Here is a 144,179-nt window from a genome sequence, read left to right on the forward strand (position 1 = left end):
TGCCCAAACCGAGAGCAATTGGAGCACCATTCCACTTTTGCCTAACGTCACTAAGCTGCACTAGCACATCTCTGGGTTGTCTCATCAAAAGGGTTGTTGCACTGTAAGACATGGCCCCTAGTTGATCGCTGTTACACCGCAAGCCTCCATCCTCTCTCTCTCTCTCTCTCTCTCTCTCTCTCTCTCTCTCTCTCTCTCTCTCATTCCTTTTATATCCCAAGGTTTTTAACCACCCCACTTGGCTGTTAGCTGCCTGTGACACCCGCAACCACATTGGAGAACCACCAACATGCACCGTGGACAACCAGTACACGCATGCAGCACTGTATGTGAGACCCTCTCTAACTCTCGGTTCCACATATTATCCATCTCGATGAGTATTTCTATCTCTCAACCTCAATATTTTTTTGGTTTTCTTTTTAAGTCAAATGGTTAGTGGTCTCAAATGCAAATTAAAAGAGATTAAGTCAGGCATGTATTTTAAGTTGGGCTTGATATTATATTATTTTTAAAGTATATATATATCTTAAGTGGGCCGATTTTTTGACAGAATTTTAAGTTGGACTGATTTAAAAGCTGCAGAGCACCACTATAATATTTTGTAGTTGGATGGACTGAAAAGAGAATTTTAAGTTTAGGAAACATGATATGTTTCAACATTTCGGGTTTTTATTTGAAAAGTATGTGCTTAATTAGAAAGTCACACATGATTGGAAATTGATGCAAGTCACATGCCTATTTATAAGTGACTATTGATATTCGGTTAGCACTGTTGTGAGAAAATTCAAAGATGCTTAAAATTCTAGGTAAATGGGATTCGTATGCTAGACTTTGTATAAAAAAAAAAGAACTGAAGTTAGTTTATGAAAATGTGCATGATGTATTTTGAAAAGAAAATGTGAAAAACAACCCCAGTTATGTGTTTCTGCATTGCTCATGAAATTTGTATGAAAGAAAAAAATGTTTCTTGACATGACTAGTGTAGACATAAGCAACATTTTGACATGTTTCTGAAATGTGAAAAAGAGCGAACATGACATCTGAGAATTTTGCACATGTTATATGAAAATATTCTAAATCTGTTTTAAATATGTGAAATTATATAAATATGTTCAGCACTCTATTTGATTTGATATGCATATGAAAAACCTTTGGCATGACTTTCTGATTATGTTTTGATTTTGATTTTGATTTGATATGATGATTCTGATATGTTATATGGTTGATACTAAGGTCTCTGATATGAGTGTACCCCACTTTGGAAACAAAGTAGTTTTTCAGTGTATTCTTTTCTGTGTGCACACTCAGAGCTCTGAGAATGAATAAGGAAAATTTTTATAGTATGATACTGCCTAATTTGGTCACCAGGGATAGCACAACCCTATCACGGGGGTTAAACATGGTACATGATATAATACGATACATTATGATATGATAAGATGAAGATATTCAGTTATATTATGCCAAAGTATCTTTGAATATGAACAGTTGGTCTTTGAATATGAACAATGTGAAATGTCACTTTGATTTTTTTGATAATGTGTTTTGAGATCTGCATATTGAAAATGAAATGTTTTGTTTTTACAAACTGATCTTTCTGAAAAGGCTTATGTATATATACTAGTATATATTTTTTACTTATTGAGTTGTTGATAACTCACTCCTTATTTCTACAATATTTTTCAGATGATTTGAATGTTTTAGTTGAGGATCAAGATTAGGGAGCAAGAGCGAAATTATTTAAGTATAGTGAATTAAGCACCAAAAGGTGCCATGGTTATTGAAGAATGTTTATTAAGTAAATTTGTCATGTTCTAAAGACGTGGTATGTTAGAGGTTAGCAATTGTATTAAGACTTTGTGGTGTTTTTAGATTAATTATATTGGAGTAGTTGGTTTGAAATAGTGAGTTGTATGTGTAGTTAAGAAAATAAAGTCTATATCTGCACTGCAAGATACGATTTTAAGTTAGAAGTAATAACTCTCCGACCCATCTGGGGCTGGGGCGTTACACTTTCCTTTCTCAATCATTGCACAATACCTTGAGAATTGCCAAAAACCTTGTGGGAGGTGTGTGGAGCTTTTTGGTTATTGAAACCATAAAGTCTCTCACCCCTTTACCCATTATCAAGTCTAGGTTCATTATATCTAGTGTATAACACAAGTGTGTGACATGTGGCATTATGTGGTGAGTTGTCTAAGGTTCAATAGGGTTCCAAACCCTACTCCAAAGTGGTGGCCGAATTCCATGGGCCTTGTTGGGCCTCCATTGTGGGCTTAGATACCTAAAGCATTAGAACCAAATTGGGTTCAAGGTTTTTAAGTACCCTACATCTCTTACATGGCCCAACAATCAAACATAAAGTAGTGATGAAAAGTAAACGAAGACTTGGCTAAGTCTGGGTTATTACAAGAATCAAACCTCCACTATGAGAAATTCAACCAACCCGTGGCATACATATTGCTAATTTTCACTATATGTAATTTTAGGCCTATAATTTCTGTGAACTCTATATAACTGATCTTATTAACATGATAGTTACTTAGATTCAAGTCACATGAGATCATATCAACATTCAAGCGATGGACAATGCCAAAACATCATACCCTTATATATAACATGATGTACAACTTTTCTTTAGCATATGAACCCTTATAGCTCTAAAGGATTGTGTATTCTAACTTTTGACATGCTGATAATATGCTTATAAATGCTTATAACACTTGTTGCATCTAAATTTTGACTCAATTAGTGAACCAAAAATTTAGAGCAATTTTACTTGCAAGTATATAGGTATTGTAGTACCTAACAGGATCAAATCCACGGGGATTGACTTATATGATAAGGAAAATAAACTCAAATAATGAAAAGAAATTACTAAAAAAGAACGTGCAATCAAATAGAAGAGAAAATTACTGAGAGTAAGATTTTTAAAGTAAAAGAATAAAATTAATATGATAAAACAAATCGACATGGAGACAACTAAGGTTTCAAGGATCTGTCTAATAATTTAGAATATTATTTCTGATTGATTTATGACATAATAAAAAAAGAGTAGCACAAAGGCTATCCCAAGTACAGGAGGATGTCGCGTAATAATTAGGAATAAATTCCTAGATCGTCTCTGTGACGCCCCCAAATCCCACGTACTGATACGTGGAGAATGAGGCATCGGGATGATGACAACATGGGTCACCACCCTATCGACGAGTGTCAAGTGTGTGTAAAAGCAACAAATGTGCAAAAAGAAACACGCAGCGGATTACAAAAGTCTCATAACTAAGTACCATAATTTTTCTTAGTTTAATACAAAGCTGCTCAAAACATACATAATAAAATATTACAAACTACAAATATTATTCAAACCAACAACAAGCTCAAACTTCAACTCAAAACTCCGGTGGAGCCGCATCCTCGGGCTCAACCTCCTCCTTCTCCTCCTCGAACTCTGCATCAAAATCTACGGTACCAAAAATGGTGCCGCAGGTAAGTAAGATCCAAACACCACTAAATAAAAGCACATTAAAACTTAAACAATATGCATGAAAGAATGCAATACACTTAACCCATAAAACACATTTTTCCACGCACGCCAAAATCCCATTTTTGGCCCAAAAACATTACCATTAAAATCATTCCTCGCCATTATCCCAGATAATGGCCCAAAATAGAAACCATCATTTTCGCAGAAAATGGATCACATAGCCTCAAACCAAACCTCGCCATTTTCCCAGAAAATGGCCCGTAACCAAAACCATAAAACCGATCCAATTATGCATGCACCATGATCTCCCCTAAGGATCATCCGCACACCCTGGCCCTGTGCCACACCGCAGGTAACGTCTACGCGTGTGACACCTAAACGAGCGATGCCCAATACTTGCACCCAGCGCGCGCGTCCCTAGCCAGGCCATCCTCTAGTCCTCGTCACTTGACGCCAGACAGAATAGCGATTATCCTGTAGGCTAGTTCCAACAGATGATTCATAGGAGAAAAATCGCCCAAAACTAGAGAGAAAAGTCTCTAGGGTTTAACGGAATATTATAAAATCAAGCAATCATCAAAATCAGTCCACAAGCCGGACTGTTATAGCCAAAAATCGTGTTTATCCGAATTTTGCCAAAAATAGCAAAATCTCATAAATTACTCTAAATTGAAATTCGAAATAAAATAAGCAATCTACAAAAAATCCGGTCCAAATCGGGTTTAAAATGACTTCCTAACTGACAAGTGAAATATTACCATAAATAGTAAAAAATAACTAAAACTAGTGATTCGAAGGAAAAAACAGCAAAATTTGAGGTCGAAAAAAAGGCACATGTAGCCATGCTCATGTGAACAACGTGCGCACCGAAAAGAGCTTTCCGAATTGGGGTCTTATGTGTGATTTTGACACCCGTAGCCAAAGTTATGGCCAAAAGACTGAAACGCACTCAAAACGGCCCCAGTGAGGAACATATCACAATCAATTCCCGCCTTTGCGCTAATCTGCCAACTCATGGTATCTCAACGCCATCAAGGTGCAATCTGACAGCTCAGCATCATCTATTTCGGATCCCCCTGCATCACCACTCTAGGGACCACGGAGTCGACCCGACAGCGTTATCGTATCGTGCGATCCGGTCGTCGCCCAGCGACAACCCAGGAGATGTCACTATGTATTATCAACTCCCGAATGACTAAAGGAGCTCCACTGAGATAATACCCCATCCCGGCTTGGGGTCGTGATACGCACACACCCGAAAATCCATTTACGCCAACAAAACATGATTTTTTTCAATTTAAATAAAATGCACATGTATGCTTCATGTAATACACGCCTCAAGGCACAAATAACCAACCAATCACAAAACAACCAAATCAAGCAACTCCCTCGAACTCCTCGGACTCAGTCCGAAATCAACCAACCAGCAGTCAAATAATTATTGTAAGAGCATAATATATTTAAATCTAAAAGTAGAGTTTGGAAAATACTTACAGCACTATACGGTATTTTTTGAAAGCTCGCGGCGTTGCAAACGGTGGAGAAAAAGCAACGTAACAGTATATTTTACACTGTAATACACTGTGGCTATGGGTAATAAATTACCCACTTTCGAACGGGGACAAACCAAGAAATGAAATTGATAGGGAATAGCCTTGAGATGTTTATGAAGCTAAAGGAAGTGAGCTTTGGCCGTGAGTGGTGGTGGAAACGGCGGTGGAAGTCCAAAAAGGGGCTGAACGGAGTTGGGCTCGTGGAAGCTGCTCCGGCAACAGATCGAGGCCAAAATTGGGTGGGTTAGAATGACAAGAGGTAGAGGAAAAAGTTGTGAAGAGATGGTGGCCGGAGGTGGAGTGACGGCATCGGAATCGGCAAAAATCCGTGCAGAAAGAAAGGGCTCTAGGTGGTGATTTGCCGGCCGGATGGAGGAGATTTTTGGTGGGAGTGATCACCTGCTAGAGGGGAATCTTTTGGTGGGGGTGGTGTCGACCACACCGGCTGGCGACGGCAGGTCTGGGTGGTTGGGCTGAACGGCGAAGGGGAGAGGGAAGAAGGGGTGCAGCGCACAGGGAGGAAGGAGGGAAAAGAAAGAAAGAAGAAAAAAGAAAAAGAAGGAAAAGAAAAAGAAAAGGAAAGAGAAAAAGAAAAAGAAAAAGAAAAGAAACGAGGGAGAAAGAAAATGAGGTCCAATCCTTACTTCCGGAGTCCAAAAACTGATCCGCCGAAAACGATTTTAAAAACATAAAACGACTAAAATAAATTAAACACCACATCAAATAAAATAAAAATCAATTTAAAATACAATAATTTAAAATAAAAGAGCCAATATATTAATTAAATTAAAAACACTCATTCAGTGAAAATATACGTAAAAACGGGTCATCACATCCTCCCTCCTTAAAACAAATTTCGTCTTCGAAATTTGCAAGATCAAACACCAACTTGAAACAAGCCACATAATTCCACTGAGATCAAGTTTAAAGAACGTACCGTCATTTACTCAAACAAGTAGGGGTACTGGTCCCTCATGTCAGCTACTCTCTCCCAAGAGAAATCTTGAGCTAACGGATCCCCCATGCCACCTTTACCAGAGGTATCATCTTGGATCTCAACTGTTGCTCTTTCCAATCCATGATCTGTGACGGAACAACCTCATAAGTAAGGTCCAATTGCAACTGAATACTCTCTGAGTCGACAAAGCGCGGCTCTTGTTGTCCAAAACTCTTCTTCAAGGATGACACATGGGAGACATCATGAATATTCCCAAAATATTCTGGCAAAATAATTCTATAAGCGATGGACCCTACCTTCTCCAAAATCTGAAAAGGGCCGACATACCTTGGATCCAGTTTCCTCTTTTTACCAAAACGATTAACTCCTTTCATGGGAGAGAGTTTGAGATAAACCCAATCACTTTCTTCAAAAGATAACTCTCTCCTCCTGGTATCAGCGTAGCTTTTCTGATGACTCTGGACTGCCGCCATTTTATCCCTAATGATCCAAACTTGGCTTTGCATCTTTTGAATTATTTCGGGCCCAATTATCTTACTCTCCCCAACTTCATCCCAACACAAAGGCGATCTGCACTTCCTCCCATAAAGAGCTTCATAAGAAGCCACCTGGATGGTAGCATGAAAGCTGTTATTATACGCAAATTCTATGAGCGGCAAGTGATTTTCCCAACTCCCTTGAAATTCCATGACACATGCTCGCAACATATCTTCAAGGGTCTGAATGGTGCGCTCTGATTGGCTGTCCGTCTGCGGGTGATATGCAGTACTGAACTTCAACTTAGTACCCAATGCTGCCTGCAAACTTATCCAAAACTGAGACGTGAACCTTGGGTCCCGATCCGACACAATACTCTTCGGTATACCGTGCAATCGCACTATCTCCTTACGTACAAGCGGGTCAACTTACCCAAGGAATCGGTGTTATTAACAGGCAAGAAATGAGCACTCTTCGTTAACCGGTTGACAATCACCCAAACAGAATTCTTCCCACTAGGAGTCCTCGGCAAGCCCACTATAATATCCATCGTGATGTCATCCCACTTCCACTCAGGAATAGGGAGGGGTTGGAGTATACCTGCGGGTCTTTGATGCTTGGCCTTAACTTGACGGCATGTGTGGCACCTTTCGATATACAAGGCAATATCCTTCTTCATTCCATCCCACCAATAATTTTTTTTCAAGTCCCGGTACATCTTCGTATTGCCAGGATGAACTAAATAAGGGGCTGCATGAGCTTCTGCCATGATCCGCTCCTTGAATTCTGAATCTTTAGGGACCACCCTATGATCTCGAAACTGAAGGATTCCATCTTTATCCATACTGTAATGCAACGGTCCTCAAGATTTTCTGACTCTTTTTCTGATATCCAATAGCTTCGGATCCTTCCTTTGGAGAGTCTTCAATTCCTCAAAATCAGCCACTCAAATATTAAGAATTGTAGATAATATCTCCTCTTGCTGTGAACTTTCAATAAGGAGTCTTCTCATCCCACAAAGCAAAGAATCCAATCCTGACGACTTGGCCTCATCTTCCAAGTGCCATTTTCAGCTCAAAGCATCAGCAACTATATTTGCCTTCCCCGGATGATACTTGATCTCGCACTGGTAGTCATTGATTAGCTCTAGTCATCGCCTCTGTCTCATGTTCAGATTCTTCTGGGAAAACAAGTGCTTCAAGCTCTTGTGATCGGTGTATACTTCGCAAGCTTCTCCATACAAAAAGTGCCGCCAAATCTTAAGAGCAAAAACAATCGCAGCCAATTCTAAATCGTGCGTCGGATAATTCTTCTCATGATCCTTTAGTTGACGGGATGCATAGGCAACAACTCGTCCCTCCTGCATAAGGACATAAGGACACAACCCAATCTGAAATTAGACGCATCGCTGAAGACTACGAATGGCTTATATGGTTCTGGAATTGCCAACACTGGCGCAGTAACTTGTTCTTCAATTCTTGGAAGCTCCTCTCACACTTGTCTGGCCAAATAAATTCTGCATTCTTTCTCGTCAAAGCTGTGAGAGGTCCGGATAGGCGAGAAAATCCCTCCACAAATCTTCGGTAATACCCTGCAAGTCCCAAGAAACTCCGAATCTCACGCACAGTCGTCGGACGCTGCCATGACAAAATTGCTTCCACCTTACTAGGATCAACAGCCACTCCGTCTCGGGAAATGACGTGCCCAAGAAATCTGATTTCCTCCAACCATAATTCACATTTGCTGAGCTTGGCATACAACTGGTGTTCTCTTAATTTTCCAAGAACTAGACGAAGATGATAAACATGCTCTTCAACATCTCAGGAATAAATTAAAATATCATCAATGAACACTACCATAAAGGAATCCAAGTAAGGTCTAAATACCCGATTCATTAAATCCATGAAAGTAGCAGGGGCATTGGCTAACCCAAATGACATCACCTTAAATTCATAATGCCCATATCTCGACCTAAAAGCAGTTTTGGGCACATCCTTGTCCCTTATCCTCAACTAGTAGTATCCTGACCTCAAATCAATCTTCGAGAACATAGTTGCTCCTTGAAGCTGATCAAATAAATCATCGATCCGTGGGAGAGGATATTTATTCTTAATGGTCACCTTATTTAATTTCCGATAATCTATGCACATACGGAGGGTTCCATCTTTCTTTTTAACAAACAGCACTGGTGCACCCCACGGCGAAGTACTTGGCTAAATGAACCCCTTATCTACTAGCTCTTGCAACTGAGCCTTCAACTCTTTTAATTCAGCTGGTGCCATGCGGTAATGAGCTTTATGTACAGGGGCCACTCCAGGTTCCAAGTCTATAACAAACTCCATTTCACGAACAGGGGGTAGCCCAGGCAAATCATCCACAAATACGTTTGAAAATTCGTCCACAACGGGGATGTCTACCACAGACTTCTTCTCAGACGGCGTAGACACCATCTGGACTAAGAAGGCATTCGCTCCCCATGCAATCTCTCTTCTTGCTTGAATTGCCGATATAATTACCGGCTTTTCTTTTAGCTTACTCCCCGCAAATTCCAGACAATCACCATCTAGAAGCTGAAAGCTAATTACCCGACTTCTGCAATTAATACTCGCAGAATATCGGTATAGCCAATCCATCCCAAGGATGATATCAAAACCCAACAGCTTAAACACAACCAAATCAGCATCCAAAAATCTTCCATCAAAATTTAAAGGGCAACCCAAAGCAACCTTGGAACACCATACCACTTCACCATTTGATAGAGCCACTACCAATGACTTTGGCAAAGGTTCCGTAACCAAATTACACATCCGAGCGAAAGTGGAAGACACAAACGACTATAAAGCACCCGAATCAAACAAAGTGCAAGCATAAAACTCATATAAACGGACTCTCCTTGAACCAAACATATAAACCCATGAAATCCAAAAACAAAGAAGAAACCAAAGCACACCAAAAATCAAATCCAACATTAAATTAAATTAGATCCATACATGTAATTACTCCAACACCATGGGTCGCTGGCGCCTCATCATCAACATCTCCGGGTGTGATAGCATAAACCTGGGCTTGCACTGTTTGCCTTGGATTTGTTCTTCCACCGCATCTACCTTCACGGCTTTCTTGAACTGGCCTAGGACACTCACAAGCAAAGTGACCATGCTGGCCACAATTATAGCATCGAACCCCACCAGAAGGGCACTCACCCACATGGACTCTACTACAAACTCCGCAAACTGGCACTCGTCCTCCCATACGAACACCCGAGGCTGCTTGCGGTCGAGTTCCGGTCCGCTGAACAAATTTCTGAGGTGAACCCGAACTACTTCCTTCATCAGAAAAACTCCACCTCTTATGTCCTGGAGGGGAGCCCATACTCAAATTATTATCTCGCTCAGCAAGAGTGGCCAAGTCCACTAAATCCTGAAAAGTGGAAATCCTATGGCAGACCACCATTCGGCATATATCGGGACTCAGACCCTCTTGGAAATGCTCAGACTGCATCTCCTCCGAGGCAATGAGGTGGGGAGCAAATCGCCCAAGCTCTATAAATCTTCGGGCGTATTGTTCCACGGTCATGCTCCCTTGGACCAAGTTTGAGAACTCTCTTGCTTTTTGCCGCCTCACGGAAGCGGGAAAGAAGCGATCATTAAACTCTTTCTTAAATCGCTGCCAGGTCACAGCGGCAAAAGATCCCAATTCTAATTCTAGCATTACTCTCTTCGTATCCCACCACTCAGAAGCGGTGCCTTGCAACAGAAAGCTGGCATAGAGTACTTGTTGCGCCTCAGTGCAACCACACACCTCAAAAGTTCTTTCTAAGTCTCTGACCCACTTTCCAGCCCGAAGTGGATCCTCTTCTCCTATGAAGGGAGGAGTTCTATGCGCTAGAAAGCGCTCATAGGTGCATCCAGCTTGCACCATGCCACTAGGCCCTCCTGGGTGTAGCCAAGGTCCTCCTTGTTGTAGCCAAGGCCCTCCTTGTTGTGGCCAAGGACCTCCTTGTTGTGGTCAAAGACCTCCTTGTTGTGGCCAAGCCCCTTCTTGCTGTGGCCAAGGCCCTCATTGTTGGGGCCTAAAATTCTGTTGCATGAACTCAATCATCTGCCTTATTGCTTGGACTATGGAATCATCTCTCGGTGTATCGTCCCGAGGCTCTTAAGTAGATTTTCTTGGTCTCACCATCTTCCTGCCACAACACAACCTTTGACCCCCTTTAAGAAAAACAAATAAAAACCAACAATATAAAATCAAAAACCAAAACCACATAACAAGAAACAAAAAGAAACCAGCATACAATAACATAACTAAATAAATAAAAACAAGCAAACAAGTTCAAATAAATTCAAAACAAATAAAACAAATCAAATAGCAACTATACTTAAAATAAATTTTAAAAAACAACTTAAAAAAAAAACATTTTGGTACTCCCTACGGGACATGTGGTTTTACCCAGAGTCAAACCGCTCTGATACCACCTGTGACGCCCCCAAATCCCACGTACGGACACGTGGAGAATGAGGCATCGGGATTATGACAACACGGGTCACCGCCCTATCGACGAGTGCCAAGTGTGTGTAAAAGCAATAAATGTGCAAAAAGAAACACGCAGCGGATTACGAAAGTTTCATAACTAAGTACCAGAATTTTTCTTAGTTTAATACAAAACTATTCAAAACATACATAATAAAATATTACAAACTACAAATATTGTTCAAACCAACAACAAGCCTAAACTTCAACTCAAAACTCCGGCGGAGCTGCATTCTCGGGCTCAGCCTCCTCCTCGAACTCTGCACCAAAATCTACGGTACCAAAAATGGTGCCGCATGTAAGTAAGATCCAAATACCACTAGATAAAAGCACATTAAAACTCAAACAATATGCATGAAAGAATGCAATGCACTTAACTCATAAAACACATTTTTCCACGCACGCCAAAATCCCATTTTTGGCCCAAAAAACATTACCATTAAAACCATTCCTTGCCATTATCCCAGATAATGGCCCAAAACAGAAAACACCATTTTCCCAGAAAATGTATCACATAGCCTCAAACCAAACCTCGTCATTTTCCCAGAAAATGGCCCGTAACCAAAACCATAAAACCGATCCAATTATGCATGCACCATGATCTCCCCTAGGGATCATCCGCACACCCTGGCTCTATGCCACACCGCAGGTAACGTCTACGCGTGTGACACCTAAACGAGCGATGCCCAGTACTCGTGCCTAGTGCATCCCTGGCCAGACCATCCTCTAGTCCCCGCCACTCTAGGGACCACGGAGTCGACACGACAGCGTTACCATATCGTGCGATCCGGTCGTCACCCAGCGACAACCTAGGGGATGTCACTCAGTATTATCCACACCCGAGTGACCAGAGGAGCTCCACCGAGATAATACCACATCCCGGCTTGGGGTCGTGATACACACGCACCCGAAAATCCATTTACGCCAACAAAACATGATTTTCTCAATTTAAATAAAATGCACATGTATGCTTCATGTAATACACGCCTCAAGGCACAAATAACCAACCAATCACAAAACAATCAAATCAAGTAACTCCGTCCTCAATCCATCCGACCCTCGAACTCCTCGGACTCAGTCCGGAATCAACCAACCAGCAGTCAAATAATTATTGTAAGAGCATAATATATTTAAATCTAAAAGTAGAGTTTGAAAAATACTTACAGCGCTATACTGTATTTTTCGAAAGCTCGCGGCTTTGCAAACGGCGGAGAAAAAGTAAGGTAACAGTGTATTTTACATTGTGGCTATGGGTAATAAATTACCCACTTTCAAACGGGGACAAATCAAGACACGAAATTGATAGGGAATGGCCCTGAGATATTTATAAAGTTAAAGGAAGTGAGCTTTGGCCGTGGGTGGCCATGGAAACGGTGGTGGAAGTCCAAAAAGGGGCTGAACAGAGTTGAGCTCGTGGGAGCTGCTCCGACAATGGATCGAGACCGAAATTGGGTGGGTTAGGATGGCAAGAGGTAGAGGAAGAAGTTGTGAAAAGATGGTGGCCGGAGGTGGAGCGACGGCGCCGGAATCGGCAAAAATCCGTGCTAAAAGAAAGGGCTCTAGGTGGTGATTGGCCGACCGGATGGAGGAGATTTTTAGTGGGAGTGATCACCGGCCAGAGGGAATCTTTTGGTGGGGGTGGTGTCGACCACGCCGGCCGGCGGTGGCAGGTCTGGGTGGTTGGGCTGAACGGCGAAAGGGAGAGGGAAGACGGGGTGCAGCGCGCGGGGAGGAAGGAGGGAAAAGAAAGAAAGAAGAAAAAAAAAAGAAGAAGGAAAAGAAAAAGAAAAAGAAAAGAAAAGAGGGAGAAAGAAAATGAGGTCCAATCCTCACTTCCGGATTCCAAAAACTGATCCGCCGAAAAAGATTTTAAAAACATAAAACGACTAAAATAAATTAAACACCACATGAAATAAAATAAAAACCAATTTAAAATACAATAATTTAAAATAAAAGAGCCAATATATTAATTAAATTAAAAACATTCCTTCAGTGAAAATACACGTAAAAACGGGTCATCATAGTCTCCTTAGGGAAAGTTACTTAAAATCTAACTCGTTTAAAATTGTGAAAATATTCACAAAGAGAAAATAAAAATGATGGTATGTGCAATGGATGGAAGAGTGCAACAAGAATGAAAAAGGCACTAGTCATGGACTAAATTCATATTTTTAGATTTTTGAGTGTCGAAATAAAATGTAAAAGATTAACAAATTGAAATTAATAATCAAAGAATCAACTAAACTGAACAATCTTAATTAATCTGAAAATTAAACAATAAAGCTGAAATTATTTAAGTCCTAATTAAATTTTAATCAATCTAATATGCAATGGAACTAAGAGATTAATAAAACTAAACTAAGAATTAAATTAGATTAGAAAGTAATTGACAAAATATGAATTGAAAATTGAAAAGCTCCAAAATTAAGATTCTAGAGTTCACCCTTGTATTCAAATTACAAATTCTTAAAATTAATCCATAGCAATTATAATCATTGTTAAATGAAAACTTAAAGAAGCAAGAAAAATAAATAAGACGAAGTAAATAAATAGCAAATAAATTGTCCAAACTTCTAAGCCAAAAATCTCAAAAATATTCCATAAACTTTAAACTGAAATTAAATAAAAAGTAGGAAATAAAAAGAGTAAGCCAAATAAATGGAGGTGAAGATTGAAAGTATTGAAGGAGGATGGACCGTAGCAGCAATTGGACCCCTCAAGGAGTTCTTCAACGATGCTGCAATTCCTCTTCTATCAATTAATAATTCTATGCGACGTTGAATGGAAAGCCCCAAGAGAAAAATTGGTGCAGCTTGAATTGAAAACTCAAGGAAATAATTGTTGAATTAATGGCCCCAAAAGAAAGAATGCGGCGCTCAAAACAATGCCCAATAAAAATGAGATGTGTTGCCGTATGTCCCATAGGTCTAACTTTTTCCAAATGAAAGAAAAGTGCCATGTAGTACTTGAAGTCCCACTCCAAGTCAAAGTCTCCACGTTGCTCAAAGTCTTCTTTTCATTTATTAGCTTATATAAAAAAATTATAAATAAGAATTATAAATAAAATAAAAATAAAGAATAGAATATCAAAAATATATTATGCATGTAAATAAAAATTGTCCAATTAAATCACAAGTTATAAAATTAAGCATAGATTCATGCTATTAATTAATTTAAATCACAACTCAGATTTATACATCTTAATCATTTTTCCATCTAAAACCAATAATAATGTAATGAAATAAATAAAATATATTAGTTCTAAATGTGTAAAATATGCAATAACTCAGTTCAATCAATTTACTTCAATTAAATTAGAATAATGATTCCGTTTAATTGGAAGATTTAGCATTTAAGATCAAGAAAAATAGTTACTAATGATTAAGCATGAACAATTAATGATTATAACATTCACAAACTTATTTGAATATCACATGAATTTTTTCAAGTATTCAATGTATTCCAAAATCACAATAAATTAAGATAAATATATAGATAATCAAAATATCCAATAATAAAATCATTCAATCGATCAAACTCAAAATATAAATTCTAATGTTGATTCGAAAATAATGTTTAAATTATTAGACTTCACCTCTAACCCTAATAAGAAAGTTTAGCCAACCATATTTATCAAAAGAGTCATGAAAATCAAATAAATATTATTCATGATAAAACTAAAAAAAATACAAGAAAACAGCCACAGGAAAACAAAAGTGGAGAGAAGATAGAGCTAAAAACTCCTTTTTCGAAACCTTCCCTACTCTCCGTAAAAGCCAACTAGCGTCCAAAGCCTTCAGGACCAAAAGTCTCTAGGTCAAAGAAAATCTTTTCCAGTTCGTAAGCCCCCCAAAGCCCAATGTTGTGTCTCTTTTCTCTTCCCTGATTCGTGCAGCGTCGTCTAGTCTCTATGTTGCATTCCCTAGCTTCTCAATGTCACTGCCACATTCCCAGCTCCTGTGTCATGTCTCTGTTTCCTTTTCTTTTTCTCCGTTCCGTGTGCTATCCAGGAAGCTACTCCCAAATTCAACAAAAAATAAGCTTTTTACATTTTTCTTTCCTTCATGTAAAAACTAGCCATCGTTTATTTTTTTGTCTCTAGTGTCCCAACCAAAAAAAAAAAAAAGCCTTTTGTCTCTCTCCTTTTTCTTTCAAGTCTAGCCGAACCAGAAAGTGTCTCACGAAACCTCTCTCTGAAAACCTCATGTATTCTAGCCCTTCCAAAACTCCTAACCTCTCTATGCGTCAGTCTCCCCAGAGAAAAAGTAAACCCAAAAGCTCCCTATACTGAAAAAGTCTCCCACACTGAATCCTCCTTTCCCGTTTCATCCAAACCGACCCAGAGCTTTGGCGTCCTAATCTCTGCCTTTCTCTCAAAATACTATGCCTTTTCTGCTCTCCGTCAAGTCTTTTCTCTCTGCCAGTCTCGTCCGTTGTCTAGCTGATCCTTTATTAAAAAATAAACCCAAACGAAAAATTCTTTCCGGCTTCTGTCTCTTTTTGTTTTTCCCCTAGCTGTCCCAGAAGTCTTGCGTCGTGCTGTTCTCCTCCAACTTAAACTTGGCTCATGTAGGGTCCTCCTTTCGTATCTATTCCCCCAAAAGCCCCCAAATGGAAACAAGCTTGCCAAAAGCTGAAGCAGTCTAGGGAGCAGCTCTCCTTCCATTTCGTCTAATGCCCATTGTCCTTAAGAAAAAACTCTCTGTGTCCTTTTCCAAAACTGTCTTCAGCATGCCCACGTCACTGCCTTCCCCTTCAGTACTTATTGTGGTCCCACTTTGTATCATGTGCTTGTTTAGAAATATTTGAAAGCCTGAAATAAATTAAAAAGAAGAATTTAATATAAAAAATATGTTGTGCATGTGAGGAAATACTGCCTAATTAAATCACAGGTCATAAAATTAAGCATAAATCATGATATTAACCAATTTAAATAACAATTCAAATTTATGCATATTAACCGTTTTTCCATCTAAAACCAATAATAATGTCATGAAATGATTAACATATATTGGTTCTAAATATATGAAATATGCAATATTTCAGCTCAATCATAACACCTGCTTTGGAAAACTTAATCATGATATCACAAGATAACCTCTAAACAAGTGGAAACAGGAATATGCTTAGATGATCGACCTAAGATATTGATTTATATACCTATCGTGACATGTTGTTTTTTTTTTTTTCCTAAATATCAACCTTCCATGAATAAAACAAGACATTAGCTAAGCTTATAATATTATATCAAGACATGTCATACTTATATTTTAACATCAAAACGAGTTATTCATGTTGGACTCCAAATCTGTATTGAAAGTATGCTTCCAAAGATTCACCTTATATAACTCAATCCAAAACTCATTTTCATACAATAAACTAATGCCTAACATGTTAATCTAAATTCCAATAAAAATATATGGTAGAGTTACTCACCAAATCATGGCTTTTGGAGCTCTCAAGAATCGACTCTCTCCAAGGAACTTACTCTAACCTCTCAGTTTCACTCTCCTTTAAAACTTTGGACGTTTTGCTTACAAATAGACTAATGTAATGCTTGAGAATGGCATGGGGTGAATAGAAGAGGGAGAGGGCTATTTATAGAGTCTATTTGAGGTGTGAAGAAGTTCAATTTGAGTCATGGGTGGTTCAGTGTGCAGAAGTGGAGGTGAATGGGATTGGTGATGGCTTTTGGTGGAGTGCTTTGCTTGTGTTTTTAGTTTGACAATAGTTTGCACAATTAAAAATATTGCATTATTAACTCAGACAAGAACCGAAGGTGGTAATAGGTGTAGGAGCTAATAGGTTTTAGAAGTTAGGACAAAAACCTTTCGGTTTCCCAAGACAAACCAAGTGCGGGTTGGCATTTTTTTGTCCTCAAATCAATCCAGCTTCCTCTCAGTTTTTGTCCTATATTTGTGGCAAGATTTTGGTCACTAGTTGATACTGTTTGGGTGGCTTTTCTAGATGAGTATTGAGGCTTGAATGTTGGACATTTGTTTTTATTGCATATAAAATAAAAAAAATAAGTGTTGAAAGGAAAGGGTTCTAGTTGAGAATGGCACATTGTTTCCTGTCAATGATGTCCATCGGTTTGATCATTGATATGGTGAGTTCTTCGGGTGACATGAGAGTGCTTTGATGACATGATTCTAGACCAGAGGTGGTGCTATACACACGGGAGAGGGGATGATTTATGAGCATAAAAAAATGATGAAAAGTATTGGTGAGTTTGGCTGGCCATATTTATTTTCCAAGGTGAAGTAGTTTTGGCCATTGAGTGACTATGTGGCTGTTCTTGTCTCATCCTTAGGTCTTATTTTTTAAGAGTTAGGTAGTATGAAAGGGGGTTAATTATTTGCAAAAAATCATTTTGAGAAGGTTAGTTGAATTGGGGGTGTAACCGGTCCGGTTCAATTTGGTTTTGTCCATTCGTCAGTTTTGAAAATCTAGGAACTGATACCAAGCCGATTCACTACCGAAATTGGAATTTCAAGTTTTTCTAGTTTCAATCCGGTCTAGGTTTACAGATTATCTATTTTAGTAATAATATGATGTTTACATATACTAAACTATTAGTCTATTTATATTATATTATATAAATACATTATTTTATAATAATTAACACATACTTGTATAGTATTGAATTTAACTATAGTTTATGAGTTATAGACTTTTTATATGAGTATATATAATCAAATGTGTAAAAATGTATTTACAAAAAGAATATATATATATAATTTATTATGCCAAAAATATTTTTATCGTTGATCTATATATATATATCAAAAGTAAGTTTATATTAATGATTTAATATTAATATTTATATATAATTTATTATGCCAAAAATATATTCATCATTGATATATACATATATCAAAAGTAAGTTTATGTTAATGACTTAATATTAATGTTTATATATAAGATTAAATTTTTTGTTCCTGCAAGAAACAAAACTTCAAGCTACAAAAATGGAAATCTGTAGGGTCAAATTACATTATGCGCACAAACTATCTAACTGTTGATGCCTCTGGCCATAGTGGGGGATTGGCCCTATTATGGAAGGAAGATATTAAGTTGACTATTCTGAGTTATTCTTCTTCTCATGTTGATGCTGTGATAGAGGAGGATTTAAACAAGTTGTTTATAATTGGGATATATGGCCAACCAAAGGTATCTCGAAGAATTGAAACATGAGACTGGATTAAAAGATTGAATAGAGAAAATTCAAAAGTTTGGTTGGTCTTTGAGGACTTCAACGAAATTCTTTCACAAGATGAAAAATAGGGAGGAAGGGATAGGCCTGACCATCAAATTAGGGATTTCCAAGAGGTGTTGGGGGAATGTGAATTGAAGGATCTAGGATTTAGTGGGTCTAGATACACCTGGTGCAATAAAATGGAAGAGTTAGCTTTGGCTACAGAAAGGTTGGATAGGTTTATGGGAAATTTGGCTTGGTGCCATATGTTTGAGAGGGCTGCAGTATTCCATGGATTCTCTTCCTACTCAGATCACATACCAATCTAGGTGGATGTGATGGGATTTCAACCTAAAAGGAGAGAGCCTAAACCATTTAGGTTCGAGGCTATGTGGTTAGGAGAAGAATCATGCTCTCAGATTGTGCAAGATTCATAGAGAATACAAAGAAGTTAGAATGGGCTGCAAGGAGTCATGGATAGTATTTCTGGTTGCACTTCTAAATTGAAATTATGTAATAAAGAAAATTTTGGAAAAGTTCAATCCAAATTACAAGAAGCAAGACTGAGATTGAAGCATGTACAGTAAAGGGATCCCCTAGTACTAAATTCTGAAGCCATAGGTTCTGCACTTGAGGAAGAGCAAACATGGTTAGCAAGAGAAGAAATAATGTGGAAACAGAGACCTCGAGCTCTTTGGCTAGCTGAAGGGGACCAAAACACCAAGTTCTTCCATGCTAAGGCATCTCAGAGAAGGAAGAAGAACACCATTGTCAAGCTTATGGATGAAAGTGGGAGTTGGCATGAAGGGGAGCAATGCAATAATCTCATTATTAATCACTTCAATTCACTGTTTACCTCTGCAGGTTCTCAGAATGCTACTACTGTAATTGATAGAATTGAGCCAAAGGTTACTGTAGATATGAATGATGTTCTAACCAAAGATTACAATGCAAAGGAGGTGTGTAGAGCCTTGAAAGAGATGCATCCCTTGAAGGCCCCTAGTCTTGATGGCTTACCTCCATTGTTCTTTCAACAGTTTTGACCCCAAATTGGTAACTCTATCACTACTGCAGTTCTAGGTGCTTTCAACTCAAGTGATTTCCCTCAAGCAGGGAATCATACCTTCATTACTATGGTTCCTAAGGAAAATAATCCCATTAAAGTCAGTGATTTTAGACCCATTAGCCTTTGTAATTTTATTTACAAATTAATGTCTAAAGTCATTACTAATCGAATTAAGCATGTGTTGCCGTCTGTTATTTCAGAAACACAATCTGCATTCTTGCTTGATAAGTTGATAACTAATAATGTCTTAGTGGCCTACGAAGTTCTTCACTTTCTAAGAAGGAAAAAAAAAAGGGGGAAAGATAGGGTTTATGTCCCTTAAACTTGACTTGAGTAAAGCTTATGATAGGGTTGAATGGGCATTTCTTCAATCTGTTTTATGCAAATTGGGATTCCATGGTAGAGTGATCCAACTGATTATGAGGTGTGTGCAAAGTGCTTCATTTTCAATCCTTATTAATGGAACTCCAATAGGTCATATTATTCCCTCTAAAGGGGTGAGGCAAGGAGATCATATCTCGCCTTATTTGTTTTTACTATGCTCAAAAGGTCAACAGGTCTGTTAAAATATGTTGTAGCCTCAAATGCTATCTCTGGAATTTGAGTATGTAGAGGAGCCCCAAGATTGAACCACCTATTATTTGCTGATGATAGTCTAATTTTCTATGATGCTAGTGTTAAAACTAATTACAGATTAGTCGAGTTGCTGAAGATCTATGAGGAGGCTTCTAGGTAGTTAATTAATCAAGACAAAACTGCCATGGTATTGAGTCAGAACCTTGGGGCAATGCAAAAAAGGGCCATTATGAATTTGTGGGCAAATACTCATATACAACAATATGATAAGTACCTAGGATTGCCCCCTATGATGGGAAGGTCCAAACAGAATGTTTTTGCTGAGATTAAGCATAAAGTCTGGCTTAAGCTTCAAGTTTGGAAGGTCACATGTTTTCTCAAGGTGAGAGGGAGGTTCTTCTTAAGGCTGTGGCTCTAACCATTCAATCCTATGCTATGAGTTATTTTAAACTCCCTTCTACATAGTTGGCAGAAGATATGTAGTCCTAAAACGGATGGGGCCTAGGAATCAAAGAATTGAGAACTTTAAACATGGCATTGCTGGCAAAACAGGGTTGGAGGCTGCTGCAACAAAAAGTTCACTGTTTCACAAGATTTATAGTGCAAGGTATTTTCCAAATTGCAATTTGCTCAAGGCCCCAATTGGTCACTCTCCATCTTATGCATGGAGAGGAATATGGGAGGCTAAGAATATGCTTTAAAAAGGAGGGAGATGGAATGTAGGGAATGTGAGGAATATACACATCCTAGATGATGTATGGTTGCCTGGTTTTCGAGAGCTAAGAAAGGAAAGTAGTAATCCAAATTCTCAATAGAATTGGATGTCTGAGGCACTAGAAGGAAAAGTTGCTTCCCTAATAGATTGCAATACTCATTGGTGGAACTCATCAAAGGTTACATCTCTCTTCAATCCAAAGATTACAGAGGCCATATTAAGGTTGCATCCAAGTTATTCAAATGAGGATGATAAGTGGATTAGGGAGCATGAGAAAAGTGGCATTCTTAGTGTCAAAAGTGCATACAGGTTTTTTAAGGTACTTGCTGCTAAGAATGTGTGGGAAACTTCATATGTGGCTACCACTAAGAAGTTCACTAGAAGTTCTGGAATGGTTTATGGAAATTACAAATTCCTCACAAAGTTCAATTTTTTGCTTGGAGAGCTTGTAAAGAGATACTCCCCACTAAGGCAAATCTTATTAGTAAAAAAGTGGATGTGGATAGGGCCTACTATTTTTGTGATCAGTGTATGGAAGACTTAGCTCATGCATTATTTTTCTGTCATTCCATTCATGAATTATGGTCGAGAAAGTTCCCTATCTTGCAACATATGCATCAGTTTACTTCTTTCATGGCTACTGTAATGCATGTGTTTACAAAAGGATCATCAAAGGCCTTATCTGACTTTGTTCTGATGGCTTGGGGGTTCTGCCATAGGAGAAACAAGTTGATCCATGAGCAGATCAATGTACCACCTTTGCAAGTTTTAGAGTTTGCTATTTCTAATAAGGTCATGCAGGATTCTGGTTTGAATTATTCTGTTAAGTCCAGATGTATGAATTATAGGTGGTCTCCTCCACCAACTGATTGGTTTAAACTCAATTGTGATGAAGCCTTATTCTTTGACCAAAATAAAATTGGTATTGGTGCAATACTTAGAGATTCATATGGTTCTCTGGTAGTGGCACTAAGTAGAGGGGAAAAGGAGTTTCTCAAACCAGAAATTGTGAAAGTTACTGCTGTGTTGAGGGATTTGCAATTGTGTCTTAATATTGGCATCCAAAACCTTTTGATTGAAAGTGATTGTAAGATCTTGGTTGAGGAAGTGAATTGTGCAGCCGATTCTTTTACAATTATGAGAACTGTTATTACTGAGATCAGAAGACTAATGGCTTTAAGAGTTGCAAGTTACAGCATAGGGGATGTCTCTCTAATGCTGCTGGTCACCAACTGGCTAGACATGCATGGACTAATTTTCAAATGCAATTGTGGAGGCATTCTATTCCTGCTTTTATTGAGCATGTTATTTATGTTGATCAGTTATCTTGTACTCAGATTTGAGGTCTTTAGTACCTATGTGGATTGAAATTTAATCTTTCTACAAATAAAAAAAAAGTTTTATGTTATATTACTTTTATATTATAAGATTAAAATTTATATGTTATATTAAAAATTATAAGATTAATTTTATATTATATTAACTAGCAATTTAGCATATAATATATATAATAATAAAAATTATAAATATATATAGGTTTGGTTCGGTTTAAACAGATACTGCACCGGTTTAGGACCAATTTCGATTATTAAGAACTGGAACCATACCTGACCGCTTACAAATTGGACCAAACTTGGTCCCGTTCAACCAGTTTTTTGTTTTTTGTTTTTTTAACACCCCTAGGTTCAATGGTCAAAGTTTGTTGGTTTGCTTTCGGAGTGCATTGACTTCACCTAGTGCATCCGATTAGTGAGCTCTCACAATAATGACATGTCTTATCTCTACATGACATGAGCTGCACTTGATTTTCTATTCTTGAGCTATAGTAGTTTGAGCCAAAACAAGAAAAAAAAGGCTAAAATTGTAGAAAAATTTTTTAAAGAAAAAGAGTTGGGAGCAATTAGCATGCATAGTGTTTGATGGATTGTCAAAGTTACTATGCTAAGACTATTCCATGGCATCATGAGGTGTTTTGAAAATGTATTAAACTCTTGATGAAGGGCTGATCATGGATGTAAAATAAACCCTAGGGATGCATGGAAGGTTTACAAAAGAAAGAAATACCATTTGCTAGATTATGGTTTTTCTGTAGTGAGGTGATGAGAGTCCTAAGCTTGCTCTCCAAGGGATGCAATCTCTTCGGCCCCTAGTTTCTTACTAAGTTAGGCCTTACATTGGGCTGTCTTGAACCTTTCTTGGACCCTTCACTTATCAAGCTTGGACCATTTATTTAACTAACTTGTTTGGCGTTCTACCTATCCATCTAACTTTTGTACCTTGCTTATGAACCAATTTCCAAGCCCATTGAGGTGGCAAGTTCTCCTCGTGCCTCTTGTCATCTTCCATTGGCCTCTTGGCAACCAATTTTCACAAAACTTTTTATTGCTCCAAAATCTCTAAAATTTCTAATTGAGTAAGTGGTGAAAGTTATTTAGCCAAATTATGATTCTAAATGACTCCAAAAATTCCAAAAGCTCAATTCTCTTAAAGATCATCACTTCCACTTAGTTAAGTTCAGGGGTTATCACTGTCAAATTTCTAGTATTTGGCAATGATACTAACTTGATCCATGTAGTTCTTGGCGGGATGTTATACCATGCGAGCACAATGAGAGGCAAATTACTTGTATGCTAGGCGAGTGCTGTAGAAGGCAAAATGCTTGCACTCTAGGCGAGCATAAGGTGAAAATGCTTGCACCCCCTTCCTATTGTATTTTTCCCTCTTATCTTCATTTTGTTATTTTTCTGTTTAATAAATTTTGTCCATCCTATCTCATTTTTCTATCTTATCTTCAATTTTTTGTCCTCTTCTACATTTTCCATCTTATCTTCATTATGAGATAACTTTTAGTGAATACTAGCATATAACCCGCACAGTATGCGGGCTTGTATTTTCTTAAGCTAACATTGATTTATCAACACTTAATTTATAATAATTGAATTTACATTCTCTGATTGTTTTAAAATATATCAGAAAAAACCATGAAAATATTAAAATAAAATCCTAATCTTACTTATGATAACAACTAATGATAAATCTATACTCCTGGAAATTCAAACACGCAAAGAAAATTATAAAATTAATATCCAATACTTAGATAACATCAAACATTCAAAGCCAGCCTTCAAAGGAATCAAATGGCAGTGGAATAAGAAAAGGTAAACCTCTTTTTCACAAGCATTACGACTAAAGATATCCTAGCATGCAGTAAACAAAACCATTAGCCGCTATATATTTCAAATCACATTTTGACCAATAATAGAAAAAAAAATGTATCTCTCTCTATATATATATATGCAGATGTATATATAAATAAATATAATATTTACATATATAGAAGCATGAAAATCTCTACCAACATACTTTCTTCGCGCATACCCGTCTTAATGTCTTTATTTTGACCAGAAGCACCGTGTATATATATACACTAAAATATATCAATTTTTTGAGACAATGGAATAATAATTCACAAAAATGAAACACCACCGCAAATGGTACATTAACATTTGCCTCTCTCATTTGGTTATTTCCAAAAACAAAATAAAGCCAGTGAAGCAATGTATTTCCACATGCTTATATCAGACTTGGTTAAGCAGAGTTATTATTTTCCAGACTTCCAGATGCCTATGATTTCTGAACTTTCTTATCTATTTTCTTTCTTAGTAACGTCCAAATAATCATTTTCTTGTAAAGGAAAATTCAACTACGAAGTCGACAACCTGAAATCATGTTCAAAATGGCAAAAGTGAATCCACTCCAACGGCTACACAACCAATGGGCCTTTTATCAAACATGTGTGTAATGCATAAATAGATTATATATATCATATACCATAAATAGTTCCTATATAATATCCCATACAACTTGTATGTGTTTAACGTTCAAACTCACCTGTTTAATTTCCCTTTGAACGTTAGCCAATGTCCCAGGTACCTCAATATATCTTACAACCCGATGGCACCAACACACCCGAAACATAGTTGAATGCAGAAATGTATAGTGGCTTGGTCTCGTGGTGGGACTTGAATCATCTACTCAGATTTGGCATGCTCAAATGGTTGGAAGGATTCCCAATGCAATGAAAGGATTCCGAAAGAGCAAGACAAAGTGGCATTGGTTTGAGAGAGAGCGAGTGGAGAAGAAAGCAAAATGAAAAAACGCACTTTCCCTAAAGTTAAATAAACTCATCGAAATTGATACGTCAATAAATGATGCAGTGTATTTTCGGTTTCTTTTAGCGAAACAATGCACAGGTTGAGATCAGTGCATTTTGGTGGAGTCTTGCACCACGACAATTGGTTTATAACTTTTTAAGTAAGAATTGAAATGGAACCTAAAAATTACAAAATGGTTTACATCGGTGAAACATTGCTTTAAAATGATCACCAACGCAACACTCCGAGATTTTAGTTTATTTGCCAATGCTAGTTATCACCACAATAACCGACTTGAACGGAAAGAGTGCCACGTCAGAATTGCAGGACTCCACTTTTATATATGGTAATAGATTGGTCTATTAATATATTTTTATAAAAATCTTTGCATAAATTCTAATTATAGGAATACTATTTGAAACTATTCTGGGTATTATTACATGAGTAATGCTATATACAGTCGTAGAATGTGTAAACGATGTACAATCGCTTTGAAAAAAAATAGGGTCTACGATTAAAAAGTTAATTTTTTTTCATGTAGGTCCTGTGTGACGCCCCCAAATCCCCATGCACGGACACGGGGAAATCGAGACGTCCGGATGATGACATCACGGGTCATCACCCTATCGACGTGTGCCAAGTGTGTGTATAAGCGACGAATGTGCACGGGAAATACACAGCAAAAAGCAAGTCAATAACTAAGTACCAGAATTTTTCTTGTTTAATACAAAACTGTTCAAAACATACATAAATAAATATTACAAGACACAAACATAATTTTAAACTAAATACAAAGCATAAACTTCAGCAACCCGGCGGAGCCGCATCCTCGGGCTCAGCCTCCTCCTCCTATCCTCGATCTCTGCACCAAAATCTACGGTACCAAAAATGGTGCCACAAGTAAGTAAAATCCAAACACCACCAGATAAAAACATATAGAACTCAAACAATATGCATGAAGTGATGCCAATGCACAAAACCCATAAAATCATATTTTTCCACACCCGCCAAAAATCTCATTTGGCCCAAAAACATATCATTTCCAAATATCACGCCAAAGGTCACATTTGGCCCATATCAAACTCAAACTGTTTACCAATTAAACCATATGCACCATGACCTCCCCTAGGGGTCATCCGCACACCCTGGCTCCAGTGCCACACCGCAGGTAACGACCACGCATGTGACACTTAAACGAGCGATGCCCAGTTCCGCGCCCCGCCCATTCGTAAGCAAGCATCCTCTAGCCCTCGCCAGCGAAGGGCCACGGAGTCGGTGCGTAGAGCGATACTCGGTTCCGCGCCCGACGCGTTCGTAGCCAAGCATCCTCTAGCCCCCGCTCCCGTCGTCGCCCAGCGACAACTCAGGGGACGTCACTCAGTTTATTACGCTCCCGAGTGACCAGAGGAGCTCCACCGGGATAATACCTCATCCCGGCTTGGGGTCGTGATACACGCGCATCCGAAAATCCACTTACGCCAATAAAACAGGATTTTCTCAATTTAAATAAAACGCACACGCATGCACCATGTAAATGCGATATTAATGCACAAAAAGATCAACCAACCATAAATCAATAAAACAAGCAACTCCGTCCTCCATCCATCCGACCCCCGAACTCCTTGGACTCAATCCGGAATCAGTCAACTAACAACAAATAATTATTGAATGAGCAAAATATATTTAAATCTAAAAGTAGGGTTTGGAAAATACTTACAGTGCTATATGGTATTTTTAGAAAACACGCGGCGTTGCAAACGGCGGAAGGAAAGCAATGTAACAGTGAAATTTCACTGTGGTCGTGGGTTGTAAAATACCCACTTTTGAATGGGGACAAACCAAGGCTCGAGATTGATAGGGAATGGTCTAAGGATGTTTATGAAACTAGTGGAAGTGGAGTTTGGCCGTGGGTGGCGACAGAAACGACGGAGGAAGGGCCGAAATGCCCAAAACGGAAACTAGCTCGTGGGAGCTGTTCTGGTGGCTGGTAGAGGCCGGAAATGGGTGGGTTAGGACGGCAAGGAGTCGGTGATGAAGTGGTGAAGAGGTGGTGGCCGGAGGTGGAGCGACGGCGGCAGATCGGAGCAAAAATCCGTGAGGCTTGCTGGACTTTTTCCGGCCAAACGGCGGCACGGCTGGGGCTGAGATTCGGTGGGGTGGTGCGCCGGCTGGAGGGGAGTAGACCGGCTGGGGTGGTGTCGACCACGGTGGCCGGACGGCAGTGGGTTAGGGCTAATGGGTTGAACGGCGTGAAGGAGAGGAGAGAGAGAGAGAGAGAGAGAGAGAGAGAGAGAGAGAGAGAGAGAGAGAGAGAGAGAGAGAGAGAGAGAGAGAGAGAGAGAGAGAGAGAGAGAGAGTCGACGCACGGGGGGCTCGGGGGAGAAAGAAAGAAGGGAGAAAAAGAAAGAAGAAAAAAAAAAGAAAAAGAAAGAAAAGAGAAAAAGAGAAAAAAGGAAAAAGGGAAAAGAAAAGATGTAGGAAAGAAATGAGGTCCAATCCTCACTCTGGAAACCAAAACGAATCCGCCGAAAACGACATTAAAAATTGTAAAACGACTAATTAAAATAAACACCGCATCAAATAAATAAAAACAAATTTTAAAACGCAATAATTTAAAATAAATAAACCAATATATTAATTAAATTAAAAACAACCCTTCAGTAAAAAAAACACGTAAAAGCGGGTCATCACATCCCGTATTAATTCATTTTTTTTTAAAAAGACTGCTCGAATGCTTGCACAACCGCGATTGCAAATATCATTTCTCTTATCACATAATCTAACTTTGTATGGCTCGTACGACTCTGTCTTGGTGTTTTTCCCATTGTTTGCTTCTATAATTTTAGGCCTTGCTTACCATTACTTTTTAGATGAATTAGGGTTTTTTTAGAGCCCTTAATTTTATGTTTTTCTCCATATCTTCTCTCTCTCTTTTGGTTTTTTCATGGCTATTTGTACTGCAGACGTTATGAGGCCCAAGGATTCTTAAGCTATTGTTTCAGTGTTATGCTTTTGATGAAGTAGTTGATAGGACATAGTATCTTATAATTCTCATTTACCGTTCTTTTTTTTTTTTTTTTAAACGGATATGACTATTTCATTACTTAAACAAGGTTACAAAGCTTCAACAGCAACAAGTTGCTTAGTACAATTTGGGATCTCCTCTAGATCATATAGATCATAATCACTTAAAAGGGCATCCTTGGCTAGTTTATGTGCTATCATACTAGCATCCTTCTTAGTGTGGGAAACAGACTAAGAAACAAAAGACTTTAGGACCTTTCTTGTGTCTTCCACTATAAGGCCTCTCGTACTCCAGTCCTCTACTAGTTTTTGCAATTTCTCAACTATCTGTAAGGAGTCGCCTTCAAGCATTAGTTCAAGTATCCCAACTTCTTTACTGAAGAGCACGACCACCATCAAAGCATGAGCGTCTGCAACAAAGGGGGAGAAGATCATTTTCCTTCTAGCTCTTAGAGTAGCTAGCACCTCCCAATTGCATTCTCTGATGATGCCTCCAATGCCTACCAAATCCCTCAACACATCAATAGCAGCATCCCAATTGTGTTTATATTTTCCCTCTGGGGGTTTCTTCCATTTCTCACATGGTGTGCTACCACTGGTTATTCCAACAGAGGTCTTATTCTGAGCTTCCTTGAAACATCTCAGGTCACCTTTAGGTTTCTGAATGATTGAGTTTGGGTGCCTGAATACTTTCCTATGCACAAAGTCATTCCTCCTGGTCCAAAGGAGTCTTGCTATCATGCCTGCTTCTTCCATTTCAGGTTGAGATAATCTCTCTCATATGGGACCAAATTACCTTAAAGCATGGATCATTAATGGTCATTTTTTGGATGTGTCTACTGGCCTGTCCCCATACATATCGAGCAGCTTCACAACTCCACAGTACATGGCTCAAAGTTTCCTTCTATAGATGGCATATTGGGCATAGATTGTCCTTTCTAATCTTCCTTCTGCATAGGTTAATAAAGGTGGACAAAGCCTCACTATAGGTCCTCCAAAGGAACATCCTCACTCCATTTGGAAGCTTCATCTTCCACATTTCTTTCCAGAATCCATCTTGGTTTGAGTTATTTGATGTGTCACTCTCTAGGTTGGTTTGTAATTCTTTGTGCATATGGTAGGCACTTCTCACAAAGAAGATGGCATTGGATGTTCCTCCTCATCCCAAACGATCCTCTCTACCACCTAGGTTAATAGGGATAGTTTTAATGATATCCACACTATCCTGTAAGAATAGATTGTGTAGGAGATTGTCGTCCCACTTCCTTAGCACTGGATCTATTAACTCATCCACCAATGTTGCAGTTGTGTTCTCAATCCTGTCAAGATTTGGACAGAAGAAGTGAGGTATGGGCAGCCACCTGTCTTCCCATATCTTGATTTTAGCTCCATTGCCAACTTATTAAAAAGTTACATTTGTCATGATGAAGTCGTGACCTAAATATTTGAATAAACAAATTAGATAATTTTTAACTTCGTTTATTTTAACATGGCAATTTAGATGCAGTTTGGATATTGAGATAGAGTCATTTCAACTTGATCAGTTTTAAGTCCCATTTAGATAATTAAAGTGTTTTTTCTTATCTCATTTTATTATTATAATTTTTTTAAATTCTTATATAAAATATAATAAACAATTCAACTTTTTTCAAATCTCTAAATAATAATAATGTTAAAAAGAATATTCTAAAAATATTTTATTTAACTTTTTTAAGCTTGGTTTGGTTAACAAAAATCAAATTATCTTATCTCATCTCATCATATATAATCAATATAAGTTTTTCAAATTTTCACACAAAATATAATAAACAATTCAACTTTTTCAAATCTCATAACAAAATTAAGATTATTAAAAAATTATATTATAATAATATTTTATTTAAATTTTAATAAAATATTTTATCTAATCTTATTTATAATGCATGACTAAACAATATCTTAATTTTTATCTTATTTTATTCAATATCCAAATCATAATTTTACCCAATTTCCGATGAAAAGAAAGAAAGAAAAGAAAGTATGAAGTGCTGATGGTCGCTCGAGGGCGTTGGCCGCCATCTTCAATCTTCCGAGTGTATTTGCGCATAAATAAAAAATATAAAAAATCTCTGGAGGATACTTTAAAAACCCTAAACCAAGTTCTTTGTTCGTGAGTGTCACTTGGGTAACGGTCGCAGCCGGGGATAGCTTAAAGATGAAGGTGGTGGCATTGGTAAGCGGCGGCAAGGACAGCTGTTACGCCATGATCAAGTGTATGCAGTATAGTCACCAGGTTTATTTTCTTTCTTTCCTTTCTCGTCTGTTTGGTTCCCGAGAAAACCCTTGGAAAACAACCCAAAACATGATAAAAGAAATTTGATGTTCGAGTCCTATGCATGTTGTCACTTTTCCCATGGGGCTTGGTTCCACGAAAGATCGATTGGGATTTTTAGGTTGTTAGTTATCCAAACAAAGGATTGATAATTGATTGGTTTTTGTAGGTTGTTGCATTGGCGAATTTGTTGCCGGCTGATGATTCAGTGGACGAGCTTGATAGCTACATGTACCAAACTGTTAGTCTCTCTTCATCTCTAGTTATCGTGGTGGATGACTAATTTAAAAAAAAAAAAAAAATAGCGTTGTGGATGCCAATGCTTTGAAAACTATGTTTAGAAGTAAGCTTTGGGCCCACGGAAAACTCTTGCATTACAACAGGAATACATGTATTTGTATGCCACACATACTTGTTTATCCCCTTGCTGTGAGGGTTGATCTTGTTCTATTTTATTTATTTATTTATTTTTATAATTCCTGTAATAGGTAAAAAAATGTTGTTTGTTTTTGGTAGATGAAATGTGCATATCTTCATTATTACTTGAATTTTATTTACCCATAAAGAAAATGTGCATAAACATTTCTTCTTACTTTGGTTTGTTTACTGTTTTGTTCGGATTGTTGAATGCTTTCGTCAGGTTGGGCACCAAATAGTTGTCACCTATGCAGAATGCATGGGACTACCATTGTTCAGACGACGAATACAAGGATCTACAAGGCAAGCCTTTTAAGTGGGAATTCTTTGGTAAAATCAATTATCTGATATCAGGGAACTTAAAAACAATCTCTTCTTATCACGGAACTAAGAAAGTGATCTTAACTTATAATTCCAAAAGTGCTAGAGTTCAATGATGGAACCACATGTAGAGTAGGGGAGGGCATCAATGCCCTGAAGGTTTGAAAAACATCTTCACATGTGTCCTTTCTGGAAGAGAGCTTCAAAAGAAGCTTATGGTGCTCCAATTCTAATTTCTATTTTTTTTTTTATATATACCTAAAAATGAATTTCTATTTAAATATAAAACCTTTTTTTTTTTTTTTCCAAGAAGCCACTCATTCAAATTCAATCAATGCCACAATGCTACTGGCAATTAGTTATTATACCAATTTTCCTATTATTTTTCTTCCCATGTAATTACTGTGATCAACATGAGACCTTATATTGCCTCAAACCAAACGTTGAAAAGAGCAAAACAAGTTAAACTTCCTCTATACTGTTTCTGTCTCTTTAAGGCTTCTTATCGCATAACATTGGGATAGTAGTGCTCCAATCTAAACACTTCGCCAAGCTACAAAGGTTATTCTGTTTTGTTTATATCTTTATATGGTTTAATTTACATATATTATTTTCCTTTGGTGAAATTATATGTAGCAAAATATTTCATTTACAAAAAAGTTCGGAAATACTTACCTCATTATAAATATAATTTTACAAATGACACACATTTGAATGAAACAAACAGATTTTTTATTTTTATTTTTATAATCCCTTTAGATTACTTATCTAGGCAAAATAATGCCTTTAGATCGGCATGAGAGGTGGTTCAAATTTAAAAAGAAAAAGGTGAGTTTGAAATTTGAAAAAGGGGGTTTCAAACTTAATAGCAATATTCCCATTAAATGGATGTTTATTTTTGTTTTGGAAACTTTTGTATATTTCAAGGCAATCCAAAAAGGAAAGCACACCATCTGTAATGGATTGCAGGAAGATTTGATTGTCATAATTTTTGTTACACCCTCCCTCCCCAAAGGTTGATTGTTGACTCTGCCCTTGCAAGAATTATTTTTCATTTTTTGGCTAGTGCCAAATCTTTAATCATGTTTCCCTGACTAATATATATTTTTTCTTTATATGTTTTATGTATTCTATTTATTGATTATAATTTGATTCAAAGGGAAGGACAACTATTAGTTGGTTAAAGATCTAACAATTTCACTGTGAGTCCATGAATAAATAATGATTTTCTGTTGCAATTTAAAAACAAGAATACTTGGGGTATGACCATGTTTATGCTACTAATATTATTTTGAGCATTAATTAATTTTCGATAATGATAGAAAGTGGCAAAGCATAGATTGGTATTGGTTTTGCTGAAGATAATTTTGGGAGGGATTTGGGTTTCTCTTTTTTGATAAGTAAGTAGATATTTTATTGATTTTGAATAGGCATAGCCCCAAGTATACATGTGATTACACCTAGTTAGGAACTAGAAATGGTTACAAGGAAATCATGAAAGTTGAGACCATTAAATTTATGACAATGGTCCACATAACTAAAGTCTTCCAAAAAGAAACTCTTAAACTCTTCCAAGGAGCGCTCTTGATCCTCAAGATTTGGGTTTCTCTTAATATTGAAAACTATTAATTGGTGGCCGCCACCAATGCATAAATGCAAAATTGCATTCTATTTTAATTAATTTAATAACTTTGTTGAGGTAAGATGCAAACATTTAGATATCCTAGAATCAAATGATGTGGTTGGTTTTAAGGTGACATTTGTAGTTGTAAATTTGAAAGGATGGTATGAAATTGTCCACTTTTTATTGGAATCTTTGCAAAGAAATAGTTTAACCCTATGGGTTGGCTCAAGTGGTAAGAGCCTTGGTCTTGGTGGTATGCTTACTCTAGGTCTAAGGTTCGAATCATGGAGTATAGGGCTGTAAATGAACCAGTCTGTTTGATAGCTCGCTTGGTACTCGCTCGGTTAAACTCGAATCGAACTCGACTCGTGAAAAAAAAAGCTCGTTCGTTAAAGCAGATACCCGCTCGATTTGTAAATGACATATACCCGATAAAACTCGACTTGACTCGGCTAAAACTCGTTTAGGCTTGCTCGTTTATGCTCGAGTCGACTCGTTAGCTTGACTTGATTAAAACTCATCATATATTGATAAATATATACATACACTTATGCATGTATATATGTATTAGCTAATAATATAAGCATACCATTTTTATAATTAAATATATAATATGTATTCTAATTACTTATGTCTATATAGTAAATACTTCATAGGTATATTTTATAATTTGTATAATAATTAGTTGATAAAATTTAATAATTTCATATACTAGTAGGTGAGAACCATATATGAAATAGATATATGCTATTATATTAAGTGTATGTATTATTAATATATGTAGGCATATAATATATTGTTATTTTGGATAAATATCAACTAGTTAGATATTAATTATTTATAAATTTTTTAAAATTTTATAATTTAATAGAGGTTCTACTTGTTAGTTGTATAAATTCAATCTTAGTTCTTTTTATTTATTTATTTAATTTATTAATTATTAAATCTTATTCCGAAAAAAGAAAAAAGAACAATTCAAGCTCGAGCTCGGCTCGACTCGAACTCATTTGTGGGAGGAGCTCGAGCTCGAGTTAAGATTTTAGCTTATTGGGTCGAGTTCGAACAAAGAATTAAAAAAAATCTTGAGCTCAGGCTCGAGCTCGAGTATTTTGAGTCGAGCCGAGCTCGACAAGCCAAAAACCGGCTTGGCTCGGCTCGATTACAGCCCTAAATTGGAGTACAAAGAATTTATAGGGTCCATGGGATTGGGGGAGTTTCCCCTTGAATTATCGAGATGCAATTGTGGGAAACTCTTTGCCGAGGGCTTGTTTACCCCCATGATTATTCGAGACCTTATTCCAGATACCCAGTTGAATGAAGGCCAAGGCGCATTTTTCATTAATAGCTTAAAGGTGCACACTCAAGTACACTTGGTGTATACAACAGAAAGCATTTGTTTAGGAAGGCGGAAACAAAACTAGGAGGCCAAAGTTAGTAATAAGCTGACATCCATACACATAGCTGCTCATTGATTGTAAAACCAGAATTAAAAATCCAAGAGTCATTTGTTAGTTTGATATTGAGAAAGCCAGTGATCATCTAATGGGTATTATTCAATATATCTTAGGAAGTGGTCAAAATTGTTTTTATTAATGCCTTTTTTATTTGGGCTGTTGCTATAGACTTAATGGCCTAAATTTGCACGATTTTCATATGTCTTTCTCTCATTCTCGGTGAGTGTCTCTCTTATATACTTCTGTGTATTTGTGTTCTGCCTTTAGTGGTAGTTGATAAAAATTTGTTATTAGTGGTAGTTGATAAAAATTTGTTACTTATCATAAAAATTAATTCTAGGAAGGTTTGGCTTTGGAGATGGATGGGAACAATGAGTTTTATCTTGTATTTCTGCCATGAGATTTCTTTTCAATGGCTGTCCTGGCTTCTTTAATAGTTCTAGAGGTTTGAGAGAAGATTTTCCGTGTCTCCTTTACAATTCATCTTAGTCGTGGCTCAGCAAACTGTTTAGTTGGGCTGTTGAAGTATCTAGGTTTTGGCTGGTGGGTGGTTCTAGAATCTTGGTGTCTGTCTCCCACCTTCTATGTGCAAGTATTTTGTGATGATGCTGAACATCTTCCTAAGTATCAGATCAAATCTTGTATGTTTTGAAGCAGGTTTATGTTTGAGAATTAATTTGGGTAAAAGTGAAATGTCCCAGTAGGGCCAATTGAAGGGTAGATATTTTGGCTAGTATTTTTTGCTGTAAGGTGGGTTCAATTCCTTTCAGCCATCTGGGTATGCCATTTTGTTTGGTGTATAAAGAAACTTTGATTTGGAATCCATTATAGAAAGAATCGTGAAATGTAGTTGGGTTAAATGAATTATATTTGTTAAATAGAGGAAAGCTACTGGGAAAATGTATCTATAGAAAGATATATATTCTCACTGCCCCTTCAAATTTCTATAATCAAATATATTTTGACCAAGAGATTTTCCCATCTAACTTGATATAGATGAACATTAAATTTTCATTAAAGTGTGTGTGATTCATAAATGAATGACGGACTGTTAAGTATATTTTTTGAATCCATATTCTAGTCTTTAATGGTTTTATGGGTCATTAGGCATCAGAAGCTTAGCTACAGAATGACCATGGGTGATGAAGTTGAAGACATGTTTGTTTTGTTAAATGAAGTGAAAAGACAGATACCTTCTGTCACAGCAGTATGTTCTGGTGCTATTGCATCTGACTATCAAAGGCTACGAGTGGAAAGTGTTTGTTCAAGGTTAGGGCTTGTTTCTCTGGCATATTTGTGGAAACAAGATCAGTCATTGCTTCTTCAAGAAATGGTAAACAGTATATTAACATTAAAATGGAAATCACTCAATTTTCTTTGTCTCAAATTCTTGTGTAACAAGGTGTGTTTCTTTTGATCTTAACTAGATAACAAATGGGATTGTAGCTATCACAGTGAAGGTGATTCCTGGTTCAACTTACTCTCTTGTGTTCCTTTCTAACATAATTATGCAATTTATTTATTTATATTTGTTCTTCTCAAATGGAGGTATTTTGCTTTCTGAAACTAGTTTGGATATTCTTTGAGCACATACTAAAAAGTTTAACTAGTAACAAGATTCAACATCCGTATTTTGTAATATACCCTTCCCATTAGGGGTAGGATACCACATATTTTGTTTCATCCTGAAGTACAAAGATATAAGAGCTCCATGAAACCAAGGAAAAGAAAACCTTATTAATAAATTTAAATGGGGTTACCCATAAAAAAAAAAAAAACTTAAATGGGGTTGGCTCAAATGGTAAAGACTTTGGTCTTGGTGGTATGCTCCCTCTAGGTCTAAGGTACAAACTCTTGGGTGCAAACAATTTCTATGGGCCACATCCCATTGGTGAAAAGGCAATAATTTACTTGACCCGTATGATGGGTGTGTTACACCAATCTGGGGTTTAACCAAGTTAAAAACATGTTGCGTTTGCAGAGTCTTTGAGATTCTTCATCATCAAAATAAACTAAGGCCCTGTTTGGTTTTAGAGTTGATCTCAATTTATCTCATCTCATTTAATCATTACAACTTTTGCAAATTCCCACACAAAATAAAATAAGCAATTCAACATTTTTCAAATCTCAAAACAATAATAATATTAAAAAATAATATTCTAACAATATTTTCTTTAACTTTCAACTTTTATCTCAACTCACTATCCAAATTTCATCTAAAGTAATGTACTACATGTTAAACTCTTTAAAAAGAAACCATAACATTAACTGTCTTTACTAAGAAAGTAGCATGTTAAACATAAAATCACTGTTGTGCTATAAGCCAATAAAGAAGCATCTTCTAGGTAACGACTCCAACTCTAGATTTAATGGTCTATAGAATCATCCTTTAGAGTATCCAAGTAGTTAATTTTTAAAACAAAAGGTAGGTGCATACCTAGTAAATTGATACATCATACATAAGTAAAAGTGCAATGTTGGTAAAATCTCTCTTAAGCACAAAGGCTGAAGTGCTTTGCTTTTGGTAAGAGAAGTGCATTTACGAAAGGTCGATTTTTGGCATGGGCTAAGAGTGTGGTAAAGTGCTTTTGTAATTTTTTAAAAAGAAGTATAAAATATCAATTCAGGACCAGAAAATGATCTAAACAAATATTCTCAAGTATTTAGTTGATATTGAAGATCATTTATGTACCAAGGCACCACAATCTGTCATGTGTGATATATATGCTTTGAACCCAATATAATTGTGCAAGTTGGCTTTCTAGATGGATTGATATTTGACTTTTTTTGTTAGCATAGAAGTCAACACCTACAATTCTTGAGCCTTTTGTTCATGACCTTTTTCGTATAGTTTGATTCAACCATGTACTTTAATTTGATTATTGCTATGAAATATCATAGAAGTGTATATTTATTAAGGCATAAGAGAATTATATAAAAAATGTTATGTTTGAGTTTATGCGAAATATATTACCATCTTGCTTTTTGAATATTTTTTTATTGTATTTTATGGATTTTTTGTTGTTGTTATTATACATTGTCTTTGAAAATGTGAGATTTACATAAATTAGACGCACACTTATTTGGTTGGAAGGAGAGGTTGGAGTCAGTGTTGAAGAAGGTAGATGAAGGGTTGGGTTTGTTTATGGGTTTGGGCCTAAATTCAGTGGATAAGGAAGAAGGAAAAAGGATGGGGAAGCTGCAAAATGGACCTGTGGGTTTTAAAGTTAAGACAACTAATGGGCTGGATCGAGGCCTAGCAAGCAGGCTTGGTCTCTGGAAGGCTAAGCCTTTGCGCGAAATACAGGGCTCAAAAAGCCTGAGGGAAGGTGTGGCCTAGCCCAAGGGCTCAGTGGCTTTGACAGACACTTCGATGTCATAGACAGGGTCGATGGCAGCCAGCGAGTCTCCGAGAGGCTTATTGACAGGGGTTTGTCCTACAGCAACTCTTCATTTTCTCAAATCTGAGATTTGGAACTGTGAGGAGGCCCAAAATAAACCCTTAATGGCATAGGTGGTTGTGAGTTCTGACAGTGGTAATCGATCCCTTTAAGGGTGCTCAAGTGGTGAGTTCAAATCCGGCGAAGGGGAGTTTGTTGCCTTCCTTTGAGCTTGAGGTTTTGAAGGGAGATTCTAATATCGGGGATGGGAGGTTCTCTTCCCAATCGTTGCTTGTTCCTACTAAGCTATGTTTTGGAGGAATTGAGAGGGTTTCAGAGGGGGTGGAAGTGGTGGAGGGAGATGCGGAATTGAGTGGTAATGTCTCTGGGTCCATTGAGGAGTTTGTCTCTGGGGTCCCTTGCACCCAAAAGTTTAAGGCCTCATTTGGTTACATAGTTCAAATGAGATGAGATGAGATGTTTTGTTGAAAGTTAAATAAAATATTATTATAATATTACTTTTATTTTGAAATTTGAAAAATTTAAATTGTTTATTATATTTTGTATAGAAATTTGGAAAAAGTTGTAATGATTAGATGAGATGAGATAGTTTGGTATTTGGTAACCAAACCAGGCTTAATTCTGAGATGCAGATGGTTCTTGGAGGAGGAAGTAGAGTCAAGTGAGTCAGGAGAGTAGAGGGAGCTTGATGAAGAAATAGACCTTGATCTGTTGTGTTCTATCCATCCTGAAATTGAATGGTCCAATTCCCCATCTAATTGGGTGATGAGGAATGTGGATGAAATCAAGGATTGTGTGGGAATCTCGTGTTGGATATGAGGAACAATTTAGAACACTTCTAATAGCCATAGAGTCTGGTCAACCTTCAGTGGCTAGATCCGCTCTAAAGAAGGAGTGGGAATAGAAGAGGTTATTGGGCTCTATTAATTTTAATTCAAAGGGAGGAAGTGCCTTTAGAGATAAAGGCAAGGAGAGGGTTGTTTACAGTCATCAATGAAGCCAACAATCATCTCTTGGAATGTGAGGGGGCTGAATGACTATAGAAAACATCTTCGGGTAAAGAATATGATTTTAAAGTGGAGTGCTAATGTTATTTGTTTCCAAGAAACCAAGCTAAAGTTGGTGAATCAAACTATTGTGAACAGTTTATGGAGCTGTCAATGTGTGGGATGGATTGAATTAGTTTTGAAGGGGCTTTGGATGGTATTATTGTTATGTTGGATAGGAGGTTAGTGGAGATGGTAGGTCATTATGTAGGAGGGTTTATGGTTGCTTGCTGTTTCAAAAATGTGGATGATGGATTTGAATGGGCCTTTGCGAGGATTTATGGTCCTAACGTGGATAATAGTAGGAGTATTTTATGGGATGAAATGGCGGGTGTTTGCAGCTGTTGGGGTGTTCCTTGGTGTTTTGGAGGGGATTTCAATATTACACGTTTCCCTAGCGAGCGAGTGGGGGATAATTATTTCTCTCATGCCATGAATGCTCTTTCAGATCTGATTTTTGAGCATGGTTTGATCGATCTACTGATGGTTGGTGGGGATTTTACCTGGTCAAATGGAAGGGCATGGTCTTGCCTGGACAGATTTCTGGTTTCAGCTTCTTGGGAGGTTTGCTTTCCTGATTTGAGGCAGAAAAGGTTACCGAGAGTGTGTTCTGACCATTATCCTATTATGCTGGAGGGTGGGGGCACTTTTAGAAGGCTAAGGTATTTTAAATTTGAAAATATGTGGTTGGAGGCTGAGGGTTTTATGGATAGGGTGAGGTCGTGGTGGTCTTCATATTCTTTTTTTGGTATTCCAAGCGTTGTTCTGGTTGGTAAACTTAAAGCATCAAAAATAGATTTGAAGAAGTGGAATGTTGCGGAGTTTGGGAACATGGAAAATAAAAGGAAACTTTTGATGCAGCAGTTGTAGAGTTTGGAGGAAAAGGAACTGTTGGGGGACATATCTGGCGAGGAATTGGAGAGAAAAAAACTGGTGGTGGATGAATTACAGAAGATCATTTTAATAGAAAAAATCTCTTAGAGACAAAAATCCCAGGTCCTTTGGCTGAAGGAAGGTGATAAGTGCACGAAAGTTTTTCATCGTACGGCAAACTTTCATCGAAGAAAAAATGCTATTGAGGTTCTTCATGATGGTGATAACATCATTTCAGATCAAGAGGTCATTAAGGATCACATTGTCTATTTCTTCGAGAAGTTGTTTATTGAAGAATACTCATGGAGGCCAAAGCTTGATGGACTATTTTTTGACTCCATTGATCAGGCAACTGCAGAATGGTTGGAGAGAGCTTTTGATGAGGATGAAGTTTTTGATGTGGTTAGAGGAAGGGCAGGGGCAAGGGATAGGGCTCCGGGTCCGGATGGTTTTTCAATTGCTTTCTTTCAATCTTGTTGGGATATAGTGTGGGATGATATTATGAAGGGTTTTCTTGAATTTTATACATTTATGAAATTTTAGAAAAGTTTCAATGCTACATTTATGGCACTTATTCCCAAAAAGGTAGGGGCTGGGAGCTGTGGGATTATCGGCCTACTAGTTTGGTGAATGGGGTATACAAGATAATCTCTAAGGTGTATGAGTGTGGTGTTGGGAAATATTATTTCGAAATCTCAAAATGCCTTTGAAATAGGGAGACAAATTCTTGACTTGGTTTTAGTTGCTAATGAGTATGTGGACAGCAGAATTAAATCAAATGAATCTTGAATTTTGATTAAACGGCACATGGAAAAAGCATATGACCATGTTAGTTGGGATTTTCTCTTGTATTTGCTTGGGAGATATGGTTTTGGAGAGAAATGGTGTATGTGGATTAAACATTGCATTTTGACGTCAAGATTCTCCATTTTGGTGAATGTCACCCCGGTTGGGTTTTTTAATAGTTCATGTGGTTTGATACAAGGAGATCTGCTATCTGTTTTGGTTCTTGTCATGGATGCGTTGAGTAGAATGTTGGAAGCGGCGGTAGGAGGAAGGCACTTGTCAGGTTTTGAGGTGGGAAATGAGGAACGGGATAGCATTAAACTATCTCATCTTCTTTTTGCCGATGACACTTTGATTTTCAGTGGACCCAACCAAGAACATATTTGTTCCTTGAGAGCATTGTTGTTATGTTTTGAAGTTGTCTTGGGTCTCAGAATTAACTTAAACAAGTCTGAAATTGGATTAGTGGGTCCCGTAGGCAATATTTCAGATTTGGCTAATATTTTGGAGTGTAAGATTGCTTCACTGCCGTTGAAGTATCTTGGTCTTCCCTTGGGTGCTTCTCACAAATCTGTTTTGATATGGGATGGGGTGATCGAGAAGATTGAGAGAAGGTTGGTTGGACGGAAAAAGTTATATTTGTCTAAAGGGGGAAGAATTACTTTGATAAAGAGTATGTTGTCTAATATTCCTACGTATTTTTTTTCACTTTTCCCTTTGCCGGCTGGGGTTAATAGAGATGCTTTATGGAAGATTGTTGTTGCTGTTAAATTTGGGAGTGGGTGGGGGATTTGTGTTCTAAGGAAGTTAGAGGAGCGTATGGGGTGAGTTTATGGAAGTTTATTAGGAAATGTTTTTTTGGGTTTAGTTGTTGTGGGAGGGGGGGGGGGGGTGGGTGGGTTCTAAACATATTAAATTTAAGGAGGGGGAAGGGAAGAGGATTCTCTTTTGGCATGACATTTGGTGTGGGGAATCAGCTATTAAATCAGATTTTCCATCTCTACAGGATTGTAAGGGATCAAAATGTTACTGTGGCAGATTATCTTCAATGTATGGATAATAATATTCTATGAAATGTTGACTTTATTAAAGATGCAAATGACTGGGAAGTGAATGTTGTTTCAGGTTTGTTGGGAAGAATTTATAATTCAAAAGTGATGCAGGGAAGAGAGGACAGGCTATCGTGGGACCATGCAGGAAATTCAGGTTTTCAGTTAGTTCTTTTTATCAGGTGCTTAATTGTCATCCTGGTTGTGTATTTCCCTGGAAAAGCATTTGGAGGGTGAAGGTACCTACTAACGTAGCGTTCTTCAGTTGGCTGGTTGCTCTACAGAAAGTTTTGACTATGGATAACCTTAGAAAACATGGTTTGTGTATAGCCGATTGGTGTGTAAGGATGGTGAATCTGTAAATCATATTTTTTACATTGTGAGGTGGGCAAAGTCTTTGTGGAATGAGGTTATTGGTCGGAGAGGTTTATATTGAGTGATGCCTAAGGAAGTTGTGGATCTTCTTGCATGTTGGTGTGGTTTTGAGGCAAAGAAAGGTGTTGGTGCCAGATGGAAAATGATTCCGTTGTGTTTAATGTGGTGTTTATGGCTGGAAAGGAATGCGAGATGTTTTGAAGATAAAGAGCGTTCTTTTGAAGATCTTCGATTTTTTTTTTCCTACTTTTGAGTTTGTGGGCTAAGATCTTTGTAAGGAATGATGAAAATGTACTGGATTTGTTTCTGTTCTGGTTTTCCTGCTTTCTAGAGCGTAGTAGGTATTTCCTTTGTATACTTCCTGTGTACTTGCGATGTGCCTATTCGTGGTAATAAAATTATTATTAATTATGAAAAAAAAAAGATGCACACTTGTGCCTTGCACTTTGCACCTATGCTTTAGACGGTGTTTGTGCTCAAGTGCACCTAGTGCTTTCACCAACATTGCTTGTTATGAGTAGAGTTAGGCTTATATTTGGACATCACTCATTATACAATTTTGCACTCAAGGAACCAATCAATGTTTTGAATACCGTACCGGATGCCGTACCGGTCAAGGCACTGGAATGAAAGATTTCGATACCGATATCGTTTCGTGTACTGTTTCGGAATAGTCGATATATAAATAAATTATATATATAAATATATATATATATATTAATTATATTTCAAAATAATAATTTATATATAAATAAATTATACATAAATACATATATCTATATAAATTATAAATAGTTTAGTCTAAATTGGGGGTAAAAAAATAAATTTGTAGTTTGAAAAAAAAAAAAAAAAATGAGACCGAAATACTGGCCGGTATGGGCCGGTACATAGGCCGGTACAGGCCAAAATATCGGCCGGTATTTGAACCGGTACGAAATTATAGAATTTCTGTACCGGTCTGGTGGCCGGTACGGAATATACCGGCCGTACCGGCCGGTACGGTACGATTTTAAAAACAATGGAACCAATCCCTATAAACCATACATGGTGGCTGCTACCCCTTTCTTTTTCCTCTGGTACCATCGTGCATCATATCATATGACTAAATATTTTAAAAAATTTTCAGGCACTCATGTGTCATCTTTCTTTCCTTTCTCACAACTTTTCATAACTTAGGCATCTTCATGTCACAAACATATCCTTTGCATGCAACATAAAATTTCAATGAACTCGTGAATGGAACATATCATCTAAGGTACATGAAAAGGGGATTCCGAAGAAAAATGTATGTTGTGTTAGTTACACGAGTCCGGGGTTTAACCTGGTAAAAGACATCTCTCCGGGATTCCTCGTCATAAAAAAATCTTTAAAATTGTTGAAACAGCAATGGAATGATCATATCAACTTATTGACTTGGCATCAAGAAGTCAACAAACTTCTCATCACAACTTGGCAATATTTTATACTATTATCCCTTCCAACACTAAGTATAGATCTGTTTTCTTTCTTTAAAACACTTAGAGAAGCTTGTTCATGTTTTAATGGATTCTAGCCTATCTCACATTTATGATGTAGTGATTGTGTTTCTTGCATGCTTTCTATAGTGATTCTATCAACTACTCTGTATAATATAAATATGGTCTAGCTTTTCTCAATTGGTAATGTGAATGTATGTTAGATTTCATCATATAGTGTTAGATTCAGAATTAGTAAAAATCCTATTGTTGTTATCTATTAAATTTACATTTACCATAAAATATAATTAGTAAAATCATTTGTCACCATATGCTATTTTCTTACTGCATATTAAGAGAAACACCTTTTTATATTCATATGGTTGGCTTGTAGATCAGAGTTCAACACACTTTCAATTTCATAGGTTGCAGCGATGGGGTTGGACCCTAGAAAGCATTTGGGCAAAGATATAGGGTTCTTGAAGTCTTATCTACATAGGTTGAAAGAGTATGTCGAGTCCTTTTTTTTTCAGTTTCTTTTTCAAATTTTTTATTGGTAAAGCTTTTATTAAATTTATGAGCAGAAATATAAATGCTTTGTTCATTCTGATGTTACTACACAGGTTGTATGGGATTAATGTATGTGGTGAAGGGGGTGAATATGAGACATTGACACTTGACTGCCCCCTTTTTCTAGTAAGTTGACTCCCTGACACGTTTTAGTTTAATAATTTTGATTTAGTTTTGCCCATGTTACTTTTGACACCTCCCCTTTCCCCACTGTTCATCACAAGGCATCAGTATGTCATGAATAAGTTGTGGTTCTGCAATCATATGTAATTTTATTACGTTACTCTTCTTCATTCAATTTATGACTCTTACGGGCTCATGATCTCAGATTTTCTAAGGGATTTGTGTTTACTGCTAGTTTAGCTATTTTCTTCTTTTAATATTGTTAGTCAAGGTTTAGGTCACTTATAATATTTTTTGTTTTTCTTTATATGTTATTGTTATTGGCCTTATTTATCACAAACGTATTTCATTATGAATGTACAGAAAGCCCGAATTGTACTTGATGAATTTGATGTTATAATGGAATCTTCTGAGGCCATAGCCCCAGTCGGAATTCTTCATCCCTTGGCTTTTCATCTAGAAAATAAGGAAGAGTCTAATTCTATAAGTGGCATTGACAAAACCTCTGAGATTTGTCCGGAGAACGTGGGTTTTGTATATGAAGTGCAAGGTGATTTTCTTCAAAGCAGTGAAGCCACATGCCAATCTGCTGCAGAAGTCACCAAGTTAGATGCAGTTGCAGAACATAGACTTCGCATTTCAAGAACAAAAAGTTATAGTACATTTTCCATTTGTTGCTGGTTGCAAGATTCGTGCCATACTTCAGCAGGTAGACAATAATAGAGGAATGGTGATTTTGCAGTAATTCTCTGTGATTGTTTTCCTTTTAAAAAATTGCATCCTTTGATCTCATTTCAATTTATACCATTACCATGTTAACTGTTTTGTGTTTATTTTGATTTGTAGGTTTGCAAGAAGATTTGGAGGTTGTTTTAAAGAAGATTGAATTAGAGCTTGTGGGATGTGGTTTTAATTGGGAGAATGTCCTCTATGTTCATCTATATATTGCTGACATGAACAAGTTTACCATAGCAAATGAGACATATGTGAGATATATAACACAGGAGAAGTGCCCTTTTGGTGTTCCATCCCGAAGTACCATTGAACTACCATTGTTACAAGTGGGTTTAGGAAGTGCTAACATTGAAGTTTTGGTTGCAAATGACCAGAGTAAAAGAGTTTTGCATGTTCAAAGTATTTCCTGCTGGGCACCTAGTTGCATTGGACCATATAGCCAGGTAAATTATCAAGCAGTATTATTTTTCTCCAATTAATTATTATCAGAAAAACAATGGCAATCATCTCAAGTATACCAGGTTTAGTTTGCCAATGTGTTCCTTCGAAATTCTTTTTGGGAATATTTTCTTTTCATAAGGGATTGATGCAGGCAACGAGGAGATAGTTTTATTTTTGTCTGATTATTTAATTTTAGTCTCAGAAAAATTTTTGTAATTTTTTAATGTCTCCAATGAGTTTTGGACCACTAGATCTCATTTTGGGTTTCCTTTGTTTTTCTTTTTATGTAAGATTTTTTCTGGTGTTTGATGCAACAGGTTTTTTTATTTAAATTTTTTTTAGTAGGTAAATCGATTCAATTAGAAATGCAGGTTGGCTCAATCCACACAGGCGTGTACAAGAGAAGCACCTGACTAGGAAAGCTGGAAAACAAGACAAAATCATTGTAGTTTGAGAATCTAGGACTATTCTGAGTTGACATTCAAACATAGAGAGTTTATCAGTGTATCAATGAAAACTGAAGCAGTGATAAATGGTTTTGGCCAGGTTAAACAGACTGGGTTCTAACATTATGTTAAAGTATCCAACCAAAAAGGCAAAAGCTAGTAGATGGAAAAGCCAAACTAGTACATCAGTTTATATTGTCTCAAATTCATCCAGCTGGGTTTCCCCAACAGTGCGTTAAAAGTTAAAATATTATTTATTTGATGCCAAGAGGTAGATTTTTAGGAGGCGACAACAAGGTTCATTTTGGCCATACTTGATTTTGATCATTTGGTGCTAGTATTTGAACTTAAAATAATGTATGTGTTTCTTGTTACCACTTTGACATGATACTTGTTAGAGGGTATTATTGTAATAACTCATAAGGGTATACTCGTCAATTCTATGTTTAGTCTATATAGTGGAATAGTAATTAATAAACTGTAGGGTTTTTGAGCAAATGGTTTTCCTCCATGGTATCAGAGTGCGCCTAGTCCATTTGATTTCACCTGTGTCTGCATACATTAAAAAAGAAAAGAAAAGAAGAAAATCAACTCAGTGATGGTTGTTTGACGGAAGTAACGCTGTCAGTTGGTAGGGGCTGGCTGTGGTTGCCGGCCCTTTCTGTGGTAGTTGATGGTGCGGCGGTGCTGCTGGGTGTGACTGGAACAGATTTTTCTAGCACAACACTTGGTTTTATGTTGTTTCCGGGGTTTTCCGGCGTCGTATCCAGTAGTGGCTGTTGGATTTGAGCTCACTGTCGTCATCTGTACCTTCCAGTGACTTTCCTGTCATTGGAGGCTGTCGGTAGGGCCACTTGTCAAAGCTGAGGGAGTATTTGGTTGCAGAGCTTAGCTATTTGGCCTTGGGGTGAGGATGTCCTTAAACTAGAGTAAGTTTATGCTCCTATCTTGAATAGTGCCTGCTTGGTAACGAGAATAAGGTAATCCACAACCCACGTATTCTCGTTTACAATAAGCTAATTCGAGTTTCAACCCAGTTTCAAGCCGGAATCAGTACAAACCTGGTTTGGACCTAATATCGACCTCATACCAGTTCCAACCTGATACATACTGGTTTGGGGCCGTTTCCGGCTGATACATACCATTTCCGACAAATACAAATTGGTTTGGAGCCAATACAGACTGATTTAGAGCCAATACAGACTGATTTAGAGCCGATACATCTCGATTTGGAGTTGATACAGACCGGTAGAAGCCTAAATCCAGCTATTTTTAGTGATATTTGCTGTTAATCAACTGGTACAAGCTGAAATCTGGACATTCAGGTCTGTTTCTCATGTACTTTCCGCATATTTTACATGACTTCAGCTTGGTATATATTTTTCAAATTGGGTTCTTTGGTTTTTCATCCATTTTCACATCTTGTAGTGGTCTGTTGTCTTTGGGTTGGATTGTGTGGTATTTTTCAGCCTCCATGTCTACTAGATTTGAGTCATTGTTTCTTACGTCAAGCTTTAATGTGCCTATGACTTTGGTAAAATTGAATGGGAGGAATTTTTTAAGGGCAAGGGTCTTTGTAGCCACTTGGTTGATACAAAATCCGACTCAGCTAGTCCTACATTTGCTCAATGGGGACAAGAATTTGCTCAAATCATGTCCTTGATGTTATCTAGCATTGAGCCTAATATATGTTCTAGTTTGATGCATCTTAACACTGCACAAGAAGTGTGGGGGCATCTCAAGCAAATGTATTTGGGTTTGGGAACTTGACCTGCATTAATAAGTTGGATAAGCAGTACTTTGGGTTGGAACAAGGTACTTTGGGTCTTGAAGAGTATTATTCTCAAGTGATGAGTGTCTGTGAAGAGCTCAAAATGTATCAACCTATTACTTTTGATGTTTCAAGTATGCAACAACAACGTGAAGACTTCAATGTTGTTCAGTTCCTTGTTGGCTTGAAGCTAGAATATGAGTTTGTTCGTTCCCAAATCTTGGCTAGTACACAGCTTTCCTCTATTCTCTCGGCTTCAATGTGCCACATTGTTTAGGCATGGATCTCAGTTGTCTTATGATTAAAGTAGTGAGATTTGCTTTGGTTATCTCTTATGGGAATCACAATGTTGCTCCTATCGAGCATGGAGGTTGTGGTGGTAGAAGTGCACGTGGGAGACGTGACACCAAGGGTGGTCTCACTCAAGGTCATGAATCTGCCATTTGTCAAGATACAACCTCGCCATCAACTAGCTCCTACCCACCTCTAGATTTCGATATTGTCACCATATTGAGAGATGAGTATGCTTAGCTTTTGTCTCTCACACAGGATCTATCATCTTCCACATTTACTCTTGCCCGATCATGTACAACGTCCGCATGTCTTCTCTCATCCACTCAAGTTCCATGGATCATTGATTTAGGTGCTAACGAACATATGATCGGTTTGTCTTATTCCTTATCTATTTTAGATACTGTGAAATCTCCAAAGCGTGTTACTCTTGCTAATTGTTCTCTCTAAGTTATAGATGTTGGATCAACTAAGCTCACTGACTCTATATTCTTGTCATTTGTTCTATATGCTCCTGGCTTTCCCTTTAGTTTGTTGTCCATTGGTAAGATGACTCAAAATCTCCAATGTTTAGTGAGTTTTTAGCCCTCTTTATGTATCTTTCAAGATCTCAAGACAAGGAAGAAGATTGGCATGGGGCATGAAGTTGGTGGCCTGTATTATCTTGATTTCAAGCATTCGCCCACTCGAGGTCTCACATCTTCATCATCATTCGCTTTTGAATGACATTGTCACCTTGGTCATCATTCCATATCCACTTTAGATTAGAAATCTTGGAAATGTATCTTTATCTTCCTGTCCTTGTGAAGTGTGTCAACTTAGCAAACACCATCATGTGTCTTTTGTACCTCGGGTTGATAATTGAACTTCGAGTCTTTTGAAGTGATTCACTCTGATGTATGGGGACCAATCAATATTGAATCAAACAAATTTCAGTATTTTGTTACATTTGTGGATGATTATTCTTGTATGACATGGTTTCTCATTGAGGCACGATATGAACTTTTTTCCATATTCTTAATCTTTCGAAAATAAATTAAAAACCAAGTTGGACAGAAAATTCAAGATTTGCGTTTTGAAAATGCTAAAGAATATCACTCTAATTCCATTGCTTCTTAAATAATAAAGGAATTATTCATCAAACCTCATTTTCTTATACTCCTTAACAAAATGATGTAGCTGAATGCAAAAATTGTCATTTGTTAAATGTAACCCGAACACTTTTACTTCATATGCATGTTCCTAAACCTTTTTGGAGTGATGGCGTCCTTACTGCTTGTCATTTTATTAACCACATGCCTTTATCAGTCCTCAATGGTGCCTCTCCTCTATCCATTTTGTTTACTGAATCTCCACCATTTTTTCTTCGTCCAAAAATCTTTAGGTATGTTAGTTAGAGCGGTGTACTCCTACCGAAAATTAGGTGTCGAACAGTGTAATTTTTTTTTCTTTAAATATATTTTTAAGCACTTTAAAGTTTAAAAAAATAAAATAAAATTACCAAATTAGAAAAAAACATTTCCTTAATCATTAAGGCTTAGTTTGGATAGAGAAACATTTTCATTTCATCATTACAACTTTTTCAAATTTTCTCACAAAATATAATAAAGAATTCATTTTTTTCAAATTCCAAAACAATAATAATATTAAAAAATAATATTTTAACAATATTTTGTTCAACTTTCATATAAACGATCTCATCTCACTATCCAAACTACACCTAAGTAAAAATAAAAAATAAAAAAAATAAAAACACAATTCGATAGAAAATGTCGATGGGAGTAGTGTATCTTTGTTCGTTATGTTCAAAACCTTGGCTCAGGTTTTGATAAGCTTGATCCATGTGCTACTAAATGTATTTTTGTACGTTTCTCGGACTCGAAAAGGATATTTTTGCTATAGTCCCGTTTTGAGATGCTACTTCACTACTAGTGATGTCATATTTTTTGAGTCCATACTCTATTTCTCAGACATATCTTCGATTGTTGAGTATGATCTTCTATCATTACCATTGTTCCTTTAGAGGTTATTCACGCTACCCATGGCCACTGGGCTCCCATGCCTCCACCAACCTCGTCTTCTTCTTTAGATCCTGAGTTCCCTATACTTAAGATCTTAGCCTATTGCTCTCAAAGAAGATGCTCGTTCTTGTGTTACTCAATATCTAGTTAGCCAGTTTGTCTCTTGTTATGCTTTATCTCCTTCGTTCTCATGTTTTAGTTCTCAACTTTTAAAGATCGTTGTTTCTAAAACAGTCCAAGATGCTTAATCTAATCCAAGGTGGAGGACAACTATGAAGAATGAAATGGATGCTCTTCACCATAATGGAACATGGGATCTTGTTTCACTACCACTTGGTAAACAACCTGTTGGCTGTAAATGGGTGTATTTAATCAAACTCTATCATGATGGTTCTATGGAAACGTCTGAAAGCACGCTTGGTCACTAAGAGTTCCACTTAATCGTGGCGGCCCGTATTGAGAAGCTCTAGCGTGATTTCTTGTTGGGGGGTTTGGGCGAGGAGTTCAAGTTTCACCTGGTTAAGTGGGAGCAAGTTTGTCGTTCTATCTTTGGGGGAGGTTTGGGGGTTAGAAACCTAAGAGTGTTCAATTGAGCATTAGTAGGCAAATGGCTGTAGAGATTTGCCAGGGAACCAGACACTCTATGGAAATTGGTGATTGAGAAGAAATATGGTGGCTTATGGGGGGATTTGTGTAATAGAGAAGTAAGGGGGGCTTATGGAGTTGGGTTGTGGAAACACATTAGAAGAGGGTGGGGGATGTTTAACCGTTATGTTAAGCTTCAGCTAGGTGCAATATCTAGGATCAAATTCTAGAGAGATGTTTGGTGTGGCAACAGGGCTTAAAAGATTTGTATCCTTCTCTTTTCCAGATGGCAAGTGCCAAGGATGCCTCAGTGGTAGAAGTTATGGAGAAATCCTTGGGGGGGGGGGGTGAGATTCTCTGGAATATTAATTTGAATAAGGCGGCACAGGACTGGGAAATCAGCAGTTTTGCAGATTTCTACAACCTCTTATATTCCATAAGACCAAACATTCAGGAAAAGGATGTTTTGTGGTGGACTCCTGCAGGCAAAGGTACTTTTTTGTTCGTTCCTTCTATAGGGCCCTTTCTCAAGAGCCCAATTCTCAGTTCCTTGGAGAAACATCTGGAGACACAAGGCACCTCCCAAAGTTTCTTTCTTTGTATGGACTGCCTCCCTGGGTAAGGTACTTACCACTGACAACTTGAGAAAAGGAGGATTATTATTGCAGACTAGTGTTGCATGTGCAAAGGTGGGGGGAGAGTCAGTAGATCATCTTACTTGCATTGTGATATAGTAAGATCTCTCTGGAATGAGTTATTTGCTCGACTGGATATGGCTTGGGTTATGCCAAAAACCGTGGAGGCTGTTTTGGCTATTTGGTCAAACATAAGAGGCAGACAACCAATTAAAGCTATTTGGAAGATGATCCCTGTGCATTATGTGGTACTTGTGGCAAGAGTGCAGTGAGCGGACTTTCGAAGACCAGGAAAGATCGTTGGAGGAGCTTAAAGTTTTATTTTTGGGAACTCTTTGTAGTTGGGCTATTGTTGTGGATTTTAATGGCATGGCCCTTCATGATTTTCTTGCTACCAATGTGCCTACCTAGTTAGGGCATTAGAGTTGTATTTCTGGCTTTGCCATTCTTTGATCAATATAATTTGTTTATTTATTAAAAAAAAGAGTTCTACTCAAGCTTATGACATTGATTACGAGGAGACCTTCTCCCCGGTTGCCAAAATCTCTTTTGTTCATATGTTGATCTCTCTTGCTACTAATTTAGATTGGCCCTTATTTTAGTTGGATGCTAATTATGAATTTCTACATGGCAACTTGCATGAAGAAGTCTATATGGAGCAACCACCTAGGTTTGTTGCTCAGGGGGAGTATTGAGGTTCTATGCAAGTTAAAAAGGCACTACATGGTTTGAAGCAATCCCTTCCAGCATGGTTTGGAAGGTTTTCTGATGTTGTGTTGGCATTTGGCCTGCATAGATGTAAAACAGACCGTTCGGTATTTCATCTACACGGTGATGTGGGTCATATTTTGTTAGTTGTATATGTGGATGACATTGTAATTATTGGGAGTGACTTAGCTGGGATTGATAGGTTGAAACAATTTTTGACACCTTTAACCCCTCGTTTGGGATTTGATGGAGATCAAGACGTTGAGATATGCAATAGTGGTTACACACCCCTCACATTTATGACAATTAATATACATGACCTAGCATGTTATTAACATTATGCAATAATCGCAACAGAAAAATACTACTAATTATTTGTACTAAAATAATACACATCCCAACATACACATTATATTACCATCACAAAGTCTTTACAATACAAAACCATAAGTTTTGAAATAGAAACATTGTCCTCAAAATGTACTCCCTCCACAACCATTTTACATCATAACTAAAAGTTGGTCCACAGTTTACAAGATTTGATTACAAATATATAAGAAAGACCATCTCAACAAAGGTACACATCATTAGCAGCATCTACTATTCTAATCCACCTCATCGAGACCCGTTTGCTCCTCATCTGGAACTGGCTCCTCAAACTCTGCAGCATTATCTACGGTTCCAAGAGGTGGGACCATAGTTGGACTACCACGGTGAGATTATAAAATCTCAATAAGTAATCCCTAAAACTAGGCTCATGATGGTATGCCATGACATGTATACAAATGCAGAATATGATACTTAAATATCATAAATTGTCCATCCAGATTCCTGGTCATCTTTTCTTACTGACTATCCACTTTATATCTGGTTTACTGTACCCCAAAGCTCCACAAAAATCTGTGTAAATCTTGGTTCTCTTCATCACAGCATCGAGTAACGTGTGTTAATGTGACGTTGTCTCAAGAATAGTCAAGGCTTCATGAAACGTCCATCACATTAAGTACCATCAAGCCCCACCCAACGACAAGGCACCTACACTTGCCTTCGAGATCTTTACTATCTATTTTTTTTTTTTTTTGACTGGCACCGGGTGTCCAAGAACAACGTTCCAACTAATTCCGTGGGTGCACATGCCCTTGGCAATGAGTTTCCCGCAAGTGCACCTTAGGTAATTTAAGGGAAAAATCCCCCAGTCCGATGGCACCTAGAAATTGTTTGCATCCAAGGCGATTTGAACCTTAGACCTAGGAGGAGCATAACCCCAAGCCCAAGGCCTTTACTATCTTGTTCGAGGTCATTGATTTTTCTTCATCAACCCAAGGGAAACCACTCCAGAGTAGACATTGGAGTTCTACTAGGATAATTGCCATCCCAACTTGGGGTTATGATGCATTTTTAAAGAATTTTCTTTGTAAAAATTAGCAGTGTCTTATGAAACAATGCTACACGAGAGTAATGATAGATATGCATGTGCTTCTATTGTAGCATATCATGACTAAATAATTAAAATAGACTTTCATGTAATCACAGTTATTATACAATCATATTTCATAAAATCAACGAGAATAGTTGAAGAGTAACTTACAGACTGTTGTTGGTTTACATTCGGCATTCACATGTGCATTTTACAATTAATGCTAATACAAGTTCTAATTTCTAATGTGCATTTTACATGACTAGACTATGCTATTTTGATTCCTAACCTACTTAATAAGCATATAACTATCACTTATAACTTCTCATTACCTAGAACAGAATTTAATCACCAGTTATACTCTTCGACATGCTACATACAACTCAGATTTTAATAGACATCAAAACATATCATCGCACACTAATAAGCACTAACCCGAGAGCATTAGCTTAATTTATTTCTTATAATGTGCATTAAACACCTAAAGTTTTGAAGTGTTCTAAGACTTTTATTAAGCTCTAAGCAGATATCATATCCTAGTAATTACTAAGCAAGATTTCTCTAATATCAGAAAGTTGTACATGTGAAACACACTAATTAAAACTTAAAAGCTGAAACCGAGACTAGATCTTAGCTTCTTTGTTAAGTATAAGCTTTCATCAACCTTTAATCTCATGTACTACTTGCATAACCATCATCATTAACTTGTTATAAGCTTAAAACAGAACCTAAATCCATCTTTTTCTCATAAACTCCCCTGTGCCCCCCCCCCCCCCCCCCCCCCCCCCCCCCCCCCCCCCAAACCCAAAAAAAAAAAAATCAATAAACACTAATTATACATTAAATACGCTAATGAAGCTTAGCCGAGACTTACATTTTCAATAGATAGACTATACTTTCAAGAAGTTTATCTAAGAAACCCATTCTGAAATTTACTAACTATTCTATGAACCAAAATCAGAAAGTTAAAGAGAAAATCTCACTTACTAGTGCAAGGCTTTTGTGTTGAGAATGAATCCTTCAACTCCAACTTGGCTTTACTCTCAATCGGTTCGCTATCTAAGGTTGTTTTTGGAGTTTGGCTTGAGTGAAGTAAGAGAAAGCTTGAAGAAGCTTTTGTGAGAGGTGAAGATGTTGACCAAAATAAGGGTTCTGGTTGTAGTTAACGCCCATCAGTTTTTGTTTCCCAATTTCTGATGAAAAGTGTACAAAAGTTGATGACAAGTGTGCATGTGGTGGCAATAAAGCAATGTGTTGTAAAAAATGTGGAGCTGAGGTGGCGTGTAATGTGATGGTGACCCCTTGGTTTTGTGTGGGACCCTCTATCACATGGTTTGGACTGGAAATGGCTTCATGGTTTTCAGATTGATGACTTGGCACACATACATGCTACGTGTCACAAGTCCATTGGTCCACTTGGCTCCATGTGATCTCTAAAAATTTTATTCTATCAAAAGTTCTAACTAAGACAATGGTGTCTTCTAAGTAGGTCAATTATGCTCTTAAGTTCTAAAAATTCTTTGAAGATTCTAGTCCTTATGAAGTTTCTTGGTCATTACACAATTTTTGCATGATCAATTTTTGACAGAAGATTTGGGCAAATTTAGATATTTCCTTGGGATTGAAATCAGCAAGTCTAAAAAGGGTATTAGCCTATCTTAGAGAAAATTTTGTACTTAGACCTTTTGTAAGAAACTAGCTTGTTGGGTGCACTAGCTATTGACACTCCCTATGGATCCGAATTGTAAACTCTTGAAAGATGATGGGGATTTATCTGAAAATCCAAGTAGGTATCGATGACTTGTTAGGAAATTGAATTATCTTATTATCACTCAACTTGTCATCTCTTATGCAGTGAGTGTAGTGAGTCAATTTCTAGAAACACCCAAGGTCTCACATTGGGATGATGTAATCCATATCCTTCATTATCTTAAGTGAGCCCTTGGCCTTGGATTGTTACATAGGCCAAATGGACACCTTAGAGTTGAAGCTTTCTTAGATTTTGATTGGGCAGGATCTCCTTTAGATAGAAGATCTGCTACTGGATACTGTACCATTGTGGGAGGTGATGTGGTTACATGAAAGAGTAGGAAACAGACAGTACTACCTCGTTCTAGTGCAAAAGTTGAATATAGGCCAATGGCTAACACTACTAGTGAGTTGACATGGTTGCTACACTTCCAATTGATTGGACTTCCAGCTCTTGTTCATCTTCAATTATTTTGTGATAATCAAGCTACAGTGCATATAGCCTCTAATCATGTGTTCCATGAGAGGACTAACACATAGAGATTGATTATCACTTTATTTGAGGTTCGATATTAAGTGGTAAGATTTCTACACCTTTTGTGAAGTCTGCGGATCAACTTGCAAATGTGTTTACTAAGTCCTTGTGTCATAGTCGGTTAAAGTATATTTGTTTCAAGCTGGGTTTATATATACGCACCAACTTGAAAGAAGAGAAAAAGAAGAAAGAGGGGGGGGGGGGGGTTAGAGTGCATTATTGTATAATAAGTATGACTCATCAGGGTATAATCGTCAATTGCTTGTTTGGTATATATAGTGGTACAATAATGAATAAACTGTAGGATTCTTGAACAAATGGTTTTCCCTCTTGCTCGTGTTCTCTTTATACTTTACAACAATACTCATACAGCCACACGTTCTTCACTTATTTTCAGGCAACTTGGCATAAGGAGATACTTCACATGGCTGGGCAGTTGGGGCTTGACCCTCCGACAATGACTCTCAGCAATGGAGGCCCCTCCGCTGAGCTGGAACAAGCACTAGAAAATAGTGAAGCAGTAGCTAAATGCTTTAGCTGTTCAATATCTACTTCTGCTATTCTCTTTGTTGTCTACTGTTCAGCATATGTTCCATCACCAGAGAGATACAAAATTCAGGACAAGCTGGAAACTTTCCTTAAGCAAATGAGGCTCTTTGAGTCAGAGAGAGAAAACATTTCTAAAGCTCTTGATCCTATTTTTCTGTATCTCCTTGTGCCTGATCTTCCAAAAAGGTATTTATTCTATATGGCTCTAACATTTTGATAGAAAGCATAGGCATGCATATGGGTTATGGGTATGATACTACCAAATAGCATTAATATGACAATTATCAAAGAGTAGGACATTCTATGGTAGGGTTAAGCTAATAAACATTAATATGACAATTATCAAAGAGTAGGACATCAAAGTGTATCCATTGCTTATATTCAAATTATTCCCTATGTTCCAATTGCTATAAATACTATGAAAATTTGTATGGATTTGTGAAGTATTGGGAAGAATTCTCGAAGTTATGTTTCCAATATTGTATAGAGTTAGTTTCTAGAAATGTCCACATCATACAAGTGTTTGATGTTTATCTTCCGTAGGAAATTTAAGGGAATCCATATACTCCCTACCTTCGTTGATGCTATTTTCTCTATGGCGTTCAGGGGGTGCAATCAGTGCATGCACATCTAAAATTGAAATTTTGGCTAGAACTCAAATTCCTGAGAGGACCTTTAGTCAACTGAAGCTTCACAAAGATAGATTTGGTCAGATTTTCATGAATACTTGATTAGTAATGCTTTACAGTGAAGAATAATTAGTATCAATTACCATTGCATCATGATACTTGCTGTCTTTGAGTTTTATTTTATTCTATTTTTTCTTCCATAATTCAACTTTTTATTTGTAACTACCCAATACTCTTTGGATAATTAGGATTTAAGACAGGGAGCTGCTAGAGATACCGAGGAAATCCACCCAGGAGTTCTACCGACTGTGTAAAACTTTTTTTTTTTTTTTTTTTCGTTCTGTTTTCAAACATTTTTTTGAAAAAAAAAATCACAAACTCTTTAAAAAAAACACTTCCTTTACCATTAATTAAAAAGAAATAAAAAGCAATTCAGTATAGAATTTCGGTGGGAGTAGTGTTTTCCTTAAGACGATAATTGAAGGGATATTTACACTTAGCTCCCTTAAAAGTAATGAATTTTTCAATGGCTTATAAATTTCAAGTTTCGATACTTGGCACCCTTGATCACAGCTCTCTTTGTTGTTTGTATGGCTGCAATAGGGAAGTACTGTTTTGTCTTGGTACAAAAACTTAGGCTCTAAAAACTATAGGCTCTAAAGGCTGGTTTAAGGGTCTGGAATAAGGAGGTGTTTGGAGATATTGGGATGAGGAAATAACTTCTCTGTGAAGAACTAAAAGATTTATAGATAATTGAAGAGTCTTGCCAATGAATGAGGTAGAGAGGTCAGGAAAGATTGAGCTCGTTAGTGAATTGGAAAAACAACCCTTATGAAGGAGATAAGTTGGAGGCAAAAGTCAAGGGCTTTGTGGTTTAGTGAGGGGGTAGATGTACAAAGTATTTCCATCAGGTGGAAAACTACATAAAAGAAATAATTTCATTAACTTCTTATTGATGGCAATATTTCTGCTGATCCATTAGTGGCGAGGGATCACGTAGTGCAGAACGTTTCTCATGACGGCCAAAGTTGGATGGACTTTGCTTTGCTTCAATTGGAGAAGATGATGTGTCGTAGTTGGAGAATCCCTTTGAGGAAAATGAAGTTTGGGAAGTGGTGAAAGCTCTAAATGCCTTAATGGGCCTAGATGGATATTCTATTGCCTTTTTCCAATCTTGTTAGGATGTGGTGAAAGAAGATATTATGTAGGTCCTTCACGAGTTATATGCAAAAGAGCAAGTTTGAGAAAAGCCTTAATGCCACCTTCATATCTCTTATCTAGGGGTAGGCGGCGGGTCACCGGACTCCTCCCGCCCACCCTGGCCTTCCTCGCTAGGGGATAGGTGGGCAACCTGCCTGCACAGGGTGCTTGTGTAGGTGGGTTCCTTTAATTTTCCTAGCTGCCCCCTCCTTTTTCTCTCCCTTTTCTTCTCTTCTTATCGTACCTCCTCATGAGTCATGCCTGTCGCCTCTCTCATTTCTCCTCCCCTTCTTCTCCTCCACCCACAACCAAGTTGTGGTCTACAACCCACAACCATAGCTTGGCCATCGGTCTCTGCGACCCACAACCACAGCCATGGTTGTGTCTTTGTACAAAGAACCACAATCATGGTTGTGGGTTAGTGAGCTTCAGACCCATGACCCTTTTTATGAGTCTCTGAGTTTTGGACCCACGACCCTTGTGTTTCACACAAATCTACAAATTTGTGCAGAGATCTCATTTTTTTTTGTTGATATTGTGTGATTATTTGATGGATTTGCGATTTTTTGCGATTTTATTGTTGGTGGATGTGATGGCCGAGCATGACCTACACATTTACAGCTATGCTTTCAAGCAGTATCTAGGTTGATGCTAAACTTGGCAAAGTCATAATTAATTGCTCCTCGTTGGTGATGTAGGGAATGTATCTAGTTTGGTGGATATCTTTAGGTGTAGGATCTCAACTTTCCCATGACATATCATGGGCTTCACTTGGGAGCTCCCTTCAAAACCAAAGCTATATGGGATTGCATTATTGAAAATGTGGAGAGGTGGCAGCAGTTATATTTTTCTATGGTTGGAAGAATTACTTTGATTAAAAGCACATGCCAACTTGCCCACCTAGTATGTCTCTTTTTCCAATTCTTGCAGGAGTGGCCACCAAATTTTTTGTGGGGAAGGATGCGGTGATGTCCTTGTGAAATGGGCTAAGGTGCACACGTTAGTAAAAAATGGTGGGCCAAGGGCAAGACTATTAATGCTTTTTATATTGACTCTTATGGGTGGAAAAGAGAGAGAGAGAAAGAGAGAGAGGGGGGAGGGGAGTGGTTTTGGCGGGCTGCCTATGAAGGAGAGCCTATGGAAAGTTTTAATAGACATGAAATATGGGAGTTGATTTTTTTTTTTTTTTTTTGGGGGGGGGGGGGGTAGGGGGGAGGTTGGTGTTTTTTGTGGTAAATGGGTCTTTTGAGGTGGGTGATGCCTTTAAAGATGGAGCAGTTGCTAACATGATGGAATGGACAGTTTAGCCACTATTAGTATGTTTCATTGTGCTTCTTTATGACGCTCCCAACTTCCGCTTGGGATGGAACAGAGAGTTGGAGCATGCTACACATGGTTACATACCTTTGTTCATGACAGATAATATGCAATGCAATCTAGTCTGCAATTAGTAGTATGCAATAATAGCAGTGGAAAAATGATAACTTCTAAAAATTTTTGTGCTAGAATGAACTAAACATCCCAACATTCAAATTAAACATAGATAGAGCCTTACTTAACAGAGGTCCAAATAGTAAGGCATGAGTTCAACAGAAACTTGGGAGATAGAATCTCCTTATTACAGATAACATCATAGGGGTTTCATAAAAAGGCAACTCAAATCATTTCTCTAATATGCTCCATGGCGGACAGGACCATCTCTAAGAACATTACTATTAACTCTGATGCTAAGGGAGGTAGATCAAGTAGAGGGAAGTCTAAAGGGAGGGCAGTGTGAAGACAGGAAACACAAGGGGTTGGGGCTGGGTTTAGGGTTGGAGTTTGGCTTGGGTATTAGTTCTACATGAAACCAAGGGGTTGAGGTTCAATGTACTTTTTTGGGTATTTTGGGTTGTTTTGGGATTAGTGTATCTTAGGTTGTTTTTTACAATCTTTTTTGGGTCATTAGGGGCTCTTTAATATGGGTTAGGTGTTTTCTTATATACGTTCAGTGTACCTGGTTAGTGGTTACTCCTTATGATATATATAATATTCTTATAAAAAAAAAAAAAAAACTGTCTTGTGGTCGGGTTGTGGTCGTTCTCAATCATCTAAAACTAAGTGGTGGAGTTCATCACCATTTTGATCAATATTCGGCCCTGACACAACTTCTACCATTCTCCCGTGGGACTACCACCGTGAGATTCCTTGATATCTCAGTAAGTTAAACAACTAACGTACATAGAGATATGCATGACTAATGATAAACATGAGATACATGTTTGATATGCAGAAAAAATGTATTTGTCTTCCATCTAGATTCCTCAATATCTTTTAGAAAACTTTGATGCACATTTTCTTATAAAGAACATTTCATATTTCATCTTTTCAAAACATATCATATTTATTATATTAGAGCCATCATTAACATATGGTAACATCACAGTTCCTTCATTTTGCACCATTAGACCAGAGCACAACTTAGGTTGAGACTACGTCTTTAGAGCTTCGCAGATATAACATTCAATGCATTGATCATAAACATTTCTAACATATGCACCCACCAACGTTAGATGTCATATACGACTTCTCTCCGGAAATATTTAAAAAGAACCCATTCAAAACCTGTTGACTGTTCTTGTCACAAGGGCCACTCCATTTTTAATTACTCCAAATTGAACAGAGGAGTTCTATTAGGATATTCTCCCATCCTAGCGTTGGCTCGTGACAAAATATTTTAATGGTATGATCATGACAATATATCTCATGACCTGTGCTCATTTTGTAACATGTAGTATGCTTATGCAAAAATGACATTTTTGTGTAACATCTAAAATCTTACAAATTTCACATCTCATGTATGCAAGTAGCTGAATGCTCAATGATGTATCATATGACATTTCATGATCAAAATAACATTTATAACATAAATGTGGTGTTTATACTAGAATCATCATTCAAGAGGAAGTTACAAACTTCTTGGGTTTATAGGAATCGTTGCGGGCTGATAAGAGAGATTTTAAATTAGGAATCATATAATTATGGGAGATTTCCAGATTCAAAAGGGCTTAAAACAATATTTGCAAAACTGCCCCTAATTTTTCCTGAAATTGCTATTTTTGCCTCAAACTTTCACTATTTGCATTTTGGCTCCAAATTTCACCAAATTGCACAAACTTCATATATTCCATATCCTAATTCCATATATGACCTTAGCATTTTATGAAAGAAACATCCACTATGAGAAATTCATCCACCCCGTGGCTGGAGTTACTAGATTCTTTAATATCAATGTTGTGAAAGTTGAAAACTATGGCCTCAATTTGTAAAGAACCTGAAGACACAGGTATTAATTTTGGATTTAACCCTTGACTTTCATGACTTTCTTGATCTCTTTTGCTTTCTCTAATTAGGTATATTTGATGCATTCTCTATGTATACTTCAATAATGCATTTGTTTCTTGATCATTGATTAAAGTTGTCTTATCTATAAGAAGGAATTTCATTTCCTTTCACTTTGCACCCTGACTCAGTTTTCATTGAATAGATGGAACATTTAACATGAGAAGCGCAAATGCCATTGTTCAACTTGAAATGACAAAAGTACCTTTTTGTGTGTAAAGAACAAAAAACTGATAATAACTCCATGTTTGGGCAGCTCAGTCAATTATAGTCCAGAACTGGCTCTTTTTTCTATGTGGTCCCATGTTCAATGTTTGGTAAATGTTAACCGACATGGGGTGCAAGGTGAAACAAAATGAAAATTTTAGGGTACTGAGTACTGAACATTGGAAGGATCATTGCAAAATGAGTGTTAGTTTGGAGGTGGTAAGTGTAACTTCCTTATGACTAAACGAATTTATTGACTAATTTATTCTACCAATTATCCGGCAATATGAAAAGTAATTCAGTATTGATAGGGTTTGTGCTAATGGTTGTTACCTTATAGCGATTTTGTCTATTTGGCTGAAGCCTACCCTCGCTGTTTAACACATTTTCCCTCCTGATAGAGTTCCCCTTGTGCCAAATAATGGAGTCCCTGTTTTGAATGTTTACCAGTGGATGTGCATTAGCCCTTGTGACTTGTAACCTTCATCAATCGTAGCAAATAATTGCTTTAAAGCACACCTTTTTGGTCGCCTATGATACTGGAACCAATCAGTTAAATGGGTTTGTGCTGCAAGTGTTTTGTCTACACACAGATGTGGGCTTACAGCAAACCCTCTAATTCATCAGTATGGCCCTGGTCGGTCACTTTGCTGGCCAGGATTGATAAGTGGAAGCCATAAAAAAAGATGTTTCTCATTGCATATCAGATTAGGAGGAAGGGTAGCTTGTCATGCTGGCATATATATATGCATTCAAGATTATGATATATATATATATATATATGGAGTATGGCATATTGTTTGCTTTCTTGTTTTGTGCTGAACGCCTGTAGTAGGGCTGTCCTGAATATTACAGACGACATTCGAACCAGTTCAATTCCACTCACCTCTTCCTATTGTTACTCTTGCAGGGCACTTGTAGAATTAAAACCCGTTCTTTATGCTCCGGAGGAAATGGATATGGCAATTGGAACCATGCAAGACCTTTCTAGTGTAAGGATGCCTAGTTATTGGGGTTTTCAGCACGCAGACTGGCATGATTCTTGCTTCCAGAAGTGTGTTGTTCATGGAAAGATTTGTGCAGTTATTTTGTGCTTCACAAGTGAACTTGTTGAGAAGATATGCTTCGATTCTCTAGGTGGTGGTAAGGACAACGGAAATTATCCACTTTCAGTCCAAGGGAGGCAAATGGAAAGTGTATTAAGATTTTGCATTTATCTTCTTGATAAACTTTATATGCAGACCAATTTCTCTTGGGAAGACACAAAGGTCAGTTTTGTTCCGAAACACGAATCTTTCCTTTAAGTTGATCCTTTTTTTTTTTTTTCTTTTTTTTTTCTTTTCTTTTTCTCAAAAAAAAAAAAAAAAAGTTGATTCTTTTTTTTTTCTCTTTTGTGTTCTTTGGTATTCAGATTCTGATTACCTTTGAGTTATAATAAAATACAGTTTTAGTTTATGAAACTCTTCTTGATTAAGGCCTCAATCTTTTGTTCAGGCTTTTCCTTTCTTTCTCAAAAATGATTACAGAATGTTAGAATCCCCAATCTCCCCATAACTGCTTTTCTTAAATTGATGTTTTGATAAGTGCCTTGCATAAATTACAGTTGTCAGTCAAGTTATTCTTATTGCTCCAAATTCATGCATTCCTATGTATACATTTTCTTTATCTTGTTTTTGCAATTTTTCACTTTATATTTCTGACATTTGGACCTTGGATTTATTGAACACTTGTGCCAGGTCATAAAGCATTACACGTATAACATTTATTAATTGATAAAAAACAATGCTCTTGTATGCTGCGTTACCCCCATTTTTTCCTGGTTAAATATAGCAACACTGGATTTTTTTTCCTTTTTAAAATTGAATTAGTTCACTTTGCCAATCTTTATATACTTTGGCCGCGTCTGTTCCCACTCCGAAGAGGACGGTTTAGATCTTTCAAACTTATGTCGTGACGGATGTGATCCAAATCTCATTTTGTATTCGAGTACTGCTTTTCAGATATAGATATTGAAAAGTCTGTCTTGGTATAGAATTCCCAAAGGTGCCTGTATTTATCTTAACCTGATCTTCAGTCATGCTATATTTAATAAAATGAAGTCCATGGGAGATGTGCAAGGAATGGGTTTAATATCCAAGTATGAAAATTATACCTGTGTTATCTATCTCTTTTCTCTCAATTAAAAAGCGTCTGGTTACCTTAATTAATGCATATGTATGGTTAGCAACCTCCAAGAATCAGGATATAGAACTCTTGGTGTATGGATTATTTGGAAAATAAATCTGGAGTTACAATATCCAAGTAAATATAGTAATGAGCTTATACAACAACGAAAAGTAAAATATGAAGATAAAATTTTTTATGGCTTTTTTTAACAATCTTTCGTCAACTAAATAATCATACATGTATTCTAGTTACGTGATACTATTTGGCACAGGTTTTAGTGATATCACAATTGCATGTTTTAGGGGTTCAACTAAATAATCATGCATGTCTTCTAGTTACGTGGTACCATATTACACTACTGTTATTAGTGGTATGACAATTGTATGTTTTAGGGGTTCCTTCAAACATCATTTGAAAGTATTGGTGTTTGTCAGTGTTGAGTATGTGGGCGCCGATTTTGGCATTTCCATGTTAAAGCATGAACAATATGCTACAGCCAAGCAAACGGAAATCTCTAGTCCCCTGAACCTTGGGTTTGGTTGTAAAATGATGGGTTAGACTCGGTTCGTATTCCAAAATTTTCCCAGAAAGCGTAAAAGATTGAAGTTCGCCATTCTAATTTGAAGTGTTGCATACAAACAATTATGAGGTAATATGTTACTTCTCGATCAGGCCTGAAGAGATGTTTTAGCTAATTGCACTATTGATAGTAGAGGTAAGCTGATCATTTTTAAGCTTTGGTTCTGGATTACTTAAGTGGGTTTGGTGCTATTGGATGGTTAATTTCTAACCCCTCGTATTTTCCTCAATTCAAGTAGAGAAAAACAATAGGCCCATCAACTTTGTAGGATTATATCATGAAATGGCTGTCCTGTAGTATGCATCATCCTTGGTTACATGTAGTTCTAGGTTTTATTTTTATTTGATGGTCATCGGACATTTTTGTTTTCCATGGGTATATCTGCTTTATTCATGGTTAATGTGTTATTAGTTGTAATATTAAAGTAGATCTTGACCTCGTGTATTTTCTTTTGCAGAATTTGAGGTTCTACTTCCCAACAAGCATTGGCCTCCCTGTGGAGGTACTGTCCCTCATGTTAAACAACGCATTCAATGAGTTAGCTGAAATGGATCAGAGAGTTATAATTGGGGAAGAGCCCATCTTTAATCTTGTTCCTGTCTTGGGTGCTGGGAGTTCTGCCACATCCATGGATAATATATTAACCTGTGAACTATTTGCGAGCAAATCGTGAGTGTACTGCTTTCTCATCAAAGCATTTTGTTTTTAATTGCCAATTCATGAGCAATCTGAAAATAGAGATGGGGGACAAAGATGGGCAAGGGAAGTTGAAAAGTTGTGCACGACATTGCAAGTTCATGTTGTGTTGGATGCTATTAAGTTATTATTCACAGGGAAGATACACTTGGCAACCCAAACTATGAAAACTAATGCATTGCACTCTCCAATTATCACCAATTGACAAAGTACGTTCGTTCAATATTGTTCATCCAAGATGGCTGAAAAATATATCTTGGATGAACAATATGTGATGTGACATAATCTTTAATCTATCTTATGGAGCTGCATATTTTGGCTTGTTGGTAGTATGAAGTGTGTAGAACATGGGATTGCTGATGTATGTTTCTTTGCCTAGAACTGCTATAGACAAATAGATTACACAAAGTAAACCCACAAACTGATATGACTTCATGGATTCCGTTAAATTTATTTTATGATAAAAATAACTTTACAATCTGACGTATCACATCAAATCATACCAGTTGTGAGTTTATTTTTGTGTAATCCCTTTGTGGTCTAAGTATTTTCCTTCTTTGCCCTTCACAACCTTATAGATCGACAATAAACTCTCAGAAATGCAGATTAGTGCCCAGAACTTTGTTTTAGCTGTCAATTAAGGTGTGTTTTTCTTGTTACTTTTTATGGTCGAGTCTTTTGCTATGACAACTATGCTGTGAAATTTGTTTCAACTATGCTGTGAAATTTGTTTTTTTGTTCATTCTTTCCAGCGACAAGAGCACAAACAGTAGATTCCGTGAAAAGTTGAACTGAAAACCAAACGAACCGATATGGCACTGCATTTAATCACACATTACAAGTTACATATCTAGTATCTGATGTTGTGTGACATAGTTTTGGCAGCATGGAGTTTCGAGCTAATGAAAACACAAAATCCACTCGTTAATATTTCAGATAAAATTTGAAAATAACATATCCAATTTAGGTGTGATTTGGATAGTGAGTTGAAGATTGAGATGAGATGAAAGTTGAAAAAATATTGTTAGTATAAGTGTATTTTTCCTCTCGGGCTGAAGGCCTCAAAGACGGGCCCAAATATGCTAGTAGTCTTTTGTTTCAAAAAATAAAAAAATTAGTCTTTTAGTTTTTCCAATGCTTTTGTTTTTACTTTTCTCAACTCTTCAGTTTTCAGTTTTGAAATTAATATTTTAAACAAGAGTTTAAAGACGAAAGGTATCTTAGTATTTATGATTAATAATTCAACAAAGAGAGGGAAAAAAAAAAAAAAAGAATACATCTGCAACTTTCTATACTTAATTCTTCTTTTCATTTTATTATTTCTTTTTCCTATAAAGAAAAAAGACTATTAATCTTATTATAACTATTGACTCATTTTTATTTACGCCTTAACGTCATCCTCACCTCCTAACCATTCTATTTAAACTATTCTCGCGTATTGCATGGGTTTGGCTGGCAATTAATTTCCCAGAATTATAATCACTGAAATAAAAACAGAGAGTAAGGAGAGAGATGATTCGGACGCTTAACCTAATTCTAAAGTTCAAAGTTCTAGCATTTGCAGTCCTCTAAAAGTTCAATTCATTGTATCCTTAAAGATACTCTAACATAGTTATATAATATTTTTCATTTAATAAAACTTAAATATTCTTACACCTCTCCGAAATTTACCTTTAGACCTCGTTTGGAAATACAAATATTCTTAGATATTTGTTTCCCAAACATAACTCAAAATACAAAACATTTTTCAATTTTAAATTTTTAACTTTTTCATCTATTACACTACTTAATCAATACAACTTTCTCTAACTCTCAAACAAAACATAAAAAATTTATAATACAACTTTTTTAAATTTCAAAACAAAACTAATATTAAAAAGTTATGAAAAATTATATTCATCATCTCCACATACTACACACTACATAATTTTTTTTCTTTTTGTCCAAATGTGTGGTATATAGATGATGAGTAGAATAATTCAATTAGTTTAGGTAAAACCAAAAACAATTTTAAAAAAATTTAAAAAGATTTAAAAATTAAAATAAGTGTGGTATGCAGAAATGACGAGTAGCAAAATCTAAAAATTAAATTCAAATAATTTTTTAATTTTATAATATTTTTATTTATTTATTTATTTATTTCGTTCCTTAAAATTCAATAATAATATTGTAGGTGGCCAAACGGACCTGACCGGTTGGACGATTCATAGAACTTGAGTCCAAAATAGAAGTGACAAGTTTAGGGCATTCATTGCTTAGCCCAACTAAAAGGGACCAACTTAGAGTAGCAAAGCAATTCCTTCACTTTTCTATCCTTTGGTCTGCATAAACGAGGAACGGTACAAACTACAGAGACAAAAGGCACTTATGCCATTATTCTTCACATAAAAAGAGTTGCTTGGATTACGCACATATGCATGTATGAAGTGGGTGGTTGTGCACTCACTGTCAGCCTCCGATCGAGCCGGCCAATATTCGGTTAGGTTTGGTAAGTTCAAATATAAAATTTTTATTTTATTTCATCACTATAATTTTTTTAAATTTTCGTATAAAATATAATAAAAAATTTAATTTTTTTCAAATTTTAATTTAATTTTTTTAAATTTTAAAATAATAATAATATTAAAAAATAATATTTTAAACTTTCTTTTAAAACTACAAATTTTCATCTCCCAACCTAACCGGAGTCTAAATATCACATCGTCCTTAATAAATGCTTGTCTTATATTAATGTTTTTTTTCAAGATTTTAGTTTGGACAATGCTAGTCCAAGATATAAAAGTCGGTGATGGTCACCTATCTTTATTTTTATTTTTTTATTTAATGATTAAAAATTTTAATATTTTTAAATGATATTGTGAATTTTAAAAAAATATATATTTAAAAATATAAAATAAATGTATAAAAAAAAAGTGAAATAATCTGGTGACCACATATGTTTTTTATTTATGAATATAACAGAATTTTTAATTTTTATGCAGACGTCAGATCCTATGATTGGCCTTGGGGCCATTTAATGCAGTTAATGTTAGTTACGTGTAGTTTTCATAGAGCCATCGTCTTGCAACCACCGCAAAATCCCATTTCCTCGCCGAGTCGCCGATTTTTGTTTAGGTGTTGGAGAGGTAATTTTAGATAAAAGAAAAATAAAATATTATAAGAATAATATTATTCTTGTTTTATTTGAAAATTTTTAATTATTTATTATATTTTATATAAAAATTTTAAAAAAATTATAATAATGAAATAAAATGGGTTAAGAGTATTTTTGCATCTAAATTAAACCTTTTTTTTTTTTTTTTTTTTTTAAGCTCATCAAATTTTGGAAGTAGTATAAAGTTCAAGATCCGATTATCCACAAACTTCTTCCTAATTATTTATAAACTAACATCTGTTAATATAAAAATCGTATCATAAGTTGCAACCGGATAAAGAGTCATTTTTAGTCCACGAAAGTAGTTCAGGTCTCAATGAAGTAGTCTAAAAGTCCACGGTGGTTGTTCGGGGCATTGATTCGATGCTCGTATGTACATCTATAACAGTAAATAGAAAAAAAATACTGAAAATGTAAGTAAAGATTGAGACACTTATATTTATGTAGTTCAGCACAAGGCCTATGTTGACTGGTTTTTTGTATGACAAATTCATTATAATACGAGTATTTTACAGTTTCGTGATCTCTTGTTTCTCACTATATAATGAAGGTCTCGGATCTCTTTAGCATGGAGAAAAACTCTCTGGAGCTCTCATTATGAGGCTGAAAGTGATATTTGTGTTCTCTTCATCATCTCTCTTTTCATCTGATCTGATCTATTTTATTATGAGAGTGGTTAGGAATGACAACTTTATGTCTCCACTTACGTCTATGACTTGCTATCCTCTTATTTCTCATTTTTCTCTAACACCCTATTTTTCCTTTTTGTCTTGTCCACTTCCTTCATCTTCCTATTTGCCTCCTAATAATGGTCATTTGATAGGCTAGACCTAGTATATCTAAATATGCTATTTTTATACCCTTCAACATGATTTTTATATTAAATTTATCATCTCTAATTACAAATTCATTTAATTAACTTTTTTTTTTTAATTTTTAATTTTTTTAATTTTTTAATTTTTATTTTATGTCCTGTAAGATATGCAAATCCATCTATACGATAAGAGATGTCAAATTCATCAATTGCTAATATCAGTTTAATTTTATTTTTTATGTTAAGGTCATTCAATAGCATCTCTGGAGAATTCATAAGATGGATTATTATATACAAGTAATGAAAAAATATTAGCGATGATTAATTATTTTGGTTAGGAAAAAGGGCCATGAATCGGCCTCCCTCTCAATTCAGTTTCCTTTAAAATTTTCTCTTGTGATGGGTAGCATCAATGATGTACGACCACTTAAAAAGTTTTGAGAATACTTTATTATTATTTATTATTTTATTATTATTTATTATTTACTTTTTATTAATATTTAATATTTTATTATTATTTTTTAATTATTATTTACAAAATATTCGAGATCATCTCACTACTCAAGTACAACCTGAATCTTGTGTTATATATTTGACCAAATGTAAACACCTCTCCAACCTTAGATTCTTCCAAGAAACTCTTCACACTCTTTCATTTATTTTCGTTTCGAATAATATTAGGTATAAGTCTTAAATAGATAAATTTTATACAAATTTTTTTTATAAAAAAATGAATTCCACTAATAAAAATAATTTTTTTTTACATTTTTTTTATGTGAGGTTTAGTTTTTACAAAAACTTGTACGAACTTGTCTATTTAGAGCTTATACATCTCATCTCTCTTTTCTAATCTTTTTGATAGGTAGAGAACGCACTACATTTTACATTTCTATACAACTATGAACTATCCATTAAAACATTATTTAAAAAAAAAAATCAAGTCCATCAAAATTAATTAAATAAAATTGAAATATATTTAATAGATGGTTGTGTAAAAATATGTACCATTTTCTGTTTCCTTTTGGGAGAGGGAATCGTTGTGGAGCTTTTATTTAGATTTAATAACAGTGAGAGGGGATCGTTGTGGTATTTTAGTTAAATTCAAATTCAACTCCATTTGTATATTAAATGAATAATTCATGAATACAAGGTTATAATCATAGAGAGAGACAGAAGAAAGTTTATAAACTGGATCACAAATCCACAGTTTCAGGCATTTATAAACCAAATTCCACTCATGTTCGGTCCCTTTGTGCTGTTTAAGGGTGACCATATTTACTCCTTATTATGATATCCATCCACATTTTATTAGTAGTCTTCATACATTAAAATATTTGATTGGCTAAAGTTTTTTTATAGTGACCTTATACTTTTGAGGAAAATCTCCCAAAAACCACTGACGATATTTGAGATCTAGGGATAGGATTGTTCACCCCACCCCACCCCAAAGGCAAGTTCCGATCCGACCCAACGCAAGAAACTTTAAATAGCTCAATTATCTGAACCGAATGTGTTTCGAAAAAATCGAGTTTTCGACCCGACTCATTTTTAATATATATTTTTTAAATAGTAGTCAGTGCAGTCAATAATCTTTCTTAAAGATGAGGTTGAATACGTGGCCTAACAGACAGTACTGGTATTTGAGTTTATTTTAGAAGAAGAAGTCATGTCGTCGATTAATTTGCAATTATTATCTTCTCTTTTTTGTCGTGTTCTTCATTTTATATTTGCTCTCTCTTTCAAAATGAGTGAGTGATCTACAAAATCTTCAAGAAGGTCTTTTCAAGATCAAGAGTTTGGGAAACAAGATCTGAAATCCAAATAAAGCCTAAACTCATATATGATATTGTTTGCTTCTCTTTTCCTCATCCTCATTGATAATTGCTTCATTTTCTTTAGGTTGGTAGAGAACAAGATCTTGGAATACCTTTTGTCTTGGAAGACAATGTAACCGATAAAGAAACTAAAGCAGAGGATCGAAGGAGGGGTGCATTGATTGGTGCAAAACTGCAAGTGCACAGTATCGTAGTTTTATAATAAAGTGATAAGAAGAGTATCGTCCTCAGAGATTGGTACCTTACTTTTTCCAAATACCAAAATTATACTAATCTCAATTTTATCTAGAGGAATCACTAAGATTTTTGTAGCTGCCAATTAAACTAAGATCAACTCAGAGAGTAATACGCAAATGAAATAAAATTGACGTTCAAAGATCAAATTAATGGGAAAGAAAACTTCTAGGAAATCGATTTCACCTAATTCTTCACTATGTTTTTCTCATCCAGCTAATTTAATTTAATTCTTTTTGTTCATTAGCAAATCTTTAATCCATCCAACAGCCTCTTTCGATAGTCAATTGGAAATTATTCTTGTTCATCAATTCACACAAGAATATGCAAATTAATAAAGCAAGAAAGTAATAAGACCAATAGTTTAATTACTACATAGGTTCATACAAGTATTTCGATCTCTATACTTACCTATGCTGAAATATTCAAGATCTACCCTATGATTCCCTCTTTCGATAGCAAATCACAAGATTAAATATCATCTAATCAATGACCAGTTAATTAGAAGCAATAAACTCAGAATAAATCAGATAAACAAAGAGAGAATTGCCTTAAATTAGCATAGACAATCAAGCATAGTTCGGAAATAGGTTACATCGTTTTCCTAAAATGAATAAAATTTAGCTCATGCTAGAAATGGAATTCAACATAAACTAATTCACCATAATTGTTCTGAGAAGATTGGAAGAAAATAAACGCTGAAAAATACTCCTCGAGCTCACTGTCGAGCGGCCAAGGAAACGATTCAATGCTTTTCTCCCGTCTGTGCTCGTGTATGATTCCAACGTACGTGTAATAATTGGAATTTCCTCTCTAAAAACAAATGAATTGAATCCCTCTAGCCGTCTTTTTCAATCCCAAAAGGTGTTCTCCAGTCAAAAAATACGGCCATAGAGTGAAAAATCTTTTTTATATCGTCTGAAGGCGGAAGACCCTAGATCTGTCAAAATACGATGTTCGCTCGAGCGGGGTGTCGAGCGCACATCGAGCGTTTAACTCTGCCTGATTTCGCTCGAGCGTCCTATCAAGCGCACATCGAGCGTTCGACTCTGTCTGATTTCGCTCGAGCGGCCAATGTCTCCGCTCGAGCGATCTTTGTTTTTCAGCAACTCGCTCGAGCTTCCTGTCGAGCGGCAGTCGAGCGTTTGAATCTGCCTGAATTCGCTCGAACGGCCAAAATCCTCCGCTCGAGCGAACTTGTAAAATCTGCAATACGAAATTTTTGCAAGTCATCAAATACCCCCAAACTTACAACTTTGTTTGTCCTTAAACAAAAAGAAAAGCAAATGATAGTTTAGGCCATATCAACTCGACCCGAAAGAGAAGTAGTATCACTCACCAACCTTTTATAAATTTAGATTTCATCTCTAGTATCTTACTCTTTTAACATCAAAGATAGCAAGAAAATCAATAAAAAATTTTGCAATTTGTCAAGCAAGAGTTAGGCGTTTACTTCAACCTAAAGCTAAGACCTTGAGTGTGTGTGTGATATAGTCAATTTAACCTCAAACCACCTGCAAACTCAGATAAAAGTAGAATAACTAAAATCAGAAGAATTCTCTTAAAACTTAACCTCATAAGTCCAATTTTCAGAAATCCTCTCCACTAATGTAGTCAACACCAAAATCAGAGATTAAAAAGTCTTTAATAAGATTGTAATGATAGGCCACAGGGTAAGGGTTAAGAAAGAACTGGATATAGAAAATCAAAGCAAACTGGAAAAATACTTAGTGAAAAGAACACTAAAAGAGATATCCACATGATTCAAATCATAGCTCTTTCTTGGCAATATGCTCATACTTGTGGCATTATTATTACTGTAATCACTGATACAATACCAACAATTCCCTTAACAAAATCTGAGGTAATTCACATTCCGCTTAGTGACTTCTTTTTCTCTCTCTCTCTCTCTCTCTCTCTCTCTTTTTTTTTTTTTTTTTTTTCAGATACTTCCTTTCTTCTTCTTCTTCTTCTTTGATCAAACAGAGCAAACATAATACGGTTCATCACGAAACAAATTTTCTCTTATAAATGTACTCTCTACCAAAGTATTTTCTCAAACTATCAAAGGTAGATTCATTGTTTTTTAGGATTAGAGCGGGTATGGTTTATGTAGTTCAAAGAACAAATAAAGGCTTATGAAGGCTCAAGGGGGTTGACTATGGAAACACACCATGTAATGATGGCATGATATTAAGGACGGCTGGGAAAGCTTTTTGGTTATGCCAAAGAAATGCCTAGATCATTTCTCTAATATTTGGTCTTAATTAGGATTTCGCCTCAAGGACCCATCAACGAATTCTAGAGCAAAGCAAAATCGAACTTCCCTCTTTCAATTAATTCAACTTCTTCTCTTCATAAGCAAAATGGAATAAGAGAAAAACGACTATGTGCTCAATTATGTTCAAGGTCAAAGATTTAAACCAAAGTACCCACAAAACTCCACTTGACATAAAAGAAATTTTTGAAAATTTTTCTCAAAACGATCTTCAATCACAAATTTTAAAGTCATAAAGAATTCAATCTTACTCCAATGCATGCTTGGTAAGAGAATCAAACAACCCATCAACAACCCAAGACTTAGAAAACAAGAGGATCAAATGACTATAGAAGTTTATATCCCCAAACTCAAACTAAACAATGTCCTCATTGTAATGCAAAAGTAAAAAGGATTGAAGAAATAAAAGGAACTTCCCTGGTTGCATGATGAATCTTCCGAAATTTAAAATTTTTTCAGCTCTTTATTCATACTAAATAAACCTGCATCAAAAACCAATTTATTAAAACTAAATAAATAAAGATAATAAAATAAATGAAAGAATGAAAGAAAGATCTATGGGTTGCCTCCCATAAGCGCTTGTTTTAAAGTCTACAGCCAGACTTTTCAATCATCATCAATTAGGATCTCCAAGAGGAATAAATGCATGTTCCTCTCCATTTGTTCTCCATAGTAGTGCTTCAATCTCTGACCATTAACTCTGAAAATATTCCTTGTCTTGTCCTTCAAATCTACTGCTCCAAAAGAGAAAACCTCATGAATTGTAAAAGGACCTGTCCATCTTGATTTCAACTTTCCTGGAAAGAGTTTGAGTCGTGAATTGAAGAGTAAAACTTGTTGTCCTGGAGCAAACTCTCGCCTAAGAATCTGTTTGTCATGCCACTTCTTCGTCCTTTCTTTATAGATTTTTGCATTTTCATATGCAACATTCCGGAACTCTTCCATCTCATTCAATTGAAGAAGTCGCTTTTCACCTGCTACCTTCAAATCAAAGTTAAACTTTTTTACAGCCCAATAAGCTCTATGCTCCAACTCCACAGGAAGATGACATGCCTTTCCAAACACTAATCGGTATGGAGACATCCCGATAGGTGTTTTAAAGGCTGTACGGTATGCCCACAAAGCATCATCAAGCTTGTTCGCCCAATCCTTTCTATTGGTTTTGACCGTCTTTTCAAGGATGTTCTTGATTTTTCTATTTGAAATTTCAGCTTGGCCATTAGTTTGAGGATGGTAAGTAAGTGCTATCTTGTGCTTTACACCATATTTAGAAAGAAGATTTTCAAACAACTTGTTGCAAAAGTGAATCCCTTCATCACTAATAATAGCTCGTGGAGTGCCAAATCTTGTGAATATATGCTTGTACAGAAATTTGAGCACTACCTTTGCATCATTTGTTGTTGTAGCAATTGCTTCCACCTATTTTGACACATAGTCAACTGCTAATAAGATATAAGCAAAACCAAAAGAAGGAGGAAAAGGCCTCATAAAATCTATTCCCCAAACATCAAACAACTCAACTTCTAAGATACCTTTCAGTGGTAACTCATGACGCCTTGAAATATTTCCCATACGTTGGCACTGGTCATAAGTTTTCACCAAAGTGTAACTATCACGAAAAATAAAAGGCTAAAAGAACCCACTTTGAAGGAGCTTAGCTGTTGTATGGGTGGCTCCAAAGTGTCCTCCATATGATGATGAATGGCAATGATGGAGGATGTCTTGCATCTCTTCTTCCGGCACACATCTTCGAATGATTTGATCTGGACATCTTTTGAACAACAAAGGCTCATCCCAAAGATAATAATTCACATCATGCAAAAACTTCTTGCATTGATGGTAAGTAAGATCAGGTGGTAAACTTTACAAACTAGGTAGTTAACAATATTAGCATACCATGGAAGCCTGATCTCACATGCAAACAACTGCTCATCAGGGAATGCCTCTTGGACCACTGACTCTGGTCTTTCTTCCTCTTGCTCTAACTGAGAGAGATGGTCAGCCATTAAATTCTCACTTCCTTTCTTGTTTCGAATCTCCAAATCAAATTCTTGAAGAAGTAGAATCCAACGAATTAGCCTAGACTTAGCATCCTTCTTGCCAAACAAATAGTGAAGTGCTGCATGATCAGTGAACACTATCACCTTTGTACCAATGAGGTAGGACCGAAATTTGTCACAAGCAAACGCCACAGCAAGCATCTCCTTCTCAGTTGTCGTATAATTCAATTGAGCTTCATTCAATGTTCGGCTTGCATAATAGATAGCTCTAAACAGCTTGTCTCGTCTTTGCCCCAACACTGCTCCAATTGCAAAGTCACTTGCATCGGACATAACTTCAAAAGGTTGACTCCAATCAGGCACAATCACAATTGGTGCTGAAATTAGTTTCTCCTTGAGTGCATTAAAGGCCTGCAAACAATATAAAAAAGATTACATAAAGGTTTAGAGAGTTTAGAAAAATCCTTGATAAATCTTCTATAAAATCCCGCATGTCCCAGAAAACTTCTGATTCCCTTCACATTTTTTGGAGGTGGTAGTTTCTCTATGGTTGCAATTTTGGCTCGATCCACCTCAATTCCTTTAGATGACACTCTATGGCCAAGCACGATCCTTTCTTGAACAATGAAATGACACTTCTCCCAGTTCAGGACTAGATTCTTATCTTCACATCTCTGCAAAACAAGAGCTAAGTTATGCAAACAATGATCAAAAGATGTACCAAAAACTGAAAAATCATCCATGAAAATTTCCATTATATCTTCCACCATATCAGAAAAGATAGCTATCATGCAAAGTTGAAATGTCGCAGGGGCGTTGCACAATCCAAAGGGCATCCTCCTAAAAGCAAACATTCCATAGGGGCATGTGAATGTAGTTTTCTCTTGATTTTCAGGAGCTATAGCAATCTGATTATACCCCGAATAACCATCCAAAAAACAATAGTAGGAGTACCCAACCAATCGATCCAACATTTGATCAATGAATGGAAGTGGAAAATGATCATTCCTTGTTGCTTTATTCAATTTGCGGTAATCCATGCATACACGCCATCCCGTGACCATTCTTGTAGGAATGAACTCATTATTGTCATTTTTCATCACTGTCATTCCACCCTTCTTTGGTACAACTTGCACTGGACTTACCCATGAGCTATCTGAAATAGCATAAATGATTCCAGCATTAAGGAGTTTCAAAATTTGAGCTCTCACTACTTCCTTCATTGCTGGATTTAATCTTCTTTGGTGCTCAATCGTTGGCTTGTAAAGCTCCTCCATTAAAATCTTTTGCATACAAATGGAGGGACTTATTCCTTTTATGTCAGAAATAGTCCATCCCAAGGCCATTCTATGCTCCCTCAATACACGCAGCAACTTTTCCTCTTCTTCGGGTGTGAGTGATGTAGCAACAATCATTGGAAAGGTATCACTATCCCCCAAGAACGCATATCGAAGATGATCAGGTAATTGCTTCAACTCCGGAGTTGTATTTTTCTGCATCTTTTCTTTAGCATTTTCAGATTCAGCCTTTGGTATCACCGGCTCTAGCTTCCCCACTTCATTACTAAGTGATGTAACCTGCTGCAATGCTCCCAAAGCAAAAACATAGTGGAGAAATTCTTCACTAACAAAAGGCAAGTCAGATTCAAAAATAGCAGAATTATTAAAATCAAAAGCATGAGATGAAGTGATGATACAGTGTTCTAGGTGATTGGATGGTATATCTTCTTGAAAGGCCTCTTCTACACATTGCTTAATGACATCTACCCGAAAGCAAGTATTTGGGTCTTCTGGAAATTTCATGGCTTGGTAGATGTTGAACATAACTTCTTCCTTATTAACTCGCAATGTCAATTCACCCTTTTGAACATCAATCAAAGCCCTTCCCGTAGCCAAGAATGGCCGGCCAAGAATTAGTGGGACTTCTTCATCTTCTTCCATGTCCAACACCACAAAATCAGCAGGAAAAATAAATTTATCCACCTTTACCAATACGTCTTCTATGATTCCACGTGGATACTTGATGGATCCGCTAGTTTCAAGGAAATTGTTGTGTGCTTCATCTCTCCAAGTCCTAATTTCCTACATATAGAAAGTGGCATAAGATTAATGCTAGCACCAAGATCACATAAAACCCTATCAAAAAATGGATTCCCAATAGTGCAAGGCAAAGTGAAACTCCCAAGATCTTTTAATTTTTGAGGCAATTTCTTTTGAAGAATGGCACTGCATTCTTCAGAAAGTTTCACTGTTTCAAACTCCTTCAATCTTCTCTTCTTGGAAATGATGTCATTTAGGAATTTGACATAGTTTGACATTTGTTCCAAGGCATTTGCAAAAGGAATATTTATGTGAATTTTCTTAAAAATATCCAAAAACTTAGAAAATTGCTTATCTAATTTTTGCTTTTAAAAACGCTGAGGGTAAGGAAGTGGAGGAGCGAGAATAGGAGGATTGTCAGGAAATGAAATTGCTGGAGGCAAATCAGTTTCATTGACAATCTCCTCTTCTTCTACTTGATCTTTGCTTTGGCCATTGTTCGCAGCGGTAGGGGTGGACTTGCTCTCCTTTAATGGTGACATCTCAATTTCTTTTCCACTCCTAAGTGTGATAGTCTTGCATTGTTCCTTTGGATTCACTTCAGTGTTACTAGGAAAAGCTCCTCTTTGTTGGGCATTGATGGTCGTGGCTAGTTGTCCAATTTGCACTTCAAGATTCTTCATAGTGGCTCCCATGTTGCTACAATGAGTCTCAATGTTGTCCAACCGTGAATCAGTCTTTTTAAACCTTGCATTGGTCTCCTGAACAAAGGAAACCATGGCATCCTCAAGTGACATCTTCTTCTCGCTTGGTTGGCTATCAAATCCTGGAGGATGTTGAGGTTGCAACACATTCTTTGTATTTCCATATGACAAATTCTCATGATTTCTAAGCCCTGGATGATAGTAATTTGGCATAGGATTACCACGATAGTTGTAGTTTCGATTGTTGATGTATTGAACTTGTTCTTGACTCTCTTCATTACTTGGAACTGTCATACTTGTAGATGCAACATATTCTGTATTTTGTGGTATCCTTTGTGTTGTCAAGGCTGAAATATGATGAGATAGAGTAGCTACTTGAGCTGAAAGGGCTGCTATCGGCTCCAAGTCATGAATTCCAGCAATCTTCTTAGCCAAAGTCCTCTCAGTTGGCCATTGACAGTTGTTTGAGGCCATTTCTTCCAAAAGGGCAGTCGGACCCTCAGCTGTCTTTGACATCAAAGTGCCACCAGAAGCAGCATCAACTATAGTTCGAGTTTGCCCATTTAACCTATTATAGAACATCTGAACTTGCAACCAATCTGACAATCCATGTTGTGGGCAACGTCGAACCAAGTCTTTATACCTCTCCCACACTTCATAGAGTGACTCAAAATCATTTTGCTTGAACTGGCCAATCTCACTCCTGAGTTGGGCTGTTTTGTAGGAGGAAAGAATTTAGCAAGAAACCTCTCAGCCATGTCCTGCTAACTAATTATGCTTCTCGGTTGTAGAGATTGTAGCCAACCTCTAGCCTTGTCCCTCAAAGAAAAAGGAAACAATCTCAGTCTAATGGTGTCTTCAGGAACACCATTGATCTTCACTGTGTCGCAAATCTCCAAGAACATTGCCAAATGAATATTGGGTTTATCCAGTGGCGATCCACTGAATTGAGCCTGCTGCACCATGCTCATCAAAGCTGGTTTGAGTTCAAAGTTGTTGGCATTAATTGTCTGGCTCATTATGCTCGAGTAATTTTCATTCACAACTGGTCGTACATAATCCTTCAAGGTGCGTGGTAGTGCCCCACGTTCTTCTTCAGCCATGGCTAGTATCTTATTTCTTCTTAGTGATCTAAGAGTTCTTTCAATCTCCAGATCAACAGGAATAATATCACGAGATCTAGCACGGCGCATCCAACATAAAAAACGCACCTGTAGAACAAATTAAAATAAAATTCTAAATTAAAACCAAGACTACTTTGTATCGATATTGACAAAAAGAATAAGAATAAACCAATCCCCGGCAACGGCGCCAAAAACTTGATCGGTGCAAAACTGCAAATGCACAGTATCGTAGTTTTATAATAAAGTGATAAAAAGAGTATCGTCCTCAGGGATTGGTACCTTATTTTTGCCAAATACCAAAATTATACTAATCTCAATTTTATTTAGAGGAATCACTAAGATTTTTGTAGCTGCCAATTAAACTAAGATCAACTTAGAGAGTAATACGCAAATGAAATAAAACTGACGTTCGAAGATCAAATTAATGGGAAAGAAAACTTCTAGGAAATCAATTTCACCTAATTCTTCACTATGCTTTTCTCATCCAGCTAATTTAATTTAATTCTTTTTGTTCATTAGCAAATCTCTAATCCATCCAACAGCCTCTTTCGATAGTCAATTGAAAATTATTCTTGTTCATCAATTCACACAAGAATATGCAAATTAATAAAGCAAGAAAGCAATAAGACCAATGATTTAATTACTACATAGGTTCATACAAGTCTTTCGATCTCTATACTTACCTATGCTGAAATATTCAAGATCTACCTTATGATTCCCTCTTTCAATATCAAATCACAAGATTAAATATCATCTAATCAATGGCCAGTTAATTAGAAGCAATAAACTCAGAATAAATCAGATAAACAAAGAGAGAATTGCATTAAATTAGCATAGACAATCAAGTATAGTTCAGAAATAGGTTACATTGTTTTCCTAGAATGAATAAAATTTAGCTCATGCTAGAAATGGAATTCAACATAAACTAATTCACCATAATTGTTCCGAGAAGATTGGAAGAAAATAAACGCTGAAAAATACTCCTCGAGCTCACTGTCGAGCGGCCAAGGAAACGATTCAATGCTTTTCTCCCGTCTGTGCTCGTGTATGATTCCAATGTACGTGCAATAATTGGAATTTCCTCTCTAAAAACAAATGAATTGAATCCCTCTAGCTGTCTTTTTCAGTCCCAAAAGGTGTTCTCCAGTCAAAAAGTACGGCCATAGAGTAAAAAATCTCTTTTATATCGTTTGACGGCGGAAGACCCTAGATCTGTCAAAATACGATGTTCGCTTGAGCAGGGTGTTGAGCGCACATCGAGCGTTCAACTTTGCTTGATTTTGCTCGAGCTGCCAATGTCTCTGCTCGAGCGATCTTTGTTTTTCAGCAACCCGCTCGAGCTCCCTGTCGAGCGGTAGTCGAGCGTTTGAATCTGCCTGAATTCGCTCGAACGGAGGCTTTGGCCGCCGCTCGAGCGAACTTGTAAAATCTGCAATACGAAATTTTTACAAGTCATCATGCACCCACTCTGCTTGAAGTTCCATTGCCAAAGCAGATCAACACAAGTTCTTTCCTGTGAAAAGACAAGGACCAACCCTTTCAAACTTTTGTATCACCACGATCAAACACAGAGTTCTCTAAGACCACAAGGCATGTGGGGTCATCATCAACAACCAACACATGTAGCCTCACAAAATCTAGTCTGGAACGACATCATTGACTTTCCAAGCTCCACTTGGCCAGAAATGAATTTGGATCATTTCTCAAAATAAAAACAAAATACCTAAATGATAAATCCTAGAAAACAAAAGCAGGGAGAAAGGAAGAAACATATGGGTTCTGAACGAAAACAAAAATCGGTGAATAATCTGATTCCGAGCTGTTTTCTGGAACAGTTATGGAATATTCAGAATTCCAATCCAATTCTTTTTAGGTCGAGTCGGGTTGAAGTTTTCAGTGGAAATTGGTTGCCGGCTATTTTGTTCACCCCTACCTAGGAACATGTTTGGATAATGAAATGAAATGAGAATTTTATGAATATTAATAAAATGGTTTGTGAATAATAGTGAAATAATTTTAGTCAAGATGTTTTATTGGGTTTTAAAAAATGAGAAAAAAAGTTAAATAAAAATATTAAAAAATATTTGAATATAATTTTTTAATATAATTTTTATTTTAAAATTTGAAAAAAAAATATTGTTTTTCGTATTTTGTTTGAAAGTTTGAAAAAATTGTTATAATTGGTAATAAGTAGATGAAAAAGTTAAAAATTTAGAATTAAAAAGTATTTTATATTTGAGTGATATTTGAAAAAAAAATCTTGAAAAATTTAAAAACCTCATGTAAGTGCCAAGGTTTTAGGTGTTTCCATGCATGCATGACCAATTCTGTAAAACACTTATTTCCATATGGTTTCTTTCCTTTTTCCCTCTCTCTCTCTCTCTCTCTCTCTCTCTCTCTCTCTCTCTCTCTCTAATGTTTTGTGTTTTTATCTTTTTCTATGAAAAAGCGGATCATAGAAAATTCATAGAGAACAACGGCAGACGGCAGTGTGAGGCAAGGAAAAAGGGATTTAAATCCGTTAAGAGATCCTTCCCAAATTTTATAGCTTAGAGTGAATAAAAAAAAAACTCGTAAAAAATCTCTTTTCGCAAGACAAGGGCAGTCCACAGTTTGTGCAGCAGTTGAGATGAAGAAAAGGACAGAATATCAGCATCCAATCAATTGCAATGAAATCATTTCGGCCTCAACAGTGAGTTCCTGTTACAAACCATCCCCAGAACCTTTAAACTCCCTTAAAAGCTTATGCACAAACATATAATAATGTGAGTTCAAAGATATCGAACTGTTTTGACTTCATACCCTATTTTGACTTCTCCTACAAGATTTTTAAACAATTATTGGGTTTCAATCAAGGAATTTTATATGAAAACCAACCACTTTTGAACAAAACTTATTATTGTTATTGTTCATGCATTTCCAGTCAAAGGAGAACACCATCAACATGGTCGGATAATTATCTCCTTTCTTGTCTGCTGTTTGTACTCCTCCTATAAAATAAGAAATTGTAGTCAATCTCAGCCGGGTCTCAAAGGACCAGGAATACTCTGATAATTAATGTCTCTCCAATTAAGATGCCTTCCAAGTGTAGAAGGTGTACAGATGTTGTTTAATGAGAGTCCTAAAGTCGATTTCATAGAGATTAAGACAATTTCATGAACTAGAACTACATCCTAATGAAAAAAGGAAGGGATAGGAATTAAGTATTTGCTCCCCTTAGTCACCGAGCAGTGGCCAAGGAGAATTGCTCAAATAGTGATGTGGATAGACAGAGAAAAGTAATGCTGAGAAAATAGGTTCTTGAATATGCTTTCTTTGAAACTCTGCTAGATGTATAAGGGATGTTTGATGGCTCTGAAGAGAATGCAGATTAAATCAATGGAAACAAATGCAATGAACAAAATGCTTTCGGTAAAGGTTTGGAAAGGAACTACCCAAGTCTTAGGTCACTCTCTCACAATAGTTGTTCCAAGGCGTTTCTTACAATCCATAGTCTCCTTCAAATTTGATACCAATTAAAGATAAAACATTTGGATAATGTATATGAAACGTGCACAAGCAAAACAGTGTCTGAATAACCTCAGTAAATTCCATTTCAAGCTAATGTTCAATATGCAACTTAGGAATAAAGTTCTACACTCCTCAAGCGTGCTTTGTATTTTGAATCAACAAAGAATCAAAAGGAACCAAGAAACCATAACCTTGGCATCAAACAGGGATGATAGAATCTTAAAGAGGTATGAATTTAAACCCAACAAAAATTGGAAACCCCCATTGGAATCCTACTGTTTGAAAGCTTCCCTTGACTTAGGTTAGGAAATTACTTACTCATAAAATATGAAAACAATACACTTTTTTATCAAGACCAACAACATTTTCAATAATCACAGAAAAGATAAACCCTAAAATAGAAAGAAAGTGCACAAAAAACCACCTCTGGTTTCTAGATTTCCCAAGAATCTCCCACTGCGCGATTTGTCATGTTACCACCCAAATAATTAATCTGCACCGTCCATTTAATCCAACCACTAGTAATTGTCATCACGTGTTCCTTTCAGAAGTCTAATTCCAGCATATTCAATTCATGTTACTTTTTAGTCTACTTTTGACCGAGTCTTTAGCTTAGGTTGTTATTTTATATTATGGGGTTAGTGGTGTCCAGTTGTACGTAGTGGGTAAACATGATGGTAGTGGGTCTAGATTTATTTGTTGGTTAGTTATTATTTGAGTTGTATTTAAAGTCTTGTTATCTAATTAATGATCATCAAAATTCCATTTGGCTTATTATTGTATATTTGGAGGCACTGGTCCCTTGAAGTACCAGATTTCTTTATTTATATTTGAGAGTCCGTAACAGTGGCATTTAGAGCCAGGTCGGTTCCATGGCAGAAGGGACCCTACTTTCACAACTTTCTAAAGTTGTTACACAGTTGAAAAATGAAAATACAGAAATGAAGGATGCCCAGACTCGACAACAGACTTTGTTGGAAGAGCTTGTCAAGCAGGTAGGCAATCTTGTCAACAATTACACAACCCTTTCCCATACCATAGCCACCACACCCCACAAACAGTTCCACCCTCACCATTCCAACCCAGGTAGCAGCCAAAATCCTGAAATATCCAATACCCATTTTAACCCAGTTTTTGAACACCAAGGTGGGATCCACAGCAGAACCATGAGACTTAATTTCTCCAAGTTTGATGGATCTGGTCCCAACGGTTAGGTTTTTAGAGCCCAATAATTTTTTGACTACCACAAGACACCTGATACATAGAAAATTCAGCTAGCTTCCTTCCATATGGAAGGTAAGGCCCTTACTTGGTACTAGTGGTTATTGACTTCCCATCCAATCACTACTTGGCCTGAGCTTGTAGAGGCATTATAAGTCCGATTCGCACCCACACCTTTTGATGATCCAGTAGCAGATTTTACAAAGTTGAGACAAACATCTACTGTGGAGGAGTACCAAACTAATTTTGAGGTACTATCCAATTGTATCTCGGGACTTCCGGAGGAGTTTCGAATTAGCACCTTTCTTAGTGGGTTACGTGATGATATTCGGATCATGGCCACTATGTTTAGACCAACTACCCTCCCTACAGCTTTTGGTCTAGCTCGACTATATGAAGAAGAAGTATGGCGCAGGTTCAAAAATCAGAAAAATTCCAGGTCATTCCAGCCAGTTCAAATCAACCAAATTCCCCCTAAAAACAACTTTCCTAGACTTCCAGCACCTAACCCCACTAGACTATTGGGACCCCCACCTCCTCATTACCCCCCACAACCAAAGAAGGACCAAACACATAAAGCCAACCTCCCTATACAATGTATTGCCTTTGCACAGATGAAGGAAAGAAGGGATCATGGTCTTTGTTACTACTATGATGACAAATGGGCTTTGGGACACCGGTGTAAAACTCCCAAGCTATTCCTTTTGGAAGGATTAGAGGCTAAAACTGAGGAGGACATTTTTGAAGATGTTTGTGAAGAACCTACAATGAGAGAAGAGCAAAACATAGATGAGGAAGGAGCATTACTTGGTATATCACTACATGCAATTTCAGGCACTCCTACTCCTCGAACCATGCGACTATGGGGTGTATTAAAACACAAATCTGTGGTTATTTTAATTGACTCCGGGAGTACTCATAGCTTCATCGACCCTAGCATGGCCAAGAAAACCAATCTAGGTGTTAGAAGAAGCAACAACCTTACTGTGATGGTAGCTAATGGGGATCGGTTACCTTGCATGGGCTGTTGTGACATAGTTCCATTTCATCTTCAAGGTAACTACCTTTTTGCTAATTTATATTTGTTGCCCTTAGTGGGATGTGATTTGGTTCTTGGGCTGGATTGGCTTTCCCACCTAGGTCCCATTCTTTGGGATTTCTCTCGGCTTACGATGAAATTTACTTGGTGCGGAAAAAGGATGCAGCTGCAAGGGCTAAGATTTAACTATGGAAGATGCAGAAAATTTTTGCATGCAGACAAAGGGGGCCCACAAAGGATTAGTACTGCAATTAATGGAAGTTTCAAATGAGGACTCATCAACTACTGTTCCTGAGAAGATACAACCACTATTAAAGCAATTTCACTCTGTTTTTCAAGAGCCAAAAGGGCTCCCCCCATGCCGAAGTCATGATCACAAGATTCCTCTCATGGATGGCACTAAACCAATCAGCATTCGGCCCTACCACTATCCTTACTATCAAAAGGAAGAAATTGAGAGAATAGTTGACGAGCTGCTGAAAAATGGAGTCATACGACCTAGCCAAAGCCCTTATTCTTCCCCCGTGTTATTGGTGCGTAAAGCGGATGGCAGTTGGCGAATGTGTGTTGACTATCGGGCTCTCAATCAAGCCACTATTAAAGATAAGTATCCAATTCCTATCATTGATGAACTCTTAGATGAATTGGGAGGGGCCTCAATATTTTATAAGCTTGATTTAAGATTGGGGTACCATCAAATTCGTGTAAAACCTCATGATATCCCAAAAACAGCCTTCCAAACCCACCAAGGCCACTATGAATTTTTAGTAATGCCTTTTGGTCTTACTAATGCCCCATCCACTTTCCAAGGGCTTATGAATGATATTTTTCGCCCTTATTTACGAAAATTCTTTCTTGTATTTTTTGATAATATTTTAATCTTTAGTAAGTGCTGGGATGACCATATTTTACATCTGGAAACTGTACTGAAGCTACTCCAACAGCACCAATTGTATGCAAAGATGTCAAAATGTAGGTTTGGATGTTCGGAAATAGAATACTTGGGACATATCATCTCCTCAAATGGGGTCCAAGCAGATCCCAACAAGATTTCTAGTATGCTGCAGTGGCCCATACCTACTTCACTTAATCTAAGAGGTTTTTTGGGCCTTACGGGTTACTACCGCAAATTCATTAAAAATTACGGAAGCATAGCAGCCCCCCTTACTACACTACTTCGGAATGATGCTTTTCAATGGAATCCAAAGGCCATGGATGCCTTCCACCAACTTAAAAAGGTTATGACTACTTCCCCGGTGTTGGGACTCCCAAATTTTTCAATAACATTCATTATTGAATGTGATGTGTCAGGAGACGACATTAGCGCGGTACTAATGCAAGAGGGAAGGCCTTTGGCCTATTTAAGTCAGGGCCTCAAGGGAAAGAACCTACATTTATCTACCTATGAAAAGGAGCTCCTTGCTCTTGTCATGGCGGTAAGAAAATGGAGGGCCTATTTATTGGGGCAGAAGTTTAAGATTCGTACAGACCAATAGGCACTTAAATATTTGGTCGAGCAGCGAACTGGTACCCCAATGCAGGAGAAATGGATCTCAAAGCTGATAGGCTATGAGTTTACAGTAGAATACAAAGCTGGACGTGAGAACAAAGCTGCAGATGCCTTGTCCAGGATGGGAAATGTGGAGCAAACAGTCTATGCAGTAACTCTCACACAGTTGGAGACACCTTGGATTGACAGAGTACAGAAGTCTTACCCAATAGATGAGCTTCTTCAAAGACTTCTTAGGCAGCTCCAGGATGGCACTCTCTCAGATCATAAGTTCCAACTATGGTAAGGCATAGTACTTTACAAAGGCAGAATCCACCTAGGCACTAGTCGAGAGCTTCAACAGTTGGCCCTACAAGAGATGCACAATCACCCATTAGCAGGACATTCAGGATATCACAAAACCTTAGCTCGGGTCAGAAAGAATTTTTACTGGCCTGGATTAAAGGTTGCAGTCAGGCATCATGTACGAGAATGTCAGATCTGCCAGCAAAGCAAAAGTGAACATAGCCACCCCGCAGGACTACTCCAGCCTCTACCCATTCCCGAAAGACCATAGACTGACATTAGCATGGATTTCATTGAAGGTTTGCCTCAATCCCATAACAAAAATATCATCATGGTGGTGGTCGACCATTTGACTAAGTACGCTCACTTTGTTGCACTTAGCCATCCCTATACTGCCACTACTATTGCTGGACTATTTCTTGACAATATCTTCAGATTACATGGTATCCCTAAATCTATTGTAAGTGATCGAGATCCCGTTTTTATCTCTCATTTTTGGAAAGAGCTCTTCCGGTTACAACAGACTCAACTCAATACTAGCACTACCTACCATCCGCAAACGGATGGCCAAATAGAGATAGTCAATCAGTGCCTAGAGGGGTACCTTCGTAGATTCACTGGGGAGAAACCCAAGGCATGGAGCAGATGGCTTCCTCTTGCTGAATATTGGTATAATACCAATGAGCACGCATCAACCAAAACGACACCATTTGAAGTTGTCTACGGCTACCAGCCTCCTCGTCTACTTCAATACACCCCAGGAACGACGAAGGTTCAAGCTGTTGATGATGTGTTGAAGGACAGGGAAGCCACTCTCAGAATCTTGAAGGACAACCTAGGGGAAGCACAAGAAAGGATGAAGAAATTTGCAGATTTAAATCGGACAAAAAGGAAATTTACAAAAGGCGATTGGGTGTATCTACGGTTAAAACCATACCGTCAACTCTCAACTGTTGCCCGGAGGAACCAGAAACTTGCTCCCCGCTACTATGGACCCTTCGTGATTGAAGAAAAAGTTGGAAATGTTGCCTATCGCTTGAGACTACCACCAGAATCAAAGATCCACCCTGTTTTCCATGTTTCTTCCCTAAAGAAAAAATTGGGATCCTCTTCTACCTTACAGCCAAAGCTCCCAGCAGTCAACGTGCATGGATCTCTCTTCCCAGAACTAGAAAAGATACTAGATCGTAGACTTAAGTGACAAGGACGACGAGCTACCACGGAAATTTTGGTGAAATGGACTGATATGAGCGACGATGAGGCAACCTGGGAGAACGTTAGGGATGTCTGCAACAAATTTGGGGCCCTTGGGGACAAGGTCCTCGAAGAGGGGGAGTTTGTCATGTTACCACCCAAATAATTAATCTGCACTGTCCATTTAATCCAACCACTAGTAATTGTCATCACTTGTTCCTTTTAGAAGTCTAAGTCCAGCATATTCAATTCATGTTACTTTTTAGTCTACTTTTGACTGAGTCTTTAGCTTAGGTTGTTATTTTATATTATGGGGTTAGTGGTGTCCAGTTGTACGTAGTGGGTAAACATGATGGTAGTGAGTCTAGATTTATTTGTTGGTTAGTTATTATTTGAGTTGTATCTAAAGTCTTGTTATCTGATTAATGATCATCAGAATTCCATTTGGCTTATTATCGTATATTTGGAGTCACTGGTCCCTTGAAATACCAGATTTCTTTAATTATATTTGAGAGTTCGTAACACAATCCCCCCTTTCAATGTGATTTTTTCCTCATCTATATAGGCCCTCTGATGCATGTTCTGCTCCACTCCTATAGGCTCCATCAGTAACAAACTTTGATTCCCTTGCTAGTTCATGTTTTCCCTTCCCTCCTAAGGCTCTGAAGTGTCGGCTGAGTGGTGAAGAGATGGCATACTTAGTTGCTTCTAGGTTTTTTTCTCCTTCAGCCCCTGTGATTACCACCTTGCCCCTTCAGTTCCTCTTTTGTTTTGTACATACCCTGCAGTTAGATGAAAAATAATTAGTATTTATTACTCTAATGGAAACGTTGGGTCTTTATGCCCAGAATTTACTTTGGATTAACTTGGGACTCACTATTAGAATTCAATGTATAATTAAGTGCTTAAATCTCATTTAAGAAAATAGATAACTCACCTAAGCCACTTAATTATACATTTTTTAGACTTAATCAATTAACTTAGTCACTCTTTGCTTCAACTCTAGTGAACTTGAAGAGAGGGTAAGAGTATTTTCTTCACTCTTTCGGTCTCCTTTCCATATTACAAAAGTGTCCTTTTATATAACTTACAGAAATTCTAAATTTTATTTGCTAATAACTTATAGAATATTACCTTGTAGTCAGGGGAGAACTAGGTCGTAGGTTGGAACAAGGAAAATTTGAAGTCAATGAAATCATGTTTTATGTAAAAGAATTTAATCAATACTCCTTTCGATAGTGAGAGTGTTTCGTCACATATCATCATTATAATTTTTTTAAATTTTCACACAAAATATAATAAATAATTCAACTTTTTTAAATTACGAAATAATAATAATATTAAAAAATTATAATAACATTTTATTCAACTTTCATCTAAAACTATCTTATCTCATATCACTATTCGAACTGAATTTAAAGGTTCGTTTAAACATAAGTATCTTATGGTGATTGCTATTTCACCATCAACCTTTTACAGATTATATCACTAACAACTTGTACAAACTGTTTTTTTTTTTTTGATATATTTTGGGAAGGGGGGTTTTGAACTCTAGACCTCCATTTTGGAGGCTGTGGGTAATGTCAACCCGTACAAACATGCCCATTCATTAAAAATGAATTTTAAATTTACAAAATTACACTTTATTTAATATAGCATTGTTAGAAAATTGTATCAGTGTTAATCATTTTCTTATTTTGTATCCGTAGAGATAAATTGATAAAAATGATGAATTTGATGCAATGTGTTTTTTATGCTACTCTAGGAACAAAAATTCTATGTCCAGTCACCTTTGCATACTCTTTCGTGTACTCCACTGATATGATTGGTTGTGTATTAAAAAGTTGATGCAAACAATCACATCAGTAGAGTGCTAGAGAGTATGCAAAAGTGACTGTATGTAATATTACTCTTATAAGAACCTAAAGCATGAATGGTATGAATATATATATATATATATATGTAAAATATAGTGTTTCCAACCCTAATAGGAAAAGAATCATTTATTCAGAAAATGAATATTTTAACTACGGAGACATTTCATATAAATTGATGCGGCATGTTAGATTGTAAAGTTATTTTTTTTATAAAGTAAATCTAACATATTAAATGAAAGTATATTAATCTGTAGATTATTTTTATATGATCTCTTTGTGACTGTAACATTTCTAAAAAACTTCATCCTTTCAAATTAGCAATTTCCAATTTTAATAGAAAAACACATAAATAAATAATTATATTTAAAAATTTGGGTGTCAAGCTACCAATTATCCCAAGTGGGAGCCTTATAAAAACCATCCTTATTCCTATATGGAATGGATTACAATTAGGTGTTAAATTACAGATTATCCCAAAATTAAAATTAATGAATTTAATCATTAAAACCATATTTTCTCATCTAATGATCCCAAAACTAAAACTTTAGAAAATATGTGAATATAAATTTAAATAAAGACTTTACATACTTTTACGTATTATTTGCACACTTCACTAACTTAACTGCTAGAGCAAGATTATCACTACTGGTATAACCTATTGATTCCTAACATAGTTCAATTTGGCAACCCATGATTCGCTTTTCCAACACTACTATTTTAGTCAACAAAATAGAATATTTCTACGTGAGAGACTATTGCACAAAAAGTTTTGTTATATACAAGCACAATCGTGTACTAATCTGTGTAATAATACTGATTTATTCATACTTAAAATTTAAATTAATATTGTTTTTAATAAAATCTACTTTTTGACCAATTACATTACATTAGTGCACAGATTAGTGCACAATTATGCTTGCAACTATACTTTTCCTTGTATAAATATAGATTCAACGCTGAAAATCTAAATTGGCGGGCTATTGTAGTGAACAATATTGACTGTCACCTACAATATATGCAATCAGTTAAAAATATAAAAAAATAATAATTTATAGTCTTAAAGTGTGAATAGTCTCTTTGAATAAAAAAATATTAGATATATTTAAGAGAAACTTACAAATAATTTATTTCTCTGCATGTCAGTTAATATTGATATGTTAAAATTTATGAAACTTGAAATTCAAATTTTGAATTTTAAAAGAAAATTAACAAAATAAGTCTTGTAAGTAAAATTATAAGTAAAAGTGTAAATATATGTAGTATTACTCAATAAAAAATAAAATAAAATAAATCTACTATGGTCACTGCTCCCAACTCACGAAGCCAAAAATAAAAAAAAAAGCTAGCAGTAGCTGGGAGCGGTGATCCTATCATTATTCAATTAAAAAAAATAGAGTACAACTGAGATCCACATAAAAAATCTATTTCTCATATAACAATGCTGGGTGGACTATCAAATGTGCCCATTGATACAAATGAATTCTTTTCTAATTTCTCTTTAAACATTTTTTAAACATCCTTAACAATTAAGAAAAAAAAATAAAAAAGATAAATTCACTAATAGTCACTTCCTTAATCTTTAATAAAAATAAAAAAAATAAAAATATATGAGTGGGTATATTTGGTAGTCATATTATTATTTTTCTTTCTCATAACATGCTCAATTTATAAAAAATAAAATAAAAATAAAAATAAAATAAAAAATAAACTACACGATCCATGCATATTTTATAATTATATTTAGAATGATTCATTCTATAATTTATTTATTTGTATCCAATGTACCCAATATTAAGCGTGCAGAGAATGTTGGGTATGATGATAAATGTAACATTATTAAGAGCTAGTATTTTTGCAATATAATATTAGGTAGAAAGTAAATGATGTTTTTGTTAGAATACGACTGCTCTCCAACAAACTCTATACAATACCCTATTCTTCAAGCAACGATCTCATTAATGCTTTGCATAATTCTGTTCTCCCAACACCTACATGCACTTTCTTCAAGCAACAAACTAATATACATTTACTTTAAATTATAATGTATACACACACACACACATATATATATATATATATATATGAGATGTATAGTACTTAAGCTAGATGTTAAGTGACATTTGTACATGGCCATATTATAAGTAAAATACCCAAATTACTGTAATTAATCACATCTTGTCATGATCCTTTATTCTTTGGATCTACGTATACGAAAAGTCGATATAATAAAGAGTACAAATATAAGGAAAGATAATGAAATAACGTATGTCTCATAATGGGCTGTGCATATGAACCGAAAGTGAGCTTGGTTCGATTAAAATAAACCAACCCGACCTGGATTTTTTATTTTTTTTTTCAATTTGGATCTGATCAAGTCTCCAACCCATTTCTAGTCACGGTTTATATTTTGGGTGTCAACCCGTCCAACTATACAAACATATATTTCTTCAATTCTCAAACCCTAGCCGCACTTTTTATCTCTTGTTCTCTCTCGTTGAGCAAACAATGGAGTGTCTGTTTAAGCGATTCATCAATGTCGCCCTCGACCATGACAACAAGGAAGACGGAGATTCTAACCCAGAAATAGCTAGGAGAGAGAGAGAGAGAGAGAGAGAGAGAGAGAGAGAGAGAGAGAGAGGGGTACGGATCAAGCAACAAGGGCTAGCCTCCAACACTTTTCGTTGGTTTGGAACCCCCTTCCCTTATAGAGGAGTCTCGCTTATCATAGCTCATCCCGAACTTCCATTTCATTACGTGTAGTCAGGAAGCAAGCAACCTGCAGCTATGAGTGAAATGTATGGCCATTGACCATACTTATTATCTTGCCCGAGCAATTTCTTTCTTTTCTTAGCTAGCTAGCTTGCTACCTAGTTCCTACCCAAAATAAATTATTATATAAATGTATGTTCTGCTGCTAGCTTGCTGACTTTGTTCCCTTTATTTTTATTTTTTCTTTCATTTTTCTTCTGCAAATGGCTCTTCCATTCTGCAAGTATTTGTAAGAACTCTGTGTGAAATACTTGTAGAGTGTAAAGGCTACTGAGTGAATGAATGAGTAAGAATGCACACAAGATGTTTGATAAAAAGCTCAGTAAAGCCATTGGTAAATGTTTATTTATTTATTTTTTGTTTTTCTTCTGCAAGTGGCTCTTCCATTCTAAGAACTTTGTGTGAAATGCTTGTAAAAGGGGAAAGCAGTGAGTGTAAAGGGTACTTGGTGAATGAATGAGTAAGAATTCACATAGGATGTTTGATAAAAAGCTTAGTAGAGCCACTGGTTTTGTGACGCCCCCAAATCCCACGTACGGACACGTGAAACTCGAGACATCGGGATGATGACAACACGAGTCACCATTCTATCACCAAGTGCCAAGTGTGTGTACATGCAACAAGTGTATAACAAAAATACGCAGCGGATAAATAAAGTCTTATAACTAAGTACCAGAATTTTTCTTTGTTTAATACAAACCCGATTAAAACATACATAATAAAATATTACAAGCTACAAATATGTTTCAAAACCAACTACAAGGCATAAACTCCAAATCAATACTCTGGCGGAGCCGCCTCCTCAGGCTCAGCCTCCTCCTCCTCCTCGACCTCTGCATCAAAATCTACATACCAAAATGGTGCCGTAGGTAAATAAAGATCCAAACGCCACTAGATAAAAATATATTAAAATTCAAACAATATGCATCAAAGAATGTCAAATGCACATATTCTATAAAATCACATTTTTCCCACGCACGCCAAAAATCCCATTTGGCCCCAAAAACGTAATACTTTCCAACTCACGCCAAAAGTCTCATTTGACCCAAAATCCAACTCAATTCAATAACCAATTACCCAAATGCACCATGACCTCCCCTAGGGGTCATCCGCACACTCTGGTTCCCATCATCACACCACGAGTAACGACCAATCGTGTGACTTCGTAACGAGCGATACCCAGTTCTGCGCCCTGCGCGTACGTAGCCAAGCATCCTCTAGCCCTCGCTAATGAAGGGCCACGGAGTCGGTACGAGAGCGTTACTATCCCGCCAGCTCCTGTTGTCGCTCAGCGACAACCTAGGGGACGTCACTCAGTATATTATGTTCCCGAGTGACCAAAGGAGCTCCACCGAGATAATACCTCATCCCGGCTTGGGGTCATGATATACACGCACCCGAAAATCCATTTACACACTTAAAACCGGATGTTCTCAAATTTAATAAAATGCACATGAATGCATCATGCAATGCACGTCTCAAGATACAAACATCCAACCAATCACAAAAATCAACAAAACTAAGCAACTTCGTCCTCAATCCATCCGACTTTCGAATTTTTCGGACTCAGTCCGGAATCAACCAACCAGTCAAATAATTTATTGTAAGAGCAAAAATATATTTAAATCTAAAATAGAATTTGAAAAATACTTACAATGCTACAAGGTATTTTTTAAAAGATCACGACGTTGCAAACGGCGGAAAAAAGCAACGTAACAGTGTATTTTACACTGTGGTCGTGGGTTGTAAAACACCCACTTTCGAACGGGGACAAACCAAGACTTCAAATTGATAGGGAATGGTCTAAAGATGTTTATGAAATTAATGGAAGTGAGTTTTGGCCGTGAGTGGCGGTGGAAATGGCGGTGGAAGCAAAAAAAGAGCAAATCGGAGTTAAGCTCGTGGGAGCTGCTCCGACAATGGATCGGGACCAGAAATGGGTGGGTTAGGACGGCAAGAGGTAGAGGATGAAGTGATGAAAAAATGGTGGCCGGAGGTGGAGCGATAGGGCCGAAAATGGCCAAAAGTCGTGCGGCTTAGATGGGTTGTTGGGGGTTAACGGCGGCACGGATGGGGCTGATTTTTGGTGGGATGGTGCGCCGGCCGGAGGGGAGTTGACCGGTGGGGGCTATGTCGGCCACGTCGGCTGGCGGTAGTGGGTCTGGGTGGGGTTGCTGGTCGGTGACGGGAGAGAGAGCAGCTCGTGCGGGAGAGAAGGAAAAAGAAGAAGAAAAAAAGAAAAAAAGAAAAAAAAGGAAAAAGAAAAAAGGAAAAATGGAAAAAGAAAAAGAGAAAATAAAAGATGGAGAAAAGAAATGAGGTCCAATCCTCACCTCCGGAGTCCAAAAACTGATCCGACAAAAACAATTTTAAAAACCATAAAACAACTAAAATAAATTAAACACCACATCAAATTAAAATAAAACCAATTAAAATACAATAATTTAAAATACAAGAACTAATATATTAATTAAATTAAAATACTCTTTCAGTGAAAATACACGTAAAAGCGGGATGTCACATCCTCCCCCCTTAAAAAGAAATTTCGTCTTCGAAATTTGTGAGGTCAAACATCAGCGCTAAAATAAGATACAAGATACAACTTCGAACATATTTGAGAGATACATATCATCAACAGCTCCCAACAAATTCCAATAGATATTATCTTCACACCATAAATTGCTAATATCAACGATGTCTCTGATTTACCTTCCAAACTTTCATCTTTTTCCAACTTTGGTAACCTAATAGCCACTTCCAAAGTTAATCATCAATAAACAAAATTTGCACGACCAAATGATTAATCTCCCAATAAAACTTTGAATCACTACTAATTCCTCAAAATCAACACAAAGTTTGAATATCTAAGTATCTCCAAAAATTATGCTTTCGCGCGCACTCTGATAACTCACTAAAATACATAAAGGTTATATCCTCATAAATTAACATCATCAAGTACAACCTCAATCCACACCTAATCATAAGAAAACATTTACCACATTTCCATAGAAAATCATATACCTCAAAAAACCACAAATCTTCACTCATTCCTCAGTTGGCCATCGCTGCCCTAATTAAAATTAACATTCTGCAAAAATACATCCATTGATTGATGACAGAAACCAGCACTAATCAATCTCCAGGCCCCAAATTGAAAACACGTAACATCATCCCAAAATACACCTGTCTCTTCTAAAGATAAGGAACATATCCAAAAGGCCCAAGTCCTTCCCGGCCAACCAACGAGAGCGCCTATAACTTCTATCCGATATCCCACACTTCAAGCTCATTACCTATATTTGAATAACATCTAATCTTGCAATAACTAACTCACTATAAACTACCATTGACTTCACCTAGACATAATCGAAACGCTTTTGGTAACTCACCCACCTACTTGTACTCTCAAAAACTCTAGTTTTAGCACAGCTAATTCCTTCAATCGCACTTCACAAATAAATCTCAAGATAGACCATACTGTTTAAATCTTCAATCCATCGAGAACTATTAAACAACACTCATGGATGCTAATGCTTTATTACTTCATACATATGATTATGCTACCCACAACTTCCAAGATCATACTCCACACATGGTGGCCTAACAATCTCTTTTCAAGTTAATTAACAATATCTCTAATTCTCCCAACTGGATACTTGATCTCCAAAGAAAAGTATAGCCTCACAAATTTAAATTCCTATGACTTCAAGTCGCAATAAATTCTCAAGATAAACAAAACAGTTGTTTCAAACCATCATCCCAATGGGTAACCCGCTTTGACTGCACCTTCCGTTCAACTTACCAAACAACTTAAAGCCAAAATCTCTTGAATTTAATATTACCACACAGATTCCTCTTCAACTCCTACCACGCCAAAAAAAATAGATGAGACCAGGATCAGCACTCTTCGAAATCCATACACACTTACCATTACTACTCATCGATCTCATGCACTCTTAGCCAACACCAAAAATCATTCAAACGTACAAGTGATCCATTACCTTTAACTCTCAAATAAATATTCTCCTTGAAACTTCCTATATCCATCATCCCACTATGTTCAACCCCATTTTAATGTTACAGCCTAATCAATCTCCAAAATAAATCATACTAGCACACCAATCCTGCGAAACTAAAAACTTCAATCTCATTAAAAAAAAGTTCTTCAAATCTGCAACCCTCTAACCTTAAATTATGCAAAACTCCTTCCCCCAAAATCTGCTAGGTCAAAGAACTTATATCTAATAATAAGACAATCGACTCCCGAAACTTTCAAAATCTTAAATCTTAAATAATAACCAATCATTTCCTAAAATCTGCAAAACCTTAAAAATTTTCTGAAACTTCATAAAATCTATCCTTGAAATTTGTTGAACTTACAACCTACTACGTTATAGACCATTTCATAAACTCCACGGAACCAAAGAACTCAATTATTCTACTTTCCTAAAAGATCACCCAGATCATGCCATTCTCTCCAAGCCTCGATAATATATAAAAAAAAAAAAAAAACAATCCACACAATAAAAAAAAAAAAAAACAATCTACACAAGGCGTTCATCACGAAAGATTAGATTAGACCCATACCTGCCATGACTCCAGCATTCTAAGCCTCCGTAACCTCGCCTCTAACGGTACCCAGAGTCACTGCGTATATTCGAACTCGAGCTAATTGCCTCTGGTTAGTTCTACCATTGCGACAAGCTCCACGGCTTTCTTGAACTCGACTAGGGCACTTACGAGCAAAATGCCCCGTCTAACCGCATTCAAAACATTGGTTACTACCCAGACGACACTCGCCTCCATGAGCTCTATTACATTTGCCACAAACTGGAACTCGGCCTCTCATACGCACACTGGGGGCTGCCAACGATCGGATTCCTGTCCTCTGCATAAACTTTTGTGGTGATCCAGAACTGCTTCCTTCACCATCAATGTTTAGCCTCTTCTGACCTAGAGGGGAGCCCACACTCAAACTAATCTCACACACTCTGCTAGAGTGGCCAAATCAACTAATTCCTGAAAAGTTGTAATCAAGTGGCAAACTACCATTCTGCGTATCTGGTCGCAAACCTTCCTAGAAACGCTCGACCTGCATCTCTTCTGTGGCGATGAGGTGGGGAGCAAATCGCCCAAGCTCTATAAATCTTCGAGCGTACTGTTCCACGGTCATACTCCCTTGGACCAAGCTTGTGAACTCTCTTGCTTTTTGCCGCCTCACAGAAGTGGGAAAGATTCGGTCATTAAATTCTTTCTTAAAGCGCTGCCAGGACACTGCGGCAAAAGACCCCCAACTCTGATTTCAACATTACTCTTTTTGTATCCTACCATTCAGAAGCAGTGCCTTGCAATAGATAACTAGCATAAAGTACTTGTTGCGCCCTAGTGCAACCACATACTTCAAACGTTCTTTCTAAATCTCTAACCCACTTTTCAGCCCGAAGTGGATCCTCTTCTCCCTTGAAGGGTGGAGTTTTATGCGCTAAAAAGCATTCATAGGTGCATCCAGTTTGCACCACTCCACTAGGCCCTCATTGCTGTGGCCAAAACCCTCCTTGTTATGGCCAAGGCCTTCCTTGTTGTGGCCAAAACCCTCCTTGTTGTGGCCTAAAATTTTGTTGTATGAACTCAGTCATTTGTCTTCGCTCTTGGGCTATGGCATCATCTCTCGGCGTATTGTCCTGAGGCTCTTGATTAGACTTTCTTGGCTTAACCATTTTCCTGCCACAACACAACCTTGGACCTCCTTTAAGAAAAATAAGTAAAACCAACAACATAAAACCAAAAACCAAAACCAAACCACATAACAAGAAAATAAAATATACTAGCATGCAATAACATAACTAAATAAATAAATACAAGCAAACTAGCTCAAATAAATTCAAATCAAATAAAACAAACAAAATAGCAACTTTACTTAAAATAAATTTTAAAACACAACTTTAAAAACTTTCTGATACTACACCTACGGGACATGTGGTTTTACCCAGAGTCAAACCGCTCTGATACCACCTGTGACGCCCCTAAATCCCACGTACAAACACGTGGAACTTAAGACGTCGGGATGATGACAACACGGGTCACCATCCTATCGCCAAGTGCCAAGTGTGTGTACATACAACAAGTGTATAACAAAAACACGCAGCGGATAAATAAAGTCTTATAACTAAGTACCAGAATTTTTCTTTGTTTAATATAAACCCGATTAAAACATACATAATAAAATATTACAAGCCACAAATATGTTTCAAAACCAACTACAAGGCATAAACTCCAAATCAATACTCCGGTAGAGTCGCCTCCTCGGGTTCAGCCTCCTCCTCCTCCTCGACCTCTGCATCAAAATCTACGGTACCAAAATGGTGCCGCAGGTAAGTAAAGATCTAAATGCGACTAGATAAAAACATATTAAAACTCAAACAATATGCATGAAAGAATGCCAAATGCACATATTCTATAAAATCACATTTTTCCCACGCACACCAAAAATCTGATTTGGCCCCAAAAACATAATACTTTCCAACTCACGCCAAAAGTCTCATTTGGCCCAAAATCCAACTCAATTCAATAACTAATTACCCGAATGCACCATGACCTCTCCTAGGGGTCATCTGCACACCCTGACTCCCATAATCACACCACGAGTAATGACCATGCGTGTGACTTCGTAACGAGCGATGCCCAGTTCCACGCCCCGCGCGTACGTAGCCAAGCATCCTCTAGCCCTCGCTAGTGAAGGGCCACGGAGTCGGTACGAGAGCGTTACCATCCCGCCCGATCCCGTTGTCGTCCAGCGACAATCCAAGGGACGTCACTCAGTATATTACGTTCCCGAGTGACCATAGGAGCTCCACCGAGATAATACCCCATCTTGGCTTGGGGTCATGATACACACGCACCCAAAAATCCATTTACATACTTAAAATCGGATTTTCTCAAATTAAATAAAATGCACATGAATGCATCATGCAATGCATGCCTCAAGATACAAACATCCAATCAATCACAAAAATCAACAAAACCAAGCAACTCCGTCCTCAATCCATCCGACCCCCGAACTCCTCGGACTCAGTCTGGAATCAACCAACCAGTCAAATAATTTATTGTAAGAGCAAAAATATATTTAAATCTAAAATAGAGTTTGAAAAATACTTACAGCGCTACAAGGTATTTTTCGAAAGATCACGACGTTGCAAACGATGGAGAAAAAGTAACGTAACAATGTATTTTACATTGTGGCCGTGGGTTGTAAAATACCCACTTTCGAACGGGGACAAACCAAGACTTAAAATTGATAGGGAATGGTTTAAAGATGTTTATGAAACTAATGAAAGTGAGTTTTGACTGTAGGTGGCGGTGGAAGCGAAAAAAGAGCAAATCGGAGTTGAGCTCGTGGGAGCTACTCTGGCAACGGATCGGGGCCATAAATGGGTGGGTTAGGATGGCAAGAGGTAGGGGATGAAATGGTGAAAAGATGGTGGACAAAGGTGGAGCGACGGCGGCGAAAATGGCCAAAAGCCGTGCGGCTTAGATGGGCTGTAGGGAGTTAACGGCGGCACGGATAGAGCTGATTTTTGGTGGGATGGTGCACCGGCCGGAGGGGAGTTGACCAGTGGGGGCTGTGTCGGCCACATCGGCTGGCGGCGGTGGGTCTAGGTGGGGTTGCTGGTCGGCAACGGGAGAGAGGGAGAGAAAGCAGCTCGCGCGGGAGAGAAGGAAAAAGAAGAAGAAGAAAAGAAAAAAAAAAAGAAAGAAAAAATGGAAAAAGAAAAAGAGAAAAGAAAAGATAGAGAAAAGAAATGAGGTCCAATCCTCACCTCCGGAATCTAAAAACTGGTCCGACAAAAAGAATTTTAAAAACCATAAAACAATTAAAATAAATTAAACACCACATCAAACTAAAATAAAATCAATTAAAATACAAGAAATAATATATTAATTAAATTAAAATACTTCTTCAGTGAAAATACACGTAAAAACGAGATGTCACAGGTTTGATTTTTTTTTTTTAATTGGATTGTACGGGTTCGACCCGATATTGTTTTGTTCGGGTTGGTCGGTTTGGTTTGGTGCCTTAAATGTGTGTTTGGGTCGGGCTCAAACCCGATTGCAACAGGTTGGGTTGCCCGCCGAGTCTCATTTGAAATAGTCTATCTTGGATGAGTTGGAACTTCTTACTTTTTAAAATATTTGTTCAATCGTAAAATATTTTTCAATCATTATTTAATAATTATAAATTTTTTTAAACTTCTAAATAAAGTATAAAAAAATAATATAATTTTTAAAATAAAATTAATATTAAAAAATTTATATTCAATAATGATTTAATTTTATAATATTTTTATTTAATTTTTTTTTTATCATTCTCTAAATTTTAATAAAATATCTTAATTTAAATTATTTAATACTATTCATAAATCATTATTTCACTGTTATTCATACAATTCTCCCCTCATCTTGTTACTCCAACATGACAAACCTAAAAGTCGACCAATGAACTAGACGGAGGAATTACACTTTGGATAGAGCAATATACATGTACAACTAAGGTATAAGCCAACTGGATGACATGTGTGGCTTTGGTGGCTTCTAATTGGCCAGTGGTGCATTAATATCTCACTTTCGGATTGCAACTTGGCTGGCTGTCGGTGGTATATATATAGGCCTCGTGGTCCTAAAACTAATAATAATAATAATAATAATAATAAATATTTATAATAAAGAAAAATATTTATAAATTTTATTATATATAAATAAATTTACATACCAATTTACGTATTAATACTTATATATTTATATTCAAAATTTATATTAATATTATTTTAAATAAAATTTACATTCTAACCAATCACATTAAATTAATGCATGTACTAATATATAGAATTACTTACAACTAAATTTTTTCAATATTTAATAGGTTTACTTTCAACTTTAATTTCTTTAGATTTACTTTACCCTCTTCAATGGAGGTTTCGTTTTCAAAATCCTTTTAATTAATCTCATTTTATCTTATTTTATTCTTATAATATTTATCAATTCACATATAAAATATAATAATAATTTAATTTTATTTATTTTAAAATAATAATAATATTAAAAAATAATATTTTATTTAAATTTTAACTTACATCTCAACTATCTCGTCTTAATTTAGTATCCAAATCTTCCTAATTAACACATGAGTGGCGACTTAGAATTTTATTATTTCTATAAATTAAAGTTTGGATGGAAATAATAAATATCAATTGTCATTATTAATACCAAACTACTTTATGAGAGGAATTCAACTTTTCGTTTGCTATATTTAATCGCATATTTAAAGGTACTGAAACCCTCATCTTTTCCACTGCCCCGTACTTGAAAAAGAAAGACTAAGGAAGTACCCACTGGCCACTACTAAGCTAGATATTTAATGGAATAACGTATTTGGTATAATTTAGATAAAACGGGACCAAAAGGCTAATGATACATGTTAAATTGCTTTTACAATTCGACTTTTATTAATAAAATAATACTATTTTACTACTCTATATAATAAATTAGGATGTCTCTATTGCCACCGAGGATTCCCCTTCCAATAAGTGCATTCTTCTTTTTATTCATATATTTTTTCAATCCTCTTAAATATTTTAAAAAAATACGACATTATTAAAAAATAATTTCTTAATTATTAAGTTAAAAAAAATACTTTACTACTATATATAACTCAACTTCCCGACATTCACATCATTGAGGCTTCTATCAGGGTACAACCAATGAAGTTTTCTCTTGCTGTTTAGAAACCATATGATGGTAGTGGTGGTACTCATGGTGGTTCTTCATCTCAGACATGAAGGAAACCTCCTTCCCCAGCTGCTAGTGGTGGTGATAATGGCAATATTAATGGAAATGAGGGAATGTAGGATCAAGAGGCACTTTCTAAGGAACTTAATGCAGATTCTCATTACAAAAGGAGTTACAAAATGTTTATGAGGTCAATAAAGATTTATTAAGTGGCATGGGGAATATTCAAGATCCAACCTATCATAAAGCTCTCCTAGAATATTCTGCATCATTATTTCAAGAGGATGTAGTTTCCCACGTGGCACAAGAAGTTATCACTTCTCCAAGTAAGTTACCCTCTATTGCTTCAATGGATTCTTTGACTTTTGTCCCTGGTATTAAGTCTACTTCTGTAAAGGGTAAGAGGGTAGCTCGTGGTAAAGTTTTTCATCATAAGTCTCCTACTTCTATTGCCCCTAAACCTACAAAACCTGGTAGTTGGTAAATGAGAGCTCGAGATGTTAACAATTCTAGTTCATCCCCTATGGATACTAATGTGGGTAATAGGAAAAGGGGAGCTGTTTTGTCTAAGAGAGATGTTATGGATCAACAAAAGTCAACAAAATATAAGGTTTAACTCAGTCCTGCAAAGAGTCAAACATAGGGATCGTTAGTATTGGCTACTCAGTAGCCCTACCAACTCCAATGAGTTGCCTTAGTTGGAACTGTAGAGGGCTTGGGAACCCTCTTACAGTTCGTGAGCTGTTCCATTTGGTCAAAACTAAGGTCCCAAATTTTAGTTTTTTTATGAAAACTAAATGCAAGAGAAGTAAGGTTGAATTGGTTAGAAATCAATTGGGTTTCAGAAATAGTTTTGTAGTTGATTGTTTGGAAAGGAGTGAAGGGTTTGCATTTTTTTGGGATAACCTGTATGAGGTGGTGCTGGATACCTACACACAATGTCATATTTCCCTAAGAGTAACTCATAAGGAGAACAGTTCCATTTGTCTTATGACTAGTTTTTATGGAAGTCCAGTTACAACTAAGAGGTCAGAAAGTTGGATGTTACTTGCTGCTCTTAAACCCCTTACTAATCTGCCGTAGATCTGCTTTGGTAACTTTAATGAAATTATTAGGTAGAGTGAAAGTTTGGGAGGCCTAATAGACCTTACCACAGATGGATGACTTTAGAAAGGGATTGCTATCTTGTGACTCAATGATTTGGGTTATCAAGGTGAGAAATACACATGGTGTAATAATAGAGGGAACTGCTTTCACTAAAGAAAGGTTGGATCGAGCATTGGGGAATTCAAGTTATCTGTTGCATTTTAATGGCACTAAGGTGTATACTCTAGCTGCTAATACTTCAGATCACAGTCCAATCTTCATTGAGTTTGATTCTAGAGACCATCTTGTAAGTAGAGGCAATAAACCTTTTAGATATGAAGCTAAGAGGGCATTGAGAGAAGAATGTGCTGAGGTTGTGAGGAAGGCTTGGATGTTTAATTCCCCTACTCTCAAGCCAGATGTAAGGAACAATTACAAAGGTGGAGTTCAACAACTTAAAAAAAAAAACTTACAGAATGATAATCACAGGTCCTTTGGTGATGAGATTCATGTGCTTAGGAAGTTAACAAATTGCTAGAAGAAGATGACCAGAACTATTGCAAAGGGCTAAGCAATAGTGACTCAAGGAGAGAGACAAAAATACAAGCTTCTATCATAAATGTACTAGCCAAAGAAAGAATTCTAACTTCATTAAGAACATTACCAAGAAGGATGGAAATGTGCTGCATTCTCCTACTTAAATTAGTTCTGAGTTCCAGGCGTTTTTCAAAGAGTTATTCACAACTTCTAATCCTAAGGGGTCTCGACAGTGTTTGATAAATTTGGAGCCTTGTTGTGATAAGGAAATCTTATTCTCTAGTAGATACAACACATTCTATTGGATAGAATGAATGGTCATTTTGGCAGCCCACTTTCTTTTTCTTTTCTTCAGGTCGGTTGTGTTAGAGAACCTTATCCTTGGCACTCTTACACTATTGGATGGGTTTAGGCAACATTTCAGCCATCCATCTTTCATTTTTTATAAATAAAATTTTTGAAGATAAAAATATCTATAGATGAATGAATATTAAACTAAGAAATAAAAATGAGCTCTATTTCCTTTTGACAAAAGGACATGGATCATCCATTACTAATATGAACTACTTTCAACAAAATATAACAAAGACTACTTCGATTATTATTTAAGGATAAATAATTGTATACTAGTCTATTGTAAATTCTAGTTTTGGGAATACTATTTAAACTATAAAATAGTTGATTAATCCTCCAAGTATTAGAAGCCCTAAGCAGGCAACCATAGGAAAAAAAAGTCATTGTACCCCAACTAAGCACCGTGAAGGGCAAACTATTGCAACCTAAAGCATCTCGGGAGGCAAAGGGCTTACACCATGACGAGCACCTCTAGAGGCGAAGTACTCGAACTTTAGGGAAGAAAAGTGCGCGCACCTCAAGAGGCAAAGTGTTGTACCCTTGTCATCTCCATTTGTCATTTTTTGTCATTGTCCAATCTTCATTTTCTATTTGATCTTCAATTTTTCATTCTATTGCATTTGTCCACTCCATCTTCTTTTATCCGTTCTATCTTCATTTTCAATCATGTTTTTATTATTCCGACCAATCTTCAATTTTCCGTCCTATGGCATTTGTCAGTTCTATCTTCATTTTCCCATCCTATGACTTTTTTTTTTTAATGTTTTATCTTCTTATTCTTCTTCTTCTTCTTCTTCTTCTTCTTCTTCTTCTTCTTCTTTTTTGGCTTTATCTTCAATTTTCTAATCCAAATAAGGCCGAGAGGCCTTATTTTTTATCTTCAATTTTCCATTCTATTGCATTAATTCTAATTATGAGAATACTAAGTTGAGGTCTGGATAGTGAGTTAAGATGAGATGAGATGAAAGTTGAATAAAATATTATTTTTATTTTGGAATTTGAAAAAGTTGAATTACTTATTGTATTTTATTTAGAAATTTGAAAAAGTTATAATGATTAGATGAGATGAGTTGAAATGTTTTCTAATCCAAATAAGGCTGAGAGGCCTGGTTTGTTTTTATAAACTATCTCAACTCATCTCATCTCATCTAATTATTATAATTTTTCTAAACTTTCAAACAAAATACAATAAACAATTCAGTTTTTTCAAATCTAAAAAAATAATATTATTAAAAAATAATATTTTAACAATATTTTATTCAACTTTTAATTTTCATCTCATTTCATTTTATTTCAACTCACTATCCAAATCTGGTAGTAGATTTGACATTGCTTGGGCGATGCCTTCGAGACTGGTGAATCTCTTAGTTAGCTAGAATGGGCTTTACCGTTGTTATCAGGTGACTACGGTTTGGACAATGATTCATTTGTACCTTATATGATATATGAGGATGGAAAGGAAAGATTGGTGCTTTGGAGACAAAATGCACTTCAAAAATCTTTTTATGCACACCTTATTGATTTGGTTTTTTGCTATTGTACTTAATAAAATTAGTGTTCATGATTTTCTTGTTTCTTTTTTAGGTTTTTTAGGATATATATTAGGTGTTTGTTTTGTGTACTCCATGTATAAGTGGATATCGCTTATTTCATTTGTATTAATAAATTTTTTTACTAAAAAAGTAAACAAAATTAATACAAAGGATGGTCGAGAAAATAGGCCAGCAGGTTAAAAAACAAAAAAAAAAAGAAAAGAATAGTATATGTTAAAGTCACTGTGTAAACGACGTGTCCCACCGCCGATCGTGATCGTTAACCTGCAAGTCGCTATGTAGGTGGTACTGTGTGCCTGTGACAACTCCAATGCTTAAGTCAATAATAAGTAAGGGATAATAATTCAAGAATATGTAATCAGATGATTCAAGAGTTACCCGTCACATTTATATATAGGTGTAGAGACCCATTGGATGAGTGTCATGAATAGATTAACTTTATGCAATGCTTAGCCATTCGGAGGCTTATCCCTGATGTATCAGAATTATCTAATTTCCATGTCATGAATATTCATAAGTTTAAGATTCATCCTTCCTAATAAGCAGGGCAGTTAGGCCTGTATTAAATTACACGGCTCTCTTGAGTACTTATCCTTTAGGGATGATGGGCCTTGGGCTTTGATTTCCTCCACTTACCCCGCTAATTCCTCTCGCATATAAGCGTGGGGTATTTATCAATGCAGGTTCCATACATATCTTGATTTATTTTACTAAGGGCATTTGGAACTCTAAGTTAACCCGTTGGGGATTTAGACCTATGGGCTATCCTGCTAACCCATATCTTGATTTATTTTACTAAGGGCATTTGGAACTCTAAGTTAACCCACCGGGGATTTAGACCTATGGGCTACCCTGCTAACCCATTTATTGTTTTGCTTTGCCGTTTCCACTTACTAAGAGGCGGGAATTTCAAACTTTGAAGGACGCGCATATGTTACCCAGTATTCATCGCCACGTTCCCTCTTAATCACGTCATTAGTCAGGTAATGATGAGATTTGCCGTTATCACCTACCCCTTCATTTCCCTTTTCATTTTTCCTTTTCTCCCCGATTTCTTCATTTTATTTTTACTTTCTTGAACTCCATATCTCGACTTCTTGCTCTCTCTGCTACTCTCTCATTTCCCTATGCTTTTTTTTTTCCTTTCTTATAGCCCAATGAAACACATCCCAAACCTCTACTTCTCCAAAGTTTTCCTTTGTTAAAGATGTCCCCACCTTCAAAGGTTATGGGTGGCGTTCCTCCCTCACGGCTAGGGACTTGATGAACTTGTGCAACACTTATGGGATTCCAAATTCAATACTTCTAGAACTCTCTTACCCCGATTGCGTCAACGAAGAAGGTTTTCTGAAAAAGTTGTCCTTCCTATCTGCGCCCTAACCCATGGTTTGTGATTTCCTTTTGGTCGCTCCATACACGACGTTCTTGATCTTCTTTAATTAGCCCCTGCGTAGCTTTATTTCTATGCGTGGTGAGTTCTTTTTTGTTCTTGCATAGTGTTTCGAATGGTTTTTGGAGCCCGCTAAGGAAGAATACCCAGATTTAACTGCTCGAGAGTTCTTGAAATTTTATTCTTTGAGGAGCTCTCTAGGCAATATTATCAGTTTTCGTATAAAAAACCAACGACTAGCCCGTTTTGAGTGTCTCCATTCAAATGCCAAACAATGGATGAGAAAGTTCTTCTTGGTTTCTAACTTGGGTTGGGAATTTCCCAATTTAGAAGCTATGTGATGGGAATTCCCAATTAGAGCCTTTTGGAATAAGGTTCTTGACAAGAAAGGCCTAGCGGCAGCCTTGAAACCTCTATCTGAACGAGAGCAATCCCGTATCGATTTGGTTTGTGCCTAGGCAGCTGACCATGAGGACACCCTTTGGACCAAGGCCCTTTTAACACTTGCCAATATTGATCCTTTTTTGGTAGTGCCTGACCATTCGAAGCTCAATGGGTGTCCTTCCTCACCAAGGCCATGGTGCCATCTCCCTCATCGAAGCCTTCCTCTAAGTCTACTCTAAAGGCTTTATGAAAATGCTCTCGCCCTACTAACATAGATACACCTTCTCCTGTGGAAAAGATGGGGGCTTTGGTCCCAAGTGTTGGTGCCACCTCCATGGTCAGCCAACCTCAAGGTACCTTGCAATCTACCCACAAATATTTGCCAATGCGTGCGCCTTCTCCAAGCCTTGACGATGTTGAGAGCTTAATGGTCCAAGCCCTTTTTGACTTGGCGATCACCTTTGATTCTGATCTCCCTTCTCAAAATCTTGATTCAGCATCTAGCCCCACCTTTGAATTCCTCATATTTGAAGATTTTGTAGGGGAAAGCGACGAGGCCAAGGTTGAAGTCGGCGCCACCCTTTCATTAAGTCTTACTGACAAGGCACCTCTGAAGAGGAGGGTGCCGCCCGAGGTGGAGAGGAGGTGAAGAAGCTTGTGAGGGAAGAAGTTACACTCCTCAGTCTTTGCCGACTACTATTTTTGGAGGAGAAACCCCTTCACTTGACCTGGGTTTTGGCGGCAACCAAGTTTCCTTTCCCCTTCTCCTTCAAATATGACGTTGAGTCCTCTCCCTTAAAGGAAGCTATCCTCTAGGTGATCTTGTGAGTGAGGACATTAGCCTAGGGGATGCGGAAATTGCCTACATTGATGTTGCTCGCTCTATGAAACTTGTGGTAAGGCCCCTGGGATTGGTTCAAGCTCAGTGATGGTGTCACTTGGAGCTTTCTCCCACTGTAATCGCTATGGTTTAGAGGCAAGGGGGATGGAGAGGTTCTAGAAGGTGCTTCCTCCTCATTTGCCTCTGGCTAAAGTGAAGCCATCAGCAGTATGGCTAACTGGCTAAGGAATTTCCTCTCTAGGGTAATTTTGATTCTGTTTTTCTCTTCTTCTTCTTCTCTCTCTCTCTCTCTCTCTCTCTCTCTCTCTCTCTCTCTCTCTCTCTCTCTCTCTTTAAGATTTTCATTATCCTTCTTTGGTTTGGCCTTTGTAAGTGTTGATGACTTAGCAGCCTGGATTATGGCAAACAGTGCTGACCTGGAAGACGAAGTTCACTCTAGACATGTCTCATCTTTTTAAGCCAGGAGGGAGTTTGAGAAATGGAAGGCTGAGAGGGTGGAGCTAGAGATTTTGCTTGAACAAGTTGATGGCTATGCACACTCTCTGGTGGCTGAACTAGAAATTCTTTGTGACGGGTTTTCTACCTTCAGGATGAAGGTCCAAGGCAACTTTGCCTTGGGACTGCTAGAGTCAGAGCGGGATTCCTCTATAGCTCAACTTTCCCTTACCCAAGGGGAACTAGAGTCAAAGTGAGGACCACCCATTCTAAGCTCTTTGTCCTCAAGGAAGAGCTCAATTCTGTCCACCAGGAACTATCTGGTTCCCAGCAGCGTTACTGTGAGCTTGGGGAGGCATTGGCGGCTTTAGAGGATAAGAAGCGGCAAGTTAGCCTTGAACTCTCTAAGGCATTTAACACTCTGGAGGCATTGACCCAATGGCATGAGGAATACAAGAAAAGCCAAGCCGACATCGACGAGTAGCAGAGGAAGATCAACGATGTCCTCATTCACAAGGATACGTGCCTGAAGGAAAAGACCCAAGAGGTGAAGACGTTGGAGTATGACTTATTGGCTGCAATGGAGGAGATTGTCTGCCTTCACCCTCAGTTGCCGTCGGCACGTGGCATGAGGCACCGCCCTTTTGGTTACAGTTATAGGGCTAGCGTGCTGAGGCTTAGGTCTCACTTGTTGGCAATCCTCGTACCGACTTAAGGCACTTAGATTTAAGGATGTTCAAACTTGATGTGAGGCCCTCGCATTAGGTTGTTGATACCTTTGGTCGAGATACTATGCCCGACGCTTTTGACAGTCCTCCTCCACCCCTAGCTTTCAGCAGCCCAAGCGCTTAGTCTTTTGTAATGTCCATTATTTTTTGTATAAATTTTTGTAAATAATATGAACATTTTCATACTTGTGTATTTTGGACATTTAGACTATTTTGGCTGGTATCATATTACACTTTAGCTTTTCCTTTCTAGGCTTGGTAAATACGATGACTTTGTTCTTCTCATTGTTTTCTTTTGCTCCCATTTCCTTCAAATGGTAAATTCTTATACTCGACGTTGTGTTTAAGGGTTGCATGGTCTGTTGACCTACACGCCATTTTTCCTTAGCACCCTTGTCTTTAGACTAGTCATTGGTATTTAAGGGTGGCGTGGTCTGTTGACCTCCATGCCCTTTTTTCTTGGCACTGTGAATTTTTGAACTCGTCATTGGTGTTTAAGGCTGGAGTGGTCTGCTAGCCTTCGTGCCCTTTTACTTGACACCACAAGTCTTTGAACTCGTTATTGGTGTTTAATGGTGTGGTTTGTTGACCTCCACGCATTTTTTACTTGGCACTGCTAGTCTTTGGACTCGTTATTGGTGTTTAAGGAAGGGTGGCATGGTCTATTGGCCTTCGTGCCCTCTTTACTTGGCACCGCGAGTCTTTAGACTCCTCATTGGTGTTTAAGGGTTGTGTGATCTATTGACCTCTACGTTCTACACCCTTTTTGCTTGGCACTGCAAGTCTTGGACTCGTCATTAGTGTTTAAAGGTGGCATTGTCTGTTAACCTCCGCGCCCTGTTCCCTTAGGTGAGTCTGTACTGGCCTTGAATGGACACTTAATTCATCACGAAAAGAAATCAATAGCATAGTTCTAATAGAAAAATGGGTAGAAGAAAATAAAACATCATCAAGGGTAGAATTTCTTCAAGTGTTCCGCATTTCAAGGGTCTTGCAACTCTTTGCCTAGTCTATCCTTCAATCGGTACGACCCTGATTTATGGTTGGACACCACCACGTATGGTCCCTCCTATTGGAGTTCAAGCTTTCTCTCTTCTTTAGTGGTGACTCTGCTTTCTCTTAGAACTAGGTCTTCTATATTTGAATGTCTTGGGTCTGACCCTCTTGTTGAAGTATTTTTTTGCCTTTTTCTTGTCATGTATCATCCTGACTTCAGCTGCCTCTCTCTCTTCCTCCAAAAGGTCAAAGTGCTCTTCCATGACTTTGTCATTCTTAGGTGCTGAGCAATGACGAGTTCAAAAACTTGGTAGACCAACCTTCACTCTGGGGGGGGGGGGGGGGGGGGGGGTGGCACTGCTTTGCTCCCATATGCCAAAGTGAATGGGTTCTCCCATGTGGGGGTCATCACCGTGGTCTTATAGGCCTATAGTACTCCTAGTAGTTCTTCTGCCATTCTCCTTTCTTGTCCATGAGTCTTTTCTTGAGAATTGCCAGTAATGCATTGTTCGCGGCCTCTGCTTGCTCGTTTGCTTGTGGGTGTCCTTGAGATGAATATTTTTCCTGTATCTTTAGCTTGGTGCAGCACTCCCAGTAATGCTCTGAGTTAAATTGTTGCCTGTTATTTGAGGCTATGCTTGTGGAATCCTTACCAGTAAATGATATTCTTCAATAAGAACTTCGTCACAGCTTTGCTCATGATAGTCGCCAAAGGTTCTACCTCTGCCCATTTTGTAAAATAGTTTATTGCTATGATCATAAATTTAACTCCACCTTTTTCAGGTAGGAAGGGCCCAACTAGATCAACCCACCCATTGATGACCAAGGGGTGGTCATGGAAGTCAGATCCTCTTGGGGGGGTGTATGACACCAGTGCATACATCTGACACTTGATACACTTATTTGTAAATTCTTTAGTGTCTCTGAGTGTATTGGGCCTGTAATATCCTATCCTCCCCACCTTCTTGGCCAATGCCTTTTCCTCAGATTGGTTTCCACACTTGACACACTTTTTTGCAAATGCTTCTTGCGGTGAGATGCATCAAAGTAGGGGGCGGCAAAGCCCCTCTTGTAGAGGACCCCGACCACCTTTACAAATCTTGCCGCCCTTCTTCTTGTTCTTCTCGGCTCCTCTTTCATCTCAAGGAGTTCACTTGTGTCTAAGTACCTGACGACATCACTACCCACACAGGGTCATTGCTACCTATGGTGCAAAACTCTGGTCCTATCGTTGGGACTTCAATTATTCTTTTCTCGACTTCCCAGGGGAGAAGGGTGTCCTCCATCCCCAAGGTTGTACGCACCAATCTATCCACCACTACATTGTCTCCCCTAAGCACTCGAGTCAAGTACTTCTTCAAATTTTCTCCCTTGGTGGCGTATGTTCCCAAAACTTGGTTAACTTTAACGGTCACATGTGAGTCTGACTTCACTTCTACCTCGGTCACCCTTAACGTTTCGGCCACTGAGAGCCCTACCACAAGTGCCTCGTATTTTGTTTCATTGTTGGTGGTTTCAAATGCGAGCATCGCCATGTAGCGATGTTCTTGCCCTTTGTTGTTAATTATGTGGATTCTTACCACCTTTAGCCTGACAGGAGGAGCCTTCCACAAAGAGAGTCCATGGTTTCCCTATCAGGGCAGCAACCACTTTAAGTGGAAACCCCAAGAACTCAGTGACAAAGTCGGCCAACGCTTGCCCCTGCATGAGCTTTCTTGGTAAATACTCTATATCGAACTCGCTAAACCCAACCGACCACCTCAAGCTATCTAGCCTCTACAACACTTTTGCCAGCAAGTTTTCTGTGAATACTTTGATTGAGTTGGCCGGGAAGTATGGGTGCAATCTCTTGGCTGTTGTTACCAAGACAAAAGCTAACATCTCCACTCGTGGATACCTCACTTCTGCTCCTCTTAAAGCTCGACTTATGTAATACAGGGTAGTTGAGCCGCCCCTTCTTCTTTGACAAGGACGACTTATGTGTAGAGTACGTCTCCTTCTATAGGTAGCCTTAAAAGTGGCGGGTTGGCCAAATGCTGCTTCAATTCTTGAAAAGCTTCGTTGCACTCCTTGTTCCAGGGATGTACTTGCATAACACCCTAAAAAAGGGAAGGCACTTATTCGTGGACCTAAATACAAACCTATTCAGGGTTGCTACCCTTCCCGCCATGCTTTGAATGTCATTTAGGTTTTCTTTGGTAGCTTCATGTTCAAGATTTCTTCAATTTTTTCCTGATGAGGCTTCAATTACTCTTCTGACACTATGAAACCCAAGAGTTTATCTAACCCTACTCCAAATGCTCACTTCAATGGATTCAGCTTCATCTTGTACTGTCGTAGTACTGTGAAAGCCTCTCTTAGGTTGGCCGGATGTTGGACGGGCTCTTTGCTTTTAACTAACAGATCATCAACATAAACTTCCATGGTCCATCCTATCTGGTTTTTAAACATCCAGTTAACCAGTCTCTAGTAGGTTGCCCTTGCATTCTTTAGCCCAAATGGCATGACTTGGTAGCAATAAAGTTCACGGCTTGTAATAAATGAAGTCTTCTATTCGTATGTTGGGTGCATTCGAATCTGGTTATAGCCTAAATAGGCATCCATGAAACTCAACATCTTTTGTGCTCCATAGTGGCGTCCACGATGACATCAATTTGTGATAGGGGGAAGCTTTCTTTGAGTAGGTTTTGTTTAGGTTGGTGACGTCCATGCACATTCTCTACTTTCCTTTTCCTTTCTTTTCCAGGACAACTTTAGATAGCCACTCAGGATAATGGGCTTCCCTGATGAAGCACGTGGCGAGTAGGTGTTTTACTTCGTTGGTGATGGCTACATACTTCTCCATTTTGAGCGAGTTTTTCTTTTGATGCACCTTCTTGTGCATGGGGTCCACGCACAGCTGATGGTCGATAATGTTGTTATTAATCTCAAGGATATCTTTATGACTCCAAACAAATACATCCCAGTGCTCTACTGCAGCTACTTTAGGGCCTCTCGATCCTCTGGGGGAATTTGAGTCCCAGTCCATGTTGTTGTATTAGGGTAGTCTGGGTACAATATCACAATCTCCAAAGGCTCTTTAGCTTCTACTTGCTGTAGGTTTTACTCATCCCTTACCTCCACGCCCCTTGCTAGAAAGATTGTGGGGGTTGGGGGCAAGGTATTTTAGCTGCCATCCTGAGTATTTTGGTTGTTGTTTCTTGCGATAGTGCACACCTCTCCCCCTTTGCTCCTTAGTTTTTGCACATAACATTCTTGTGCTAGTGCATGTTCTACTCATGCTTCTTCCACTCCATCTTCGGTTAAGAACTTCATTTTGAGGTGGTATGTCAATGTAACCACCTTGAAGTTGTTCAGTGTCGGTCACCCTAGTATAGCATTATATGAGGAGGGCGCCTTTAAGACCAAAAAGTTGGTCATGGTGGTTGCAGTACGCATTCCTCTTCCAGCAGTGACTGGGAGAGTGATGGCACCTACCGGTTGGATCAAATCTCCATAGAAACCTTCAACGGCTTTGAAGAGGGTCTCAGCTTAGTGGCATCTATGCACATTTTTATTAAGGCTTCCAAAAATAATATGTTTACTGAGCTCCCATTGTCAATAAGGATGCGCTTGATGGGGTAATTGGCAACCAAGAGGGTTACCACTAGCGCATCATCATGGGGATACAACACCCCTTCACAATCTTCTTCCCTAAAGGATATAGCGAGTGAGGCATTAAGGTTTTGGTGCTTGGGAGTCTTGTCTGGTACATAAATTCCTTCATATCTCACCCTTTGGGCGAGCGCCCTCCTACTAGACGAGGATGTGCCGCCCCCAACAAATCTGCCCACAATTGTCTTGATTTCGCCTAAAGGCGCCATGTCTTTATCATTGATCTGAGGCGCCCTATCTCTTTCATTACCATGAGCATCTTCCCTTGGTGGGGGCCACCTATCCGGGCTGTCGATTCTATGTGAGCTGTGTCCTCTTTCATATCATCATTTTGGCTTGGAATGCACTGCGACCATTCACTCAAACTCTCTAGTACCCGCCAATTTGGTTACTACCCTCTTCTTCATGGTCATGCAGTACCCTCTTCTTCACAGTCATGCAGTACCCTCTTTTTCATGGTCATGCAGTACCCTCTTCTTCATGGTCATGCAGTTCTCTATCTAATGTGAGTTCGTTTGATGATATTTGCAGTAGCGACTACCAGTTCTAGGCTGGAGATGTTCTCTTTTTGGCTCTTCCTTTTCTTGTACATTCAAGTTATTGTGAACAAGTCAGGCGTTATGCTTTTGTCACTTTTCACTCCTCCTGTCTTGGTGGTTCGATGTAGACTTATTGTCCCTTGAACTGCCTTTACATTTCGTCTTAGGATCCCCTTTCCTTGGCTCCACAAGGGCCTACAAGGTGTCTTCAGTGTTGATGAACTCATCCGCTCTATCCAAACTCTCTCAGGGTAGAGGGGGTCTTCCTAGCCAACTCAACCATGAAAGGACTACGTGGCCAGATTCAGCCCAACAAGGCAGCTAGAATAATCTTTTCATCTTGATCATCCGCTGTTAAGCTCTTATTAAAGTGGGTGAGGTATGTCTTCAGGCTCTCTTCATCACTCGAGTCGAAGTGTGCCAGACCATCCTCTCACCATTCCCCTTAGAGTTAGGGGAAAAGCCCAGCAAGCGATTTCTCCCGAAAATTTGTGGAGTGTGACATGCACTATGAAGTTCTCCAAGTGATCCATTGGGTTCTTTGACCCATCGTACATCTCTATCTACGGCACTTTAAATTTGGACGAAAGTGGCATAGCCATGATTTATGCGCTATAGGATAAATCCGTTCGACTCAATAGTTGCTCCACCGAGGAAGATCCCCCCCATCTTTTTTGTCATCTTTTCATACTTTCCGGTGATCACCATGCAGATTTTTCTTCTCTATATTATCCACATTCACTCCTTCATTGCTATGCAACTTTCCTTCTTCCTGCGCGCTATGGCTGGGCATGGTAGCATCATTGTGCTTGAGGTTGTGGTGATTCAACTCTTCATTCTCTTTCCTCAGGTTTTCTATGGCGTCTAATGCCATCTGTAGCTTCTCCTCTGTCGTTACTAACCATGTCTCCATACTATTAAGAATTGCTTCTGATTCACGAGTTGCTTGAGAATGTGTCACGATCTGCATGAGGGAACTACGTTGACATCCAATGGAACACTGGAATCACATATTACATAATCCCACAGACGACACCACTATAAAAGACGTGTCTCACCACCGATTGTGATCGTAAACCTGCAAGTCACTATGTAGGTAACACATTGTGCTTGTGACAATTCTGATACTTTAGTAAAAAGTGAGGGATAATTATTCAAGAATGTGCAATCAGATGATTTGAGAATTACTTGTCGCCAGACTCATTGGATGAGTGCCATAAATCGATTACCTTTATACAATGCTTAGCCATCAAGAGGCTTATCCCTGATGTATCGAAATTATCTAATAGTCACGTCATGAATATTCATAGGCTGAGGATTCATCCCTCTTAATAAGCAGGGTGGCTAGGTCTATATTAAACAACACTACTCCCTTGAATAGTTATCCTTTAGGGGTGATGGACCTTAAGCTCTGATTTGGGTCAAACCAATATTAAACCTTCCACACTGCATCACACACACCAGGTCTAGGAAATTTGGAAATTTTGGATTTGTGTTTGAGGTCTTTAAAAATATTTAAATATTTGTAAAAGCTCTTTACTAATAAAATTAGATTGTTTGATTGTTATATATTAAAGTACATTTTAATTTTAAATAGGGTAAATAATACGTTTAATTTTTTTTAAATGTGCTTTTCTAAATAATGTAAATTATAATTTTAATTTTAAAGGAAATTGTCAACAACGAAAATATAGGTCAATTTTTGTATTGTCCTGTATCTTATTAGTGGAAATGAATAAAAGATAGGGTCAATTCTTAAAAAATTCAATAAAATTTTATATTTCTTACTTTAAAAATAAAATTTTAAACAAATATAACGTGGTAAAAATGTTTTTGAGACCGAAAGGATGACGACATGGGACTGGCTAAGAAAAATGAGTGCGGGCGAGGGGGGACTTTTTTGGTAAATATGGGCAAAAAGTGAGGGCAATTCAGGAAAAAGGAAAGCATAAGCGACGAGGCTCCCACCTGAGATTGCAGAGACGCTCAGACAGTGATAGACAGACAGATCTGAGTCGGGAGAACGAGTCGGGAAAACGAGTTCGAGGACGAGTTCGAGTATGTACTTAGGGAGCTCTGCTGTTTGTTGTTGTCAGCAATTAATGGTTTAAAGTTCGTCCAGTACGCATTGAGCGTGAAGATTGTCCCCACCGTTAGATCGCATCTCTGAAACTCCACACCAACCGTCCGATTTATTCCCTCTCTCCCTCCCCCTCTCTCTGTCTCTCTCTATCCTCTCCTCCGAGCTTAGCTCTAATTCTGGAGTCGAAGCAGAAGACCTTCACTGAAACCGATCGGTCTACAAAATTCTCGAGTCTCTCACGCGGCGCTTTCTCGGGTACTTTCTTGGATTGTTGCCCTACCTTTAATCTTTTTTCTTTGGTTAAAACGAGTAAAGTTATTTCTGTTTGGTTGCTCGGAAAATGGGGGGAAAAAGAAATAGGAAAAGAAAGTGAAATCTGGATCGTGTCTTTTCTTGCTTTGGTTATAAAAAAATTAGAGCTTCTCTGTTCTTTTAAAAAAATGTCCGGAATGTACTTGCCTTCCTTTTCCGCTACTTTCATAGTAATCAAGCAGGGAGAAAGGAAGAGCGAGGGAGAAAGATTGTTTTGTTTTTTTGTTTTTTAAAGAAAATTGCTGCTAATCTTAGTTTAGATTTTCAAGGATGATTTTCTTTGTAATTTGAGCTTAATTGTCATTTGAATTTTTGTTTTCTCTTTTACAGATTTGAGCCCTGTGACGGCTTTCTTATGACGGAGCTCAAGAACAAACTGTTTAAGAGGGTTTCAGAGTTTGAGAGACAAAAATAAGTGGATATTTTCTCCGTAGCGAAGACATTTGGGCGACAAATTTTGGATTTGATTTCTTCTAAATTGGTTACCCCTTTGAGGAATCTCCAGACATATCACAGGGTTTGAAGGCAAAGAGGGCTAAAATAGTGAGTAATCCTGATTTTTTCTGGGTTTTCTTTCTTCTTCTTTATTGTTCTTGAATACCTGAAATTCGTCTGTGGTTGTCGTTGAAGTTTAGCTCTATAACTTCATTTTCAGACAAAACTGGAAGGAACCATATAGTTAGAATTAGAAAGAGAGACAGAAAGAGAATCAATGGAAGATTTTTCAAAATACACTCATAGTCCAGTTCATTTGGCGGTGGTGCGCCGTGACTATGCCGCCTTAAGGCGCATTATCTCTACCCTGCCACGGCTCGCCAAGGCTGGAGAGGTTAATACTGAAGAGGACTCTCTTGCTGCTGAGCTCCAGGCTGATGCCGTCTCAACTGTTATTGATCGTCGTGATGTTCCAGGGCGTGAGACTCCTTTGCACCTTGCAGTACGCCTCCGGGACACCATATCTGCAGAGATTTTGATGGCAGCTGGTGCGGACTGGAGTCTCCAGAATGAGAATGGTTGGAGTGCTCTCCAGGAGGCAGTGTGCACTAGGGAAGAGTCAATTGCACTGATCATTGCAAGGCATTACCAACCTCTCGCTTGGGCAAAATGGTGTCGTAGACTGCCACGTATTGTTGCCTCAATGGCTCGTATTCGTGATTTTTACATGGAGATAACTTTCCATTTTGAGAGCTCAGTCATTCCATTTATAGGTCGTATTGCTCCATCAGATACTTACCGCATTTGGAAGCGCGGTTCTAATCTTCGTGCTGATATGACCCTTGCTGGTTTTGATGGTTTCCGGATTCAAAGGTCGGATCAGACATTTTTGTTTCTCGGAGAAGGGTACTCTTCAGAGGATGGCAATATGACTTTGTCACCGGGTTCTTTGATTGTTCTTTCCCATAAGGAGAAGGAAATTACAAATGCTTTGGAAGGTGCAGGCACCCAACCAACAGAAGCAGAAGTTGCACATGAAGTGGCGTTGATGTCGCAGACAAACATGTATAGGCCTGGTATTGATGTTACGCAGGCTGAGCTTGTTCCCCATTTGAATTGGAGGCGACAGGAGAGGACTGAGATGGTTGGAAATTGGAAGGCCAAAGTTTATGATATGCTTCACGTTATGGTGAGCGTGAAGTCAAGGCGGGTTCCTGGTGCTATGACAGATGAGGAACTTTTTTCCGTGGATGATGAAGAAAGGTTGGCAAATGGTGATAACAATGATGACTATGATGATGTTTTGACCGCTGAAGAAAGGATGCAACTGGATTCTGCACTACGAATGGGGAACTCAGATGGTGTTTGTGAGGATGAGGAACATGGGATTGTCGAATTCCAAGAAAATGGTTCGGTAGGTTTCAATGAGAATGGTGAATCCAATGGTGCAAAAGAGAAGAAAAGTTGGTTCGGTTGGAACAAAAAAGGTTCAAAGAGTAATGTTGAGGATCCTGAAGACTCCAAGATTTTGAAGAAGTTCTCGAAGTTGGCCCCAGAAGGTAGCAATCAGAAACCAGTGGATCATCAAAAATCATCAACGGAATTTGCCAAGGAGGATATGGGGGATGCCAAGAAGGGAAAAGATAAAAGCAGTAAGAAGAAAAAGAAGAAAGGGGCCACTAGTGAATCGAAGCTTGAGAGTGAATACAAAAAAGGTTTGAGACCAGTCTTGTGGTTGACACCAGATTTTTCTCTGAAAACAGATGAGCTACTGCCTTTACTTGACATCTTGGCCAACAAGGTCAAAGCCGTTAGGAGACTCAGGGAACTTTTGACAACTAAACTTCCACCTGGGACGTTTCCTGTCAAGGTAATGTTGATACATTGACTTTGCTAAGCCTGTTTTTTTTTTTTTTTTCTTCTCTATTTATGAGTGAATGATTTTGCATTATTCCCATTGCTATATGCTGATATTACTTTCTGCTTTTATAATGGACTTTCGTTTTTTTAGTAAGTGTTTTTATTATTACCTTTCTTCACCTGCCATCATTTGTTTTCCCTTTTTTGGTAGATTACATAGTTGGAAATTCTTTTTACTTTTATTTGTTTTCTTTACAAGAAATTCTGCGGATTGTTGATGAGGTCCAAGTATTTTTGTCGCCTTCAGCTTCTTCTTCATCATCATCATCATTATAGTCGTTAGTATATGCTTCTATCACTTTCTGCTTTTAGTATGAAATATCTTCACCTTCATTTGTTTTCCCTTTTTTATTCATTGATTACATGGTTGTAAGAAGTTTCATTCAGAAACGGCTAGCTGTCCCTCCTTTTCTGTCTGTTTTTCCACAAAAAGTTATGTTATTGTCCAAAATTCTAGGAGACATTATGTCTCACTTGAAATTAGGAGCTAGCTTTTGAAATGAACTGAGTTTTCCTTTCATTTCTAAAACTTGCAAATCATATTAAATTTTATTCTAAAATTTGGAATTTAATTTTATTTCTCTTTTCCTAACTTGTTTTCCATGGTTACTATGAACATAATATGGGAGATTCTGTAAGCATGGTAGTGTAGATGATTTGGAAGCGTGGTACTTTTTCCTCTTAAGGAGGTATTTATGGCAAGAAATGAGTGCCCAAACTTTGAGCATTCTAAGTTATTGGTCTGATTTTTAAGCTATTGTTTTGAGATTGCTTTTGGACTGGATAGCTGCTACTGATTTCTTCACTAGTACCATTGACATTTTAGACTTCCGAGCTTTTAAAAGTTTTTTTTTTTTTTTTGGGTTAATTATTACCCTATATTTAAGAAAGAAATACAAGACTTAACATGTCTCAATTGAAACAAGGAACTACGGTAGATTTGTTTTTCATTAGTCAAATCACCGTATCATATTTTGCTGAAGACCTGTTGAAATCCTATACATTTGTTCTATATCTCTGTTATCATTACTGACATCTTTCGTGATAAGTCCTGTCAAATATGACTGTTATCATATAAACTGAAGTGATCATAATCTGTTTTAATTAAACAAAAGCACCTGTGAGGGAGGAATTGAAATAGGAAAAAGAGGGAGGCCTTGTTGTGGGATGTTGTGAATTCAGCAGTGCTTGCAGTCATAGAAGAGCGTGTGGAAATAGAAATAGAAATAGAAATAGAGATACATGATAATGTGTTATGATCCCAAGGGTTAAAAACTTAACCAGATTATTATCCAGCAGTCTTAGGGCTTTTGGATCAGTGGTTTGATCTTTAACAATTGGTATTAGAGCAGGGCCATGTTAGGAGTTCAAGTTACAGAGGAGGTGACGTATAGGCTAGATTAAAATGCCTTAGTACTATGTATGGGCATGGTGATAAGTCATTGAATGCTGATAGATGAGTGTAGTTGCCAAAAGGGAAAGGGCTACCACCGGGTTAGTGTTGATAGAGTGGGCCATCGTGGATGTCAGATTCGGAAACATGGTGGAATGTTATGATCATGAGGCTTAAAGGTTTAACCAAATTAGCATCCAGCAGTCCTAAGGTTTCTGGATCACTGGTTGGGTTTTTAACATAATGTTGCACTCTCACTTAAGCTATATGTTATGTTTTTAATTTGGTGAATCTAATTGGAAACGGATCAATTTCTTGTTGATATTGATGTAAGATATGAAAATACATTTTGTTACACATCCTGCTGAGGGTTTCTTACAGAAGCATTCACTTGGGTGAGGTCCTGGCATTTAAAATATCACTCAACTCTTTTTTGTTTTCCATTGAAAAATCTTAAATAAAAAGAAATATATTGAAAGTGGAGAAACTATGACATCTGTAATCCATAGTGGCAAACAGAAGGATTATTTTTTCTAATTTCTCTTAAGATTTACTTATCAAAAAAAGTCTCACTTAAGATTTTTTTTTTTTTTCACTTCTCAAAAAATTCCTTGTGTTTGTCATTCTGGTATAGATGCCATAATGTCTTTTTTTCTTTTTATACATGGGGGAGGGGGAATTCAATCCTTGGTTATCTTAGTGAGAAACCAAGGTGTTGTCAATTGATCTGAAGGATCTTGGTGCCATAGTGTCTTCTGATGGACTAGGTAGTGATGGAAATTTCCAAATTAGTCATGTAGCAATCAGGCGACCTATAAACAAATCATTTTTAGACTAAGTTTTCTTGATGCAACAGGGATTTGGTTTGGAACATATTCTTCTTCATCTTAATTTTGGTTTTTTTTAGAATTATCTTGAACCTGATAAATCTTGGGGTCAGCAAAGTGAGCAAACACAAGTAACACCAAAACAAAACAACAATAGGAAAAGAACAAGAGCAAAAAATAAAAAAATTATAGAGCAATTGATCGAATTTCAGAATTTTTAGTGTATGGTTGAGTCTTATGTAGGATGTAAATCCATTGCACTCTGTACCGAAAGAGGTAATTAGTTTAAGGGCCTCGGTAGTCTCAAAGCATTTGATTACTCTTATTAAGACTTCCCATACATGTTTGAGTTGTGTTGGGAAAACTAGATTTTGCAACACCCCCCTCCCTCCCCCCAACTATTGATGTTTTTTCAACTTAAAGCCCAAACAACTTGCACAAGGTGCAAAATATAATTTCTCAGTTTGTCTTTCACCTTCACAATGAGACTTGGCATGATTGATCAAAGTTGCTAATTTGGCACTGTTGGTTTAAACTTTTCTGTGTATACATTTTCTTGATCAGTAAAATGAAATTTTATTATAGCAAATTAGGCATAGCCTAAGTACACAGGGAGTATACAAGGGAGGACACCTAATGACAATCTAGGATATTGAAAGAGAGAAGGAAATCATGAAAATTTTCCCTATCAAGAACAATAGCAGCAGCCCAGAGGAATAATATATGAAAGAAAAAGCCTTTAATCTCTTCCAGCAAGCGTATCTTCGAAACTTCGGCCATTCCTTTCAAGCCAAATTCACTGCATAAGGCACAGAGGAATCATTTTCCACACGGCAGTGATTTGGTAGTTACCCTGGAAACCTCTCCAGCAAGCCAGAAGATCCACCACCCTCCTAGGCATCACCCATGAGGCATGCCAATATGCAATACCAATCCTATTAAAAATCTCATGCCATTAAGCCTTTGCCACCTCACAGTGAAGTAATAAACAATCCACAGATTCTCTGTTCTTTTTACCCGCAAAGCACCAATCCAAAACAATGAGACCGCGCTTTCTCAAGTTGCTGTGTATAAATGACGTTCATTATTTTAAGTGCAATTTTCTATTTCATCATAGGCCAACACATTTAGATAATAATAAGTCTGCTAGTTATGGCTTGGTTAATAACTTAAAATGGGTTAATGATAACCAAGGTTCCTTTCTACATCATTCTGAGTATTAAGCGCTTTCTTGATACCAGTCCTTGAGAATTCATTTGTATCCTGAGTTTTTTTCTTTTCCTTTTTTCTCTTTCAAATTTCCTATTGGATTGATTAGTCATTGTTCAGCAAAGAGTATTGTCTCATAAACTAGTAATCATATTTTCATTATTCATTCTAGCTCGTACTTTTGTATGTCATTATAAAATCTTACTCTCTTCTGCAGATAGCAATCCCAATTGTCCCCACTATAAGAGTCCTTGTTACATTCACTAAATTTGAAGAACTTCAGCCATCAGAGGAGTTTTCAACCCCTCTCTCCAGCCCCGCACATTTCCAGGATGCCAAGTCCAAGGAATCAGAGGGGTCCACGTCATGGATTTCATGGATGAGAGGGAGTCGTGGTGGGCAATCTAGTGACAGTGACAGTCACCGGTATAAGGATGAGGTTGACCCTTTCCAAATACCATCAGACTATACATGGGTTGATGCAAATGAGAAGAAGCGCCGCTTGAAGGCAAAGAAAGCCAAGAGCAAGAAAAATAGGAAACATGCAGCAGCGAGAGGTGGGGACGGTGGACATCATGTCAGTGAGGATGTAGAAGAATAACTACCTCAAAATCTATTTCATGCTTTGCCACTGTTTAGGTCCCGACTATGAGGAGGGAGAGGGAGGTTAACTCCTCTGCGCAGCTGACCTTCAATTTTCCCTTTGGATAATTTGGTTGGTGGATGATTGTTTGGAAATCAATTTGTTGTTGATTAAGAAGGGCCTTTTCTTCTTGATCAGTTGTATTTTTATGTGAAGTGAGATCATCGAGGAACAGAGTCTTCTCGTTTCTCTGATAGCGTGTTTCTTCCAATTTTTCGTTGACACCAATCTTTGTATCTAATTCAAGTAACAATGTTACATTTTTTCTTTTTTGTGATTGGTATTCTGTCATTCTAGCGCAAGTTAACAACTATTCTTTTCAGCTAGCTGTGTCTTATTTCAAGTTTAGCGTTAAAATTAGGTTTATCAAGCTAGATTTTATCTTACTATTAATAACCTAATGGCCAAATTTTGCCTTTTAAGCTAGCCAGCATATGCAATGAATTAGCCAACAAAAGAATATGCATGTGCAATTTCTTCCAAGCAGTTGGAATATTTCATACCATGAAACCGTGAGGAGCAGGGGGCGAACCCCGTCCCCACCCACTTGAAAGGTATTGATGCCTCATTGGGTTTAAAAATTATTTTTTGGTTCAAAAATATATTTTTAAATCCAAATTGTTATATAATTTAAATTGTAAATCAAAATTTATATATATGAAAATAATTTAAAAACTAAATACATAAAAATTATGTTATTATTTTTTCAATTTGTTGGACTTATTCATAAGAGTGGTAGACTTGTTCACAAGATTGTATTGCAATGACCTCTTAAGCCAACCTTTATATAGGAAGTTAAGGTAATACAACAGTCTTACTTGATTAATGTGAAAGTCACTATGCGGGACGGTGTTGAGCCCTACTTGTCCCCCGCCCCCTCTAGGGGGCTAGATGCGGGGTGGGTGGCCCCGCCACCTACATCTAGCAAATAGGGGTTTGCCCTGCCCATGCGGAGGCAGGGTGGATGGGGGTGGGGTAGCGGGGTGAGGAGTCCCACTACCCACCCATAGATTTTAGAGCCTTATACTTGCGATGTTTTACATGTTGCTAACTAGTTGATGTGTAATTGTGGTTTTTATTTTCATATTTGAGACATGTTTTGTTTTGTTTTATACTTTGTTTACATGTTCGGCAGTTGTTTTTGTCTTTCATATGTTAAATGGATTCTTTATCAACTCGAATTGGTGATGACTCAAATAAATTGACCACAAACTTCGAAGATGATTTGAGAAATATCCAAACATCAGAACTCTCGAATGCCTTGCTCATGATACTTATCCAGAAATGGAAGGAGAAGGGTCTGTCATTTGTTTGGATCCATTTTAAGAAGTAGAGAGTTGTCTTGTGGACGAGCCTAAGGCCAAGTGGAGACTAGAGTGCATTGTGTTTTAGTTGATTCAAACGGTGGTTCATGGCATTTACATGAAAAGCATGTGTAGTTCGAGATGACATAGACAGTGGCTAGCTATGAATAGTTGTGTGCACGATGGTTGGGAGCAAGGAATGTGTGGAGTGCTAGAGAACAACAATAACCCTAATTCTAGGTTGAAGACAATAATGAATGTAGCATGGCTCACGATTTGGGGATTTCTAGTGGTTTATGGGTCTTATTGTTTTATAGTTATAGTTATCAACTTTGGGTTTCAAAAATGAGTCATAGGGTCTCACTTGAGTAATACTATACACCACACTCTCATCCTATTTTCATTTTATTAAGTAAGATGTGACTTGTTTATCATTATTAGATGATAAAGAAACATGCAATAAATGATCATTTAATGGTAATAAATATGCCACATCATACTTAATGGGATAATAGTGGGATGGTAGTATAGTGTATAAAATTTTCCTTGAAGTAAGCCCAACTCGTACAATAAATTTTTTTGGATTGTTAAATAATTTCTCAAGTCTAATACTAATTAGATATGGTCCCTATTGCTCTATAACTATTAAATTGGCTTTAATCCAATTATTAGAACTAATAAATCTCACAATCCTCCATAATAAATTTTGGGCCTATGGGCTATCTAAAACTGCGTGATAAATGTAAATTGGGTTTCTAAAAAATATTAGCCTATTAATATCATCCAAATTCTTTACTAAACCTTAATAGGCCTTAAAATAAACTTTTGGGCATATTGGTGTGAGGACATTGTCAAACCGAGGGAAGGAATCCCCTCACACGAGCAAAACATTGGTAATAAGGAGGCAATTTAGGGAGCAACATGCAGCTAGGGTGGAAATAAGGCAAGCAGCACGTTATAGAGAGCTTGGTAGGTGCGGGACAGTACAGGGTGATGAATGAAGGTTCACCTACACCAAGCGAGCAAAGGGAGTGCTGACCGTATGAAAGGCGAGCAACGAGCGAGGACAAGTCCGATACAAAGCTAGGAGCACTCCGTGGTAACCTAAAGGAGCTCGGAGGGTAGAAGGTGTCATACCTAAGGCCCATATAGTCTAAGAAAGGAAGAAGCAACCTTATAGGCTATATTGATTACCTTAGAGGTAAGGCCTAATGCCACGTGGGAGAGTCTCATAAGGAGAAAGACTGTAGGTTTGTTCCCAAGATAAGCTGCAAAGACGTGCACTTTGTCCAATCAGTCACTTAGTCTTTACCATTCTTTTAGTTCAGAGGTCACATGAACGATCGAGATTTAAGGTCTCTCATTTAAATAAGACAAAGGTAAGAGAAATTTTAGGGCCTTAATTGTTAGTCTTGCAGTATATAAGACTTTCGATAAAAGACAACATATCACTTTAGAGATCTTAAAGTATTTATTTCTTCTGCTACTTGAAGACTTTGAGAAGGCCAAAAGCTTTGAGTTTTCATCAACAAGGAAACCGACTACTTCGAGTACCAAGCATTAGCATTTAGTTGCAGCCTAGGTAGGTTCACGTCAACGACGATACTAGAAATGTTGGTTAAATGTTTATGGATATGTTCAGGAATTGCATATTCTACTTCTCATATATATATATATCTCTCTCTCTCTCTCTCTCTCTCTCTCTCTCTCTCTCTCTCTCTCTCTCTCTCTCTCTCTCTCTCTCTCTCTCCTTAAAGTGCTTACTTTTCTCACTATATTTATTAATTACTTTTATGATGTGATTTCAAGATAATGTGATTTAAAGTGATGTGTGATCAATGTGCTCTGTACTCATGGGATCAGGTTGAGCATTTCCCATACCATTCCTAGGTGGCACGTTGCCACGAGTTTCATATGGGGAGAGGGATTCCTTGTGATGCTCAGGGTGGGACATTTCCACGGGTAGAGAGAGTTCCCATGTTGATTACGTTCAATGTTCTTTGTGATGTTTAGTGAATATGTTCCAGGTGTTGGCTGGCTAGAAATTCCCTATGCCAGGAGGGTGTAGTGATTCCTCATGTTGTTTTGTTAGAGGTGTTCCATGTGTTGATTAGATAGAGAGATTCTCCATGTCAAATGGGTGGAGTGATTCACTATACTTGGTGGAAAATCGTGATACATTCAAGAATGTATGTGATTTGATTAGAGGGTGATTCCTCTCCATACTAATGAATATATGTTATTTGATCAGAGGGTGATTCCTTGCCATGCTCATGAATATCTATGTCTTTCAAAAAGGGTGATTCATCAAGATATATGTATTCTCGACTTTATTTACAAAGACTTGTGCATGCATATTCATTACAATTGTCTATCATTATTGGTATTATTATGGGTTTTATCTTACTAAAATTTCATTGAAGTCTCACATTGGTAGTCTCACTACGGTTTCACTCATTGAAACTGTGGCCTTTGATGCAAATGTTGTTGGATTTTGAATAAATCCGAGATCACCAAGATCTCTTATCAAAACTGTGAAGAAAATTAATAAGAAAACATACCTCTATACATTTGTGATGAGTTTTCCATTCAGCTTCAATAGTTCCTGTAAAAGAGAAGAGAAAGTTTTGTCTCTATGGAGCGAACTACTCTCTACCCCCTTTTCTGTTTGTTTTTCTGTACTGTGTGTCTATCAACCCTCACTTTTTAAAGAGATGAGATAAAGGGGCCAGACAAAAAACACTAATAGAACTCAATGGGTTAGTTCTATTTAATTGGGGTGAGAGTAGGGGCCTCCATGTGTCTATAAAATAGTCCATCCCATTATGGGCTTAATGGTTAAACTATAATGCTTGTCCATTAGAAACAAATACAACAATCTCCCACTTGAACAGCATTATAATTAATCACAACATAAACGCAAAAACCCATTTCCAGAAGAAGCTCCAGAGACAAATCTTAATGTCTTTAAAACAATAGGCCTTGTCCAAAAAAATGCAATTGTAGTACCTAGTCTAGTGACTATATCGACAGGATATATGACACTAAAGTTATACTTACAACCACCTGACTTAGGCATAGACTAAATAGAATATCTCTAACAGGTAATAAGCCTTGTCCACAATGCGCGTAACTCAGACACGAGACTAATCAATATGTCTTAGTACATAAAGTCTGTCCTGTCCAAAATGCGCGTGACTCAGGCATGAGACCAAACATAATGTCTCATTAAATAAACAATCGCCCTGTCCAAAATGCGCGTGACTTAGGCATGAAACTAATCAATATGTCTCAATACATAAAGTACGCCCTGTCCAAAATGCGCGTGACTCAGGCATACATTGACATGGATATATTTAAAACAGAATATGAGCATAAACATTATAAGCAAACAATCAATGATCACATAACTCCCACTAACTAATTACAACAGAAGACTAACAATCCCAAATGAGTCACATGCTCCTGAAACAATTTTGGAGCTAAACCTTTAGTTAGTGAGTCAGCTAATATGTGTTCTGTGGAAACATGCTTAACACAAATACAAGACTCGGCTATTCTCTCTCTAACAAACAAAAACTTAATATCAATATGTTTGGAACGAGAAGAACTTCTGGTGTTTCGAGAGAAAGCAACTGCTGCAGAATTGTCACAAAATATCTTCAGCGGCCTCGAAATGGTGTTCATAACACCTAACCCCAAGATAAAGTTTCGTAACCATATAGCCTGACATGTAGCCTCATAACAAGCTACGTACTCTGCCTCCATTGTAGAGGAAGTCGTAAGTGTCTGTTTGACACTTTTCCAAGAAATAGCTTCTCTTGCCATCATAAAAACATAACCAGAAGTGGATTTCCTATCATCTAAACAACCTACAAAATCGGCATCAGAATATCCAACTATATCAAGAATGTCAGATCGCTGATATGTAAGCACTAGGTCTTTAGTGCCTTGCAAGTACCTAAGTACTTTCTTTGCAGCTTTCCAGTGAGCCAAACCAGGATTACTCAAGTATCTTCCAAGTACACCAACAACATAAGCAATATCAGGTCGTGTACATACTTGAGCATACATCAAACTGCCCACAACTGATGAATATGGAATTGTTTGCATTTAAGTCCTCTCATTATCATTTTGAGGACATTGAGACTTAGAAAACTTATCACCTTTTACAATAGGTGCTTTCCTAGGAGAACAAAAATGCATATTAAACCTACTTAAAACTCGATCAATGTAGGTTTTTTGAGATAATCCAAGAATGCCTTTAGTTCTCTCACAAAAAATCTAGATGTCCAAAACATAAGAGGCCTCACCAAGATCTTTCATATCAAAATGAGATGATAACATGCGTTTTGTCTCAAACAGAAGCTCAATGTCATTTGTGGCGAGTAATATATCATCAACATAAAGAACAAGAAAGATATACTTACTCCCATTGATCCTCAAATATATGCATTGATCAACAAGATTCTCCTTGAAATCACAAGAGGTAACAATCTCGTCAAACTTCAGGTACCATTATCTCGATGCCTGCTTAAGCCCATAAATGGACTTATTAAGCTTACATACCATGTGTTCCTTTCCTTCTACTTGAAAACCATCTGGCTGCTTCATGTACACATCCTCAAATAGATGTCCATTGAGAAAAGCTGTTTTGACATCCATTTGATGCAGCTCGAGATCAAACTGAGCTACTAATGCCATAATAATCCGAAAAGAATCTTTGGTATAAACATGTGAGAAAGTGTCTTTATAATCAATACCTTCTCTTTGGTTAAAGCTCTTAGCAACAAGCCTAGCTTTATACCTTTCTACTTGACCTTCAGAATTATACTTGGTTTTAAAAACCCATTTGCAACCAATTGGCCTATAGCCACATGGTAGTTCAACTAAGTTCCATACACCGTTTCGACACATTGATGCCATCTCATCATGCATAGCATCTATCCAATATGAAGATTGAGGACTATCAATGGCCTCATTAAAAGAGGGTGGATCAAGAGACATACCAGTATTAAACTCATGCTCCTGCAAATAGACAATATAATCATCAAAAATTGCTGGTCTACGACTTCTCTGTGATCTCCTCAAAACAATATCATCTGTTCTCATATCAACATCAGCTATAGTATCAACAACCTGGTCTTGGACAATAGTACTGGTTCCGTCTGTCAATGATGGTGCAGCAACTGCTAGGGAAGTAACCTAAACAGGTATAACAACACGCTCCTCCCTAAATACAATTTCACGTGTCGCTGAACTCCCATTGTCACTAACATCCTCAAAGAAGATGCCTCGATCAGATTCAATAATTCTAGTAACATTAGAAGGGCAATAGAATCTAGAGCCTCTTGATCCCACACAATAACCAACAAAATAACCAATAATGGTCTTAGGATCATGTTTCTTCTGCTGAGAATTATAAGGCCTTATTTCTGCTTTACAGCTCCAAACACGGAAATGATGCAAACTAGGTCTCTTACCTGACCATAACTCATACGGAGTTTTAGGAACTAATTTACTTGGCACTTGATTCAAAATATATGTAGCATTTTTTAGAGCCTCACCCCACAAAAATTCAGGCAAAGTGGAATGACTAAGCATGCATCGCACTATATCCATGAGAGTACGATTTCTTCTTTCTGCAATATCATTCTGTTCTGGAGTTCCAGACATTATGTACTGAGCCTCGATACCACATGGCTCGAGAAATCTAGCAAAAGGTCCAGGATTTCTACCAGTTTCATCATATCTCCCATAAAACTCACCTCCTCTATCTGATCTTATCGCTTTAATTTTCTTATTTTTCTGGAGTTCCACAGCAGCCTTGAAAACGTTAAAAGCTTCTAATGAGTCTGATTTTTCTCGAATGAGCTCAATACAACCATAACGAGAATAATCATCAATAAAGGTAATGAAGTATTTATAATTTTCCAAAGCGGCAGGTGAAATGGGACCACAAATATCAGTATGAATTAAATCTAGAATCTCCTGATTTCTACTAATCTTTTGCTTTCTGGTTTTCGCTAGAAGTTTCCCTTTAATACAAGCAACACAAGTTTCAAAATCAGAAAAATCCAAGTCAACTAGAATGCCATCTTTAATCAACCTTTCCATTCTTTCTCTAGAAATATGACCCAACCTTGTGCCACAACATGGAAGAATTCTTATTGGATCTAGTACGTTTAGAGCCAACTACAGTGTTCACAACAGAAACACTAGAAGAAGCAGGATTTAAAGCAGGAAATAAGTTGATTTTATATAAACCATCATACAAGGTAGCAATACCAACTATAATACAGTCATAAAATATTGTAGCCTTTCCATTTCCAAAATGAAAAACATATCCACATTTGTCCAAAACAGACACAGAGACTAGATTTTTTCTGATGGAAGGTATAAAAGCAGCATTAGACAAGTTCAAAATATGCTTAGAAGCCAAAATAAGTCTGATTGTACCAATGTGTTCAACTTCAACCTTCACCCCATTGCCCATATTTACTACTAACTCTGTGTCATTTGGTCTTTTGCGATTCCTTAGTTCCTGCAAAGAATTTGTAATGTGAATGGTTGCACCAGTATCTAGCTACCAAGTATTAGAAGGTACATCGACTAGATTAGACTCAAAACACACTAGTAGCGAACGTGTACCTTTCTTATCTAACCAAGCCTTAAATCTCCTACAATCAATCCTCTTGTGCTCAAACAAATGACAAAAGTTGCACTTTTCCTTAAAAACTTCATTCTTAGGCCCATTTGGAATACTCATACTAGCTTGTTGAGGAGGCTTTCCATATTTCTTCATCTTATAGAAGTTGTTACTATTACTCTTGAAGAACTTCTTCTTCCCTTTATCAACAGTTACCATAAAGGCAGCATGAGACTTGGCCTTTCTCATCATCTCTTCTTCTTGAGTTACAATAGCAGTCATTTCACTCAAGCTCCATTCATCTTTCTGAGCATTATAAGTGGTCTTGAGTGCATCAAACTGAGGTGGCAAAGATTCAAACACTTTCCATACAAGAAAGCTATTTGCTAACTCAACTTTCATTCCTTTGAGCTTATTAAAGAAATGAGTAAGCTTTATGATGTGCTCTCGGACTCCACTAACCCAATCATAGGTTGTGGTAGTAAGAAGTTTCATTAAAGTTCCATTCTCTGCCTTGTCAAACTTAATAAATTTCTTCCCAACAGCATCAAGATATTTTTTAGCACTATCAGTATCAGATATGCTCAGCCTGATAGACTTGTCAATAGTATACTTCATAATCATAAGACAAGTCCTATTAGAATGCACCCATTGCTCATAACGAGTCTTTTCAGCCGTAGAACTTTCACTAGTAGGCTCAACAGGCGCATCGATCCTCAAAGCCAAATCCAAATTCATAATAGCCAAATTAATAGTGAGAGACTCATACCAGTCCTCATAATTGGTTCCCAGTCAAACTCTTGATGGCAGATAAAGAGAGAGACATAGCCGCATTGCCATAAGCTGAGGAGAATATAATAATAAAAAAAAAATTATTATGCATGTGGAATAAGAAACATGCACCTATAAATGTCTCAAGGCAATCTTATATCCATGCCAGAGTCTTATTTAAAATAGACTCTTACATACTATGCTAGAGCTCAAGATACATTAAAAAACTCTTACGAATGATAAAACAGAATAATTAAATACAAGGACTTAAAATGACCCGCTATTGAAAGGATAGGACTAGGCCACCAAGTGCCAAGTACTTAATTATTATCTTTATCGTCCTAAGTATCCTATCAAATAATGATTTGCCGACATGGTAAATTCACTATTTGTATGAATCTTAATATAATATCATTAAGCGGAAGCATGATCAATAATAACAACTCCAATAATTTGTTATTACTAGTCCCACGAAAGGTGGGTACATAGTTACTCCAAACCATCGGTATTACAACAAAATGACATAATCTCCATATAAGATTCTTTATTTCGAGAGTAAAATTATAAAACAAAAAATCAAATAGTACAACAGGACTATTATACTACATTTATTTATTTATTTATTTTTTTAATAACGGGTCAAACCGGGTGGTCAAACCGGATGGTCAAACCGGCCCATATATATAATTTATCAACCCATAAATATGGGCTTTGTCCATATTTGCTATTCTCAAAACTATTCCCTTAGACAAGGGTCTAAATAACACATGGGTCAGATAGTTATAATAAACTCAATCCAGAACCCATGACTTGAATCAAAACCCTACCCAGATAATTAACATGTCTAACCCAAGTTTCTGTAGCGAAAATGACTCCAGCGCCGCAACTGTTCCGGACACTATTCCAGCCACCGATTCGGCCATCCGAACCGTTTTTCCAGCCGATCTAGATGAGGGGACGCCGGTAAGGACATTTCCGGCGTCCTCCCATGTCTCCGATAGTCCACTTTAGTAAAAAAACCAAGATACAAAAATAAAAATAAAATTTATTTTGGCCACCAAAAGTGGCGGTTTTTTATATCTCCGGTGAGCTACACACCAGTATTGGTAGCAGAAAACTCAAAAAGGAAAAGTTTTGGTCACCCAAGAACTCCAAAAATTTAAAAAAAAGGAAGAACTTGAGTGGTGACGAAAAAAAAAATACGAAGAACAAATATTTCACAAAATAGTAACATATTTCCTCACAAATCTGACAAGGAGGCTCTGATACCACTTGTTGGATTTTGAATAAATCCAAGATCACCAAGATCTCTTGTCAAAACTGGGAAGAAAATTAATAAGAAAACATACCTCCATACATTTGTGATGAGTTTTCCATTCAGCTTCAATAGTTCTTGTAAAAGAGAAGAGAAAGTTTTGTCTCTATGGAGCAAACTACTCTCTACCCCCTTTTCTATTTGTTTTTCTGTACCGTGTGTCTATCAGCCCTCACTTTTTAAAGAGATGAGATAAAAGGGCCAGACAAAAACACTAATAGAACTCAATGGGTTAGTTCTATTTAATTAGGGTGAGAGTAAGGGCCTCCATGTGTCTATAAAATAGCTCATCCCATTATGGGCTTAATGATTAAACTATAATGGTAGTCCATTAGAAACAAATACAACAAATGTAGCCTAAGAGAGCCATCCCAAGGAAGAAAAACCTACCTAGCTTGAGGAATAGTCATGGGTGCTTGTCTCCGTTTAGCTTTAGTTTTTTTGTAAGTCTTAAGATGTTTATTGTTGTTAGGCGATGAATAATTTATGGCTCTTTGTATTTTGATATGAGTGACCAACTTATGATGGTATGTAATTATGACTTATTCAACATTTCCTTTTTCAAAAGAAGATTTGGAGATCAGCAACCTGTTATAGTGGATCTAAAGTATGTGCATTAGCAACCTAATTTGACATACAAAGAATGGTTGGTGCAGATTATCGACTGGAAGGATCAGGAATTGAGAAACTGGAAGATACCATTGGTTAAGGTACTTTGGTATAATCAAGATGTTGAAGAGGCCATCTGGGAAAGAGAGGATGCAATAAGAACTAAGTATCCTCTCTATTTGGTCAAGAACATATAGACACCTTAGCTATAAAACCATTTAGATTATATAGAACATCCTTTTGTATTTGATTGACAAAGCAATAAAGGCAATTGTTTTAATTGTTAAAGAAATGGAATTGGGTGCATCGTTGATAATCATATGATTGGATTACTGTATTTTAGTGTTAAGGCATTCGCTCTATGGAAAAGTATGGCATGGACCAGGACTACAGCACGTAAGTCTATGTTACCTGTCGAGAGAATTAGGATGATGCAGGAACGTAGGCAAAGGGCAAGACAAGAACATCGGGATCGTATGATCATTGCTTCGGCGGCAAAATGAGAAGTTTGAACATCATTGAATGCATGTGATGGATGTGGCTAATAGAGGGAACATTTTCTTACGGAGGGCATTACTGCATGAGGAGCATCAACTGCCACCTAACCCACTAGTTTGGAGGGATGCCACTAGACTGCGTATGTTAGGGATTCGAGTCTCGAGATGACCCAGAATCAACAGTGCCACCAAAATTCAAGCCCCAGAGCTACTTGCGTCCCCATTTGAGATAATCGAGTCTTTAATGTCTTCATCCGACATTTTTCAATTTCTCGAAGAGGATCAACCATTGGAAGATGATGGTGCTATGATAGGTCATAACTTACATGTAATGAGAACGAATATGTATTATGACTCCAAAGATGATGAGGTTTACTACTTTTTACAAGACTCGGTGACAGAAGAAGGGGGAGAACCACCATTGCCTTCCTTACTCGAGGATTCTACTGCGAGTAGTGGACGATAGTCCTTAGGGTAAATATTCATGTCTATTTGAGTTTCATCTTTAGTATATGCTAATGGATTTTGGAGATGAAATATATTATTAAGGGGGATGATGTAACACCCCAAGGCAAGGCATGTATGGAAATGGATTTTTGCACTTTGGAGGTCATCACTTGATTATATCTTAAGCCCAGGAATTCGCAATGACCTTCTAAGTTAGTCTTGTTTCTCGGATTTTTTCAATGTACTTAGATGTGGAATTTGGCTAAAAGATTAGCCCCATCATTTTAGTTAGAATTTTTACGGATCTTTGGTGCGATACAATTTTTTATGATAATGTGGTGCCAAGTGCTCCAATCTAGACTAGACACGTGGCATTCACTTGGTCACCTCATCAATTAAGGTTCTACCGTCCTAATTTACTTGGATGTTGACTATTGACGTCTCGAATATATTAATTCTCACTCCTATGCAACCTCTGTGTTACCCTTGGCAAAAAGGTTCTTCATAGACTCACTTTTTCAGATTTTGTCTCGTGTCATAGCCTTGTGTGCCGCCCTCACCACCAATAGGATTTACTTTCTTGGTCAGATTTTATAATCATTTTGGCCAGCATAATCGTGAGATATTTAGGGCCTCACTTATTAGGCATAAAGGATTGAAAACTTATAGAAGATGGAAAGGGGTTGAAGACCTAGTGGCCGAGCCCCTTATTCTCAAGCATTCATGTTTTTTTCTTTTTCCTACAACATGCCACCCCTCATCACCAATGAAGTTTGAAGCCTTTGGTCAGTTATTTAATCATTGTCAGTTAGTGAAATTATTAGAAGTTTCAAACCTTGTTTATAATTACAAGAAAACTGGGATTTTAATTGAATAATGGGGCAAGGGGTTGCAACCGAGAATCACACACTCCACCCATTTCTCTATTGTGTGTCGGCCCACTCACCCAATAAGATTTGAGGATTTTGTTTTTCTTTTTACTCAAAATTGGGTTATTACAATCATTGAAACCCAAGGCCAACCATTAAGATGGGAAAGATTTGTAGGGACGGAACCTTGCCCCATCATTGTGGTCTTGTTCATTATTTTTCTGCTGCCATACACACCATTAATTTGTTCAGCATTCACGAAGCTGGTCTGCACCCTAATAAGTCCTACAATATTAGCTCTCATCAAGTGAGATTTTGGTGGGCTTCTACTGGGCAGTGAAAAGTTGGAACAATGAGTACTAGTGGCTAGTTTTAGTTCAAACTTGTGCTTATTTTCATCGCATCTTCCCACTTGAAACCGAGAAGTCTATAAGGGTGGTTGTCCATTTCCTTCTCTACTTATTGTCTCCTCTAAACAACTATACTTACATAGAAATATCAAACCAAACCTCCTCACTTGTGTAAACCGAGAGAGAGGAACTAGTGAGCTTGGTGGTGAAGATCCTCTTGTTAAACCGAGTGCCTCAATCCTTGTAAACTTCTCTTAACTTTCTCTTTTATTAAGGCTAGAAGGCTATACTGGTGTTATATAAAATTCTTATTTGAAAGAATAATAGTCTTGATGTTCATAGTAGGTTTGAGCTTTGTTTGCCATTAAATGGTTTTGGTTTAATTTGTTAGTTTCGGTTGGAATAGATGATAGCTGGATATTTCATAACTTGCGTGCCATTCTTAGATCTTTGTTTGTGAGTATCCATGAGTTCTATCATGTTAACATTTATGGTCATGTGTAAGGTTTGAGGAACAAAGGTTAGAATGCCATCCAAGCGATGCATGATTCGGTTGGAACTTGTTTTGCACCTAAATCTATTGAGTTGGTCCTCAAAAGGAAAAGATTTCATGTATGTTAGAATAGTTGGAGATTTAAGCTCATTTTATAAAAGAAAATGGATTCATGTGTCTAAAGGAAACCATCAAGGGTATAAGTATGTGAATGAAAGGAGTGAGATTGTCAAGTATGTTTCGGTCCCAAGCTTTGAGTTTCATTTATGATTTCTTTTCCAATTATGTTTCGGTATATGCATTCGGGGAGGTCTAGTATCATTTAATTAAGAGTTTTATTGTTTAAAGATAGGATCTTGATAGCATGGATGATGTATGAGTTAAGAGCACAAAGAGGTAAGATCGAGATGATTTAGTTTTGGTTTTAGGATTTCAAAGTTCTTGTTCATGAGCTTAATGTTTTCTTCTTTAAGTTTGTATATAAATAGCATGAACCAAGGAAGCAAGTGTGCTTCTAAGATCTGTTTTGGAAATAGGTTGAGGGATGTTTCATTGTTTCTTTATACCCGAATAGGTTTAAATGCATGTTAATAATTTAAGAATGTTGTTTTCATCTATTATTTTAATGAGACATGGAAATATCAATGTTTTGAAGTTAAAAAACGAGCTTAGCATAGAAGATATATGATGCTTGCAAAGTTTTATAGGTTTAGGATTTGACTTGCAAATTTTGGAAGTCTAGGGGTCATTTTGTAAATTTTGATAGTTGATGGACTCTTTTATAATTTCATTAAGTCCAGAATTTTGATTTTTCTTGATATGTTATTTAAAGATGACCTAACATTAGGTATCCCTTCTTGCAGCACGTCAACTTTGTTTTTTGGCAAAAATTTTGTAAGTTAACATCTTACTTACTCGTGGATAATATATTAATGCTTATGTGTAAATGCTTCATGTTCTCATTATTTTAAGCTATTCACATGTCATATTATGATTAAATGTCATCGTCACATATTGATACAAGAAACAGAAGAAAAGAATGTTATGAGAGCAATTTATGGCTACGAATGGGGTTGCAAGGGTTCAAAAGCAAAATTATGAGCACTCTCACCGGTGGGTGCACTAGAGTACTCACAGTGAATGACATTTCGTGAAACCTGAGTGTCTATTGAGATGAAGTAAGATGCGGCATCAAACCGTCATATGGTGAAGATAACCAGTAGGTACGTGCATTTTATGGGAACTATGAGGTACCGCATGTCATGTATGATCAAGAAAAGATGGAAGATTGCTTCATGTATATTATGATGTTACAAACCTCTATGAATGCTTAAAAGGAATCTGGATGGGAGAAAAACACATTCTCATGAAATGCAAGTTCATGTCCATGCATACATGCTCATGTTATATTAATCATATTGATGTTATTTCTGTGTATGTTTATGACATAATTTACTGGGATTCAAGGAATCTCATCATGGTAGTCCCACTTCCATTCTCACTCCAGAATGATAGAAGTTGTAACAAGATAGGAAGAAAGTAAACGGGATGGGGAAGCACAAGCCCTTTTGGTCAAAGATAGTTGAAGACGAACTCACTTTTGATAAAATAGTAGAATTGATTGCTTTCTATATATAACTCTTTCTGCTACTAATGGCAAATATTAGGGAAATGCTTGCTGAAGATGAATGAAATTGTAATTTGAAGAATGATACATTATGATTGTCTTTTGTGATTTTGAATGTTCGGTTAAGTTTGAAACCGGAATGAATGTTATGAACATATTCAGGTTTGGTTTAATAACACATAAAATATCTCATTTAAAATAATTTTGAACCTCTAGAATACTCTAAATTTTTAAATACTTGACTCACAACTTCAAATTAATCCCTCTGATAGAAAAATATAGATTTAATTATTTAATTTATATTTTAACATTCTCTCTCACGTGTGAATCAGACTCCCTCTCAATGAGTAGGCCCAACATGTTTTATATTTAATTAAATGGGGCAAAATGTAGAGTTAGAGTTTGAACTCAATACCTCTACTATGATATCATGCAACATCACCACTTATACCAAAAGTTTAAACTGATTGAAATAGGTAGATTTAATATTTAATTGAAAATCATCCACTAACACAAAAATAAGAGTTTTCAAAATAGTACTCGTGTAACCGCCAGCATGAATTAGAAAATAATTCATTTTATTATTATTTTGTATTATTATTTCTTATGGTTGTTAGCATATGTGTGATTTTAAAGCATTATTTTATGCTAGTTGAATTGTTAGGTATTTGCTATCATTTTATTTACAATAAGTCTAGAGACAACCGGCCTACATCCTTGTCACGGCCTCGGCTGATGTGGCATTCGTCAGTCGATATTATTATTATTATAAAAAAGGAATGGAAGGAAATGGATTTTGAGGAACTTGCGGAGCGAAATCAAAGAAAGGGAGATTTGAGCATTCCATCACACCTTGTGATAACTATGTGCTAGATTCAAAGATGGAGCTTGTGCTTAAGATGGAGCTTCACATATGGTTTCCCCGAAAAAACATCTTCATGTTCTTCATCGTCATGGTCATCTTCCTCTTCTTATTAATCTGGTGTTGCTATCATTGATTCTGATTTTGTCTTTCTTAGCTATTGCAAAGCTACACCCAGTACTCTCAAAAGACGAAACGGCATTGAAGCTCATGTGATTGGGCAATTCATAGTTGCCAGGGTAGAGCCATTAGGATTCTGGCTTTTGTGATAGTGAGTTCCAGCAAAAGCTTGGAAAGAGCAAGAGAAGACCAAAATGAGGACCAAGATGAGAGCAACCTTAACAACCATGGTAGAGAGATCCTTCACCAAGTCCAAGTAAAGAAAATTCAAAAGGAATTGGGGGAAACAAACCCCAGGACGAGGAAGATGTTGCTCAAAACTCCAGGCTTTTATGGGAAACAAATCAAAATTTTTCAACAAATCAAAACAAATAAACATGTGAAGAGAAAATCCAGAGAGACAATTAAGATGAAATTAAAATTTCTCAAAAACGGGGATAAAGAACTGGAACATATATGGAAAACAAGCAGAACTTGACTTGCCTCCAAGCCCAAAGAGTAAACCCAAGAACCTAGAAACAGAAGCCCCAATCGAAGCCAATAGAATTGCAATTGGTTCTGGAGAAATGTAAGGAAGGAAGGTAGAGAAAGGAAGTAGAAAGGGAGATTTGAGCGTTCCTCAAAATCCATTTCCCTCCACTACGTGTGTTTTGTTTTTTTTTTTTTTTTGTATATATATATATCAACACGTCAACCGAGGCTACGGCGAGGATGCAGGGCTGGTTGTCCCTAGACTTTTTGTTTTATTTAAGGTATTATTTTTAAAGAGCCTAGCTCAAGTTTGAATGTTTAATTAGGCTTTAATTATTTTTATTGAGGTTAAATAGAAAGGGATTTTTAGGATTTAACTTTCTGGGTTAGAATTGATTGGGGATGGATTTGGGTTAGGTTAATAATCAAACCAATTGTGTGTATATGACGAATCAAGACCAAAAGCCATGGAAGAAGCACCCAAAACATGACCCATCTAACTAAAAGACTCAAACACACTTTGCTTTAATCCATGACCCAATTCATCTAGCAAGGCCCATACCGTTGTGCACATACATCCATATGCTTATCTAGGGTTTTTTAAGCAACGATAACCCATACCCAACTCTTGCATAATGTTCTCCTGCAACCAACAGCCTCCCTGAGTGCTACCTCAAACTGCCAATAAGGCCCATAGCTGCTACACCAATCACACACACGCCAAGCACTTATTGCACATTGCACGCATGATAGGCATGAATTTCTTTTGATCAACATCGTACCTCTACCCCTTAACCCTTCAATCATACACTAACCACCAAGAGACGCCCTAGAACTGCCTCATTCTGCATCAAGAAGTCTGACACCTCCACGAGTAAGGGACATTCAATAAGCTCAAGACCAACACATGGTACACACTCTCATCACTTCGGTTTAACCCTTCCCCCTGAGTTTTAATCACTTGTGCGGCATGTAGTAGTCTCAACAACCACCAAGGACAAGGCCGAAACCACCCTATGCCGCAAGGAAAATACCACAGCTCTCGACTTGGACTCAAACCACCATCGTCGATCCAACAAACCCACACAACCTTCACTCCTTTTTGGTGCAACTCAACCCTACTCACTAGGTATATGACTCTCTTTTCTCTCCATTGCTTGAACTGATAACCTAGCTTTAATGTGGTGCAATATGAGTGTAGGTTACTTCTTATATGGGATAAGAGGTCGTAAGATGAAACCGGGTGCATATATATAGATGTGGACCAAGGCAATCAATTTAGTGAATGATCTCTAAGGAAAGTAGGTTAAGGTGGAGGGATTTGAAGGTGTAAAAGTGGGTGACTATACTCTAGGTTGGGGGAACTCAGCTTGATCATTTTATGGACCAAAAGTATATTTTCAAGTAGTGTGTTTAGAGTGGATTTTGGTGTACTGAGACTTCAATATTTTATGTGTTGAGTTCTAGGATAAACAATATTGATTTGATGAAGTTGAGGGCACATAGAATGATTTCACACATGCATAAGAAAAGAGTGCAATACATGAGTAATTAGATTAAAGGGTCTTGCCCTAACTAGGATTGTATTGGGAAGGATGTAGACACACGATTTGTCCCTTAGGTCTAGTTGCATGATGCATGCTCCATACATCATAGAGATGCTTATCTAACTATATGAATTATTATAGGTTCCATTTCATGGCTTTGTGATTCATGCCTAAACTTACTTTGCACAATGACTAAGGTGAGTAACTATGGTCATGTTTTTCATATATCATTTTATATAAATTGAAAAGTCGTTTGCAACTGTCTATGTAAAGTACATGTTTATAAATGTATATGTATGAGCCTTCTTTGGTAGATCTTATTCATGAGCCCTTACCTATTATCAAGATAAATGCATATGGTTGTCAAATTGCATGAATGATTTTGTGACTAAATAATATATGGTATGAATATTATTTTAAATAAATAAAAGGTAAGGTAAGGTTAAAGGAAGGAAAATGAAAAGAAATTATTGCACTTTATTATTGAGGTAAATGATCTGATCATAACAATGAAGATGGTACTATGAGGTTATGAGCATATTGCAACTTTGGAATGCATCACTTGTGGTGCGCCTAATGATGATCTAATCTTGAGGAAGCTAGGTTTTTGTCTGCTAGCCATGGAAAGATCCATGACTGCAAAAGTCACTAACGCTCACACATGGGGTAATGGTATATAATAGCCGTTAAGGATATGAGATTAACGAATGAATGCTTCTCTTATATGCTGTGACGTTAATATTATGTATGATATGAGATTGATGTTACTTGAAAATATTAATGTTTGATTGAAAACCTAGATTGTTATTATGTTTACTGGATGATGTACTTATTACTGAGTATTTGGCTCATTTTTCTGTGTTTTTATGTTTTTTTATACTCCAATTGAGGAGAATTATGAGGATGTTGTTCAGGAAATGACATTGAGGCATTAAGGAGCACTTTTGTTTATTTATAGTTTGAGTGATGTTGTAGCACATAACTATTCTATTTATTTCAACAAATGGTACTTATAGGTTTATTTTGAAAGTTTCTTTTATATAAAACATTTTGATTTTCATGGACGTCTATGGGATAGTTAATATCTGACGCTAAAATGTAAATGTTTTAACGTTAGTAGCATTTAGTTCTTATAGCTTTAAAACTCTAGAAGGATACGATGATACTATTGATAACCTGATTGAGTTGAAATATTGCATATCTTATACATTTAAAACCAATATATTTTATTTATTTTATTACATTATTATTGGTTTTATATTAAAAAATGTTAAGATAAATAAATCCAAGTTGTGATTTAAATTGGTTAATAGCATGATTTATACTTAATTTTAGAACTTGTGATTTAATTGAGTAATTTTTCTTTATATGCATAACACATATTTTTTTTTATTCTTTTTATTTATTTATTTTATTTATCTTTATATATAGTGGTCAAAATAAATGGAATTTGGAATTAATAAAAGTGACACACAGCACGAAACATGAATTGGAAAGAAGGGCTTTCTGGGCTTTTGCACGCTGCAGCTTGATAAAAGCATTTTATTGGTATTAGACTTTTGACTTGCACGCACATAATATCTCTTGGGGGCATTTTCAGCGCAGCACTTTTAATTCACTTGGACATTTCAAGCCGCACGATTGGACTTTGATTGGAGGAACATTAATTCACGCCACACGATATTGGGGACCAGGACCTGGGATGGAACACATTATACTTTGAGCGCCGCGCACACATATTTTCATTTTGGGTCTTTAACGCACGCCGCATATATTTTTCTCTTGGGGGCTTCCATTCAACGCCGTACAGAATTATTAATTGGTAGAAGAGGAACTACAGTATTGTTGAAGAGCTCTTTAAGGGGTCCAATTGATACTACAATCCAGCCTCCTCCTCTGTTTCTTTAATTATTTTTTTCTTGTTTCTTTAAACTTCCATTAAATATGCATTACAATTACAGTTTAGATTGATTAAAAGTTAATTATGACTTAAATAAATTCAATTTTATTATTTAATTTTCAGATTAATTAAAATTGTTTAGCGTAGTTGAGTCCTTAATTGTTAATTTCAATTTATTAGTCTTTTACATATCATTTTGACACTCAAAAATTTAAAAATATGAATATAGTATATTACTAGTACTTATTTTTTATTTCCATTGCACTCTTCCATTCATTGTACATACCACCATTTTTGTTTATAAAACTTTTTACCATTTTATACGAGTTTGAGTTTAAACAACTTTTCCCAATGAGGCGATCTATAAATTTTATTCCTAATTATTACATGACATCCTCCTGCACTTGGAATAGCATTTGTACTATTTATTTTTGAGTGAATAAAATTTTTGGCACCGTTGTCGGGATAGTTGTCTAACTTAAATTTAAACTCGTTATTTTTCATTTTCATTTTTTTCACTATCTTATCTCTGATTACACATTTCATTTTTTATCTACCACTCAGTCGCTTAAACCTTATTTATGCTATTTAGTTTGATGTTTCATGTCTGGGTGAGAGACAGTTCAAATAGGTTGCTTAGAGTTACATCGAGCATTGAGAGTAGTATACATAGCTCAGAGATAGATAGCTCTTCTGTCTCTTCTATGAACGAGGATATTGAAATTGAACAAACCATGACTGCACCTGCACTATGCACTCTTAAGGATTATTTGCAACCCATTCGCACCACTACACCTTCATGCATTGTTTTACCTAATGATGCACCTAATTTTTTAATTAAGTATGGTATGATGTCAGTGATACCTTAATTCCACGGGATGGATTCTAAGAGTCCTTACCAACACTTGATAGACTTTGAGTTGGCTTGCACTACTTTTATTACTAGGGCCATCACTGATGAATTTATTAGACTTCGCTTATTTCCTTTCTCTTTAAAAGATAAAGTAAACATTTGGTTTAATTCTTTGAGACCAAATTCTATCTCTAGTTGGTCTGATATGCAGCGTGAATTCTTACAAAAAAAATTTCATTTTCAGAGTTCTTGCAAGAGCAAATCAGCCAATTCAATCAGAAACTTAATGAGACTTTTCAAGCCAATTGGGAAAAATTTAAAGATTTGGTAAACATCTATCCACATCATGGTTTCGAATCTTGGATGTTAGTGAGCTATTTTTACACTGGTCTCACTCCAGAATGTAAGCAATTTGTTCAGACAATGTGCAATGGGGAATTCTTTAGCAAGGAACCCAATGAAACACTATCATTTTTTTACTATCTTGCCGAGAGCGCACAACAGTGGAACACTTGGACTGATCGA

The 144,179-nt window shown here is 37.1% G+C and overlaps 3 protein-coding genes, 1 long non-coding RNA gene and 1 other non-coding gene across 10 annotated transcripts; 3 read left to right on the forward strand and 2 right to left on the reverse strand.

Moving 5' to 3' along the window:
* The first annotated feature begins 29,716 nt into the window (after positions 1-29,716).
* LOC122315332 (diphthine--ammonia ligase) lies at positions 29,717-64,613 on the forward strand. Of its 4 annotated transcripts, XM_043131188.1 has the most exons (12): positions 29,717-30,007; positions 30,216-30,287; positions 30,687-30,766; positions 34,970-35,195; positions 35,290-35,322; positions 43,272-43,354; positions 43,470-43,542; positions 43,903-44,248; positions 44,386-44,717; positions 55,271-55,608; positions 61,750-62,107; positions 64,043-64,613. In XM_043131188.1, exons 1-12 carry the CDS (start codon positions 29,930-29,932, stop codon positions 64,256-64,258), a joined length of 2,235 nt encoding a protein of 744 aa, XP_042987122.1. In that variant the 5' UTR covers positions 29,717-29,929; the 3' UTR covers positions 64,259-64,613. The 4 variants fall into 4 exon arrangements, with proteins under 4 accessions (XP_042987122.1, XP_042987123.1, XP_042987124.1 ...); XM_043131189.1 differs by lacking the exon at positions 30,687-30,766; XM_043131191.1 differs by lacking the exons at positions 34,970-35,195; positions 35,290-35,322 and having other exon boundaries at positions 29,936-30,007.
* Positions 51,562-53,752, reverse strand: LOC122315333. The gene is made up of 2 exons (XR_006244009.1): positions 53,577-53,752; positions 51,562-51,845 (listed from the first exon to the last, which is right to left on the reverse strand). It is a non-coding gene; the product is annotated as an uncharacterized LOC122315333 (long non-coding RNA).
* Positions 64,614-77,943: 13,330 nt separating the features above from the next.
* On the forward strand, positions 77,944-78,050 carry LOC122317599. The gene has a single exon (XR_006244527.1). It is a non-coding gene; the product is annotated as a small nucleolar RNA R71 (small nucleolar RNA).
* Positions 78,051-116,114: 38,064 nt separating this feature from the next.
* LOC122315905 (ankyrin repeat domain-containing protein 13A) lies at positions 116,115-123,292 on the forward strand. 3 transcript variants are annotated; one of them, XM_043132222.1, is made up of 4 exons: positions 116,115-116,486; positions 116,874-117,086; positions 117,179-118,848; positions 122,545-123,292. In XM_043132222.1, exons 3-4 carry the CDS (start codon positions 117,256-117,258, stop codon positions 122,926-122,928), a joined length of 1,977 nt encoding a protein of 658 aa, XP_042988156.1. In that variant the 5' UTR covers positions 116,115-116,486; positions 116,874-117,086; positions 117,179-117,255; the 3' UTR covers positions 122,929-123,292. The 3 variants fall into 3 exon arrangements, with proteins under 3 accessions (XP_042988156.1, XP_042988155.1, XP_042988157.1); XM_043132221.1 differs by having other exon boundaries at positions 117,199-118,848; XM_043132223.1 differs by lacking the exons at positions 116,115-116,486; positions 116,874-117,086 and having other exon boundaries at positions 117,174-118,848.
* Positions 123,293-127,694: 4,402 nt separating this feature from the next.
* LOC122316192 (secreted RxLR effector protein 161-like) lies at positions 127,695-128,387 on the reverse strand. The gene has a single exon (XM_043132726.1). It carries the CDS (start codon positions 128,385-128,387, stop codon positions 127,695-127,697), a length of 693 nt encoding a protein of 230 aa, XP_042988660.1.
* Positions 128,388-144,179: the final 15,792 nt, after the last annotated feature.

This window comes from Carya illinoinensis, chromosome 7 (genome assembly GCF_018687715.1).
Source record: "Carya illinoinensis cultivar Pawnee chromosome 7, C.illinoinensisPawnee_v1, whole genome shotgun sequence".
NCBI classification, from domain to species: domain Eukaryota; kingdom Viridiplantae; phylum Streptophyta; class Magnoliopsida; order Fagales; family Juglandaceae; genus Carya; species Carya illinoinensis.

What these genes read in the sequence shown, in the direction of transcription:
- LOC122315332 (XM_043131188.1), top strand. Translation starts at nt 29,930, where the DNA reads ATGAAGGTGGTGGCATTGGTAAGCGGCGGCAAGGACAGCTGTTACGCC. An exon ending in TATCTACATAGGTTGAAAGA is followed by an intron (nt 43,355 to 43,469) that starts GTATGTCGAGTC and finishes GTTACTACACAG; the next exon opens with GTTGTATGGGATTAATGTAT. An exon ending in GCATTGGACCATATAGCCAG is followed by an intron (nt 44,718 to 55,270) that starts GTAAATTATCAA and finishes ACTTATTTTCAG; the next exon opens with GCAACTTGGCATAAGGAGAT.
- LOC122315905 (XM_043132222.1), top strand. Translation starts at nt 117,256, where the DNA reads ATGGAAGATTTTTCAAAATACACTCATAGTCCAGTTCATTTGGCGGTG. An exon ending in CTGGGACGTTTCCTGTCAAG is followed by an intron (nt 118,849 to 122,544) that starts GTAATGTTGATA and finishes TCTCTTCTGCAG; the next exon opens with ATAGCAATCCCAATTGTCCC.
- LOC122316192 (XM_043132726.1), bottom strand. Translation starts at nt 128,387, where the DNA reads ATGCAAACAATTCCATATTCATCAGTTGTGGGCAGTTTGATGTATGCT.